The 138,569-nt window shown below is 52.8% G+C and overlaps 7 protein-coding genes across 9 annotated transcripts; 3 read left to right on the plus strand and 4 right to left on the minus strand.

Moving 5' to 3' along the window:
- The first annotated feature begins 1,201 nt into the window (after positions 1-1,201).
- TP73 (tumor protein p73) lies at positions 1,202-26,794 on the plus strand. 2 transcript variants are annotated; one of them, XM_048326037.1, is made up of 14 exons: positions 1,202-1,290; positions 2,853-2,948; positions 3,623-3,746; positions 8,479-8,724; positions 20,075-20,261; positions 20,383-20,498; positions 21,185-21,294; positions 21,631-21,773; positions 22,096-22,184; positions 22,479-22,603; positions 23,156-23,310; positions 23,418-23,550; positions 24,271-24,364; positions 25,893-26,794. In XM_048326037.1, the coding sequence occupies exons 1-14, from the start codon at positions 1,280-1,282 to the stop codon at positions 26,211-26,213; spliced, it is 1,950 nt and encodes a 649-aa protein (XP_048181994.1). In that variant the 5' UTR covers positions 1,202-1,279; the 3' UTR covers positions 26,214-26,794. The 2 variants fall into 2 exon arrangements, with proteins under 2 accessions (XP_048181994.1, XP_048181992.1); XM_048326035.1 differs by lacking the exon at positions 24,271-24,364 and having other exon boundaries at positions 1,214-1,290; positions 25,893-26,004.
- A 1,522-nt stretch (positions 26,795-28,316) lies between these two features.
- Positions 28,317-35,759, minus strand: LOC125336922 (myo-inositol 2-dehydrogenase-like). The gene is made up of 9 exons (XM_048326034.1): positions 35,499-35,759; positions 34,194-34,718; positions 33,247-33,317; positions 32,725-32,833; positions 32,460-32,590; positions 31,957-32,064; positions 30,949-31,067; positions 30,022-30,178; positions 28,317-29,568 (listed from the first exon to the last, which is right to left on the minus strand). The coding sequence occupies exons 1-9, from the start codon at positions 35,741-35,743 to the stop codon at positions 29,420-29,422; spliced, it is 1,614 nt and encodes a 537-aa protein (XP_048181991.1). The 5' UTR covers positions 35,744-35,759; the 3' UTR covers positions 28,317-29,419.
- Positions 35,760-35,792: 33 nt separating this feature from the next.
- CCDC27 (coiled-coil domain containing 27) lies at positions 35,793-38,537 on the plus strand. The gene is made up of 6 exons (XM_048326044.1): positions 35,793-35,961; positions 36,822-36,952; positions 37,095-37,172; positions 37,426-37,638; positions 38,082-38,186; positions 38,302-38,537. The coding sequence occupies exons 1-6, from the start codon at positions 35,859-35,861 to the stop codon at positions 38,443-38,445; spliced, it is 774 nt and encodes a 257-aa protein (XP_048182001.1). The 5' UTR covers positions 35,793-35,858; the 3' UTR covers positions 38,446-38,537.
- A 213-nt stretch (positions 38,538-38,750) lies between these two features.
- Positions 38,751-43,581, minus strand: LRRC47 (leucine rich repeat containing 47). The gene is made up of 7 exons (XM_048326040.1): positions 42,943-43,581; positions 42,421-42,867; positions 41,595-41,711; positions 41,176-41,291; positions 40,752-40,854; positions 40,263-40,352; positions 38,751-40,084 (listed from the first exon to the last, which is right to left on the minus strand). Exons 1-7 carry the CDS (start codon positions 43,576-43,578, stop codon positions 39,872-39,874), a joined length of 1,722 nt encoding a protein of 573 aa, XP_048181997.1. The 5' UTR covers positions 43,579-43,581; the 3' UTR covers positions 38,751-39,871.
- Positions 43,582-44,339: 758 nt separating this feature from the next.
- CEP104 (centrosomal protein 104) lies at positions 44,340-58,724 on the minus strand. Its single transcript, XM_048326477.1, has 22 exons — positions 58,646-58,724; positions 57,842-58,005; positions 57,147-57,320; positions 56,724-56,862; positions 56,035-56,100; positions 55,597-55,673; positions 55,285-55,453; positions 54,845-55,003; positions 54,019-54,246; positions 53,602-53,805; positions 52,938-53,105; positions 52,182-52,355; positions 51,654-51,830; positions 51,038-51,244; positions 50,457-50,573; positions 50,022-50,058; positions 49,862-49,943; positions 49,145-49,253; positions 48,733-48,871; positions 47,954-48,021; positions 47,628-47,718; positions 44,340-46,476 (listed from the first exon to the last, which is right to left on the minus strand). Exons 2-22 carry the CDS (start codon positions 57,952-57,954, stop codon positions 46,343-46,345), a joined length of 2,832 nt encoding a protein of 943 aa, XP_048182434.1. The 5' UTR covers positions 57,955-58,005; positions 58,646-58,724; the 3' UTR covers positions 44,340-46,342.
- Positions 58,725-58,766: 42 nt separating this feature from the next.
- On the plus strand, positions 58,767-62,736 carry DFFB (DNA fragmentation factor subunit beta). 2 transcript variants are annotated; one of them, XM_048326495.1, is made up of 7 exons: positions 58,767-58,917; positions 59,215-59,341; positions 59,421-59,609; positions 60,298-60,377; positions 60,536-60,709; positions 61,052-61,152; positions 61,606-62,736. In XM_048326495.1, the coding sequence occupies exons 1-7, from the start codon at positions 58,804-58,806 to the stop codon at positions 61,820-61,822; spliced, it is 1,002 nt and encodes a 333-aa protein (XP_048182452.1). In that variant the 5' UTR covers positions 58,767-58,803; the 3' UTR covers positions 61,823-62,736. The 2 variants fall into 2 exon arrangements, with proteins under 2 accessions (XP_048182452.1, XP_048182453.1); XM_048326496.1 differs by lacking the exon at positions 58,767-58,917 and adding an exon at positions 58,924-59,017.
- Positions 62,737-63,531: 795 nt separating this feature from the next.
- On the minus strand, positions 63,532-66,621 carry C22H1orf174 (chromosome 22 C1orf174 homolog). The gene is made up of 3 exons (XM_048326497.1): positions 66,436-66,621; positions 65,378-65,863; positions 63,532-64,595 (listed from the first exon to the last, which is right to left on the minus strand). The coding sequence occupies exons 1-3, from the start codon at positions 66,604-66,606 to the stop codon at positions 64,476-64,478; spliced, it is 777 nt and encodes a 258-aa protein (XP_048182454.1). The 5' UTR covers positions 66,607-66,621; the 3' UTR covers positions 63,532-64,475.
- Between the last annotated feature and the right edge of the window lie 71,948 nt (positions 66,622-138,569).

The following is a 138,569-nucleotide window of genomic DNA, read 5'->3' on the forward strand; positions in this document are numbered from 1 at the left end:
TCTGTCCCCGCTGCCGGGCTCTTTTCCCGTGTGCAGTCTCCCTGCAATGCCCTGGCCAGCAACAGAGGGAAGCAGCAATCCAGCGAACGCCCGAGCCGGCTCTGAGTGCGCCTCTCCCAGTGAACGCCGGCAAATCCCTCCGGCAAACCTGGATCCCAGCACCAACCCCCTGGTTTGCACATTTTGGTCTCTTTTCCTCTAGAAACCTGCAATAAATCCAGTGCAGGTCCCTCCCGAGCTGTGCCAGCCGTGCCAAGCATCCACCACTGTCTCCCTTCCACATCGAAGCAGAAGGGATGGAGATTTCCTTGCTGGACCCTTCCCTGGGCGAGGAGATCTCCACTTTAATAAGTAGTTTGGGGTCTCTGGAGGTGCTAATTAATCCTCCTGGTGGACTCTGGCTGGAGGACTCTTGCTGGAAGAAGTCAAGGATGATAGCCCAGGTCTTCCCTTTGGTGTGGGGAGCTGGTGACAGCAGGGAGCTGACACAGGGCAGAGGCAGAAGAGGCTCCAGACTGGGTGGGGCAGGGAGCTGAACCTGGGCTGTGGCTGGTCGTGAACTCAGCCCCAGGTGCCATTTACTCATCCTTGGGAACGGGAATTGCACCCAAGCCATCAGGAATGCTTCCAGAGCAATGCAGAATTAGGCTCTAAGGCTCTTCCCTGTTTAATTTTGATGCGCACAAAGAGCTCCCACTGCTTCCCACCAGGTGTCTTTTCCTTCTGCAGGGCCTCACCACCACAGAGCTTTCCCAGCTTCCCAAATGTGAATGTCTCCACCATTCCCTGCATAACAGGGCTCTAAATGGCACCTCCTTCCAGAGGGGATTTCACCAGCACCAGGCAAAATTTGGGGAACCCTATTTGTAAGTAAATTGGTCGGTAAATTCTTTACCAACCCAGGTGCCCGGTGCCAGGCTGTCACTCTTGCTGCAGAGGCACTTTCCCAGGAGGAGCAGGGATCAGAGCAGCAGGGATGTGCCTTGACAGCACCACCGACTCCAGCTTCCCTTTGTGCCGCCTAGCTCAGAGCTCAAACACGAGAAGAGGCTGGCCTGGCTTTGCACACTCAGCCTGTGCTTTGAAAGAGTGAAAGGGAACTTCCAAAACGCCCTTAAAATAGTCAGATTTCTTTCCTTTTGAAAACGAGAGCAGCCACGTGGTTAGAGCTGGTGTCACCCGTGATGACCACACAGCCGGGGCGGTGCGGAGGTGCTTTCTCCTCTGGAGGAAAAGGCCTGGCTACTTCCTGAAGCTGCTCTGGGCCAGGGAAAGCAGCATGGAAGAAGGGTAAGGCCACCAGCAGTCACCTGCATCTGTTCTAGGCTTTTCCTCCTCTCAAAGCTGCCCTGTAGTCCTTTCATTTCTCTGTGTGTCACACGTGTGATGAGGAGGGACGGGAGGACACCAGGCTCTGCCTGTTAGCTGTCCCTGGCATGGGACCTGTGGGGAATGAGCCCTCCTGTGCCCTCCTGTGCCCTCCTGTGCCCTCCTGTGCCGTGGGAATTCCTCCAGGCAGGGTGGCTGCGGATGCTGTGTTTTGTAGAAATCAGCTCACGGGATCTGCTGACGGGGAAAGCTTCCCTGCTTTCATTTTAACTCCCTCCCCTGCAGCCACCCGGTCTCCAGCTGAGTCAGAGGGGCCCGGGCCACCCCGAGCATCCCTCACTCAGAGAGCTCGGCTCGGCAGCTCAAGCCCAAAAAGCAGGAAGTTTCGGGTTTTCACTATGAGATGTCGCGGCTGGGACGGGACGCTGACACCAGCGGGGGTGAAAGGGGCAGCCAGATGTGCCTGGGGCGTATCCGAGTCAGCCAGGGCAGGGGAGAGGTCCTGCTGCTTCCAGGGAGTGGGTGAGGGAGCAGGAAGATGGTTGCCCATCGAGGCAGCACGAGGCTCAAGATGGCTCCGTGCAACCTCCGGCTCCGGCTGCTGGGTCCGAGAGGTTCTGGGCACACAGGGAGAGCTGGGCTGGGCTGCTTTCCTTCCATGCCGGAGAGAGGCCAAGAATCCTTGTGCAGGGGCGAGGGGAATGGACTGGACTGAGCATGGCTCTGGTTGTGACTGTGCAGCAGCATCCAGGAGGCTTTGGCTGAAAAACGGGTTCATTCCACTGAGCTTGGGTCACCCCTGCCTGCTGCCCTGGCCTGCACTGCTGGGGGTGTGGGCACTGTCCCCCATGATGGCCCATGGGGGTGTCCTGTGTGTCCCCAAGGTGGCTCTGGGGGGCTCTGGTCCTGTGTGTCCCCCATGAGGGACACTGGGGTCTCTGGTCCTGTGTGTCTCCCTGTGATGGGCCCTGGGGGTCCCTGGTCCTGTGTGTCCCCACGATGGCTCTGGAGTTTCTGGTCCTGTGTGTCCCCCACAATGGCCTTGGGGGTCTCTGGTCCTGTGTGTCCCCCACGAGGGGCCCTGAGGGGTCTCTGGTCCTGTGTGTCCCCATGATGGCCCTGGGGGTCTCTGGTCCAGTGTGTCCCCCACAATGGCCTTGGGGGTCCCTGGTCCTGTGTGTCCCCCACAAGGGGCTCTGAGGGGTCTCTGGTCACGTGTGTCCCCCATGAAAAACCCTGGGGATGCCAGTCCTGTGTTTCCCTCACGATGAATCCTGGGGGTCTCTGGTCTTGGGAGTCCCTCACGAGGGGCCCTGAGGGGTCTCTGGTCCTGTGTGTCCCCCATGAGGGGCCCTGAGGGGTCTCTGGTCCCTGATGTGCTTCTGGGAGCGAGTTGGGATTGAGGAATTCCTGCTCTTGGCTGGCTGATTTGCTGGAGTGAGATGGCACGGCACAGCGTGGCACGGCACGGCACGGCATGGCATGCTGGCAGTGCTAACCCTGCTGTTTCCCTTTGCCCCCAGAGTGATTTATCCCCTGTCAGACTCCCCCGCTCTGAAGATGTCCCAGTCGTCCGCAGCTGACGAAGGCACCACGTTCGAGCACCTCTGGAGCACGCTGTAAGTGGGGTGTGAGCGTTCCCCATGGGGGTGTTCGGAGGCAGCTGTGGCTCTTTGGTGGCTCTATGCCAAAGGCAAATTTCCTTTCGCATCCTCTGCTTTCCACAGACGCCTTTGCCACCTGACAAATTCTGCTCCCAGGTCCCAGACTCTCTGCCCAGGGATTCCTTTTGCCAAACAGCACGGCACTGTCTGTCTCATGGGTAGCTTCCTCCTGGATGCAGAGCTCCACGGCATCATGGGGATGGTGTCAGGGCCAGAGCAGAGCTCCCCTCAAGCTGGGACCCTTAATTCCAAAATTAAACATCTTCCAGCCCCACCAAGACATTTGTAACTCTTCTGGCCCTTAGGCCTCATGCCCTAATCCAGCAAGGGAGAAGGACTGTGCTTCATTTTGTCTTCTTCCTCCCTTGGTCCCCTCATGTGAAGACATCCCAGGGGGACAGATATGCTGGAGCAGCTGGGTGGATGCAAAATTTCCTATATTTCTGCTTGCTTTACCTGCCAGGTAAAGCCTGCTCTGCCATGTGGAAATAAAAGCAGAGGATGGAGGAAGAAGTTGGGAAAGGGACACGGTCTGAGGGGACAGCGAGTTGCTGGTAGGGGGGTGGTAGGGGTGGCACAGGCTGCGTTGGAGAGCTGGGGAGATGACTGTGCCCTCACCTTCTCCTCAGGGAGCCAGACAGCACCTACTTCGACCTCCCTCCAGCCAACCCCACCGGCAGCAACGAGGTCTCCAACCGCACAGAGGTCACGATGGACGTGTTCCAGATGAGAGGCATGACTGACTCGGTGATGGTGAGTGTGCTCAGACAGCAGGAACGGGGACCTGCACCAGGCACAGACTTGATTTCCCTGCAGGGGTGGGCTGGGGGCTCTGGGGGAGGCTCTGGGGTGTTTGCTGGTCCGTAAACCGAGCCCAGCCTTGCTGGTGCAGCACTGCTGGCACTGGCACAGGGTCTGGTCACCTGTAATCGATGGCACAGGGCTCTGGTGCAGGGTCTGGTCACCTGTAATCTCAGGGGTCAATAAAACCGTGACTATTTATTGTTGGGTAACATCAGTGCAGGCAGCAGCGGGGGCTCAGAGCTCTGGGGGAGTACCAGGACAGGAGCCGAGCGTCATTCGCTCCGGGACAAACGGTGTGGAGTAAAAGCCGTTTGTGAGCTGCTGCGGGGGCAGAGCTGCCGGAGGGGCGCGCCGTGCTCCCAGCTCTGCTCCCACCACAGCCGCAGCTCCGTGCCGCTGCCCGTCCTGCGAGAAGCCTTTGCTTCTGCCTAAGACAAAGTCTTGGAAAAGCATCGCGGGCGCGCGAGACATCCCGGCCGCTTGCGCGTGTTCGGTGGCTCCCGGGAGCATCCCTGAGGCTGCCCTGGCTCTCTGCTGCATCTCCCTGCGGAGAGACGCTGTTTCCCTCCAGAAAGCCGCCGTTTCCCTCGCCGACAGCTTGCCTCCCCTCCCCCAGCCCCTTTTCCCTCGCTTTCCGCTCGTTTTCCCTCCCTTCCCCGGCCTTTCACAGCGGGCAGGGGCTGGGCAGAGCGCTGCTAATCGGGGCTGTGCCCCTCGCTGAGCGAGCCCTCGCCTTTCCCCTCGCTCCCGCTGCAGCCTAAGCCGAGCCCGGCGGGGCCGGAGCAGCCTGGCGGGCATGACAAGAAGTGCTCTGGTAACGGGATGCCAGCGGCCTGAGGGAAAGGCGAGAGAGGGGAGAAGCTGCGCAGGGTCCGTGCTGATTCCCGCTGCTCGTGGCGCGCAGTGGTGCCAGAGTGGTGCTGGTGCTCTGTGGCTGCGAGCATGTCACCCCAATGCTCTGCCAGGCATCTATCCCTATCTGTTCCTGCCTATCCCTCTAGATATCCATCCATCCATCCATCCATCCATCCATCCATCCATCCACACATCCATCCACACATCCATCCATCCATCCATCCATCCATCCATCCATCCATCCTCACCATGGATGCGTATCTGTCCATCCAGATAGAGACAGCTCCGTATCTCCCAGACACGGAGCTCTCACAGAGTCACTGCACTGCCTGCTCAGGGCAAGGGTGGGCACCTCCGTGTGCTGGTGACAGGTGCCAGCCCAGCAGGTCTCCAGCCCCGTGCGGCTGGAAGAAGCTTTTGAGAGCGGGATGCGGGCAGGTTTGGTGGTGGAGCTGGACCCCTGCTCTCCCTGCAGTGGGAATGGTTGGTATCGCCCAGTCCATCACTGGGCAAGCTGGGGCCTGCCCTGTGCTTTAATGAATAGTCATGAGGGACAGAAGGGGTGGGCCCCGTTTTGTTGTTGGATGCAGCGAGTTGACAGAACTAAGGGAGATGAAAAAAGCAAAAAAGCCAACAGACGGCGGCACACGGGTGGCCGGCGCAGCATCCCTGGCGCTGCCTGCCCGGCCCCGCTCCCGCGCTCCTTCGTCCCACCCGCCACCCCACCCCGGCCACCGCCCCGACCCCATGACTCCCGTGGCAGGAGGCTTCCCGGTGCTCCGTGAACCCCAAGACAACTAAAATGCTCTACATCAGCGACCCGATGCAGCATTACACCACGGTAGGTGCTGCTTGCTGTGGGCGGGGGTTGCCTTGATGCTCTGCTTAGAATTATCCTCTACCGCTGGGGCACCTGCTCTGGCTCTGCCTGCCCAGCCTGGCTGCTGCTGCCCAGGATGCTCAGGGGTTGTCCCAGCGCACGCCCATCCCCATGCTGCAGCTGCACGGAGGAGCTGGGGCTGGTCCAGCCCCGCTCATGAGCCACGAGCCGTGTTGGTGCAGGATGCTGCAGCCTCAGTGATCGGTCACTGTTCCTCTTGCTTTGCCCCATCTGGTGCTTGCAGAGCCCAAGGTGTGATTTGAGCCTCAGGTGCCAGGGGTGCAGGCTCACCTACCTGTGTGTACCCAGGTGGGAGGGATGTCAGCTGGAGCATCCATCCGAGGAACACCTGGAGGTGCTTGACCTCCCCAGCCAAGCCCACACCACACTCCTGCCTCCCCTGGCAGGCTTCCTTTCCCTGGTGGGGATCCCTGGGAGGGTCGAGCGGGTGAAGCAGGACCTGTGCTGCAGGTAATACATTCCCAGCCCTGTCCTCAAGCACTGAGGTTGTTTCCTTAGGGAAAGGGGGTTGTGTCTGTCCCTGGCATTCGGAACAGTCCAGCACAGGCACAGAGGCAGTTGGAGATAGAAGGAAATCACTTCATTCCTGGTTTTTACCTTAAGTGTGTTGGTACCAAGCCCATGTGTCCCGTTGTCGGGGCTGTTCCGTGGGAGGTCGTTGCTGCAGTTGTGTGAATAGTTATTCCTGTGTGTGTAGGTACATATTTACAGACACACACACACACACACACACACCTGCCTTCGATTGGTCTTTTAGGGAAATGTTTCCATAATGTCATCAATTTTGAACAGCAAGTCCATCGTTTTGCCCTGCAAACGATGCACCTGACTCTGGATGTCTATGCCAGCAGATTCCCAAAGCCCAAGCACTCAGGATGCTGCCTCTTGCTTTGTGCTAAGGCAGCCCAGCTCAGGGCAGCCAGCCTGGCTGGCAGAGGTGATACCCTGGGTCTCCTATCTCATCATTCTTCCTGAGGGAAGGTTTCCTCCCATGCAGAGCTCAGGATGCTCCACTCTGTGGTGGGTCCCCATTCACTTGCCCATTTACAGCCACAGGCTTCAGCCATGAATGGTCCTGGCTCTCAGCATGAGAGCAAAACAGCTCAGTCCTGATACTCCTGGATCATCTGGGCTGTGTGCAGCCCCATTCTGCAGCAATCCCTTTTCCCTTGCTGCTGTTCTCATGGTTGATCCCTGAGCTTTGCCTGTGCCACCTCACTGCTCCCCACGGCAGCTGCATTTCCCAGTTGGATGGCAAGAGCTTTCCTAACGTGCCTGTTTTGCCAGAGTTTCTCATAAGTTTTTCTCCAGGTGAAGCCTGGATTAAGGAAAGCTTGGCTTGTCTTCGGCTGGGCTATTTATAGAGCGGCAAAGAGGAATAGAGGGATTTAGGCACATATTTTAGGGGAGAAAATGGTTGGATGTGTAAAAGCAAGCCAGATCTTGTTCAGCATTCCTCCAGTTAGTCACAGGCTCCAACGACCTTGTGAGAGATGCAGGCAACAGGAGAACTTCCCTGGAGAAGGATGATTGCCTTTAAACCATTCCACATCGTAGAGGGTTGGGTGAGGTTGGGATCCCAAGTTAAAACACGTCTCCTGATTCCTGAGCCGTGAGCCTTGCTGCCCTTTGGAGAAGGCTGAGCCTGCTGGCTGTGCCTATGGCTGCTTCCACAGCTCCTGGCTTCCCAGAGCTGCCCCAGTGGGTGCTGGGGACAGGGACGGGACAGTCCCTGCCAGGCATGAGGGCAGTCAAGGGGGGCTGTGTCGCTGCTCCAGTGCAGGGAGCGAGGATGACGCACGGCGATGCACTGGACACTGCGCGTGGTCACCAGCACTGCCACTGCCTCGGGGCTGCAGGGTGAGAGCAACCCCTGAGCAACTCGGGAATTGCAGATTTCTGGGGGAAAAAACCATTCCACTTGCTCTGAGAAACAGTTGTATTTGAGTCTGATTTTCCAATGAAATGCTAAGGTCGCTTTAGCCACACGGCTCTTGGGAATGTCGCTGTGCTTGGGCTGTGCCTGCGGGTAAAGGAGCTGCCAGCTCCTATTGGAAGAATCTGAGAGTAATTGGTCAGAGGAGGAATAAGGAAAAAATTGTAAAAAGTCATGATTTGGTCCAACAGGTCTGGAATAAGAGCCAGGACCTGCCTAAGTGGGTCCGTTTGCCCTGTGACTTTCCTGCAGTGCGCTGCATCGCAGCCGCGTGCTTTGTAGGTTTGAGGTTTCCCCCAAATTAGAGCAGCATCGGGCCCTGGGAGCAAACATCCCGCTGGGAAACCAGCTACAAATCACTGCTCGGGGCTGGCTGGCTCAGGGCAGCACTCCCGGGAGCGGTGTGTAGGTGTGTGTCTGTGACCAGCGAGCACACGAGGGACAGCTCGGAATACAGGACGGCCGCTCGGTATCGCCGTCGCGATGGAGCGATGTCATCGCCAGGGACTGCTGCTCTCCTTGGCAGGGTGGCCTCACCGAGCTGTGACACTCTGGCTGCTGGAAGGGACACCGTGGAGAAGAGCCCTGCGTGCAGGACAGGGCTGTCACTCCCTGCCTGCAGAGGGACATTTCCCACACCTGAGCAAACCCCACAACATCCCTGCCCTCTCGCCGCTGTCAGAAGCGTGGCTTCCCCAAGGCAGGTGCGCTAGAAATCCGGGATTGTGGCACCTCGCTGCCTCCAGCGAGGATGGAGCAGCTCGAGGGGGGTGATTTAAGCACACGGAGTTTATCCCTCACACAAGTGGTGACCTGTCGGAAAACCCGAGCCACCCAGACCAGCTCTTTTGGCTCCCCTCCTGCACGCTGGCCCTTTAAGGAGGCTGTAACAGGACACCCCAGCCCTGGAGAAAGGTGGCTGAGGTTTCCCTGTCTCTAAACTGGCTGGTGTTTTCTTTTTTCCCTCCTCCCCTTTTCCCTTCCTCCAGTCCCAGTTCAATTTGCTGAACAACAGCATGGATCAGAGCATCGGCAGCAGAGCAGCCTCCACCAGCCCCTACAGCTCCGAGCACACCTCCAATGTCCCAACGCACTCGCCCTACTCGCAGCCCAGCTCTACCTTCGACGCCATGTCCCCGGCTCCCGTCATCCCCTCCAACACCGACTACCCTGGTCCCCACCACTTCGAGGTGACCTTCCAGCAGTCCAGCACCGCCAAGTCAGCCACCTGGACAGTAAGTTTCGTGTCTTCTACCTTGGCAAGGGAGATGCTCAGCACCACCGGCCGCGTCCTCCCCGCCGACACCCAGCGCGGCGGCGGTGGGGAGGCTCTCACGGGGCAGCTGCGGGATGCAGCCCCCACTGATGGGGACTTCACCGGCGCAGGCGGTGGCCCTGGGAAGCAAAGCGTGCTGGAAACATCGGCGCTTGCTTTCCAGGGGGTTTCTCCCAAAGGGCTGTGAAGCACAGCGGCTGGGATGTCACTTCTCCCGCCTCAATTCCCTAAACTGTGGGTAAATGTCCTCCGAAAAGAAATGTCCTGGGGAAGTACCTGCCTTGTTCTCACGGTGCTTCCCGGCGTATTTGCCAGCGGGTGCTGTCAGAGACGAGGCTCGTGTCTCCCAGCTTCTCTGTAAGTGCCTGCTTGTCATTTACAGTCCTTCTCCATCCCGTACTAGACGAGTAATGTAATCCCTGCAAGTCACAGCAAATAAGAGAGCGGGCTTTTAAGCGCAGTAGGTTTTGATGCACAGAGGGATGGCTGCACAGCTCCGTGCTGTCTGCTCGGGAGCCGGGATGCAGCTTTGGTCCACGGCTGCTCCGACCGCCCTCCTGCAGCCCGGCACAGGAGAGCTCTGCGAGCAGGGACCCAGGGACCGGGCAGAGCGCTCGGGGGCTGCTTTGCTTTTTGTGGCAAAAGGTGCTAAATTCGCATCCTTGCTACTGGCTCAGCGCAGCGTTTTTAAGGAGAACCAGCACTTGTGGCCGGTGCCGGAGGCATTCCCACAGCGGGTGCCTCTGGAGTACCGGGGAGAGCCGCTCACCACGCTTGAGCCGGGCGGGTTTTCTCCTCCGGGAAGCACTGGCAGAGCAGGAAGGTTGGGGCGGGACGACTGACACACCGCAGCAGCAGCAGTTTCCTCCGGGGCTGCGGTTTGACACTGTCATGGAACGGGCAGAGCAGCCCAGCGATGTTTAAGCCCCGGGCGTAATAATGACCTTTGTTTGCGGAAGGTGACGTGTTTAATTGCCAAGACGGTCCTTCCTGCGGGAGACAGAAAGCATCCTTGGATGCTGTCGTGCAGGGACACCCCGGGCAGCGGCCGGCGAGATGCTCCCGGTTGTCCTGGGGAGGATGCAGGAGGGGACGGGCTCCGGTAGCGGCCGCAGCGCTGGGGCTGTGTCCTGCGGAAGCCAGTGGGTGTGTGGAGTGGGAAAGCAGCAGCGAGCCGGCAGCGGTCGGGCGGCTGAACGCAGCCGAATTCCCGGCTGGTGCAGCCCAGCAGCTTCCCCGCAGCCGGTGGCTGCAGCTTCACACGCACGGGGGGCTTGGGGCAGCGCCGTGGTTAAACAGGACTTGCCCTCGTAGGGGTGGTAAAGTCTCCACTCTTTCCACTGTCTTTCCTTGCGGGATGTTGCTCAGGGATGCATTTCATTAGGAACTGAATAAACCAGAGGTCCTCGGGCAGGATGTGACTCCAGCCCACTCCTATCCCTCCTGGGGGATAACTCAGTTACAGGTAAAGCTGCACAGGGAAGGGAGGCATTCCCGTGCCACTCACGCGTCCCAATGGAAACCGAAACAAGGCGCTGCAGGGTGTCTTGTCCCGACATGCAGGGATGGGGACCAGAACGTGTCCGATGCTCGTTTGTTTGCCACTGTCCCCAGCTACGAGTGCCGGGGGATGGCTTTGGGATGGAGCAGACGCAGCGCAGCAGGGCTCCCCTCCTGAAAGCCATCCCATTCCCCTGGGATCTTTCCACGGTTCTAACTAAAGGGAGTTCAGGCTGTCCCTCATCACACTGTGCTCCTAGAACTGCCGTGTCCCACTGGGAGCTCCTGTCCTCACCAGGACAGCATATGGCTGTTTTTCCCAGGCCTTTGAGGGAGATCAGGGCAGGCACACGATGCCAGGAGAGCAGCTGGACCCGGGAGCTGCCCAGAGAGCACGCTCATTCTAGAAGTGGCTGGGAGCATCCGGGGAGGATGCGCCCACCAGCCGGGGCTGGGAGCCATGGCTGCAAGGAGGGGTCTTAGGAAGGGTCCACAGTGAGGATGTGAGTGCCTGAAGTGACTTTAACACTTGGGAAGGCAGTGAGAGGTGTGTGGCCCTCTGAGCCACCATGCCGGGGTGGCTGCATCCCCCAGAGCAGGTTGGCTGCAGGGCCAGTGCCCACCTGTGCTGGAGCTGAGCCTTGTGGGCAGCAGCAGTGGGTTGGCAGCATCTGGCACCCTGGAAAGCACAGGGGACGTTTCATTTGAAGCAGTGATTCCTGCAGGATTGCCAAGGTGGGTGCAGTGTGTCCGGCTTGCCACGGTGCCATGTGAGGAATGGTCCTGCTGCGGTGACAGCTGGTGTCACTCCATGTCCTCCTGGCTGGGGCTGTCACAGGCATGGTCAGTGCTGGAAGATGAGATTGCTGCCTTCCTCCCACTCACCGTGAGCTCTGCAGCGCCGCTGCCACACCTGAGAGTTCGTCCTGGTTTAACGGGGAAAGGAGCTCAGCAAAACAAATGTGCCCCATGCTGTCAGTGAACACACAAATAATGCTGGATGGGACAGCGTGAGCCTCCACAGGAGGTGGGAGCACACATGGAAGATAAGGAAAAGCCATTGGCAGATGCAGGCACTTGGGAAGGGAAGGTAAATGTCCGGTCAGTAGGGCTGGGGACAGAGAGGGACATGTGACAGCGCAGTGATGGTCACACCAAGCACAGCAGCACCGACTGTCCCGGTGCTCTGCAGGACACGTGTGGTTTGGGGCAGCACTTGGGAAGAACCAACCCAGCCTGTTCCTCCTGCAGAAGCCTCATGGCTTTTGATACGCTGAGCTTCGCTGTGCCCAATAATTTATGCCAGGATGGTTGATCAATTTCCACCAAGCATTGACCACAAGCTCGGCAGAGCCAACATGCTGAGCAGAAATTTGGAGCTTCCTGCACTGGAAGGAGTCTCAGCTGAAGGTTTCCTGCAGTCTGGGGTTGAATCATGGAGGATCTGGCCACGGAGGAATGGACAGCTGGTGAGCAGGCAGTGCCAAAGCAAATGGTTTGTGTGAGTCACCTTGTCAAACGATTCAGCATCATTTTTTGATATAATCATGAGCTTTGGCTGATGGAAGTGTGTAGCCCAATGGCCTCCTGGTTTTGAAGGGTTTGGACTTGAATCCCTCTGGAACATGTGGCATTATCCATTCTCCCTCACTTAGGAGAGGAGGCTCCTAAGGACCAGGTGAGCTGGCCACTCTGGGCAAGTGAGCTGGACAAGTGCTTGCTCTGCAGGGCTGGGCAAGCCAGTGTCACCCAGGGGAGCAAAGTGTCCCCAGGCCCTGACACACACACAGTGCTCCTGTCCGCACTTCAAACCTTCTGCTGACAGAACAGACATGGCTTGGGAGGGAGATGCGAAGAAGATGAACGATTTGGAACAGATGCCTTGTAGAGCAACACCAGAGAAATGTTCTGCATGGAAGTTACCCCCAAGAAGAGCAAGGGGGCTCAATCGTGGTGTGTCCAGGAGATGGTTCCTGATAGCAGCCAGCTCTTTAATCTAATAGCAAAAGACATAATGAGATCCAACACTTGGAAGCTGAAGCCAGGCAAATTCAGACTAGAAACAAGGTGAAATATTTTTTTTTAGCAGTGAGGATAATTAACCATAGGAACAATTTACCAAGGAATGTACCCAAAGAATCCCAGCTCCTGAAGGATTCAAATGAGGAGTCTGCATATCTCTCCAGAGATAAGATGTGCTTTAGCAGAAACCTTTGACTCAATGCAGGAGGAGAAGGAAGGGGTCTGAGGGCAGCACTGTGGGCAATGGGACCGGAGCATCATCAGCCGCTCTCTCTTGCCTCAAAACGCTGATTTTCTAATTTTAGAAAAGAGGTGAACGGAGAAAGGTGAAGCCTTGGGACTGACTGAGGTGTGCCCTCGCAGAGGGACTCTGGGCAGTGGTGGGTGACACTGTCTGTCCCAACCCCTGGGCTGAGCACTGCGCGTCACCACCAGCTCTGGACGGCAGCAGCCGCGCCGGTCCGTGCTGTGAGAAGCCCTCCAGGCTGCTGCCACCTCCCTTTTCATTTTTAATGGCCTTCTTATCGCAGAGAGCAACGGCCAGATGCCGAAAATAAGGTTTTCCCTGTGGGTTGGAAGCCCCCCTCTGGCAGGCTGCTGCGGCGGGGCGGGCCGAGGACCGGGAGCTGCGGCACGGCAAGACGGGGCACGCCGGCATCCTGCCCGCCCGCCGGGGCCACCGGGGCTGCGCTGCCCGGAGCTGCCCGGACACGCTGCAGCCGCAGCCGATCGCGGCGGTTTTCTCGCCGCAGCCCCTCGCCACGCCAGCCAGCTGGTAACTGACGGATAATTAGGATTTTTCTCAAGTCGGGCTGGCGGCGGAGCGGGGCTCCCTCCCCGCCGGACGCTGTCACATGTGCCGGAGCTGCAGAGGTGTTAATGGGGTCTTTGGCCTCCCGCGGCCGGGCTGCAAAGGGACGTGGGGGCTCGGGGCCGTGGTGCGGGGGAGCTGCCCGGGCTCACACGGAGCCCCTGGAGCCGGGGGGAGACGGACAAGCCCCCGAGCTGAGCAGGCAGGGCGGTCTCTGACACAGGCAAGGAGGGTCCGAACCGCACCCAGGCTCTTGTTGCTGTTTCGGGGAGCAAACAGCCTGCGAGGGAAAGGCTGGACAGGTCCACAGCCAAGGAGAGCTGCTCCTGCTGCCATGGACAGCAAACCAGTCTGCTTCCCAGTGCTCGGCCAGTGGGAGATGGCAGTGCGGAACTGGTTCCACTTGCTTGATAGATCTTGCAGCTGGAGCACGGGCACTGGGGAGCTGAAATGATTTCTCTGTCCCAACTGAATGAGGAGGATGGGAGTAATTGGTGTGGTGGGAGGCAGGCTCTCCCTTGCTGGTCACTGTCTGAGGCTTGTTGGGGTAGAGGCAGATATAAAGAGGAGGGGAAAACCTTCAGGAGCATCTACAGTCCAAGAGATCCCTCTGCAAACTCTCTCTGGCACTTTCCCATATCCCAGGGAGGTTGCTGTCCAACAGCCGTGGCCTGGAGATGATCAGGGGCCACACACCCTGAGGACGCTCTGAGTGTGCAGATGAGCGTGGGTATTTTGCCATGCCAGAAGTAGGAAAGCAACCTCGGCACCAGCCTTCTCTGGAACCCATCGAAGCCAACCCACTGGAGGCTTTCCACCAGCTTTCTCAGGGTGTGGATGAGGCTCCAGGAGCTCCAGACACAACGGAATTAAGAAAAAAAGGCAAAGGAATTCAGTGTGTGATGTTCCAACACGATCCCGCTATCAGCTCCATTATCTTGAACGTGTCTGGTATGCACAGGTCAAGGGAATGGCTTCCTGGCAATGCTGCTCCATCGGGAAGGCAGGAGAGGTGGAAGAGAGTTGGGAGCCCTGATCTCTGGTGCATGAGAGGGGGAAAGGATGCTGGTGTGCCCTTGGCAAACCCACTCACTCCCCATGCCCACTCAGGCAGTAGCTGAGAGAGAGCAGAGGAGCAGCCCCTCCTCCATGGCACAGCCCTCCTGGGATGCTCCAGAGCCTGTGGTTTCCCCTGAACCCTGCTTTAGCTGTGCTGGTTTTCATATTTCATTCCCAGCAGCAATTCCCAAGACCAGCAGCAATTCCCTTCCCTTCCCTTCCCTTCCCTTCCCTTCCCGCCCGCTCCCTGCATCCTTGGCAGTGTGAAGTAACCTCCTTGCTGGATTTGTGGCTTCCTTTATGGGTGGGAGAGAAGGGGTTTGCTTGGTCAGGGGATCTGAGCATCTACCACACAGAGGGAGTCAGACCTACAAGAAGAGATTAAACCCCAGAAGTGCCAGCGCTGGCTCAGCAGTGACTGAGAGAGATCCCAGCTGGAAGTTATTTTAAGGATGTGCTCACTGGAAGGCAGGGAGAGGACTCCTTTGCGGGTGAACCAAGGGATTTTAATTAGCAGTAATGGCATGCTAATTAAGGTAGAAGAATGCAGGCTGGAGCACTGGTAGCCTCCCTGTGCTGCTCTAGCGGGGGCCCTGAGACCTCAGTGGTCTGTAGGGCTGGGGGACCTGTGGGTGACAGAGGTCCCCTGCAGCTGATGATGGCTGGGGTGATCAGGGGGGCTCTGCTGGGTGCCTTGAGACCCCCTGTCCTGGGCACAGCTGGTGGTGGCTTGGTGTCACCCCAAGGCATCGCTGCCATGGTGCGGGGACCGCAGGCACAGGGAGGCGGGTGTTCCTTATGGCCATCACCACCATGGTGCAGGGACTGAAGGGAGACAGAGGTGGGTGTTAGGGCATCCCTTAGGGCCATCACCTCAATCCATCACCACCACGGTGCAGGGACTGGAGGCACAGGGAGGTGGGTTTTGGGGCATCCTTTATGGCCATCACCTCAATCCCTCACCACCACGGTGCAGGGACTGGAGGCACAGGGAGGTGGGTGTTAGGGCATCCCTTAGGGCCATCACCTCAATCCATCGCCACCACGGTGCAGGGAATGGAGACATGGAGAGATGGGTTTTGGGGCATCCCTTATGGCCATCGCCCCAATCCATCACCACTGTGGTGCAGGGACTGGAGATAGGGGTACCAGGGTACCTCTTACAGCCATGCCCAGGGCAGTATCCCCACTGCCCAGCCCACCTGTGTGCTGGACAGGTACCTCAGGCCCTGCCGGACACTCCCCTCTCCTCTCAAGCACCAGTCATACTCAAACCCGGCTCGTAGTAAATGAGCAACAAAGTAGCTTGGGAAGGAATTTCCAGCTCAGTGAGGAGTTTACAGGCCAGTGATTAAAAAATGGCTATTAAAAAAAAATTAGCTGTGCCGCCGGCACGTCTTCCAGGATCTGCCGTAACAGATTCGTCCGAGCCGGTTAACGGTATTTGCGGTTTGCAAGATGCTACATGTCTGGGGAAGATGACAGACACGTTATTATCACCTCTCGGCTGCGATCTGCCCCAACCTGTCCCAGGATGCAGCTCCGCAGCTGCTTGCTGGGGAGTGCAAGGAAATTAGCAGCCGGAGGCGGCACTTTTCTTCTCTCTGCCTTGCCAGGCCAGTGGCTTTATTGGGGATCCATTGACTGCAGTCCTGGACACGTCTTGAGTAGAGCTAATGAGAAGCCTGGAATGTAGGAGAAGAAGAGGAGGAGGAGGAGGTGGCTGGTAGGGAGGAGGGGGGGAGGATTTGTGGAAAAAGCAATTGTTGAGCAAATCATTTCCTTCAAGAGGGAAAGGAGGCCTTGGCTGCACCTTCCCCAACAGGCAAGTCTAGACGCTTCGGTGTCAACAGTTGACGATAAATAAGATTTTATCAGCTCCAAGTCTGTTGGGACACATCCTCCTAGCGGTTCTGCTGCCCAGGAAGGGCTGGGCAAGATGGACTTCGCCAGGAGGTCTTTCCAGGCAGAGGATTCAGGTTATTTTTGGTGTGAGGCTGTCAGCATCCATGAGGAAAACCACCTCTCCCTGCTCATTCTCTGCGTGGGGTGGCAGCGCTGGTGGCCTGTGGAACCATCCCCTGATCCTGTCTCAGGGTGGGCAGTGATGGATGCTGAGACTCCACGTCAACTCTGCATCCACGAGCCACTGGGGCATTCACTCAGTGGACTCTTGTGGTGTCCAGAACATTTCCATGGGGCGGCAGCACTGGGATAACCATGGTGAAGCCTCACAGTGGCCGGTGCCACCATGGGGTGACTTGTTTGTGTCCTGTTCCATCTGGCACTGGTGCAGCACAGCCTCGTCTCACCCAAAAAGCAGCTGCGTTTCAAACACATCCAGAGACCTTCTGTGGTACCAAGCTCTTGGGGACACAGAACTTAGAGCTGATAGGCTGCTAGGGGTTAAATAATTTGGCTTTTCCATTTTTTGGCTTGTTCCTAGAGCTCTGGACAGACAGCACTGGCAGGGAAGGGACAGAGACAGATCTGCCATTGCAGTATCAGCCCAGAAGTTGAGGGTGACACTGGAAGCTGCAGGAAACCCCAGAGGAATACAGGTTCTGTGTGTTCCATAGGCTCCAGAGAGACTGTCAGTGCTGCTGCTGCTGCTCTGTGCTGGTTGGAGCAATCCAGCACCCACAAGCCACAGAAACCTGTTGTGTTCCTCAAACGCACAGTGACACCCAGTAACAGACACTCTCCGGTGCTTTCCAGGAACAGAGATGGACCTTAGTCCTAATGTAAGCACAGAGACAGACACCAGCAGTCCCCAGGGCAGAGCAGGGTCTGGAGACACAGGCAGGAGTTGCCCAGGGCAGAACACACCCAGGCTCCTTTGTAGGTCTGAAAGGAATCCTGGAGCTGAGGTCTGGATGTACCAGGAAGGTGTACAGGTGCCCCAAAATGTTGTTCCTACACCCAACAGCAAGCTGGCAGCAGCCCAAGTGACCTGAGCTTCGGCTGTGACCCAGCTGCCACATGTGGCCAGTGCTGAGAGGTCAGTTTGTCCAAACACTGCAGAGTGGGGAGGATGTGAGTGAACAGACCGAGGTTGCCCCCAGTGCAGGTGGCAGGAGCACGACCGTGGCACACAGAGAGCCGAAGCAGCGAGGCGGCCACGCTGGTCTGGGTTACATCCCAGCATTTTGATCTCTGGGTTCTGCTCTGCCACTGCCTCACATCACACTCGAGCAGCATGTGGTGCCTGTGGTCCCTGCAGGGTGCTGTGCAGGGTATGGCTGTGCTGGGAGGTACCAGGGCCTCAGGTGATGCAGCACAGCCCAGCAGAGATGTGCATGGCGGGTAATTAGCAAATACAGATAACGGAGGAGAGAGGTGCCTGCCCAGGGACACTGCTCAGCACAGGTTTTGCTGTCCCCTACAGAGAGTGTGCATAGCCAAGCTGGGGATGCAGCACAGCTGGGGCTGCAGAACCTCCTGGGATCCCAAAACCACGATGCTGGTTGTCCTGGTGGCCATGAGCAGCCTGGGTCTGTGGGACCGGGAGCGCTCGGCTGGAGATGCGGCACAGGACGGCTCCACACCGAGAGGAATCAGGAGCGCGGCCGCCCAGGGCACAGCCTGGACTTTTCTTGCCCAGAATTATCAGCAGGGAGTTCCTTAAAAGAATAGTTTGTTATTGTGGAGGGATCTTTGAAGGCGATCCCGGAGCTGTTGGGACACGATAAGGTTATCAGCGGAGGCAAGTCTGCGCGGAGCGGCCGCCTTCCCCTGCAGGGCATCCCTCTGCTATTTAACAGAGATTTATCCATGTCATAACATGGTATAATGAGAGAATTTGTTACCAAAGAACTTGCCATAATGCACCTCTGCTCTTCCAGAGCAGTTATAGTTCCCAGGCATGTTGAGGGCTGCCCGGGAATGTCTACATGAAAAGATCCTTTGACAGGAGTTGTCAGTATTTTAACACCTGGCAAGCAAGAGCCCCCTCCAAATAACCCTTGTTTTGCCACAGTGGCTCCTCTAGACGAGGGCATTAAACCCCATCGTGGTGGGCGAGTGGGTTCCGTGGGCTGCAGCCACGTGGGAGTTTCCTCTCTGGCCAGGCAGAGCAGAGTCACCACATTCTGAGTGGAGCCTGCGCTTCCAACTCAGGCCTGATCCCTGAGAATCCCTGCTGGGGGTGCAGGGTCACACCCAAGAAGCTAGCCTGGCCATGGAGGCAAGGTGTAGCCAGCATCCTGAGGTATAAGTGCAAAATTTGGGGATTTCAGTAGAAGTTGGTGTTTCCAAGCATCCTCTCTGGTTGGGCAAGTCCAAGTGCCTACAAAAATAAGGATTAATTCTTGCTGTCAGGTTCAAGTTTGTGTTACACCTCTCGGTCACCACCCTCCAGTGACCGCAGCACCTTCCTGCTCCCCCCAGCACCGAGCAGGTTCTGATCTCGGGACACCCACGACACCCCATTGTTGTGCCTCCAGGAGCCGGTACCAGCCCAGTGCTGGAGGAGCTGCAGGAACTGCTGCTGTTTGCCTTGGTGGAGCCTCTGACCTTTATGTCTTCCCAGAACTTCCCCAGAGACCACCCAAATGAGACAAACCTGGAAATGCTTTATGTTGTTTGCCCTGTCCCAGTCCTGGTGGTGGGAGCACCTCGCTCATCCACAGGCAGATCCGCTCCTGCAGCCAGGGCAGGGGGACTGGGACACACAAATCCTTCCTGCCTGATCCACAGCTGCACTGGAACATGCTCATGGCCAGGAAAAGTGGGGACTGAGCCATCCATGTCAGCCCTTGAACACCCCCCAGCCCTGTGCTGAGCCTCTGTTACGGGCAGCCCCAGCTCAGGAACCCCCCGCCGGCGGGAGAGCAGAGCCTCCCCTGGGCACACCTGTATTTGGATGGCTTGGGACAAGCTTTAACATCCCCACAAACACTCTGCACGGTGGTATTTTTTTGGCACTGGGCACTGTGTTGTGGGGATGAGATAAAATACCTGGAGCGGGAACATGCCCTGCCATGCAGAGACGGGCTGCTCCGAGCACAGGGGTGGGCTGGTGTATAGCAAACACATTCCTTGCGAGATGGAAAACAGCGTGGCACAGATGGGGTGGAAGGGAATTGCACATCCCCACACATGGGCAGTTCCTGGAAGGTGAAGGACAAGTTCTCCTTCCCCAGCCCAGCTCTGAAGGGGCACACGCTGCAGCCTCCAGAGCTTCCCCCATCCAAGGGCCTTGTGAGAGAAGTTTGCCGCTGAGCAAACCCCACTGTGCCCTCACAGGGAAGAATTTGGTGGCCACAAACCATTTTCTACTCAGCAGTGACTGTGGGCACTGCCTCCAGCTGCCACAGAGCATCCTCCTCCCACGGCCAGCCCGGGCAGTGGTCCCCATCATGTCCCCACCCTGTCCCTTCCATGAACCACTGCTGCTGCAAAGGATGGAGTCAGGATCAGGACAAACCCATCTGTGTCAGAATGAAACTCCCAGGTCCTGCCTAATGAGCTGTGACACTGCTAAGGACATCAAGCACGATTTCCTCAGGCTGTGATGCGCCAGTGCCCTCGGTGCTCCCAGCCCTTGGTCAGGAGCCATGTGTGAGAGCAGATTTGGGAATGTTTTCAAAATGGGCTGAGCGATGCACGAACGAGGGCTTTGCTGGTTTTCCGTGAGATTCCCTCTGCCTCAGTGCAGCGGTGACCCAGCTCTGCCAGAGCCCTTGCCCATCTGGGAAACCCTTCCCAGCCCGAGGAGGTGGCTGTATCTGGTTTATGTGGAAAGCAGATACCACATAGTGTGGGTGAAATGATCAGATTTCAGTATTTCCAGGGGAAAGGGAAGAGAAGGAACCCTGCCTTTACACCAGAGCAGCAGAGGAAGCCGAGGGTGGCCAGGGGAGCACCCTCCACCCCACCAGTGATGCTCACCTGAGGGATGTCTCCTCTTTCCCAGTACTCCCCGCTGCTGAAGAAGCTCTACTGTCAGATCGCCAAGACATGCCCCATCCAGATCAAGGTGTCCACCTCGCCGCCCCCGGGCACCATCATCCGGGCCATGCCCGTCTACAAGAAGGCAGAGCACGTCACCGAGGTGGTGAAGCGCTGCCCCAACCATGAGCTCGGCCGCGACTTCAACGACGGTGAGGGCTCCGAGCTGCCCGCATGGCCTGGGGGGCCGTGTGTCCCTCGTGTCACAGCCCTCGTGTGCGCAGGGTGAGCCCCCCGGGCAGCCACAGCTCTAACTGGAGGTTTGCCTTGCAGGCCAGTCAGCCCCTGCCAGCCACCTGATCCGGGTGGAAGGCAACAACCTGTCCCAGTACGTGGATGACCCGGTGACGGGACGGCAGAGCGTGATGGTGCCCTACGAGCCCCCGCAGGTACCCGGCTGCTCGCGGCGGGGGGAGGGACCGGCTGCTGCCTCCGTGGTTTGGGTTGCTTGGCACGGGGCAAAGGGTCCAAGTGCCCCCCTTGCCCTGGCAAATCTCAGACCACTCACTGCTCGCCCCTGGCAGCGCTGGCAGCTACACTCCAGCACCTGCAGCTCCCCGCCCTGTGAAGCATCCCAGAGCAGCCTGGTCTTGGGAAGTGGGGTGTAATGGGATACCCCCTCCAGCCCTGCCCTGGGTGCCCCCACAGTCCTGGTTCAGTCCCCTCTTTCCAGCCGGGACCATTCCCACACCATCGCTGGCGTTCCCCTGCTCATCCTGCCAAGGCACCAGCCCTGTGCCAGAGGGTCCAGCCCTGATTCCTCACTCCCCGGGGGTCCCAGCCTGCCACCCCTCCTCTTCTTCACTCCCCGGGGGTCCCACCCTGCCACCCCTCCTCTTCTTCACTCCCCGGGGGTCCCAGCCTGCCCCCCCTCCTCTTCTTCACTCCCCGGGGGTCCCAGCCTGCCTCCCCTCCTCTTCTTCACTCCCCGGGGGTCCCAGCCTGCCCCCCCTCCTCTTCTTCACTCCCCGGGGGTCCCAGCCTGCCTCCCCTCCTCTTCTTCACTCCCCGGGGGGTGCCAGCCTGCCTCCCCCCATCACTTCCCGCTCAGCACCTGCTCTCCCCTCTCGGGCAGGTGGGGACCGAGTTCACCACCATCCTGTACAACTTCATGTGCAACAGCAGCTGCGTGGGAGGGATGAACAGGAGGCCCATCCTCATCATCATCACCCTGGAGACGAGAGAGTGAGTGGCTGTGGGAGCAGGGATGGGCATCCCTCCCACCGCGGGAGGGCTGGGGAAGGAACCCTGCCCTGCAGGGAGCACCCCCAGGGAACGGGATGGGGCAGCCCCAGCTCGCTGCACGGGAATGCTCCCTTCTGCCAGCTTGGAAAAGGGCTGGCACGGAGGGACCAGGGACCCAGCCCAGCAGCTGGAGCCTTCCTCTGCCCCATGCGCGCCTCTTCCCCAGGAGCCAGCTGCTGAGGGGCTCTGCTGCTCCCTGGTCTGGTTTCTGCCTGGGCTGAGTCCCAGCGCCCTTCCCGAGCGGCAGCAGGGCCGCTGATTGCTCTGCTCTCCCAGCGGCCAGGTCCTGGGGAGGAGATCCTTCGAGGGGCGGATCTGTGCCTGTCCCGGCAGGGACCGGAAAGCCGACGAGGATCATTTCCGAGAGCAGCAAGCCCTGAACGAGAGCGCGGCCAAGAACGGCAACGCCAACAAGCGCAGTGAGTCCCCTGACAGGGGGCGGGGGGCTCAGGGCACCCAAAGTCCCTGCACTCCCGAAGTTTGGGCTCAAATCCACACTCAGGGGTGATGCTTTGACCTTTCCCCACTAAATCTCACACATCGGACCCCCTTGCAGAGCCCAAAGATGCCTGTGCACGGCTCCCACGGCCAGATACATTTATTCATTATTGACAATAACAAAGGGACGCTCCCATGCCAGGCCGCAAGGGAATGGTTTCAGCATCCTGCACGGCTTGAGGTGCTCCCTGCCATGTCCTGTCTCCCAGGACTCCACCAATTCTCTTCCCTTCTCCTTTCCAGCGTTCAAGCAGAGCCCCCAGGGCATCCCAGCGCTGGGCACCGGCATTAAGAAACGGAGGCACGGGGAGGAGGAGATGTACTACGTGCCCGTAAGTGTGGCTGAGCTGCAACGGGGTCAGAACTCGGCTTGGGACAGCGCTGGCACCGTCCCCTCTGCCAGAAGCATCCTGGGGAAGAGATGTCGGGCAGGTTGGGGCTGCACGGGCTCCTGTAGGACAGCAGAGGCCTTGAATAGGAGCAAAAGCATGCACGGGTGCACATGTCCAAGGGATTCCTGCATCCCGAGCAGTCCCTGGCCACAGTGACAGTCTGTCTGGGTGGAAAAAGGGAGCATAAGGTGGGATGGGAGTAAAGCAAAGTCCTGGTCTTGTTCCCTCCTCCAGGTGCGAGGCCGGGAGAACTTTGAGATCCTGATGAAGATAAAGGAGAGCCTGGAGCTGGTGGACCTGGTCCCGCAGCAGCTGGTGGATTCCTACCGGCAGCAGCAGCAGCAGCTCCTGCAGAGGCAGTGAGTCCTGCCACAGCCCCCGAGACCTCCAAAGTCCCTGAAACCCTCACAGCCAGAGACCCTCACAGTCCCTGAGACCCCCAAAGTCCCTGAGACCCTCACAGCCAGAGACCCTCACAGTCCCTGAGACCCCCAAAGTCCCTGAGACCCTCACAGCCAGAGACCCTCACAGTCCCTGAGACCCCCAAAGTCCCTGAGACCCTCACAGCCAGAGACCCTCACAGTCCCTGAGACCCCCAAAGTCCCTGACACCCCCCACAGTCCCTGAGACTCCCCCAGTCCCCCAGGCCCCTGCAGCCCCTTGAGACACCCATGGTCCTTGAGACCTCTCCTGTCACTGAGACCACCCACAGTCCCTAAGATCCCCACAGTTACTGAGACCCCCACAGTCCCCCCAGAGCCCTGCAGCCCCTTGAGACCCCCGCAGCTCCTTGAGACCCCCACAGCCCCTGAGCACCCTTGGCAGGGAGGTCTGATGGGCTGGAGTGGAGCTCCAGGCCAGAGCAGGGCAGCTCCATCCCAGTCTGACCAGCGTGTTCCCTCCCGGAACAGGAGCCAGCTGCAGACACCTTCCTCCTACGGCCCTGTCCTTTCCCCCATGAATAAAGTCCACGGCGGAGGAATCAACAAGCTGCCCTCTGTGAACCAGCTGGTGGGGCAGCCTGCCCAGCACAGCTCTGGCTCTGCACCCAGCCTGGGCCCCATGGGTACGTCCTCCATCGCCAGGCCGGGCACGGGGCTCTCCCTGCCCAGGCAGTGCAGGGTTATCAGGTCTGGGTGGTATCTAAGGGGTGCATTTGTTGCCACTGCCCAGGACCCGGAATGCTGAACAGCCACCCCATGCAGCCCAACGGAGAAATGAACGGGGGCCACTCGTCCCAGTCCATGGTGTCCGGGTCACACTGCACCCCCCCGCCACCCTACAACCCCGACCCCAGCCTCGTCAGGTAAGGAAGGTGCCCGGTGCCCTGTCTGTCTTGTCCTCTGCTCCTTGCTGTGTCCCTCGCTCTAACCTTCCCATCTGTCTGGCAACTGGTCAACTGGCCACTGGCCCCAACTGAGAAATCACTGCTCCGCAATCACAGACTGTTCCTCTCACCTCAGCCACCAAAGCCCAGCTACCGACCAGTCAGAAACCCCCACTGCCCTCATGCAGCTCCCTGGGAATCCACCCCTGATCAATCAGAAATTAAATACATCCAAATGAGGGTCTTGCCCTACATGTCCACTGGCATGTAGCTTCGTGAGCTTCCCCCTTCCCCTTCCGTCCAGCAACACCTGGAAATGGGTCCATGTGGCTTATTATCATCAGGAATGCATTAACAGCTCTGCAGATTTTTAAAGTTTTGGCCTTTAAAAAGACCATGGATGTTTTCACAGACCCTGGGCCAGCATCTGCATAGGGCAGAACCCGGGGCATGCCCTGATCCCCCTCCCCAGTAGCTGGAGCTCCCTCGTATTATGAGTTCCTGAGCCAAAATCTCAGACAATCAGGAGAAAAACATCTGTAGTTTAAGGAATGAACATAACCCCACACTTGGCTTTGACCTTAGTGGCAGTGGAGTTCTCCACGTCCCCCACCTGACACGGTCTGTCCCACAGAGATGGGACACAGCTGTTGTTCATGAGAACTTAATGCCACTTTATTTTCCAAACTTTCTCTGCAGTTTTTTAACAGGATTGGGGTGTCCAAACTGCATCGACTATTTCACCTCACAAGGGTTACAGAATATTTACCACCTGCAGAACCTATCCATAGAGGTAAATGCTTTGGGGAGATCTGTTCTTACCACTTGTTTCCAGCAGCTGTTGGTCTGAAAAGCAAAACCAAAACTGTTTTGGAGGAAGGGAAACCTGTGCCCCAACCCCTCACACAGAACATGTGCTCCCAGGATTGATGCCTCTCATTCCTGCCCCCTTGGTGGTCCTTCAGAGGTAGCGATAGCTCAGGCCTTGGTAGAAACCACAACCAGTCTCAGCTGCTTCCTCCAGACTCTCAGAAACAGCAGAGATCAAAGATCCCGGGGCCTGAGCTCAGGGAGATTTTCCACCTAACACAGAGAATACAGCTGAGGTGCTCAGAGGGACACCCCAAATCCCACTGAGCCAGCAGGGACACCCCACTGCAGTTCAGGGAGGTTTAACCTGGTCTCACCTCTTCCCCTGCTAATCTTTAAGATGAAAGAGGCTGAAATAAAGGAGTTGAGCCCAGGGCATTTTTATTAATGGAAGCTTGGAATGAAATAGCCCAGGTCAGGCAAAAGCTGTCAGAAAAAGCATGGAAGGGATGCTGGAAGTACCTGTGTGTGTCTAGAGCATCAGCCTCTGCTGCTGCCACACTGCTGGTATCAGGGGTGGCACCTGAGCCAGGGCTTCCCCAGCCCATCAGGGGAACAAGAAAAAGGAAAACAAAAAAAAATCCTGAACCCTTTGAGCCGTGGCAAGCCCTGTAAATCCTGGAGTTGGTGTTTTTGCTGAGACAGAGCTCCTGCCCAACCCCATTTTGCCCCAGGCAGGCGTAGCAGTGTCTCTACCTGGCAGCTACAACATCCTGCAGGAGAGATGATGATTTGTCACTGGTGGCTGGGGCCAGTTGTGTAACCTGAGCCTGGTTTTGGACCATTTGCTGAACTAACTCTGTGACCGTCTGTCAGCTGTCCAAGAAAATGTTTAGGAATGGCCAAAACCTGTGTCAGGGCAGAGCTGTGTGTCTGAGTCGGCGTTTGTAGCTACTAATTGCGTACTCGCTGTCTGCTCCAGTTAACGCTCCCGTGAGTCTCTGTGGCATTAACGTGGATCCCCGGCAGCTCCCTGCTGTGCTGGTCTCTGTGCTGGCACAGCTCCCCTGTCTGAGGTCACCCACCTCTCCTGGCTTTGCGAGAGCCGCTGTCACCCACACCTCAGTGCTCGAGGCAGGTGCCATTCCAGCCTCCCGGGCCAGGACCAGAGCAGAAGCAGTCCCAAGTGCACAGGCACAAGGATGCTCCACACGCTGCTCTGCCACCTGTCTCCAAGGGGAACGTTCCCTTCCTTCCCTCCCACATCTGTTTGATATGAACCCCTGCCAAAACAACAACAAAAAGTCTCCAACCTGCAAAGCTGCAGTGGAGTAACTGGGTTACAAACGAGAAATAACCCAGGGGATGATGGACCCATGGCCATGGTGGGAGGTCCGTTGGGCATCGTGCCCATGTGTCCCCCCAAAAGCACGACCTGGGGGTCCAGGGCTCACTCCTGCTGGTACAGTCACACCTCTGGCGGCCGTGCCTCAGCGGTGCTGTCCTTGCAGGATCTCGGAGCACTGAAGATCCCGGAGCAGTACCGGATGATCATCTGGCGGGGCCTGCAGGAGCTCAAACAGAGCCACGACTACGGGGCCCAGCAGCTGATCCGCTCCAGCAGCAACGCCTCCACCATCTCCATCGGCAGCTCGGGCGAGCTGCAGCGGCAGCGGGTGATGGAGGCCGTGCACTTCCGCGTGCGCCACACCATCACCATCCCCAACCGCGGCGCGGCCGACGACTGGGCCGACTTCGGCTTCGACCTCCCGGACTGCAAATCCCGCAAACAGTCCATAAAGGAGGAGTTCACGGAGGGAGAGATCAACTGAGGGGCTCCAGAGGTGTGAGACACCAGGGGGGTGACAAACTCCCCCCCCTTGAAATGTATTTGCAGCCTTGCGCACCTGGAGAAGTTTAATTTTGTTATCCAGGGGAACTGCAGGCCCTGAGCCAGGCAGGAGGCGCCTGCCCTGAGGAGGAAACTGGAGGTGAGGAGGAGGAAGAAAAGGAGGAGGGCAGCCGAGCCAGCTCAGCAACCAGAGCAGGATTTCTGCCTGCCCGTGACACCGGGGGCACGGGCCGGTTTGTGTTTTCCTGGAGCATCCCTGCCTCCAGCAGTGTAAGGATGGCACGTTCTTCTCATCCCTGCTCATCGTCCGTGTTCTCCGTGGTGTCCCAAACTGAGAGGGCTTTGTCACTGCGACACGGACTCAGCCCTGACCTGTGCAGGCATCGCCAGGGACTGGTGTGAAGCCACATCCTGCTTTTCCATGGACTGCCAAAAGCACCCCTTCCCTCAGCCCTCTGTAGAGCCAGAAAGAACCTGTTTGTCCGTTCCCAATGTGTTCTTGTACTTAAAGGTTGGTGTATATAAACAGAATGTACATACAGTAAACTCATTGTGCTGTAAGGAGAGAGAAAGATTTATTTTCATGTAAGCTATAAAAATTGATACTGACTCCTGAGACACTGCAGTGTCAAGTAAATTAATTTCAGGTTGTAGCATGTAAACATGCAGCGAATCCTGTCTCCAGCCTTATCTATTCAAAACTCAGTTTTTTTCCTCCTCTGAATCTCTTGCATGCAGTTGTGGAGGAGGGGGAAAGCCAGTGATTGTCCTGGGAGGTCAGAGGTCTGGATAATCCCTCCCTGCTCCCTTGGAGAGTTTTGTTGACAGGTCAGACCTGACAAGCTGGAATGCCATGGTGTAAATTCCATCTCTTTGGAGCATGGCATGGACTGGGTGACCAGTTCTGTTCTGTTCCTGGTCACTTTTCCCAGCTGTAATTTCTTTGTTGATTCAGACAGGGAAAAAAGCCTTCACAGAAAGCAAGGACATGAACAGGTGTGTTCCCTGCCTTAATGTTCATTCCCTTCACATTTGGGAAGGCAATGTCCCACAACAGGTCTTGGAAAAGCACTGGAAGTCACAGGAGCTGCTGCTGTGGAAGGGAGGGCAGGCAGGGAGTTGCTGCATCTGTCCCCTCAGCCCTGGTCACTCAAGATTTTGGGCAGCCTGAGGGAACCTGCACAGAGATGGTGCCACCCAGCACATCCCCACTGCTGCACCCTCCCTCTGGAGGCCTCCAAATGCAGCCCTGCACCTTCATCCCATCACCCCCAGGCTGGGGAAGGGGCTGGATACCCTTCCCAAAGCCCTGGACCCTCTAAGCAAGAGCAGAAGAACAGCTTAAGTCCCACCAGGGCTCACCTGAGATGCGGCTTCTCCTGCAGGCAGGCAGTGGCAGGCAGAGAGTTCCCTCTCCAGGGGGGACAGGAGTGTGACCACTGGACGTGCTGCACCCACAGCCCCGGGCCCCGGACCCTGCTCCAAGGCCCTGTCTGGGTGTCCCACAGCAGCTCCAAGCCTGCAGCACCCAGAGGTGACCTCTTGTCCCTCCTCTCCCTCGAGTGCTGGTGAGCCGAAGGTGCAGTCACCATCCCTGAGGCCATCCCACCCCTCACACCACCGGGATTGGGAACCTGACTCCTTTGGGGTTGGGAACTCCCCAGGCGTGGCTGACAGTGAACCTGTGGCCCCAGGAAACAGCTCAGGAAAGCACTTTAATGCTTTAAAGCTTTTGCACCAACCACTCGCATTTCCAGCGCTCCCGGGGCTGTTCACAGCAGTATTCATGGATCACTGGCAGGAATTACATTTTTTGTAAGGTTATCTTTGGAAATGTGTTATTTTTATAGATGTGGTTTTGTTTTAGATGTTTTGGGTTTTTTTTTTTTCTTTTTGTAACACAATAAAAGCACATGTGGGAATTGCTGTATCTGGCAATTAAAACTGGACAGAAAGTGCCCTCCTAACCCAGAGTAGACCTTCACCTGTAGGACCTCAGAGGGCCTGAAGCTGCTGAAACCAAAAAGGAACCCACCAGTGAGTACTAAACTGCTACAGTGAGTACAGAGAGGCAAAAGACAGCTTCTGGATACATAAAACTTTTTTTTTTCCCTCAATAAATGGCTAAAAAATAGCGAATGAAATGTAGAACAAGCATTAAGAGCTTGAAAAATTACAGTTAAAAACAATTTCCCAAAGAGAACACAAATGTCACCACTATTTCTAGTTTTAGGAGTATATATTCCATAGGTAGGAATTGGAAATTGATTGAACTAAAGGTTCTTGCAAGAAGTTTATGAACTAACACCCTGAAATGGAAGAAGGCAAGAATGTTGTTGTAATTCAATAAAAATACAATAAAAAAAGCTTTCAAAAGATCTTGAAAACTGGCATGTGACAGCCAGACAGGCACCGTCAGAGCCACACACCTGCAGAGAGCTCCACGCATGACAAAGGTCCAAAGCTCCTGTCAGAGCCACCGACTGGCCTGTGGCTCTGCCTTCTGCTGGGGTCGGTGTCCCAAACAGGATCATGGAATCTTAGACTGGTTTGGGTCGGAAGGAACCTTAAAGCTCATCCAGTTCCACCCCCTGCCATGGGCAGGGACACCTTCCACTGTCCCAGGTTGCTCCAAGCCCTGTCCAACCTGGCCTTGGTCACTTCCAGGGATGGAACAACCAGGGTTTCTCTGGGAAATCCATTCCAGCCCCTCACCGCCCTCAAAGGGAAGAATTTCTTCCATATATCCAATCCAAACATACTCACAGACCAGATACTCCTGTATTTTTTTAAGCATTATGTCACACTGGGAAGGCAACCTGCTTGTGACTTCTCCTCCAGGCAGGCAGTGGCTGTTCCCGCTCCAAGGGGAGACTTCTCCCTCATCCCAGCTTTTGGTGGCCCTGCCTGGCCCAAGGAGCATTTCACTCTTCTCCTGGGAAAACAGAGCTCCGTGGCCAGCAGCACTCTCCAGGAGGAAAAGCCACCTGGACGAAACCACGTGGAATGTCTTGCAGGCTCTGGCTGACGTGGTGGGAATCCTGCACCGCCCCAGCACCGAGTGCTCCGGGTTCACAAGTGCCTCTGTCTGCTGGGCATTCCCAGTGAGAACATCAAAACCTCCATCCAGGCCTACGTTGAGGCCACTAGGTGGGAATTCCTCCCCGTGTCCCAGCTGAGGGGTTGTCACACGACCTCGGCCTTGACTCTGGCCGGATCCATGGCACCGCTGCGCAAGTCCACGGCAGATCCCTTCCTCCAGGACTGCTCGGCCGCTGCAGCGACCCGGATTGTCCAGAGGAGCTGCTCCTTGGTGACCACGGGGGGCTCCTGGCCTGTGGGACAAGACCGAAATGCTGCATGGAACCCACGGTCCCCTGTGAGCACAGATCCCACCACAGCAGCTCCCGGCGCTGTGGATTTAAAACCCTTCAGCCCCCTCCTCCTGCCCTGTCAGTGCAGCCACGACAACTGAAATACTGGGGAACAAAAATCTCTTGGACTAGACCCTTTTTAAGGTCTCTCCCTACCCAACCCCGTCCATGATTCTGTGATTTTTATCCCTTCTGGGCAGCTAGGACTCTGGCTGAGGATCTCTTGGCTGTCACAAACAGCTGCTTTCATCACAAAGGACACTGAGGTCCAAGGCAATTTCCCCTCCCAACTCTCACTTCTTCCAAGCACATAGTTTCAGATCATCATCCCACCCATCTCCATGACCTGACAGTGCATATCCCAACAAAGCCAATCCAAAGCAACACCAGCCATCAATTTAAGCCTTGTCCCACCTTTCAAGGTTCTCAGGAAGTGCCGGAAGAGCTCCCTGTGTGCATCTCTGTAGCGCTCAGCTTGGGTTTGGGGACAGATGGACACAGAAGTCCCGTGCTCTGTGATGCCCAGGGGGTTCTGGTTGTCCACCCTTAACGTCCCTTGAGACCCGTGAACCTGAGGGAAGGAGCAAAACAGGGAAGAAAGAACATTTTTAAGTTACCACACTTTTGATCTCACACACGTGGCCAGGTTAGAAAAGCCCTGGTGTGTAAAACCAAGACAAAAGTAGGTTCTGAAATGAGGAGTCCCACCTGCCCAGCCCTGGGATGGCTCAGACACGACAGAAACACCAGGGATGTGCTTTAGTACAGTGTGATACCACCCGTGTGATACCTCACCTGAGCAAAGCCCCTTTTCTAAGTGTTTAACACAAATTCCTCCCCAAGACCAGCCCCCACAGCTGTAATTATTCACAACTGTAGGCATTTACACTTTTCTTCCCCTTTAATATGCTGAACTCCTGCCACACAGCTGAAACCACCCTGGAAAGGACAAAGGAAATCTGCACAATTTCAGCCTCGGGAGGGCTGACACCAGCTCCTGCTCAGCTACGATTCATGCAGCTCCTAACACCACAGAAAGCATGGAACAGAGGGAAAATTTGGGTGAGAAAAGAGAAAGTGGATCATAGATTGAAAAAGGACAAGAAGCCACTGCTGCTGAGGCAACAGCCCAACAACCAGAGGTGGCACTCAGAGCTCTGCTCTGGGTGACAAGGTGGGGATTGGTCACAGGTTGGATTCGATGATCCTGGAGGTCTTTTCTAACCTCAGTGATTCTGTCTTAGAGGGGTTTTGGGAAACGTGCTGCAGGCACACTCAGAGGGGAAAACTTGTGCTGGGCTGTGGAGTCAAAACAGACTGGACTGAGCATCAGGACCCCACCTCCAGCCGCTGGTCACAACTCCTGGTGCAGTGCTGGCTGACATCCAGAGTGACAATGGCTCCGCTGGGGAACTTCATGCTGATGGCGACCGTGTCCACGTCCCTCAGGCAGCCCACGTCTGGGGACAAAACAGGCCTGGCTCACCCCAGGAACAGCACACCAGCACATTCCACAGCTACAAACTGCTCTTCTTCCTTCAGGAGGTGATACTGGCTTTGTAACACCTTCCCACAGGACGCACTGGTGACAGCACTCCAGCTGCTTTCACCAGCATTCCTGGCGAACACGGGCAGCTCTGCAGGAACACACAGCCCCAGGCCCAACTCCACCTTCCCAGCCTGCAGCTCTCCCTAACGAGGGCATTCACCTCTGCTTCCAGGATCAGGCAATGTCCAGCACATTGCAGAGGGTATAGAACCCTCCTGGAGGGCTCTTGTTTGCTGCTTTTCAGTGCTGTGCCACGGAGGAGAGCATTGCATCCTGCCCCTCGTCACCCCAGCTAGCCAAGCTTGGCAGCTGCTGCAATTAATTAAAATTCTGCATTTCCATTTCAAAAATGGCAGCTTCCACCTTTTATGGATTGTTTAAATGAGTGTGGTAACCCAGAGCGTGCCTGTCAGCCCGACACGACCCAGAGCAAACACACAGCTTTGTGCTGGGATCCACAGGGAAGGGCCAGAAAAAGCAGAGAATGAACATTTCATTGACATTCTTGTGAGCTCAGAGCTTTGCTCAGTGTTTTCTGCACTCTGGTTCCACATCTGGTGTCCTGCAGAGTAACGTTCAATGATAACTCCACAGCAACTGCTTCACATCAGCAGGAAATTCACCACATTCAGGCATCCTTGCCAAATACCCCCAAGGAACCTGTTTCACCAGCCTGTTTTTACAACTGCTCCATGATGGAACAATGCTCATGGCTACCATGCTCTCATTCTCTCTTTCTTCCCAATTTTACCACTGAGGTCCAGAGCTACCCAATAAACCATCAAAAGGCTCATTCCTACCTGCACAGAAGGCATGGCCCAGGGAAAATATTGTATCCGGCACACTCTCTCCCAACAACAAACTGATAATATCTATGTCATGCACGGCAGCATTGTAAAAAATTCCACCTGGAAGAACCAAAACTGAGAGTTAAGGTCTCCACATTGAAACCCACAGTCAATGTACATTTCTGAATTGCAACAGAGACGGTATAAAAAGCCCCCACAGTGAAGGAACTAATACTAAAAGGACAAAAAAAATGCACAGCAATGAAGTTTGGTAAAGAAAACACTCCTTTAAAAAGCCCCATGGATCTTAAGGCTACACAAACTCAGGGGAATTCCCACAGAACACACAGCAAGAGACATTTCCAGGCTGGGTTAGACAGGGCTTGGAGCAACCTAGCCTGGTGGAAGGTGTCTCTGCCCATTGTAGCAGGTGGAACAGATGAGCTTTCAGGTCCTTTCCCACCCAAGTGTCTCCAATTCAAGCCCAGACTCTTCAGCAGGAACCTGCTGGGTACCTGAAGCTTTCAGGAGGCTCAGAGAGGCTGCTGGATAGAGGCTGCTGATGGTGGATATCCGGTGGATCCTGCCCAGCACCTGGCTGTCCCGCACCTTCTTGTACAAGAACTGCAGGGCTGGGTCAAAGCGCCTTGCAAGGGAAACAAGGAAGGAGGTGAAACCAAGCTGATTTGAGGACAAAGTCAGGAAAGACTGAGGAATCAGTGCTGCTTCCAGACACGTGATTTTATCAAGACTAAATCAGAGGAAAATTGCTGATCTTACTTGTAGAACCCGCACACGAGTGGCCTTGCACACCTGTCGGCCTCATCGAAACAGGCTTCTGCTGTCTGCCTGTCCACGCTGGGCAGCCCCTCGCAGAACACACCTTTACCTGTGCAAAACAGGACACACGTGGGGCTCAGGGAGACACAGCTGCACAAAACACCTCCATCTTGCAGTAATGTACACAGCTCATCATGTTTCTGGTTTTTGATGGCATTTACTCCCTTCTGCCTGCCCGCTGTGGTTTCAGCTGTCCCAGACCCCAGGAGCAGGACTGTTTGGTGACAGCTTTTCTGCGAGTCCTGGTAGGATTTTAGCATGAGATACTGCCCAGTCATACTGGGATCATCGCAGGACAAACCCCACTGGTGTCCAGCCATTAACACCAGCAATGATCTCCATCACTTTAATTACATAATTAGAGTCTGCACAGCTCCAGGGCTGCTGCTGAAACACAAACACGCTCACAGGTGCACGTCAACTGGCACAGGGAAGAGCTGAACGTGCAGCTGCTCCTCTTACCTGCTCGTAAAGCATCTCTTATCATCTCAGGGGCTTCATCAGGTGGGGAACAAATAATGGCTCCAGAGACCCTGCAGGAATCAAGAGAGATCCTCAGTGAGGACGAGGTTTGCACTAGATTGAACAATGCTCGAAAGCTCCTTTTGGTTACAGTTAAAAAAGCCTAAAACCCCATTGCTCTGGAAGAGCCAGCTGGTTATTAAAGGAACTTGGTGTCTGCTTCAAGGATGAAATATTGAGTGACACACATAGGTTAAAATCACAAGTGGTATGTAAGAATTGCACTGCTTTTCCTGCATCTTAAAGGAGGAAGTCTTTTAAAGGTGTCAGTTAACACACACAGAAATCCAAACTAATCATGTGGTAGAGTTGCTGAACAAGTGATCAATGCGATTCTTTACTTTCTAGTATCAAATCAGTCTTTCCTAAATGCTCTGCCTTTTGCTCCTGCAGTATTTAAAACACAAATTTTAGACCTGACTGGAACAACACCACTGAAGTGATGTTACAATTGTTCAGTTCAACTGTAAAGCAAAATGCCACACTCCTCCCTATTTACACCAACCCTCACTTATCTCTGAGAGTTTCAAGAGCCTCCAAACTCAGCCAACTGCTCTGAGATAGGAAAACTGGCAGGCAGCAGGGAAGGTGTCATTTATTGTTGTTCTCTGGGAATGGAGGAAAATGGGGTTTTCTATATTTCTTAACAAAACTGCCTATAACTAAACACCTCCAAGTTTCCATTAATCTGGGTATGTGAGTTCACTTAAGCTTCTCAGAGACTCCTGAAGGACCCGTGGGTAGGTGACAAAAGGGCCCCTCACTCCCACACGTGTGGCCAGAGGCGCAGCCTGGGACTGCTACAGTTCTCCAGAGGGGGAGGCAAGACTTGTACGGAGCCCCCCGCCCGAGCAGAGCCACGCACGGGAGCTCGTGGCCGCCAGTACCGCGGATCGCCGAGCGCGACGGCGGCGTCCTGCAGCCGCAGCGCCCTGGTGCCAGCCGGGAGCTCGGCACCGAAGGCACGTTCCACCTCCTCCGGCCGATCCTCCACCACGTACAGCAGGCAGCAGCCCGTTTCCTCCGCCAGGCTTTGCAACAAGGCTTTGCTCACGAGCCCCACGCCGAAGAGCACGAGGCCAACGCTGCTGCCACCATGACATGAGGGGGGTGCCGGGCTGTTGGAGGCATCAGGTGCGGCCCCACTTTGGCCAAGAGGTGCCATCCTGGTGTGGAAAGTGGCCAGTGGTGAGGGGTGGCTGGCGGAGGTGGAGGGCGTTGGGTCGTCCCTGTGCGCGGCGGTGATGGGGTGGTGGGGAACCAGCAGCTTGTGGTAGGAGGGTGGCGAAGGGACCATGCTGTAGCCGGTGCTGGATCCAGTGGTGATGATGAAGGAGGGATGGGAGAGCAGGGAGGGCACGTCGAGCGGCAGGGGCAGACTCAGGCTCAGGCTGGAATCAGGACCTGCAGAGCTGAGGAGACAGAGATCAGAAAATATCCTGAGCTGGAAGAGACCCACAAGGATCACTGAACCCATCTCCTGCATAAGAACACCCCAAGAACGCCACCATGTGAGGGCATTGTCTAAACGCTTTTTGAATGGGGTGAGACAGAGAATTAAAGAATTATTAAGGTTCGACAAAACCTCCAAGATCATCAGGGCCAACCTTTGACTGATACCTCCTTGTCAACTAAACCACAGCACTAAGTGCCTCCCACAGCTCCCTCAGCCACTCCTCGTAGGACTGACTCCCCAGACCCTTCCCCATCTTGTGCCCTTCTCTGGACACGCTCCAGCCCCTCAATGTTTCTTTTGTAGTGAAGGACAGAAGGCACTCGAGGGGCCTCAGCAGTGCCCAGCACAGGGATGAGCACTGCCCTGGTCCTGCTGGAGACACTGTTTTGGGGTCGGGTGAGGCAGGGAAGGGCCGGCTGAGCCCGAGCAGGGGTCGGTGGGGTGATACTGAGATGGGGCGGGTGAGGCAGGGAAGGGCCGGCTGAGCCCGAGCAGCGGTCGGTCGGGTGAGGCAGAGATGAGGTGGGTGAGGCAGAGATGGGGCGGGTGAGGCAGGGAAGGGCCGGCTGAGCCCGAGCAGGGGTCGGTGGGGTGAGCCTGAGATGGGGCGGGCGAGACAGGGAAGGGGCGGGTGAGCCCGGGAAGGGCCGGCTGAGCCCGAGCAGGGGTCGGTCGGGTGAGGCAGAGGTGAGGCAGGGAAGGGGCGGGTGAGCCCGAGCAGCGGTCGGTGCCTCACCGGAGCCCCGGGGCGCGCAGCCCGAGCTGCCGGAGCAGGCGGCGGTTGCGGCAGTGGCGGCCCGAGCTGAGGTGCTCCAGGATGCGGTCGCGGCGCACCCTCAGGGGCAGCTGGCACGGCGTGCACAACAGCGTCTCCACGGCGCCGTCCGGGCCCGGCGCGCTCGGCCCCGCCGGCTCCCGCCGCACCGACAGCTCCGAGAACTCGGCCGCGTAGTCGTGCAGCGTCTTCCTCCTCCGCCCCATGGCCCGGCCCCGCTGACTCGGAAGCGGAAGGCCCCCCCCGCCTCACGCCGTTGCCCGGCAGCGGCCCCGCTCCGAGCCCCGCGGTGCCGGAGAGGCCCCGGGCCCCGGCCCAGCGATGGAAGCCGATGGCGGCTCGCAGGGACCAGCGCTCACCGAAGCCGTGGGACAGCTCCAGGAGGAGCTGCGGAAAGCCAAGGATGACCACAAGATGGCCATAGGTACCGCGGGAGGTGCCCAGCGCACACCTTTACCTGCCTAGGTCTCATTCAATTCGGCTCCTTTGACCTTGAGAACATTACAGGGTGCTGCTCACACAGCGAGGCTGAAAAGCCGCTTCTTTTGAAAACACTTTCTTTCTCCCCTTGGGAGTGAAGAACATGAGGAAACGCAGCAGAGAAAGCCCCGATCAGAGTCCTGGGGCACGCAGTGGCAGAGCAGGGCTCGAGGTGCCCACTCCCCGTGTGCTCAGAGCAGCACAGAGCACACAGAGCCCGGTGGTTTAACACACATGGAGTCACAGAATGGTTTGGGTTGGAGGGAACTTAAAGCTCACTCAGTTCCACTCCCTGCAATGGACAGGGACACCTTCCACTGTCGCAGGTGGCTACAAGCCACGTCCAACCTGGCCTCGGACACTGCCAGCGATGGGGCAGCCACAGCTTCTCTGGGCACCCGGTGCCAGGGCCTCCCCACCCTCACTGGGAAGAATTTTTTCCTAATATCCAATCTAACCCTGCTCTTTATCAATGTGAAGCCATTCTCCCTTGTCCTGTCAGTCCAGGCCCTTGCAAACAGTCTCTTTCCATCTTTCTTGTCGGCTCCTTGTGGTGCTGGAAGGCCACAATTAGGTCACCCTGAAGTGAAACCACCTTTTCTTCTCCAGGCTGTACAAACCCACATCCCAGCAAAGCACCACAAGCCACATTATCACCCAGAATCACTGTGGCTGCAGCATTAACGTGACCCAAGTCTGTTCCCAGACTGTTCCCACAGTGGCTTTGCTTATGCTCACCTGCAAAAAGCAGCCACAGCACGTTCAGCAGGGATTTGCTTTACTAAGAGTACTCCCACTTTACAGGTGCCATCTCTTCCTTGCAAAGACAGATGGAGATCCAAGAATCCAAGCTTCGGAGAATCAGATCTGAAAAGGAAATGCTCCAGAAGCAGCTCAGAGAGCAAGAAGTCCAGCTCCAAGCTGTCTCTAACAAGGTACAGCCCAAGAGTGTGGTGGCTGTGGCTGGCAGGAAAGCTGGCAGCTGGGAATTTAGGATTTTTGCAACAGTTCCCTCTCTCATAGGCAGGAGGGGCACCTGTAGCTGCGAAACTGAAGTGTAAAATATTTTCCTTCCAGTTTTGCAGCCCGACAGAAGAACAGAAGCAGGAAGAAACGATGGTGATGATGGAGGAGGAGAACCACAACCTTCAACAGGTGAATTTGTGCAAAGCCTCTACAGAAAAGTCTGGTATTTGCTGCTTCATTGGGTTGAGAGAGTTTGCCATATAAAACCCCTAGTCAATCCAAGTGGTTTTAGAGAAAACACCAAGTAATAACAGCTACCAGTACTGGTGAGGTTGTTAGTCTGTAGATTCTGCCCAGGAAGCATTTGGACTAAATACTGGGAAGATAAGGCCAAAACTGCTTCCTTCCCGACAGTAACAGCTGGATTTCTGTATCTGCTCAGGTTGTTATGGAACAGGAATCCCAGCTGGCTGAGCAGAACAAGCTGATCAGTGAGTTACAGGAGACAATCAGCCAGCTGCGGGCCGAGGTTGTGACCACTCGCCTCCACCTCCTGGAGCAGAAACAGGCCAAGAAGGAGATCCAGAGCCAGGCTGAGGCACTGCAGCTCAAGGAACTGCAAACCAGAGTGGCACTGGAACGCATCAGCACCAAGGTAAGCGTGGCCTCTTCCACCTCAGAACCCTGTCTCCCTCTTGGGACACACTTGGGAATCTGAGTCCATTTGTTCCCCAGCTGCTTGCTTATAAAGCAAACAGGCCTCAAATACCAGAAACGCTTGAGAAACTTGAGTTCAGATCAGATACATCACCAGATTTCTAATATCGTACCAGACTCGAGGTAACAAGAACCTTAAAGTCATCTCCCTGCAGGCAGATGTACCTGGGGAAGAGCCTTGGCCCACCTAGACCCACATGATTACCACAGCACTTTCAGTGAAGCCCAAACTGCCTGTAATTTCACATAGACACTTTCCATCTCATCGTTCACCAGTCCTTTGCCCAAGAGACTGACAGTGCAGTCTCTGTAAATCCATGCAAATGCCAAGAGAATTGCACAAAAAGACTAAACACACCTGCTCTCCTCTTTTATGCAAAGTTTGAAAGGTATCGAAGCAAAATAATCCAGGCTACGTTCAGCGTGGAGGGCATCCAGGACCCCCCGGGTGAGCTCACGGACGACCAGGTGCTGGAGGCAATGCAGGTACGTGGCTCTTCCAAACAACTTCCAGCAGCCAGGAAAGGACTGCTGAGGTAAGAGAACACTTTGCAGTGGTGCTCTCAGCCTTCCCACCTCTTTACATATCGCTGATTTTCAGAAAATCTTTAACGAGCGGACGGAGTTCCAGCAGATGCTGAAGAACAAGGGTAGCAGGGTGTCCCGGGTCAGCAGCGACAGCCACATGGCCTCACCTACCACAGCAAGGAGAAAGTACTCTTCCAAGATAGAAAAGCCACCCTGATGGCTGAGCCAGAACCCATCACCAGCCTCAGGCTCTGGGTTCTCGGCTCTGAGCTGGTGACTTAACAACAAATTAAACTCATTTTACTGACACCGGGTTCTGTGGGAGTATCTGATTCAATTGTTTCAGCCGACTCAGAGCACAAGTCACTTTAAGTCCTTCGTCTGTTAGCACTTGACTGCCCAGAGAAGCCTGAAGCACAAGGATTGCTTGGCTATAAGCAGCTGGGAAGTGTGAAATTCCCATTTTTCCTTTGGGAAGCTTCTAAGTGACACAACTGAACGTCCACCAATGCCAAAACGAGCGACAGTGCCATGGCTGCAAGAGCTGCTTTATTTTTCCATTCCATGTGCAAGTCCCTACACGAGGATGTATTTGACACAGTATCAGTTCAGTTAGAGCTCTGACATACCATTTTTACCAGAAGAGAGTCAATGTGGAGGTCACCCTGGCTCAGGGAGAGGTGTGAGTTCACACCAGTGCTCACCCACGCACAGAGGTCACCCACAGATTGCCAAACGAGAACTGCTCCAACTGCCCGTATTTTGGAAGATAAAAATATGTGGGTAGGGCAGAAAGCTCCAGGAGGATCACTCTGGGCATCAGTGCCTGTATTTTGGGGGGACAGGGAGTTCAGCAGTGTCAGTTTGAGGCAGCTCTGGATGGACCTGAACCTCCTCAGCAAGAACAAAGCCAGTGCTCGATCACAGTAACTCTCCAGGCACACACAGGGTCACCACAATTGCCACAGGGATGGAGGACGGCCCTGAAATGCACTGGGACACACAAACCCTGCAGCTGACTCAACAAACCCCTTAAAAATGGAAGCTATGCTCATGCCTGAGCACAGAAACCATCATGTTAAAACACATCCCTCAAGTTCTGACAGCAATTAAACGCTTCTGACAGCAACTAAATGTCCGGTTACTCCGGATAAAAATAAAATTGTGCAAACGAGATGTCAGCAAAGTGCTTTGGCATTCTGACTCCAGGTTGTACCCAGCAGAGGACCTCGGTTCCACACTGTCAATTACTGCATTCCTCTGCTGCCAAAATAATGATCCAGATGAAACACCAGGAGGAAAAAGTGATCTTGCAGAAAAATGTGACTGTGCTTGCTTTAAACATCGTAATGATTTTCTCTACTGCGTTCTGACATCCAGCACCTTCTCTGCCTTCAGCCCACATTGGAAGATGCTGCTCTTTCTGCCCAGGCCTAACACTGACGATCTCTGTTAAGGCTGAAAGATCCCAACTCTCCTTGCTGTAGCTCATCAAACTCTGAAGCCGCTGCCTTCCCAGCAGCATGCTCCGCATCTTTTCTTTAAAAACCCAAACCACCTTGTTGTGCACCAGTTGCGTTGTTGAGTATGGGAACAAAACAAAAAAAAAAGGAAATGGAATCCTCTCTCGGCTCAGGCAGCTGCTAACGGATCACAGTCAGCAGAGAGGAAACTGTGGCCAGGTCAGTTTTTGAAGGATAAAGTACTTTCAAGTTCCCATCTGTGTCCACCACTCGCACCTGCTCCACCACCAAGGGTAGGGTCAAATTCCCTGGTCCACAAAGAGCATCTGATTCCATATCTGAACCAGAGCCTTCCTTGTTCTCCAAGGTAGATCTGTTCAGTTCTGCAATTTTCTGTTAAAAGCAAAATACAGAGAACAAGATCAATTCTGTGGCAGAAAATGAATCAGAGGGAATAACAGTACTGCTGAAATACAAATCAGCTTCCGTGCTCTTCTCAATGCATGTGAGCAATGACACATTTGGTAGAAGCCCTGCCAAGAACAGAAGGATATTTTCCTGAACTTCCTACCAGGATAAGGGTGTCCATCACATCTTTGCAGATCTGTAAACTGGTATCGCTCGTCACTTCCAGAAACAGGTCCCGGGTCTCTTTTCTAATCTGCAAGAGTTTCAGAGATGAAGCAAGTCAGGAGTCAGAGCACCTCACCCACAGCCCCCTGGACACGTCCCAGTACAAAGAGCTGAAGGCTTTCACTCAGTTTAAGCAGGGGCAAAGCTCTGCTCTTCTTTACCAGTCAAAAAACCACGTTCTTGCCCTTCCACAAAGCTTTTGCACAGGCAGGCTGGTGCTTTGGAACAGATTTCCAGAGGTAAAACTGTAACTCCCAGGTCCCTCTCAGTCTGACAGTGGGGCCCATATGACACAGGCTGTGAGAGTTTGTATGTGGAATGCAAGCACAACTTTCACAGAACTGCGTACATCTTCGAGTTAAACACCTCTCAGTAGAGGGAAACACTGTTTAATTATTAACATAAATTAATAACGAATGGGAAGTACCTTTGTTTTCTCACTATTGGTTATTGGTGGGAAGGAAATCACAGCACCTTCAGCATCCACCAGGCACGGGTAGTTGTCTTTGCCATCCAGCAGCTGCAGGTACCTGCCACGAGAAACAAAGCAGCAAGAAGTGAGCAACTGAGAGAGCAGCTGGACACAATGGCAAGAAATAGTGACAAAAAGCATTAGTGTGTGATCTCTGCACGAGCAGTGAACGCACAGGGCAGGGCCACACGCTGCTTTACAGCCCATCTGCTACTTTGTCAGCTTTACCTCATCTCTGATTCACTTAGCTCACAGCACGTGCACCACACACACTTCATTCCTCTCTGCTTCCCTTGTGTCTGCTGTTCTAAACAGATCTGCCCCATCCCCAGTGCAGTCACCTAAATGTACATGGGGTAAACCACAACAGGGCACTGACTTGTGCAGCCCAGAGACGTTCTGACGCTTCTTCTGCTTCCGCTGCTCCTCAGCCTCCAGCTGCAGCTGGCGGAGAAGGTCCTTTGCCTTGATCTCCTTCCGACCCAGGGGCATGATCTGCACCACACAAGAAAACAAAACATTTTAATTCAATTTCACTCAAACACCAGGGTTATAACACTCTCCTGTAAGCAAATCAATAATTAAAACAATACTCCTGCAAGTTGTCATGTCTTTTTCAGCACAGAAAAATTTCCATTTCACACAGACTGCTGTAACACCCACTTGAAAAACAGGCTCAGTCACTAGTACTAAACCAGGCACCTGGTACAGCAGGGAAAACAGCACAACCTCTAAAGTAAAGTTCCTGGAGTTTGTTTTCTAGGCTCTTTGGGGTAAGAAACTACCCTAAAGCCCTACCTTGAGCGCATCAGGAGGCTGAACATCGTATGTCAGAGGAGCTTTGACCAGCTGCAAGTCATGGGTGGCAATCGTGGCCGCTGTGCGCTTCTCACAGATGTCCTCATGCAGCTTAGTCTGAAACATAAAGGATGCCATCAAAATAGATCAAAAAGTCAACATAATTTACCCCTCCTGAGTGCAGATTCTTCTATCTTTAATGTTAGCAGCACTACCAGCCAGGTGAGTATGAAACAGAGCCCATCCCTTCACCTGTATCTGCACTACAGTCCAAATGCAAAGGTAGCAAAGCCTGACAACACATGACACCTTTCTCAACAGGGAAAACAAGTTTTATATCAGAAAATGATCCCAAATACTCAAGTCTTGCAACCTGAAAGCAGCTCCCACCTGCCACCTAAGGGACAGGTCTGTGGGCATGATACGTCAGTCAGAAAGTTGGGTGTGAAACATGGCTTTAGCACAGATCAGGGAACCTGAAGCTAACGCGGGGGATCTCTACACACGGACACAGGGTTATTTTTAGCTCTCAACAGGTTCCACAGCACTAACAAGCTGCTGTTACAGTCACAACGCAAATATGAGTGCATCCACCGCCCTCATGGCAATACCTGAGCTATGATGGGCCCTTCCCAACAACCAGTCCTGCTGATTTTGGATTGACTGGGCAAATGCTGCTGGCAGGGACCACTCACCCTGTACCCTCACACCTGCAGGGTGAGGAGCTCACCCTAAGTTTCACAAACTCATCTGCTGGAAGGAGCCTGGAACAGTCTATTTCCAACTCTGCCTTTCCAAATGAGTACCACGAGACCGCAGCTGTTACCTGCATGGACAGGAACCTCTTGAGAGCATTTCCCGGCTTTAGGTTCACTCCCTTCAGCACACAGCACACGATGAAGGCTCGAACATCTTTGACACCCGGGCTCACTTTTACCACCAAAGGTGCTGGGTTCTCGGAGACGTGCAGAACCTTCACCAGCAGCTTGCTCGCCTCTTCGACCTCATCCTGCTCTCCATCCCCACTGTCCTTCTTCTGTTGCTTCTCCCTCTTCTTCTTCCTGACCTCTTCTCTGGCATTCTCGGCCTTCCCCTTCCCACGGCCCCCGGCCCGCAGGTACTCCAGGATGGCCTTCGTCTGGCACCCATTGACCATCTTCTCCAGCCGCTTGTCCCTCAGCTGGTTGCCCCTAAAGTTGGCCTCCTTCAGGCGGGGGCAGTCGGCCAGCGCGGCGGGCAGCTCCCGCAGCTGATTGTTGGCCACGTCCAGGCTCTGGAGGGGACAGAGATGGGACGGTCAGGGGTGCGCGATGCGGACCCGAGGCGGGGCAGCGGGGTCCGCTCCCACCTTGAGCGCCGGCAGCGCCGCGATGTCAGCGCCCAGCTCCTCCACCTCGTTGTCGGCCGCGTCCAGCCGGCTGAGCAGCGGGAAGGGCGCGGGGGGCCCGGCGGGGGGCAGGAGGCCGCCGGGCAGCGCTCGCAGCCGGTTCCCGGAGAGCAGCAGCTCCTGCAGCTGCGGCGCGGCGCGGGCGAGCCCCGGGCCCAGCTCCCGCAGCCGGTTCGCGCTCAGGTTGAGGCTGCGCAGCTGCGGGAAGGCCGGGGCCGCGTCCCCCGCGCCGTCCCCCGTCCCGCCGAGCGCGGCGGGCAGCGTCTCCAGCCCGTTGCCGGACAGGTCGAGCAGGCGCAGCGCGGGCAGGGGCCCGCCCAACCCCGCGCCCAGCCCGGCCGGGCCCAGCGCGTTGCGGCTCAGCACCAGCGTGTGCAGCGCGGGCAGCGCGGCCGCCACGCCCGGGCCGAGCTCCCGCAGCGCCGCGCAGCCGCTCAGCTCCAGCGACTGCAGCAGCGGCAGCGCCAGCAGCGCCTCCGGCAGCCGCCCGCCGCCCGCCGCCACCCGCTCGGCCACCGCCGCGCCCGCCAGCGACAGCTCCCGCCGCCGCTCCCGCGCCGCCGCCTCCAGCTCCGGCCACGGCCCCGCCGCCGCCATCGCGCCCACACCCCGCCCGCGGCCGGAGCCACCGCCCAGGGACCGCCCCCGGCACAGGTCCCGCCCTCGGGGAGGGTCCGGCCGCCACCCGAACCCGCTGCGGGAACGCAGCAGCGGGAGAGCGGCGGCGCGGTCCGGCCGGGAGGGGCCGGGCGCTGCTCCTGGATAGTGATACCTGAAACAAGGGCAAAACACGGGACTGCGTCGCCGCCGAGCAGCGCGTCTGCCCCAGCGGAGCTGCACAGGCCCAGGTGCAGCTCACACACGTACAGGTACAACTTACACGGGTCCAGGTTCAGCTCACACACGTACAGGTACAACTTACACAGGTAGAGGTACAGCACACACAGGTCCAGGTTCAGCTCACACACGTACAGGTACAACTTACACAGGTAGAGGTACAGCACACACAGGTCCAGGTTCAGCTCACACACGTACAGGTACACCTCACACAGGTCCAGGTTCAGCTCACACAGCTGCAGCACGCTCTGGTACACAGGTCACACAGGTAGGGGTCACACACACACAGGTACAACGTACACAGGTCCAGGTACAGCACACACACTTACAGGTACACCTCACACAGGTCCAGGTACAGCTCACACAGGTCCAGGTACAGCTCACACACGTACAGGTACACCTCACACAGGTCCAGGTCCAGTACACACATGTACCCCCAGGTGCTGCAGGAGCCATGCCCTCATTCCCCCCTGCACCGATTTCCATTGTAGCAGCTGGAAAATGCAGAGGTACCCTCCAGATTGGCTAAAGTAATTTATTAAATACGTGCAATAAAAATAACTGACATTTAACACAAGTGACTCCTTTTCTTGAGAAAATCTCCCAGATTTCAATACTTGCTCTGTTCATCCAGCACTTTGGAACACGCAATCACTATAAATTGCTTTCTTGGGGTAGTGGAACACCAAGAGGTCTTTTGGGATGAGATCAGCTCCTGCACACAGGGACATGGGCTGTTCTGGAATAATCTGAAGTGACACAGATGGAAACACCTCAACTGACACTCAGGCACAGTTCACTCGGACAGAGATGACACAGAAACCAGCCCTGAGCTCAGGACCACGCTCCTTCCTTGCATTCCCACTGCAGTCCTGTTCTTGCCAAATCCAGTTTCCAGTCCAACACTTTGCAGACCTTCTTTCCCTTGCTCAGACCTGCACCCGTGCAATGGTTTTCCTCTGGAACATTTTGCTCAAGACCTCATGGCACAGCATTAAACCTCACAGTGTTTTTCACCCCAGTGCTTATTTTGCCACTGTGGCAAACCCAGGTTGTTTATTAAGGGACAGCCCCAGGAAATCCACTTTTAAAGATGACACTGGTGGTCCTACTGTGTTCCAAAAGGGTCCTTTCACATTCTAAAAAGTTGCCATTTTATCACTGCTAAGTTACTTCCTTATCGTACCACAGAGTAGTTTTCATCCTTACACCTCTGAGCAAGATCAATGATTATTTCTAGATATTTATTATTTACTCAGCATACAGAATACTAGGCTCTCAAATAGGAACCTGTGTTACTAAAGGGAAAATAAAAATACCTGTGTATTTGTTAATATAGATATGATTGTATGTATGTTCCTAATGTGTGTGTAATTATTGAGATATGTATTTGGAAGAGTTAGAGAAACAATTTATGCGAAGATTTTTTGAAATCCAAGCATACTGATCTACCTGGAAAATCCAGAAGCTGCTAAGTGGGCTGCAGGCAAACTAGAAAAACTGTATTACAAAATCAGCTGTTTATATATTGAACACCACCACACATTCACTCCATGGGAGCAAAAACCCCCAAATTTCCCCTTATATTATTATGATCACTCATTCCCATGCCCATGGTACCAATTCCATCCTGGAAAGCAACAGCTGGAATGTTACAGGTAGAGATGTGAGAATTGCTGCTTTGGTACAAAGCTTCATGCCTTGGGTCTTAATAGACTTTGTCTCTCTGAAGCTGTTAAAGACACATGCTGCAGTCTGTGGCTGGTTGCGTTAATCAAGATCTAACTAGAAAAGCTCAGTATTTGAGCTGAAAGTGCACTAAAGCAGGCAAAAAGGTCTAAATTTACTAATTCAACTCTTCAGGGCTCAACCAAGTTTATTTTTTCATTTCTGTAAGGGGCCATTTCTTGGGGACACAGACTTGGAGGGTTTAGTTTAACCCTCCTGCCAAGTGGGTTCATAAGGCACTTGGTGCACAGTGAGAGAGGCCACAATGTCCTGTCACCTCCTACACAGCAGCACAACACAGGAGAACATCCAACCAGCCCTCTGGATTTTCCATTTGGTGCTAATTCCTGGGATTAAGCAGTGCTTTGGGTACAGCTCTGCTGTCTTTAGAACCCTAAATCTGACATACATGTAAGGTCAGGCTTCCCCCACGCCTGGCTCCTGTTCCTCGAGCACCTCGGGGGACCCAGGGAAGAGACTTCACTCCCCTGATGTAATTAATGTGCTTGAACCCATTAAATTACAGACATGAGATTGGAAAGGAGAGCAGAGTTATCTGTCAGAATAATGTTTGTGGCCCAGAATATTTGGTATTTCTAACAGGAGCATTCTTAGGAGCAAAGCCCAGTGCTGCAGTGACAGCAACGCCAAGGGATGGCCGTGGGGATCACACTGGGCACTGATCAAGGCTAAAAACAGCCCACAGAAAAGATGATACAAGTTGCCCACAATTCTTAAATAGCTCTGAACAGCCACGTGCCCAGTTATTAAGACAAAGGAAGAAATACTTGTCTTGTCATCGCTTTGAGTATGTTTTGCCACTGCTTTTATTTGGGCCCCCTCGGGCTCGGATCCTGTTTCCTACTGAAGGAGGTTGAAACTTTGCTCCTGAAGGACCTGGTTTCCTCAAACAGTAGCCACCTACTTTGGCTGTGAAGAGAAAAATAGAGATCATTATTGCAAGCACATCTAGTCCCAGCAGTGAACTTAATCCACTGTTTTGATTCCCAAGATCTGTTAAGTCTGAATGACTGAAGCAGCCAGAAGCTGACAGGCATTGTGCCTCAGCATGTTCCACACCAGCAGAGGTCAGACTCCATGGTCAGGGCTCCTTTTCCTACCTCTAGGAAATAGCTCTGGAATCAGTTTATGCAGGCAGGATTTGCTTCTGTTTCCAAATTCTAAGCAGCAACAAACTAACAACTGCCTGGCATCTCATCAGCCAGGACAAACAGCAAAGCTGAGGACAGACTGAACTGTGGATCCAGTTTAAGACTGGGAGGTGCTGAGTTTAATCCCTATGATTCATTAAGGTCAGCTGGAATGGGCAATTCCAGAGCTCCTTCCAGGAACCTGGAGTACTGACATGCAGATATGAGCAAGCACAGCTCGGATAGAGCAGGTGAACTCTGAACATGCAGCTGACTAAAAATCTCCAGAGTCTGAAGGAGGAAAGGTTTGGATGTAACTGGCTGAAAGTTCTGGTGCTGCAGGCAGTTTGTTTAACTTCTGTGCTCTGGAAATAAAAGGATTTTCCACGTGCTTCATAAAGAGAACTGTTAAAAAAAACACCACCTGACATCAGCATCAAAGTCTCTCTGACAGTAAAAAAGCTGCACAATGATAAATCTGTCAAGTTCCTGGGTCTGGACTGGAAAGGAAAAGCAGTGCACAGCACTCACTGTTCAGTTCACCCTGTAATTAGGATCAGATTAGAAGCCTTTGATTGGCCACTAAAAGCTAAATCAGGCTCTGGTTCCCTGTGTCAGCGTTCAGGAGCTTTCCAGAACACTGTTCAGCTGATTGTTCTATTCATGGTCATCCTGTTCCGCAGAAAAAAACCCTGAACTGATCAATTTATCCAATCTGCCAGTTTTCCCCACCAGCTGAGCTTGTGTCCTCCTTTTAACATGATTGTTATTGCATGATTTTGGGAATTTGCTCCCCAAGCACACTGCTCCAGCACAAGAACTATCACTTAGCTCACACAAATGCAAACCATGAGTTGCACAGACCCAGCTCTTGGGGATGAAACACTTTCCTTATTAAGCAAACGTTATTATCACTAACTAATGTCTTACCAGGCTGCACCAGAATGGTTTTGTTCATGGGGGATGTCCTCCGCTGGTTCATTTTACAGCCACCTCTGTCCATCAGGTGAGATCTCCAGGCCTGAAGTCAATTACAAAGAAGGGATAGTACAACTCCAGCAAAATTAGCCAATGTCACATGGGGAAAATGATAATTGTGTACAGGCTTTATGGCAACAGCACTTTAATCTGCTTTTTCAAAGTGTGAGATCCTTGATATGGAATAGAAATTAATATATCCATTATTTTAATGTATCTTGAAAGGTATGTCACATGAAAACAACCCATAACAACATCAGAGTGAAGGGTGGCCTCACCTCCTCTCCAGGGGGAAAGTTCTCATGGCACAGAGGGCAACGGTTAGCCACGTTTTCTGGTTTGGCAGCTGAAATTGTTTGAAAAATAATGTAAGAATTGCAAAGAGAGGCTAATTTCAGACACAAGAAGAGAATTTGCACAGCAAATAGCATAAAACTACCCCATGACTAACCCAGCTCCTGCCCCATTATCATTAACTGCTCCCAAAGAAGCTCCATGTTTAATCATCTTCATCAAAACAAGATCAAAAGGAACCACAGAATCCAGAATTGCCTGGATTGGAAGGGATCCTAAAGATCATCCAGCTCTCCCTTGTGCTGCCACTCTTGGCCCTTGTACATAGTCTCTCTCCACCTTTCTTGTAGCCCCCTCAGGCACTGGAAGGCCACAATTAGGTCACTTCAAAGCCTTTTCTTCTCCAGGCTAAACAATCCCAATTCTCTCAGCCTTTCCCCATAGCAGAGGTGACCCATCCCTTTGATCAGCTTGGTGCCCTCTCTGAACTCACTCCAACAGGTCCATGTCCTTTCTGTGCTGGGATAGTGCTCAATCCACAGGGATATGGTAGAGATTTTCCAGTCCTTTCACTCACCCTCCCCACACACATTCACAGAGGCCAAGCACTGTAAAACTCAGGCATTTATCCCAAATCTTCTCCCTCCTGAGGATTTACTTAGATCCCTAAGGCTGAAACACAAGCAGCCTGACTTGCCAAAGATCCCTGGTGTTTGAAAGTCTGAACCTCTGATGTTCCACCTTCCTGTTTGGAGCTACTCACGATTGCAAATCCTGCTCTTTGTGTGTCTGGGCAGCTCATCCCTGGGCACAGCCTCTCTGCAGCGTGGGCACTTCCCAAAGCTGTCCCTTTTGTCACAGTCAGTCAGCAGGTGCTCCGTCAGGCTGGCGATCTCCAGCATCTGCAACACAGCCACGAAGGTTTGTGCTGAGCAAATAGGGATGGGATTTTAAAAAAATCACTTTAGCCTCACCTTCCAAAAGGACAAAGGGAAAATTCCATTTCAGTCCATTTATTAATTCATTTTCTAATGCTGCTCTTTTCCAAAAGCGCTACCCAAATCACACAGGTGTGTTCAGAATTCACCTGCCTGAGCGTTAAATATCTGACAGTGCCTCTAAACCAGAATAACAGCAGTCAATGTCTTTAGTAGCTGTGGGAAGCTCAGTCTGACCTGTTTGCAGTGCTCACACCGGGTTAACATGGGGCAGTGCTTCCAGTAATGCAGATCCAACCCTTCCTCTGTGAAGGACTTGTTCCTTTCACCACAAAAAATACACAAGCTGGGAAAAAAATACAAACATCAGTGACACCAGAGAGAAATGGATGAGCCCTGTTCCTTCTGTTCCAAGCTATTCTGAAAAACAGCCAATATCTTGAAGATGTTCTTTTCCCTGTGTAGTGCTGACCTGAGGATGGGGCAGGTACTGGGAGTAATTTATGGTAAATACAACTACAGAGCATTTTTTCCTGTAGAAAACTCCACAAAAGTTCTGACAGCTGCCCACCAAAACTGGCTTTCCTGGATCCAGAATTCCCAAGGGCTTCCTCTCCACCCTCCCCCTACAACACCCAGCAAAGCCACACCACATTTTCCCCTTATTTCACACTGGCAGCTGAACATTAAACTCTGGCTATTTCTTATCCCACAAGCAAACACTCAGGAAAAAAAAAAAAAGTACAAAGTCACACTGTCCAAGAACTTAAAAAAAAAAAAAAAAAGCAGCTAGGATTGCCTGGCGATAATTCCAAATGTGTTAGAGGAGATTTTAGTCTTTATTGTTTCACTGCAGAAGGTATTAGCTTTGATCTACTGGAAAAACGTTATTACTGTTAGGGGCTCACAGATGACACCAAGTGCTTAAGGTGATTAGAGGCTCATCTCACTTACTTATCCAGGTAATTTGCAACAGAGGAAAGTTCCTCCTGAATATTTGCTGCTGTAGCCTGGGGGCTTCCATATAGCTGGTAACCTGTAAGGAGAGAACTATTAAACCAAAATCACGTCTTAATTCATCTATGTTTCTTAACTCTTATTTGAAACTACCTACCTCGAATCTCTGTCTTCCGAAAATCAGATTCTTTCTCCTATTGAACAAAGAAATTTAACTCAGAAATTTGCCTTCCAGGGAGAAAAGGAACACACTATATTCTGATTTCTGTCTGGAATTTTAAACTTAGAAGCAGAGCCAATGCACTACAATGTTTGTGCTTCTGGTTCTAGGGCAAACATCTTGTATTAAGGTACTATTTTATATTATAAAGGTATTATTATATTGTTATATTATAATAAAGAATCCAGATTTTACACTATGTTAGGAAAAACAACACCCCAGATTTTAAACTGGACTGCTGAGGAGAAAAGTCACCCAGGGTATGTCTGGAGTTTCTCTCTTTTTAATGAGCCAACTCCAATGCTCATTGTCTAAGTCCATGATACCCGAGGAGCAAAGGATTAAAATAACTTTAAACCAAAACATGCTCACCTCTTCAGCTTCAACCTCTTCTAGTAACTCTAACTTTAGAGCTGCTGGGTGGCCTTTTAGAACTTTAATTTCCTCCTTTGTCTGTTTCTCTGCTTCTGTTGCTGCTTTCCTCTGCGCCTGGCAGGAAATACTCTGTCAGTTCCAAAAGCTTTGGAACCATCCCTCATACACAAGATACTGCAAAACACATCAGCACAGTGCTCATGGCTGATAGAGGACAGGAAATCTCCTGCTTGGTTGAGTGTGATACAGCCACACCTCCCTTCTCCCAAATTCCTCTGCACCACCTGAAAGGAACACACAGCACAGCCTTTGGGCTTACTGTTCCCAATGGCTGACAGCAGAAAATAGCATTTGTGCATTTTCCCAACTGCTTGTCCATCTCTGTATTCCTTGTTGGCTTTATTCCCAGCAGTGAGTATAGGGAACACACTGAGCCTGCTACACTAAGGAACATTAACCACACACCTGAAGACACTCTGCTACCTGTGCAGCATCCAACCTGCCACGAAATCAGGATACTACTCAGCCAACTGCCGTGTCTGAAGTGGCCCTGTACGTTCTGCCCTCTCATTGCATACCCTCATTTCAGTTTCAGAAGATTTCCCGTCGATTTTGGCGAACCCATCGAAGAGTGTTTTGTAGCGCACGGTCTTGCGGGCGCCGGCATCGTCCGGAGGGAGATGTTCCAGCACGGCTGCCCTGTGCTCCCTGTACATGGCAAAGATGATCCGCAGCACCACCTCACGCACCTCGTGGGCCCTGTGCTCCAGAGCCCCCGTGGCAAACTGAAAATAATTGTAAACAATTATGTCTCTCTTCTCTCGCATTTTTAAGGATTCGTTTATTAGTCCAAGACTCTCCTGCAGCAGGAGAAATCTTCCTACAAGACAGGTTTTGCAAATACTCTTTAACCTATTGATTCTTTTTTCCCCATATCTTGATTCATGGAATCCTAGAGTGGTTTGGGTTGAAAGGGACCTTAAAGCTCATCTCATTCCACCCCATACCATGGGCAGGGACACCTCCTACTAGACCAGGTTGTTCCAAGCCCTGCCCAACCTGGTCTAAAATTACCAGCACTGTTGATCAGGGGAATACTCCTCTTCAGAAATTCTCAAGCACTCCAAACCAGCCAGGCAAGCCCCCAGAAAACCACCAGAAAATCCTCCACGTGCTGTAACCTCAACCTCTTACCTTCATGACGTTGTTGACGGTAAACCCGGAGTTTTCAGTCCCCATGGCTCTCAAGAGAGATTCCACCAATTCCACGTGGCTCATTGCCAGGTGTGTTGGGGAGTTTGGTTTAAATGTTTTAACCAGGTGGACTGGAATAATCTGGAGAGGTTTCACTTCAGGGCACAGTGCCATTTCCTAGGAACACACAGAGGCAGTGAGCAGGCAGACACTGCATGAGGACAATTACCTGTCTCTGCAAAGGAGAGTTTTCTCATCTCTGTAAGTCACTTGCAACAAAGAACACGAGTCACACCTGCAGCAGCAGCAGGTAGCCCCAGACTGCTCCAGGTGACCCTGATTTGGCAGGGGGTTGGACTGGATGATCTCCAGAGGGCCCTTCCAACCCCAGCTATTCTCTGATAAGATTCTGTGATAAGGTTCTGTGGTAAGCTGTAACACTTCACAGCAGCCAACCCTGGTCTCACAGCCCACTCTGATCAGGTGTTTCCCACCTGTGAGCTCCCAAATTTGAAGGGAAACACCCACCTGGATGAAGGTTGAAGCCAGAAGACGAAGACGGGATGAGGAGTCTCCTGTTCTAGAAAGCAAATGTGGCAGGGTTTTTTCCACACAATGAGAAGTTTCTAGCTTCCCTAGTTTGTGTTTTGGTATATATTGGGTAATGATCATTTTTAGAAGTCTCAGGGAAGCCTGAAAAACCTAAGTTAGAAAGAAAAAGGAAACACTGAGCAAAAGTAACACAGAGCCCCCTGTTTTCAGACAATACAGTAAAATCTATTCTTAATCTGGAATTAGAGTAACACCCTTAATGGAAGCTACTTCAGACAACTCTCTTCCAGAAAACCTGTTGCTAGGACTTAGATGAAAGGCTTCAGAAATTGTTTTATAAAGAGTAACAACTCGATTTTCTTCTTTTCTTCTTATTTAAGGTTTATTTGATGCCCAAGTGTCCCTCAGCTAAGTGCAGTCCCTTGAGCTCTCAAGTGAAGTAACTAAAAGTTACTTCATTGCTGTATTTCAACTTTAACAAACAAAAAGGCCCAACCTCACTGCACATTTACTGCATCAGCAGATGTTTGTCAAGCTCATGGCTCAGCCCAGGGTAGTGTTCTCCATCTGCTCAATGCCAGATATTGCCCAGTTGTTTTAGAGTTTTGAGGGGTTTTGGGTTTGGACTTAACAGCAGATTTATAAACAATTTGTTCCAAGTATCTCAACCCCATGGTTCTGCAATTTTGGCTGCCAGTTCTTCACTGGAGCATCAAACCTATCCCAACTTACTGAAGACACGGTGTCTTTGATGGCCCTTTCCACAAGGAAAACAGCAGCTCTCAGCATGTTCCTTAAATCCTCCTTTGGAGTGTCCACTGACACTTCCATCAGCTTCTTGTACACAGCCAGTAACGCGTCCTCTCGACACGACCAAGTTCTGGAATACGCTCCTGAAACCTGGGCACAGAACAGGTTTGTCTCTTAAAAGGTCCCTGCAGATATTTCAACACATATTTAACATTTATACAGAGAACCAGACTCACAAAGAACATATCAACTGAAGCATGAAATCCCCAGGTGTTCCCCACAGGAATCTGGCTTTATTAAAAGCACACATTTTGGAATGTGATCACAGAAATGGGATTAACAGGTCAGGCTCATGGAGCCCTTCCACACACAGTGAGGGTTTCTCTCTCTCTGCAAAAGACAGTGGCAAGTTATGGGTATTCTGGACCAATATCCTAAAGCAGCCTGCTGGATCCTGCCTGTTTGTCAGCACAGCAAGTAATCAATCACCAAAGCTACAGATCTGTAGAAATACTGAAAGCAGGCATCCATAAAGCCAAGGCCTAATTTTAAGTGCAGATTTCTAAATAGCAGCTCTGAACACATAAAAATCCACTCAACTCAACACAGAGCACAATAACCATGGATTTGTTCTACTGGTTCTTACCAAAGTCTCTCCAAAAACCTCCACAACGGGGCTGGCTTCCCTCAGTGCCTTCTCTGTGAGTGGTTTGGGTTCCCCAGCATTGCCAGTCCTTGGAGCATCACCCACATCCTCTTCAGTCACCTCTGGCTCAAGGTAGGCAACAGCTTCATCCACCTGCTTGCAGATGGTTGGGAGAGGCCTCTCATCGTAAGGTAAAAATTCAACCTAGCAGAAAAGATAAAAAATTGGTTGTTCTGGAAATGACTCAGATGTGAAGTGGTTTTATCACTAACTGGATTCACCTCAGTGCAATTTTTCTCACATCAAAGCAGCATCACTCCCCAGTTAACCACGAGAATAACCCCGTTGTTTGGAAGGTTGGACATCAGATTGTTTGCTCTGACAGATTTCTGCAGTAACAGAGGGAACACTACTCACATTTTCCTTGGAAAATGTTTCCTTGGAGGTTGTGGGCTGCGTCTGAGGAGAAAGAAGGGACTGGTAGGGAACAACAGACTCGGAAGTGGGATCCACCAACTGCTCTTCCAGCACAGACTCTGCCCTCTGGGGCTTTCCTTGGGGTGGGTCTGCAGGCTCAGGAGGGGAGCTCAGGGGGCTCTCAGTGCCACTCACAGACCCCAGAGGCAACTCAGGTGGTTTTCGGATCTGAAAAAAGGAAGGAGATTTTTTACAGCAAGGCTAAAAATGTGCTAAAATCAGTCAGTACAGCTACAACTCTGCCAACAGGATTCCGGGGGTTTCAAGTAAATATTAAACCTGGCTCACAGGTGTGTCATCATTCCCACTGGATGCAGCTTTATGAAACAGTCAAAAAACAATTCTGTGTGGGTGCATGTGTGGAGAGATTATAAAACTTCCTGTTCTGAGAACATTACATAATTGTATGTATGTACAAAATCACATGGATTCTGTATGGTTAGCCTTGATACCAGCCTAAGCCTCCTCTACCCCTCCAAAATAGGAGAAAGTACCTTATTCATGTGCATCATGTGAAATTATGCAAAAATTTCAGGATCCTAATGCCATTTTCTTGAGACCTCAACAGTTTAATGTGATTTATGGAGACTAAGCATGTTCATGAAACACCACATTGAGAGTCTTAAGTTGGGGAAATCCCCAATCCAAACAGAAAGCTGAAAATCTTGAGCAAATCTCAAAATTTCTATTAACTTGTGAATTAAGCTGGGTTGCTGTGCCATTTCTATTTAGAACACCCTCCTGAGTGTGGACTAACAGCACCCACCAGCAGCTGTGCATCCAGGAGGTCGTGCAGCTCCAGCTGCTGGTACACCTTCAGCCTGTACTCGTCCATCTGCTCCTTCTTCTTCTTGGCAAGGTCATAATCCTCCTTCTCTACCGCGTAACGCTTCTCCACCTCGTACCGGCCGAGTCGCTCCCCCACCTAGGATTGGTACAAATCACCTTGGAATCATATTCCCGCACATTTCTTGGAATCATTTTACTGAGCATTTCTTGGAATCACCTTACTGAGCATTTCTTGGAATCGCCTTACGCTACTTGCCTCATTGCCTCCAGCCAAATGACTCAATCAAGCTATCTGACTTTAAAACTATTCTTTTGGGAAATATATCGAAAATCATTACGATTCCACACAAACAGCAAGGCCCCGATAGGCCACTGGAGCACTGCTCCACTTAGGAGCCAAAGATCTTTCAACACCACCTTCTGCAAGTCTGCAATGGCCTGTTTGAGCTTCTTGGCGTGGTCGTAGCACTCGTGACGCACAGCTTCCCGCTTCTTCTCATCCAGCCTCCGGATTATCTGAGCCACCTCTGGGTCCTGGTACATGTCAAAGGCCAAATCGTCCAGAGGTGAAATGGAGTCACGTTTCCTGAAGGCATAAAGTGAATAAAATAATTTACAATAAGCCAGGCTTCTCTTTTCATTAGCAGGGAATTAACAAAACACAGAGACCAACAACTACTTCACACCAAGCAGAGGTTTTGCCAGGGTATATGCAAAGAACATCCTTACCCAAGGTAAGTTCCATCTAAGGCAGGGTCATCTGATTTAATTCCCAAGTAGTGATCTATCAGCTTCTCTCTGGAAGGCTTTGGAAGGGTGGAAAAAAAATCTTAATGCACATTCACCAGTATCAGGTGTGTGTTCAAGACAGAATTCTGACTTTCCACAACCAACATCAGCTCTGCAACGTAGAGCACTTTTGTTTGGGGGCACATTGAAGCAAGGAGAGGCTGAAAATGAAAATGTCCCAACCAATTGTGTTTTAATTTTTGCATTCCCATATTAGGGTCAAATTTCTTGCTTCAAGAGAACATTAAAAATAAATTAATGCAACACAGCTCTGCTACAGCACAGAACTGGCAGAAGAAAGGTTCATCCCCTCACTCCAGGAACCTGTTCTTGAAGAGATGGAGCATCAGTAAAAGGACAGGGATGCTTTGCACTTACGCTGCTCATGCTGTCATTGTCAAAGTCTGCTGGATCCCCAATGATGTTCACAGCTACCAGGGCAACCTGCAGAGATTCACAGAAAATGGAAACATGTGAGCTCATTCCTCTCTTCTTGGAACAAAAACCAGGGCCTGTGGTCATCAGGGTGGTGTGGAAGCAGAGAGGAGCACTGAGTGTTAAATGTGCCTCCTGTTCCACTGAAAATGTATCACCAAATCTACAACCCCGTTGTGCTGTTCCCTTTCCTGGTCTGGGATGGAACTGAAATGAGTCCCTGCAGAACTGAGGCAGGTGTTTGTGTGTCTGTACCACAGTGGCTGTGCAACACCTTCACTTAATGCCACAACAGGTCCAAAACACTCAAGAGTGGCTTTGTGACCCCAAAGCTGTTCTCAAAGGGAGTTCCTTGTCCTCAACACACACCCTGCTGTGTGGGCTAAACCTCAGCACAAGCAAGAGTGACAGAATGTGCCCTTGACTCGTTTGTTCTGGATGAGGTGCATCCAGCTGATCCCAACTCAATTCTAACCTGTTATTTGTGTTTTGTGCTTTAAAACAAACTAAAATAAATACAGGAGCTTTCTACCAACATTTTTTGCTTCTACAAATCAAGGGAGCAGACTTCTGTGCCTGCTCTTTACTAGGGAAGTGTCACCTAGGTTACCAGGTAAGGATTTTCAACTCACCTGCCCGTACAAGTTGTATTTATTGGCATAATTTTTATGGAAAATCAGCTTCAGGTACTGGCCAACTGCATCCATGTACACAGATTTCAACTCTCGAGCTCTGAAATCAGTCTTCTCATTGTCTGAGAGAGGGACATAACTGGGAAGGAAAACGTAACACGTGAGCAGAGGATACATCCAAACACACAGGAGGATTTCTGCTCCTCAGGTTTAAAACTCCCTCATAAGTGAATCAACGTGTGCTGTTTTCCTGGCAAGACAATTCACCTGCATCTCCAGCTTTGTCACAGAGCTACACAAGCCCAGGATCTCTCTGCTGCTCACACAGCGTGTCCACATCACACACAACCCACAGTGAGTACTATTTTCCCCTGAAGCTTTTCTTATCAAGACAATAAACTCATTCAGAACTTTCTGACTCACCCGAGTCTCTGAAACCTCTCTGACTGATAGGGAGCAAAGTATTCGGGCAGACTCTCACTGATGTAGAACTCAATTTTGCTTGCAATCATGTACTGGTGAGCGAGCAGCTGCAGCTTCCGGATCCGACACCTCTCCACCAACTGCAGGATGATTTCCTGGGGGTACTGACAGAGCCTGAAAGAGACACGGTTTCAGAATTCAATCATCCTTTTAAAGAAGACTTCACTTCCAACTTGAGCAATATTTAATTATGGAACTTTCAAGTTATTAATTGTAAGCCAACATCATAACTGTTGTAAGAAGAATCCCAAGAGTAGAGTGGAAACATTTTTCCCTTCCCTTTACTGTGTGCATACGTTCAGGTGCCCCGCACATGTTTAGAGGATGTGCTGAGACAAACACATTTTTCATACTAAGCCAAAGCAGTTGCAAACTCCAAGACTGCCAAGAACACAAATAGTTCCCATTTTCATTATCCAGGACTTCATTTAAATACAATGCAGTGCCTTTAGGTGTTAACCAAGGTGCTTTCTTCCCCCAGGATGACGATTCCATGGGATTAAAGTAACTTTTTTGTTTTATCAGTTTAGTCTGGGATGCTGCAAACTGCTCTGACCACGCACAGTACATCTGCCGCTCATTTTAAACTTGATGCTTCAGAACTTCAGTGCTCCAAGACCATCTCCTCACAGTACCTGGGCGACCGCCACCCGTTCACTGTTGGTGCATGAACCATCAGCTCCCGAGCACTGAACCCGTCCTCGTGTCCCGACGAACTGACCACGGTGAAACCAATCTTGTGTGGCATCCTGGGGAGCTGAGCTGGTCAGAGCCACGGCCTTCAAGCTTAAACTCATCCCTGGAAGGATGATAAAAACCCACTGAGACACTACAGTCAAAGAATTGCATCCTGTGGTCTGTCAAGTCAGTAGATGATGAGTACAAATATATATTCCCTTTAATTAACATTGGCACCATAAATGTTTTTACGGTGCCGGTTTTATTAGTGCTGAGCAAAACGAGGATATAGCTCACTTGCAGAGCAGTCTGACATTACACTAAACCTGCTAATCCAAGATGGAGCTTGAAACTAAGAACTCCAAATGCACACAGGAGCAACCTGCACCAAACCTGTACCTGCACCATGGTCTGTGTGTTGGAGCCAGAGGAACAAAAAGCAAAGCACAAGGTCAGTTTAGTCTCTTTGGGAACGCCACGCACCCACCGCGGCTACTGCTAGGGACACAAGACAAGCACCGGGACCGCCGCTGCCCAGCCCGGGCCGTGCCGGTGTTACGGCACCAACACCGGCCCCGTCCCTCCCTCCCCCATCGGCCCCGCAGGAGGCGCAGGCCCGGAGGGGTCACGGCCGCACCGCTCCGGGGGGACGGCCAGGACGGGCGGCGGACAAAGCACGCGGGGGCCTGGAGGGACCTCGGGAGGTCCCCGGGGCGGAGGGAGAGCGGAGCGCGGGGGGGAAGCGCCGGGCCGGGCCCCACCTGCCTCAACGCGGCCCCATCGCCGCTCTCATGGCAACGCGGCCCCGCCGCGCAGGCGCGACCGCCCCGCCCGCCCCGGGGCGCCTGCGCGGGGCGGCCCCGGCCCCGGCCCCGGCCCCGGCCCCGGCCCCGGCCCCGGCCCCGGCCCCGGCCCGGCCATGGCGGAGCCGCTGCGGCCCTTCCGCCTGCGCGGGTGCGGCGGCCCGCAGAAGTTCGGGGTGGCGGCCGGGAGCCTGCGCGGGTTGCTGAGGAAGGGCTGCCGGCTGCTGCAGGTGCGGGGCGGAGCGGGCACTGCCGGGCTGGGTGCCGCCGGGTGCTACAGGCGTGAGACGGGACCGTGCGGGGCGGAGCGGGCACTGCCGGCTGTGGATGGTGCGGGACAGGCGGGGAGCTGCTGGGTGCTACAGGGACGGGACGGTACCAGGCTGGGATGCTGCTACAGATGCGGAGCGGGTCTGCCGATGCGGGACTGGGATTACCGGGTGCCGCAGCTCCGGGCCGGGGCTGGAGCCGCTCGCAGTGCGGTGCGGGGCTGGCCGGAGCCGGGGTCTCACCCGCCCGCGGGGCAGCTTCCCTTGCCAGGCAGCCGCCTCTGCCTCTACGAGGACGGGACGGAGCTGACCGAGAGCTACTTCCGAGCGCTGCCGCCGCAGACGGAGCTGGTGCTGCTGGGCCCCGGGGAGAGCTGGCGGGGCTGTGAGTGCGGGGCCGGGCGGGGGGCGCGGGGGCAGCGCCGGCGCCGGGGGCTCAGCCGGTGCCGCCTCACCTGCCCCAGGTGCCAGCGACATCGAGCGGCTCCTGGCCGCGTTCTGCAGCCAGCAGGACGCTGTGGTGGAGGCTGCGCGGAGGCTGCTGACGGACGAGCGGGCTCCCCACAGGCAGAAGCTGCTGGCGGATCTCATCCACAACCTGAGCGAAAACATCCTGGCCGAGGACAAGGAAGACGACAAGAAATGGTTTGAAGGTGGGTTTGTTGCCGTAGGAGGCTGCTAAGGGACTCCCAGGTCTTGCCCTGCCCTGAGAAGTCGCTTCTGTAAATTTTGCTGCTCTTAAGGCAAAGTCTGGGAACTCTTCTGGCTGGTGAGATTGGGTACTTGGTCTGGGGTTTAGTTATCCCTTCCATCCTGTGTCTTTAGGTTTCTTTAAAGTATATGCGTATTTTCTATCAGACAACGTTTTTAAGAGATGGTGTTCCCTATTGCTTTATCAAAGATATCTCTGAAATACATTTTCCCCCATTAATATAAGCGTGCATTTATGATGTTTTAATGATTTACTAATAGTATATTGATAACTTGCACATCTCAGCCAGCTAATCTTGGTTTATCTTCTCTTTACACTCTGCAAGTCCCCCTTCCCATTCCCAAGCCACTACTGCAGTTCTTCCCCAACAATTCTGTTTTCCTTTCACAATCTCTTGGTGTTCCACATAGACGCAGTAACAAGAAACATTTAACAATACCAGCTACGGCTCTCTCAGCAGATGCTCTACAGCATTCTTTTAAGTGCTGAGAGCAGGGTAGTCCTGAACTAGTAAAATAAAAAAGGGAAATAAAAAAAACCCTGTGCATCCTGTGTTAGTGAAAAGCCAGGATGAACTCCCAGCTGGGCAGGAGCTGTGCTGAGGTACAAAACAGTCTTGTTCCCTCCAGGGCTGGAGTCTCGGTTCAAGAACAAATCCAGCTACCTGCGGCATAGCTGTGAGAGCAGAATGCGGGGCTACATGAGAGAGGTAAAAGTTTCTGTTGAAGTAACTTATAACAAGCTGTAACAGTAATTCTGTGGCCACAGGAGTATAAAGTACTTTTACAGTGTAACATTGTGATTGTAGAAAAGAGCCTCAGGCTGCCACAGGAATGGAGGAGTGATTGCTGGGTTTCCCCCCTCTAGGTTAGTGGTTTTATTTCAAACGTTCATCCTGCAGCACGAGATGCCTACAGAGGGATAATCGACCTGATGGCAGATAAACTGAAATCTGTGAAGTACAATGGGTGCTACTTCGACAGAAGGGAGGAGGAGGAGGCAGCGCGCCTGTGCACGGCAGAGGGGTGGTTCTCCTGTCAGGTACCTGCAGCCTTCCTGAAGAGTCACGGAATGGTTTGGGTTGGAAGGGACCTTAAAGATCATCTCATTCCACTCCCTGCCAGAGTTGTTCCAAGCCCTGTCCAACCTGGCCCTGGACATTTCCAGGGATCCAGGGGCAGCCACAGCTTCTCTGGGCAACCTCACCACCCTCACAGGGAGGAATTTCTTCCATATACCTAAGCTTCCCCTTTTTATGTTTGAACCCATTCCCCCTTTGGCATCAGGGGAAGGAAGGGGCTTCCTGGGTGCGGGTCAGGCTGGGGGGGATGTGGGGTGCAGGATCACTAGCACATGGCAGGATGAGTGTGACACCTTTCACAGGGCCCTTTCGACAAAGACGACTGCCCGTGTAAGCATTCCATCAACCCCTACAGCAACAGGGAAAGCAGGATCCTCTTCAGCACCTGGAATCTCGACCACATGTATGTACAAAGCGTTAATCCAGACTTACCTGCCTTGTGCCCTTCAGCTGCATCAGAAGCCTTAGTCCTGTGCAGTCAGCTCTGCTGTGAATGTGTTGTGAGAAAAGGTGCTAGGATGCTGCAGCTGATCTGAGAACAAAACCCTGAAGACAGATGAGATGCTGCCTCTCATTAGCTGCTTTGCTTCTGTGCAGCTTTGCTTTGTATGGAACCCCTTCTCACTGCACTAGCCGTGTGAATTCTCCTCTCTGGCAAAACCCCCTCTGACCCATTTCAAATGCAGGTGTGAAGCAAACAAGATCTGCTAAACTGATTTCCTTGGGGGAAAAAATCATACAGCTAGTTATGGAGAACAAATTCCAGTTTTGCCTGGCTCTGAAAGGAAGATGGAGGTTTGATTATTCTGAAAAAAACTCTTGATGGCAATTTTGTCTTCTCTTTTGTGTCCCCAAGAATTGAGAAGAAACGTGCTGTTGTCCCAGAACTGGCAGAAGCTGTCAAAACACGAGACGGGAGAGAAGTGAACTGGGAATACTTCTATCAGCTGCTGTTTACCCTGGATAATTTAAAACTCGTACATATTGCTTGTCATAAGAAAACCAATCATAACCTCAGCTGTGACAAAACCAGAATTTACAGAAAGAGGAAGCAAACCCATGAGATTTCGTAGTGCTGTCTCTGGAAGGGACCTGCTGCTTTTTTCAATCATGTCAGCCTGTTGGTTTTAAATAGCTCCAATTTCTTAAATAAGAACTATTTGAGAGTCCCTGGCACGAGACTGGCTGGGTAACCCAACCAGAACCTCCCAAAGCACACTCCAATATCCTGTTTAATTCTCCTCTCCTGCCTTCCCACTCCTTACAAGCTTCCCTCAGCTCAAATCAAGTGTGATAAAGGCACAAAATGAGCCAGAGGCTGACACTGATTCTACCCTGTCATCTCTGGCCAGTGTTGGCCCAAAACTCACAGCACACAGAAATGAAACTTGGATGAAACATTTCTTACAAACTAATCTGCAGGGGCTCATAGATTCTTATTCCTTTGAAGATTAAGCCAAACAAAGAAGGATTTAGAATCATGTTTTACTCTGTGCCTTTTGCAGGTAGCAACCAGTGTATTTCAGGAATGCCAAAGGTGATTCAGCAGCAGAGCTGCCACCTCACCTGTGCCAAACTCCTGCCCTCATCCCCGACCGCCCCTTTGCCATTGTTTCAAACATGCCTCTCCCAGAAAGAAGAGCAAGGCCATGGCATATCCCCACATTTTTGCTTTCCCCACCTTTATTTGCCATCTTCCCTGCTGATTTCCCTCTCCTTTCTAACACTTTCTGCCTCTTCAGCTTGAGTTTGCTTGAAGCACCAGCAGCAAGGACAGCTATAATGATCATGTTTACAGTAACATTTACTCACTGCCTTGGAAAATACTGCTTTGGTAAAACATTTCCTACCTCAGGCAACAAAATCACAAATGGTTCCATTTTTTACTTGAATTTTTTTTTTTTTTTTAATACCAGCTGACAGCAACTGAACTTTTGGGATTGTCAGTGTAAATCATGTGAACTTTTTAAATAAAAAAATGCCCCCACATCTGTGTGTGTGTGAGTACGTGGAGGTGCACTAGAGATTAATCAGGTGTGATAGAGCATGAAGGGAAACGTGTTTATGAATGGAGCACCAGCATCAGCTACTTCCTGCTCTGTAAATAATAGGAAAAGCTCTGTTTTCCCCCATATTGTTAGTCCCGGATCAGTTAGTCCACGTGGAATTGTGTGGAAATGGTGTTTCTGCCTGAGCTCTGAATTACTGGATCTTGGAAGCTTTGCTGTAGAGAGTATTGATTTACTTTAAACAAACTCAGTCTCTTTCCAAACACTGTGATCTGAAAAGTGAGGAGATGCATTTTAAACACAGGATTTCCCATTCCACTGCACGCAGTTGATCCTTCCAGCTTCCCTTCCTGCACTGTTGGACACTGGGGAGGGCAGCACCGGCAGGGTTCTGGTGACAAACCCAGTGTCACCCATGTGGCATGTGTGCCCCAAACTGAAAATGCATTTTGCACAGTGAAATGAATGTCTGTGAAACTGTGTTTGCTAGAAAGAGCCAGCAGTAAACACAGCACTGAAGGAATGCTGGGAGGAGCTGCTGCAACACCGAGCTGGGCTGGAACCATGAATATGCGATTTAAAAATCTGGATTTTTCCGTGTTACAGAATTAGAGTGAAAAAGAGCCAAGAAATATCTTTGACAGAAACAATGCATCAGCTGGAGTGGAAATGGGAATGCATTACCATGCCATGCATATGCAATTTGTTTGCCTTACAACTTTTGAATGTTTAACAGGCTCTAGCTGTAGAAATTAATATTTATTTAAACCATCTGCTGATAGCATTTTCTCTTTATTTTTAGAAACATAGAAGGAGCTATAACAATAAATATCTGGAAGCTTATTGCATAATCACAGTTTCAAAGAAATATTCCCACAAACACTGGGTGAATTAAGAGTTCCTGGAATCAGCTGAGGTTGCTCCTTTGTTTTTTAAACATGCAGAGGGGGCTGCCCCACAGCCTTAGCAATCTTCCTCTGTCCATCAAATCCAATATTGCTTGTTTATCACCACCAAAGCATTTGTTTCCAAAATCCCTGCTGGAAATCAGTTGAAAATCGATGAAGGACAACGCTTAGAGCAGCATGTGGAGGGAGGAGGCAGCACCAGGGTGTGGGTGTTTGGGGAGCTGCTGTGCAATGAAAACGTGCTGAACTCCCAGAGATGAGCACACTGAACCCACTCTGACATGCTGCATTTCATTTTGCCAGCAGAACTGCATTTTAGAGGTTTAACTGGTCCTCAGTTAGGTGTAAACAACCCACACAAGGGAGACCCTTGACCTTCTTTGTACCAGGGAGTCAATTTGCTCCTTTGTTACCTGGATGCCATGGACATCACAGAATTAAAAGAAAAAGAACCTCGTTCCAGCATCCTTTTCTAGACTGTTTTGAAAAAAAAGGAGTGAAAACAAATATTTCCTCAAGATACGAGGCTCAAATTTACAAAAAGGCTATAAGAACTTCTATTTTCCCTGGGTTTTTTTCCTAAATATCAGTGGTAAAGTGCTAAATTATATTTTATTTCCAAATCACTGAAAATTCGGTCTTTGCCCCAGATAACCACTGGAATACTGTATCTGCCAATTCCAGCAAAACAAACTGTCCCAGTTCTCTCCCTGAGGAAAGGGAAACAGACACCTCATGTTACTGACACAGCCATTGCCATGTGGTCACAAAGAAAAAGAAGAAGCATTTAATTTGTTTACAGTTTGCTCTTAGACAACATCCTCCTCCTCCTCCTCATCATCATCATCATCTTCCTTTGCGATGAAATGGAGCTTCCTGGCTTCTCGCCTGCTCCTGGTCATGCTTGGGAGCACAACTGCTGGGAGATCCTGGAGGGAAAAGATCAAATCAGTAAGGAAATCTGTGGTGGCAAATGGCAGAACTCCTGCCTTCACCAGTTCCCATCTTCCCTCAGCTGACACAGGAACCAACCCTCAGCTTGCAAGCAGTGGCACAAACCCAAAGCTGAAGCTGTGGGACTTTGAGGGGAGTCTGCCCAAACCAGATCCATGGGCAGTCTCAAGGCTGGCATTCCTTCCACAGGTGTGAGAGGATTTGCAGAGGGTGAAGGGCTCCCTAAACAAATCCTCACTGCTCCCTAAATACCACAGGAAATACCTAAAAGAGGGTGGCATCACTTCCCCCCAGGTTATGCTTGTTAAAGGCATTCAAATCTAAAGCTCTGGCCCTTGGATCAGTTCAAAAGCTGCGGTAGACAGAAACCAGTTTCCATTCCAAACAATCCCAATGCAGCAGGGCTGGAACTGCGTGATCTTTAAGATCCCTTCCAACTCAAGCCATTCGATGATTCTGTTAAGAACCAAAGACTTGCAAGAAACTATTTTGCCAACAATGCTGTGTCTCCATAATGTCATTATCAGTAAAAATACCTATCTTACAGAATTGGACTAAAAAAATCTAAATAAGAAAGATTTTACATCTGAAATTAATTTGGCTAGGCAAGTAGTTTCATCTCTGATGGAGACAATTCTATCTGGGATACAGGGGTATGACTCCAGGTATCCAACAACACAAATTCGCCAAGAGTTTTGAGGCAAGTTTTAAGCAGACCAGGGCTGAGTCTGAAGCAGGAACAGACTCATCATCTCACCAGCTCAACATCTCCAAAGAACCGGTGCACTGGCATGGGCTGGTTGCTGTCCTCATCCGAGAGGCCGCTGCTGTGCTCCAGGAGCATCGTCCTCCGCGGGCGATCCGCATCCTCCGAGGTGGCCCCGTCAAAGCTGCCACAGCTGCTCTCCTCTTCGCTGAACACGTGATGGTGGTGCAGAAACCCCCCCATTTTTAATGGAGTACCGCTGGATTTTACTGAGTGTGGCTCCAGAGAAACACCATGCTCCTTTTCCTGCTTCCCTTCATCAGTCTCTGGAATGCTTTCATCTTTTTCCTGTTGGATAATACTGCTGTCTCCTGGATCTTCTGAACCTACATCCCCATCAAATGTTTTAGGTGTTTCCCCCAGTGCAGCAAGGTTTCCGCTTTCATATGTGAGTCCTTCTAGCTCTGATTTTAGACTGCTTTCTTCACATTTCATCCTCTTTGCGTGCTGTCCTTCAACAGCTTCATGCGATGAACACTGTTAAAAAAAATAGACAAGATCCTAAAGCTCACTTGAAATAAACAAGAATAAAATCACAGTATCTCTTTAGTTGCAAAGCTGGCTGTGGAACAGAGGCGCTCCATCACACGAGTGGCATCCTGATCTGAACCTTCTAAGAAAAGTAATTAGTAGAAAATGCATGTGAAGAGACGAGAAGAGGAACAGACAGCTTACATAAACCACAATGTACAGTCCATCACCGGCGAGCGGAAAACACTTCTCAGAGAATAAACTAGCACCGTGCGAGGTCAATCACCATGTTCTTATTTTCTTAAGGATGATGCTAATAGGAATTACTGTGCCACGCCTGACTGTCATCACCCGGCAGGGCGAGTGGCTAAGTCTGCTCATATTTCTGCACTGGCACAAACAACGTCGTGAGAGAAGGGGGAACGGCGATAAATTTACTCAAATTCTCCTGATAATTCCCACATCGTGATGCTCAGACTGTAGCTGGTAATAATTACCTGCGATTCCCCCACGCGCTGACCGCCCTGCCCCGCGGCCTTTCCCTCCCACACCAGTCCACCCGGCCCCGTTCCTCGTACCGGGCTCGCCGTGTCGGCTGCTTCCCCCGCGGGCTGTGCAGGGTCGGCTGCCGGGGCCGCCTTCGCGGAGCGCCGGGCCCGCTGCCGTGGCCGTGGCCGTGGCCGGGCCGGGCGAGCGGGGCCGCGGGTGTCTGAGGGCCTCCGGCCCCGCGCCGCGCCACCGGCCGCCATCTTGGGCCGCGCGCGGGCCCGCGCTCGCCATCTTGTGGAGCCACTCGGCTCAGGAGCCCTGGGGCGACCGCCGGCACCGGGCACCGGGATAAGGGCACCGGGATAAGGGCTCCGGGCCAAGGGCAGCCTCATCCCGCCCGGTGAGGTCGGGGAGCCCACGGTCCTTACAACAGCCCCCTCACACACAGCAGCCCCTCACACACAGCAGCCCCCTCACACACAGCAGCCCCCTCACACACAGCAGCCCCTCACACACAGCAGCCCCTCACACACAGCAGCCCCCTCACACACAGCAGCCCCCTCACACACAACAGCCCCTCACACACAGCAGCCCCCTCACACACAACAGCCCCTCACACACAGCAGCCCCTCACACACAACAACCCCTCACACACAGCAGCCCCTCACACACAACAACCCCCTCACACACAGCAGCCCCTCACACACAGCAGCCCCTCACACACAGCAGCCCCTCACAACAGCCCCTCACACACAGCAGCCCCCTCACACACAGCAGCCCCTCATACACAACAACCCCTCACACACAGCAGCCCCTCACACACAACAACCCCTCACACACAGCAGCCCCTCACACACAACAACCCCTCACACACAACAGCCCCTCACACACAGCAGCCCCCTCACACACAGCAGCCCCTCACACACAGCAGCCCCTCACACACAACAACCCCTCACACACAGCAGCCCCTCACACACAACAGCCCCTCACACACAACAGCCCCTCACACACAGCAGCCCCTCACACACAACAGCCCCTCACACACAGCAGCCCCTCACACACAACAACCCCTCACACACAGCAGCCCCTCACACACAACAACCCCTCACACACAGCAGCCCCTCACACACAACAACCCCCTCACACACAGCAGCCCCTCACACACAGCAGCCCCTCACACACAGCAGCCCCTCACACACAACGGCCCCTCACACACAACAGCCCCTCACACACAACGGCCCCTCACACACAGCAGCCCCTCACACACAACAACCCCTCACACACAACAACCCCTCACACACAACGGCCCCTCACACACAACAACCCCTCACACACAGCAGCCCCTAGCTTGGACCACAGACAGTGTCACCTTAACAGAAGCTTTGCAAACGGAACATAAAGCAGCTCGTCACGGGCCGCAGAATCACAGAGTGGGGTGGGTTGGAAGAGACCTTGAAGATCATCCAGTTCCACCCCCCTGCCATGGGCAGGGACACCTCCCGCTATCCCAGGCTGCTCCAAGCCCCATCCAGCCTGGCCTTGGACACTTCCAGGGATCCAGGGGCAGCCACAGCTTCTCTGGGCACCCTGTGCAAGGGCCTGCCCACCCTCACAGGGAACAATTCCTTCCCAATATCCAATCTAAACCTACTGTCTATCAGTTTGAACCCATTCCTCCTTGTCCCATCACTGCAGGCGCTTGTAAATAGTCTTGCCCCATCTTTCCTGTAAGTTCCTTTCAGGTATTGGAAGGCTGTAATTACAGTTTCTGAAGGGAACTTACTGACCTCCCTCCCGGCTGCTGCTTGGGGAAAGACCCAGCCCCATCCTGCCTGGGAACTATGTAGCTTATAAACATTTGATATCTTTTGCTTCCCATTGTGTCTCACTCTGGAGCAGTGCTCGCTCCCATTCAAGACGTGGTCGGAGAGTTATTATTCAGATGTTCCTCTCTCTGCTTTCCACAGCCCTCAGGGAACAAATTATGTCAGTAACTCAAATCCCTCTTTAACTTCAAGGACTCAGAGGGTAGCAGATGAATTTCTGCGTAGTAAAGCACCCAGATTTAAGTACGTAATTATCCTGTCTGGTGCTGCGGGGAGCGATGGCAGGTACCGGTGCCCTGACGGCCATGTCTCCGCGATGAGGCCCGCGGGCTCCATCCATCACATTAAACACAGCTCCTTCTCCAGTTAATTCAGTGCTTTGGGGATGCTGTGGGGATTTTTATAATTCTGTCCATCTGAGGGCACAGGAGCTTGTTTCTTTATAGCAGCCTTTAATGTTCTTGCTCATTGCAGAGTCATCCCACGAGTCTCAGTGGTACCTGTGCTCCTTCATCCAGCTTGGCTGATTAAATGCTTGTCCGTTCATCCCGGCCTTAAAAAACAGAAGCAACAATTTAAATTGCAGAAATAAGTGGCAAGACTGTACCTATGGGGATATTCAAGAAATACATTTTTTCTCAAAAGTATAAAATCCCCCAGTTAAACCATGCAGGTTTGGAGACTCGCCTGCACGTTGCTGTGCAATTTCCCTTGGTGCTCAGGGTTCGTCTGTGCTTTGTTCTCTGGGTGAGATAATTCATATTCTTCTCCAAAACCTCCTCGACTTGCTCCACTCTCTCACAGTGTTGTTTCTTGCAGCCATGGAATACAGATGATTGTTTTTATTAGGCAGTGAACACTTATACTGTCTTGTAAACAGCCGCAGACTAAAACTGGCTGAATAGCAGCATTTCTGCAGCTGGAAAACGTGGTTCTTGTTTTAATTTCCACAACAAACTGAAAATAGTAAGGAAAATTTAATGTTGCCAATTCTAATAAATACTTTTCACAACACTGTATGTTTCTCAGTTTTTAAGCTGCTTTGGAAAGCTGATGTGACTGAGCACTGAGAACGGGGTGGCAAAGCCCTGAGCAGTCCCGTGGCCTTCAGTGACCTGGCGTGGGGTGAGATACACAACTAAAAGCTCCTGAGGCTCTGTGGGGTGGCCTTGGACACTTACAAAGGACACAGCAGCTTAGATGGAGCTGGGAGGGCAGGGCTCCCTCCAGAGCTCTCGTGTCACGCTCACCCTGTTCTCCCCTCTAACCACGTTATTTTGGGGGCAGGTGGTGACAATTTCACAGCTGCAGATGTTGCTGCGTTTTCTGAAATACGGCCGAGATAAAAAGTGTCACATAGCGCGGGAAGCACCCGGGAGAGACTGCGGATCCCTCTGAGATCCATCCCCATCTCAGCAGCAGTGACTCCCAAGTGACTTGAAAGGCGACAGGGGGACTGCCAACGGCCAACAGCCCTCGGAGAGAATCAGAGCAGCACGAGCTATTTACATTAAACCCACATTTCCACATAAAAGGGGGCTTATTCTCAATATTAAAAAATGGGTTATATTAGAATCTGTTGTTTAAGCAGGCAGAGAGGAAAAAATAAAAAGAGGGTTTTGTGAGCTCCATCATTGCTGTGAAAACTGGCGGCTCTGCAGCAGCAGCTGATGAGCTTATGGAGCAGGAAGGGAGAGCCGGGCTGTGAAACTCGATGTGTAAATGAGCTTCTTGCAGCACTTGTCTCTGCGCCTGTCACTTGCACCAGTGTCCCTGTCTGTTATAATCCTCCCAGTTCATTTGGCTAAACATGAGTGACATGCCAGGGACAGCAGCCAAAAAAAATGCTGCCTGTAAACATGCTGGCTGTTAACTGTTGAATGTGAGGTCTGTCAAGCTCAACAGCCATCCGGCAGGAGCGCTGGCTGGCCTTTTCCTGCCACGGGAGAGGTGGGTTGGGTTCAAGTGGCTGAAATCTTCTGAGGAGAAAGCAGGAGGAGGATCCACTTTCCAATAACCAGGACCAGGATCCTCGCTCCCTGCTGCATCCTTCTGGCTGCCTCCTCAGCAGGAAGAGTTGGTCTTGTGCTCGAGATTGGAAGGAAAAAATATTTAGCTGCTGTTGCCTTCCATCACACGGTGTTGTCGTACCAGCTCAGGTAATGTTGGTGAGCATTGAGGCTGGATGGGGCTCTGAGTAACCTGGTCTATGGAAGGTGTCCCTGCCCATGGCAGGGGGTTGGAACTGGATGATTTTTAAGGTCCCTTCTAAGCCAAACCATTCTGTGATTCCGTGATTCTATGAACTGCCAGTTTTGGACACTGCCTCCTGGGAAATTTTCTGGGAGTCTGTACCCCATTGAGAACTCAATATTCACAAGGATCTGCAGCTGCCATGAGCACTGCTGCCCTGAGGACCTTTGCACCACTCACATGGAATAAGCCCCTCATTTCCATCACAGAGGAGTGCTCGAATCAGTAGCTAGAGAGCCTTGACACAGAAATCACAAGGAATTTACGGTACATAATGAAACTTTATGCTTGCCACGTGAGAAATCTCTTTGAGTCTTATTTTGGATTTCTTGCAAGTGTCTTATCAAGGACCAAATGTGGAAAGGCAATATCTGAAGAAATTAATTAACACAACAGAGCTGTACGTGGGCTTTGTGAGAAAGAGCAACAAAGAGGAAACCTGTGACATTCGTTAATGACAAACCATAAGGGACATGGGAGAACAGCGAGTGCAGAGAAGCCCAGGCTGGGGGGTTGCAATACCTGTCTGAGGGGCTGTTTGGCACTGGGCTCCCTGTGATGGGTACAGCTGGAGACTCCAGAGCTCTGCATGGACCCTTTCCCAAACCCTTGCCTGAAGCCTTGCTGCTAATGGTTTTGTCCCCCTGCTATTGATCCACGTACCCACTTCTCATAACAATCCTTAGTGTTTACATGGCAAACCCTTCCCAAGGCACCTCCAAACACTGCCCAGTGAATTCCACCTGCCCCAGGTCTCCTGCCCTCCCTAAGCCCCTCATTGCTCCTGGCATATTGATTTTTAAAGTGTTTCACAAACCACAGGTAAATCTCTCACAGCACAAAGCGTCTCGCTGAGTCCAGATCCTTACCTTTGCTCCAGGAGACTGATTACATGGATTTAATGATTTACTGGCAACCTGGCCTCGCTGTTAAAAAGCCTCAGCTACAGAAACCTTTTCCTGGCTCAATTTAACGGCAGCAGTAACTGCAGCCGTGGGAACAGGCGCTCCCCGCCTCCGCTTCCCGCTTCGTCACGTCGCTTTGCTACAGGCTTTAATTAGGGTTTAATTAGGGTTTAATTCCCATCGAACTCCTCGGCCGGGGCAGCAGCTCGGGCTCAGCCGCCGCCCGACGCTGGGGGTCAGTGTGAGACCGGCGGTGTGGCCGCGCCTCTCGTGGACTCGGGGGCACAGGGGACACGGGGGGACACGCGGGATGGGCGACACCGGGAGATACGGGGGGACATGGCGGGATAAAGGACACGGACGGGCACCGAGGGACAGGGAGCTCTCTCCGGTTCTCGTGAGAGGCTCAGCCCCCGCCAAGCCTTTCTGCCCTCCTGCCAGGAACCCAAAGCACGGAAACACAGGATGGTTTGGGTTGGAAGGGACGTTAAAGCTTATTCCGTTCCACCCCCCCGCCATGGGCAGGGACTTTCTATTTGACCAGGTGGCTCCAAGCCCCGTCCAACCTGGCCCTGGACGCTTCCAGGAAAGGGGCAGCCACAGCTTCTCTGGGCACCCTGTGCCAGGGTCTCCCCACCTCCCGGGGAAGAATTTCTCCCTAAAATAGAAGCTATATTTTCCTTCCTTCAGTTTGAAACCATCTCCCCTTGTCCTGTCACTCCATGCCCTTGTCCATTGTCCTCTCCAGCTCTCCTGGAGCCCCTTTAGGCACAGGAAGGGGTTCTAAGGTCTCCTCAGAACTTCCTGTTCTCCAGGCTGGATACCCTCAGCTCTCCCAGCCTGTCTCTGTGGGAGACATGCTCAGATTTTGCCTGATTGCTTTTCGGGAGACCCCAGGGAGCTGGGGCAGTTGTGTTCAGCAGCTCTGAGTGTGCTGCTCCCAGCTGGCAAAGGGGATCTCAGGAGCAAACAGCTTCCCCCTGTTTCCTCCAGCCCCCACTGCCCCCAGGTAGCTGAGCCTGGTCCTGGCATTGCCACCCTGCTGTCAGAGGGACAAGCTGGGAACACCACACTCAGCAAGGCTGAACTTCATCCAGAAGCTGAGCCCAGGCTGATCTCAGCATAATTTGCTTAGTTAGATTTAAAATAATAATAATTTAAAAATGCCCTTCCTCTGTCCTACATGCCAGTGAACATCAGGCTCACCCAGCCCCAGCCTGGTTTTCCACCAGTGACAGGTAACATTTTGGTGAGTGTTGTACATTATTTACCACCATATCTTTGGGGAGATAAAAATTCTTTGAGTGAATGCAAGTGTCTTCTCTACACACCTGACAAGGGTGGAAGTGGCTGTTTTACACAAGGCTCATTAAATATAAACCCACCATGTTGATTTCAGCATCTTAAATTACTTAAGCCAATGTAACGGGATAAATATTTGATGGTGAATTTTATTAAATTTCCAGCACTATTATGTTACTGCTAAAAATATAAAGATTTCTTTAAAGCCTACTTGGTGGTCTCCAAAGGCAGATGATTGGAAATCTGACTCAAAACCTGCCTGCAGGGATTGCTTTGGGGATGGGAATGAATTATCTCCTTCCCTCTGTCCTCTGCAGGTAACAGCAGATTCTTCCAGCTCCCATCAGGGTTAGTCAGTCCCTGAAAATAGCGACAAGAGCCCAGGCCAGGCATGGAGCTGTGGGAGGGCACACAGCCGAGGCTGTGCCCACCGAGGGTGGCTCTGCCCAGGATAACCCTCAGGAGCAGCGTGGGAGAGCAGGGAGCGTCCCACAGGAGGGTAACCGTGGGGTCGCTGCTCACAGATGTTGATTGGGTTTGAAGTCTCTCGGCTGTCTGAGCTCTCAGGATCGTGTTTGTCTCCTCTCCCAGCTTTTGCACTTTGCAGCTCTGCTTAGAAGGCAGAATGGAGCAGAAGCACCCTGTGACCCGAGAAATGGGCACTTGTGCAAGCTGTGTGTGTGCCCCAAATCCAGAGGGGCCAGGGCACTGTCCCCACAGAGCTGGTGGTGTGGTGTGGGCTGGGGTCACCTCGGTGAGCACTCACAGCCTCTCTGCCAGCCATGCAGAAAGGGAAATCCACCAAGGGACTGAAAAGAGGACATCACCAGGATGTTTTTAAACTCTGATTTGACAAAATCCTACCAGATTTTCTCTCATTAGCACTTGCCTCTGAACGCAGCTTGAGGTGAGACCTACCTTTCAGCAGAACTGTGGCCCACACCAGAGCCCCATCTGAAAGTGCTGCCCTGTGAATTAGAAGCACATCTCGAGTCAGAGCATGGCAAGTTGTGCAGTCCCAAATCTATAAATATTTCTGTTTGCCTTTGAAAGGATTGCTGCACAGTGACACTTTCTCTCCCTGTCACATAATTAACTCTTGCTCACTTTCTTGCTTCACTGTCTTGCAATAACTCAATACATAAAGTTTAAAACCCCTCAGCAGTTTAATTCTTGACATTTAAGTCACGAATTTTTGGGCAGATGAAATGTCCCAGGACAGAGCTGGTCCAAGCAAAGGCACCGCCCATGGATGAGCACCTGAGATGGAGAAGGCAGCTGAGCCAGGTGGCACTTTCTTAGAAGAGCAAGAAGCCATCAGCATTTTCCTGAAGCGGTGTATCGTTCCCTGGTAACCTACAGGAGGAGGAGTTTAAGCTCTTCCAGGAATCTCATCACAGTTCAGTAGCTCCCTGAATTAAAAAAGAATAATTACAGCTGAAACACTGTGGAGCAGGGCTATGGAACAGGCTATTGAGGTCAGTCCCTTGTCCAGTCTCATGACTTCTTCCAGAACAGGAGCAAACTCGGTGCCAAAAGGTGCCCACTTGGATTTCTTTCTTTTTACGTCTGGTTCCCAGTGGTGGAGGTTGTGTGTGAAGAGCTGTAACTGCACCTCGGAGAGGACCTTCTACTGATGGGGATCCTCAGACAGCATCTATCTTCAAAAGAGCAGGAAGAAACAATCAGAGGAGACATGTTCTGTTCATGCAACAGCAAGCAATATTGTTCCATTGGTAGGAATCACGCTAGGACAGCGGCTCCAGTGGCCCGGAGCGCCGCGCTCTTACGCGTTCCTTCTGACTGGGGAATGCAGTGCAACAGGAGTGATTCCGTTATCAGCCCTGGGAGGCTCTGGTAATGAACCCACATCCTCATTACAATCTGTACTAACCCACATCCTCATTACAATCTGTACTAACCCACATCCTCATTACAATCCGTACTAACCCACATCCTCATTACAGTCTGTACTTCCTACATCAGGTATTGCCTCTATCAAGCATCGCTGCTGATCTCCTGTGTCTTGACTCTTTTGAAGCAGGTTTTCCAGGAGCAGCTCCATTACACGATGCCACAGCTCTGAGTCATCTCCCACCTCTCCACAGGGCCAGCTGCGTGCCTTTGTCATCTGCACCGCTCGCATCCTGTACAGAAGATGTCACACAACTGTCCAGACACCATCCCAGTGTGTAATAGCTGCTCTTCAGAGACAGATTAATCATGTAAGCAGAGAAAGACTTCAGCCAGGCACTCCTGCTCAAGCAGCGCGTTTCTAGGGCTCTTTTCTGCATGCACTGATAGTGCTTAATGCTTAACACAGAGTTGGAATTAAAAACCGCCCAGGAAGAGGGTTTAGGGCTCAGAGCGTTCTAATAACGCTCTCACAGAGCCAGAAACTTGACTGCCACATCTTCCTGTCCCTTTCTGTGTTTCTTCGCAGGGAAGAGGGGTGACTGGCGTAATCCCAGTCCTCCCAAGTTCCAGTGGAAGTGCCTTGGTTTCTTCTTACCATTGTCATGGGTAATTTTCTTCACTACATGACCCTTGCTGGTTATCCTTTTCAGCTAAAAATACCTGCTCCTCACATGTCCGTCTGGTGGGCAGGAGCCGCCAGGGCTGTTGTTTTGACGCTTTGATTTGATGTGAGGACACACGAATAGAAAGCCACCAGTGAATAGAAGAATAAATCTATATGTTCCTTGCTGTCACTTCAACTAGAAAGCAAAGCTGGCAGCTCTCGCTCTTTGGGGAATCTGGGATTATTTGGACAAAGGTTTCCCCATGGGTGGCACACTCGCAGGAACAAAGGAGCGGCGTTCACAGGAGGAACAAGTGTCCTGCAACCAGTGCGATCAAAAGCGAGCCCCGGAACCGTGTGTACACCAGGTTGGGCAGGACAGATTGAACAACAATCAGGTGCACAAGAAACCCATTCAGAGAGAGGGTTCTGAGGGAACTGAAACAAGCGTTGGCCTGGCTTAGTCTGCAGACAATAGCACTGTTTAAGGAGAAGCTGCTACACTCTGTGTGGCTGTGCTTTTGTTATCCTGCTTAATAGGAAAAGAAGTAAACCAGGTTCCTGGGCAGTACCCAGGAAGGCAGTGGGCAACTTACCTGTGCACGACTGGCACAGTTGCCATGCCCATCCATATGCCAAGGTTTGTCATTGCTTCTCAGCCACCCAGCCACGTCACCAGAGACTTCTGCTCTTGTGCTTAACTCAGTGCATTTTGGTATCAGAAGTGTTTCAGGATAGATTTTAGGGGAGAGAAACAGAGAAAGCACTAACCCCTGTTCTGGCCAGCTTGGAGCATCCTGTGCTGCTCCAGGGGCCAGAGGCAGCAGCACTGTCATCTGTGGACCTCCTGTCCCACCTCCCAACCTCCTGTCCCACCTGCAGACTGCCTGTCCCACCTCCCAGACCTCCTGTCCCACCTCCCGACCTCCTGTCCCACCTGCAGACTGCCCGTTCCACCTTCCAGACACTGTCATGCTCTTCTCCACCAGCATCAGAGCCAGCAGAGCTGTTCTGGCCCTGGAAGTGAGCCTGGCCCCGTGCCAGCCAGCATCCATGGCAGGGTGATCCTCTCTGTAATGGATTTCTTCCAGCAAGGGAAAGCAGTGCAGTGCTCCTTGTTGCTCACACACAGCTGAACACCAGCTTCTCCTCCCCTCTAAGCTCTCCAGAGACAAACTGCTCTGGTCAAGAAGTCAGAAGACTGGAGCAGCCCCTGGATTGCACTGTTCCCCGGGGACAGCACTGTTTTTACCACTGCTGATGTTCCTGCTGTGTTGCCAAGGTTGAGCTTCCCTCTCTCCGTGTGCAGCTTCCCGGCACTTGACCCGTGGCTCTGCATTCGCAGCTCCGCAGTTCTCAGCGCTTCGTGCTTTCGCTCACACTCCTGCGCAGGAAACAGGCACATCCCTCGGCTTCGTCTCCACGCTCAGTAACCACAGAAGGAGAAACCCCTTTGGAGTGCCTAGGTTGCATCTTTGGGAAGCAGAACTGTGTAAGTGTGCACTTCCATAAGTACTGCAGACAGGAGTTTATTAGATTCCACTAGCATGGCAACTGCTGCATTACAGATGCCGGAGACTTTGGAAGGAAGCCAACCACCAGTTTCTCAAGGAATATTTTATCACCATTGAGCTGTGCTGAGTGAGGATTCTTCTCCTCAAAGCAGGGAGAGCTGGGCAGGAGGAGGAGAGGGGCCACCACAGTCAAGTTGAAGCAATTCTTTCTTCTGTAGTTTAATCCTCTTCCCTCCCCCTGATATGCAGTTTATTTAATTGCGGAGACAAGATGCATTGCTTTCTTGAGGGATTGTGGGAGAATATTTGTAATCCAAGGGCTGTAATTGAACTCTGTAATAATAATTATACTTCTCTTCATTAATATGTCTTAAAGCTCATTACAAACTATTTTTGTGCCAGCATCTTTGCCAAATCCCTACAGGGTTAGAGATAATTTCTTATTCCAGTAGAGCAGTGACTTTAAGGACTCTTGCAGAGCAGCAGCAACAGCCAAACCCCTGAGCTCGCTGTTGAGGCCAGGGAAGCGTGATCCCAAGGGATATGAGGCACTGGCCAACATGGTACAGCTGGTCAGGGGCTGGCCTAGGATGGGGAATCCCCAGGCTTGGTGCCACTCAGCCTGCAGCAGCTTTACTGCTCCCTGCTGGGGATGGAGCACCTCTCCTCTGAGGAAAGGCTGAGAGAATTGGGATTGTTCAGCCTGGAAAAGAAAAGGCTTTGGGATGATCTAAGTGTGGCCTTCCAGTACCTGAAGGGAGCTGACAAGAAAGATGGAGAGAGACTATTTACAAGGACCTGGAGTGCCAGGACAAGGGAGAATGGCTTCCCACTGAAAGAGAGCAGAGTTAGATGGGATATTAGGAAAAAATTCTTCCCTGTGAGGGTGGCGAGGCCCTGGCACAGGTTACCCAGAGAAGCTGTGGCTGTCCTATCCCTGGAATTGACCAAGGGCAGGTTGGATGAGGCTTGGAGCAACCTGGGATAGTGGAAGGTGTCCCTGTCCATGGCAGGGTGTTGGAACAAGATGAGCTTCCAACCCAAACCATCCTGGGATTCTGTGATTCATCTGAACTGGGGTTGGTTGGGCTCTGAGAATGTTGTTCCAAGCTCAGTAGTCAGTCAGGGCACAAAAAATCCTGCTTGAATCTGCCTGTCCAGAGAAGGGGAGCCATTCCTGAGCCACGAGGCTTTCCTGAGCTGTTCTGCCTGGCTGGAATGCCTGCGGAGCTGCGCCCACCGCCGGCATCCAGCTGTGTTCTGACAGGCAGCGCCTGACACGAGGTGCCTGTGTCATTGTATGCCCCGAGGAGTGCATCTAAAAGCGGATGCTTTTCATACAAGGATATCTATTCCAGATCACAAGTCTGCAATTAAAATGAAAAATTCAAACTCATTTTACTCAGACAAGAGATATGAGGGACGTAGTGCATTAAGATGTGTTCCAAACTCTCAAATCCCATTATTGCTGGAGTGAGGTCCCAGTGCAAATCCCAGTGTGCAGAGGGCAAAATGTTCCCCAGGTTTAAGATAATGTTCTGCCCCTCTCCAAGGAAGGGATGTGGCTCTTTCAGAAATACTGCTCGTTCAATATTTAAGCTCAGTCTGTGCGACACGCGAGGTACCTTAGCATTCATTATCCTGTTTGTGCCAGCATCTCTGCCTAGTCCCCAATGCACTGGGGAGAACCATTTTCCTGCTGCAGCAGCAGCACTGAGGTGTGCTGTGGCAATTACAGGGGAATATAAATTTCCAGCTCTCCTGAAATCGCAGCACTCCTATTAAAGCAGCCCACTGGCTATGTGCTAAATTTGCCCAGACAGCGGCAGGGCCAGACAATGATGGCCTGTGGAGATCCTCCGGAATAGGCCGTGTGCCGCTGGGTTGGCTGTGGATGAAATGCACTCTTCTGTCACCAGCTCTCCGGCTCAGAGCAGTTCCAAGAGAAAAAAAAAAAAGAAAAAGGAGCAGAACAAGCGGCAGCAGCACAATAGGCTTTCTTTGAAGCAATTCTTCCAGGTATGTGTGTACTTGCTCCCTGGATCTGCAAGTATTTGTCAAATAAATTCAATTAATTTTCTCAAACAACCGTTCCTGCTTTTCATTGGAATCTCTCCCACTGAGCTCACCCATCGCATTTTAAGTTCCCGTTCCCCAGAGCCACAATAGCCAGGAGGAGTGGAGCTGCAGTGGCCACCCAGCTGGGCACAGTAGGGGACAGTTCTGCCACTTTTGCTCTGCAGAGCCCTCGCTCCATGAGCAAGGAAAGCTCTGAGCTGGATCATCAGCTCCAGATGGAATTTGCAGAGACAAAAGAGAAACAGATGACAGCGGAGGAAGTTTGGAGGTTTGAATGGCAGGAACAGACTCCTGGAGAATCCTTGCCGTGTTCTGCCTTGGAGCAGAATGGAGCAGAGGTCATGTCCATAGCTGTCCTGGCTGGGGAGGGACCGTCCCCTCCTCCCCATCACCCCGTGGCTGCGCATCCCTGAGCTCAGACCAGACCCCCGTCTCACAGGGAATGCCAGAGAGCCCCGGCAGCAGCCGGCATGGCTGAGGGCAGCAGAGCACAGAGAAGCAACTTGGAAGTCCTCTCTGCCTGTCTCAAAGCCGCCTCTGTGCTGTGAGCGCAGCTCCATGCGGGAGCCAGACAGCTGGGATCAGACAGGCACCGCACCGCCAGGCTGGTGCTTGTCAGCTCCTGCCGAGGGATGCGGAGGAGCACGCGCCGCACGCCTCCGCTCCCGCTGGAGCATCCTCCTCTGCGGCTGGAGCAGTGCAAGGGCTCGTCGGAGGGACGCTCACCCTCCTCCACCTCCCCTGTCCCTGTCCTGACGGGAGGGAGGGTGGAAGCCTCACAGAATGGCTGCGCTCACAGCATGCCTGTACCCGCATCTTCCTCCCGAGCCCTTTGCTTCTGAGAAGATTTTTGCCTCTGAGTTTCTCATCTCCTTCCAAAACATGACACATCCCTTAAACTGACTTGAATGTAAACTATGCAAATGCAGGGAGAAGGTAATTAGTCTCTGGAGGCTCCAACTGTGTTTTAAGCAATGAAGTCATTGGAGATGGGGACCGTTTCACCTCATTGAGAAAGGAAGAAATCCCTCAAGAGTTGGTTTGGGGAGGGGTGGGCTTGCAGCCTATCACTACAGAAAGCTGCCACCCTTTCCTAGCAAGAACTGCCTTGGATTTAAGCTGCCTTTAAGGCTTCGCTTCCCAAAGCGGGACAGGAGGAGGCTCAGGCAGCAGCCCCCAGTGACACACACTGTTCCCATCTCCATCTGCTCAGCCCATGCAAACACCCCACCCCTAAAAACCCCCAAATGCTCATCCTCTGTGCCCTGACGTTCACCCTGTGGGTTCTGCCTCCCTGCAGCACCAGCTTGCCAAAACCCACTCCTACTCTTGGCCATGGAGGCCTGAAAGTCATTCCTACCCTGGCCCAGGAGCTGCAGCTGCGATCGACTGGCTGGGCTCATATGTTCCAAATCACCCTAATGGCACTTCAGAAATGCAAATAAAAGTGAGATTATGATATTTTACGTAAATAAGCAATGTGGCAATCCCAGCCTGGCTTGGCCTGCCAGGCAAATTCACTGGAGAGATATTAACATTGAAATATGTGAGCGTGTTTGCATGGAACATTTATTGTATAACTCTGGGCTCCAATAAAGCCTTGTATAAATTATTCATTTTGGAATCGAGATGAAATGCCAAAACCCACCCACCAAGGGACTGCTTTTATTACTACCAGAGATCTAGTCTTAGTTAGCAGCTAAGCTGTTAACACAGCTCACAAGGTGATTCCAAATGGGGAATAAACCATTGCCTCCGTGTCACCACGTGCCCTGTGCCAGGGCCAGCAGCTGGGCACCCCCACACCTGCTGCTTTAGGGGGGAAAACCGTGTCCTGAAGAGTGTGAACTCCTGCCCACTGTGCTCATATGGGGAGCTGCGAGGGCAAGGAAGTGTTTGTAGAGGAAACCAGAGCTCGGACAGGAGCCCGGCACACTCGGAGCTGCGGCCACCTCGCTTCGAGCTGGGCTGCGGGAGCTCAGACCCCACGAGCAGCCCCCACGGAGCAGAGTGGGCACCGCGGGCTGCCTCAGGGCAGAAAATGTGGCTGTCGGGCACACGCAGCGCCAGCACCTCCTGTACCAGGGCACAAAATCCCGGGTAGAAGTTGCCATGGCAACTCCTCTTCTTAAACACTGCTGTTAAACAGTTGTATCGAGGCCTCCGCGAGCATCGCCAGCCCCCTGCGAGCTTCGTCACGGGGGCCACAGTCATGACAGGACCCTGTCCTGGTCCTGGTCCTGATCCTGATCCTAACCCTGGTCCTGATCCTGGTCCTGATCCTGTTTCTGGATGATGCATGGGTTTGTGCTGCTCCCTACCCGGCACACTGTGCCGAGGCATCACCACAGGTCGCTGTTCTTTCTGGAGTTGAAGGCTGACATTAAGGAGCCAGTTACCAATTTGCTGTTGAAAATTGCTTTTTCCCATCTGAAATACCTGCAGTGCCCAAGGTGCCCAGGTGTAGCTGCAATTAGTCTTCCACTCGCCCCTTCCTCCCACCTTACGCCTCCCCCTCTGCAGTTGCCAGGAGGCAGAACAAAGTGATGGATCATGGATGTGAGTTTGGGGACTGCTGGCTTCCCCGATTTGAATGGGGAGGGCTGCAGGGACTTGTTTTGAGCTGTATGTAGCCTGTCCAGCCTCACCTCCAGCCCACTCAGGTGGGTGGCAGAATTCTCCTTCAGCCTCTACACAGCCACTGCTTCCCCCTTCTCTTCCAGCTGGGCCAAAGACTCAATGATCTCGGAGGTTTCTTTCTAACATAAATGATTCTGTGATTCTGCATCAACAGCACCAGACATTCCAGCCAGGGAGTCAGAAACCCATGAGTGCCATTGCAGGCCTAAGTCACCAGGCCCTGATGGCACATGACATTCTGGGAGCTCATCTGGGAATGGCAGCAGCAGCAGCAGCCGTGTTCTATTCCAGCAGTAGCAGCCCAGCACTTGCACAGTCCCAGACATCCATAGTCCCAGGCACCCCGTGCAGCCACAATAAGTTCTCCTTCCCTAATGGAACTTTTTTATACCAGCAGCTGTCTCAGCCTCCAGCAGGGTTTTATGGATCATAAGAAAGGCTAAGTGGAAGTTTTCCTTTTTTAATTTTTTTTTTGGAAGCAGATCAAACACTCCGAGTCGAATGGCTTGGTGTGGTCTGGAGCAGGGAGCAGTGACAGGTGGAGGGGAGCTGCTGGTTCCCTGGGAAGGGACACGTGTCCCACAGCTGCACCATGGTCCTGCACCACCCTCCAATGACACCACTTTTGGCCCCAGAGGAGGGATGGGAAATGGGAGCCACAGAAGGGCAACAGTGACATGGTGATCTTGTGCTCCAGCCTGCTCCTGGCTTGTTTTGGCTGCAGGGTGGGGAATACTCTCACTGCAGGGAATGCTAATAAGGGGTTTGTGTGTGAGAGAGAAATAGAGGTGAAACCACCTATCACAACTGTGAATAATGGAATTAAGAGAGTAATAATTACCCGTGCATGAGATTCCAGGCAGAACAATCATCGCAAGTGCTGTATCACTGATTGTCTGGGTCTCCACAGACATCTCCCACCCCTTGGTTTGTATCACACTGCACAGCTCCGGACAGCTCCAATGCTCCACCACAGCTGGCAGCCCTGGGACCAGAGCTGTCAGGACCAGAGGAGGCCTGGGAGAGCATTTACTTTCTTGGGGAAGCAGCCAAGTGATGTCTTTCCCTTGTAACCCCATGCTCAGAAGCTGAAGACAAGCACACCCTTGTCTGCAGCTGGACCTCAGTGGTGGCAGACTCCATGGATGGGTTAGGAAACATGCCCTGGGAATGCGGACCAGGCACTGGGACTTCAAACTAAACTTCATTCTGGAAAAGTCTGGAAAATGCATCTCGGGCTTCAGAGGCCAAGCTGTGACACCTCATTGTGCGGCAGAGATGAGACAGTTCCAGATTGTGACATCTTCAGCGGGGATTTTATCTCCTTGCCCACAGCGGTGTGATTTGGGAGGCTCTGTGCTTTGGCAAGGAGATGATCAAGTGGCTCTGAGGACCTGGAGCCAGCAGTGTCACAGCCTCTTCACTAAGTTGGTGTTTCGAGCCTGTGCTGGAACACTCATTGCACAAGTTGCCGAGGCTGTCTCTCCTCAGCATCAGCTGGTGCTTGCAGGGAGGGGCCGGCCAGATTTTGACTGCTAGCTTGGCTGGGGCTGCTGCTCACCTCCCTGGGTGTGCAGGGGAGAGGGAAATTGGATCAGGACCTGCCCTTCCTGTGGGAGACAGGCGAGCATCCCTCATGTGCAGGTGCAGGGGGCTGAGCTGTGCCCCCCAGTTTGTGGAGTGCATCCATCTGATCTTAGTCAGGGGCTCATTGCACCACTCAGTGCTACGTGGGGGAGTTTGCCGTGACTTTCCAGCTGCATCATGCCTGGCAAGTGCATCTCAGAGGGGCCACGTGCCAGGCCCCTTCCCACCTGCCCCAGCCACTGGAGGAGAGTCTCATCCTGTGCTGGCATCTTCCCATGCAGTGTTGCGTGGCACACTGAGGAGATTCACCCTGCAGAAATCCAAACAACAAGGAAAAGTGTCAATAAACATATATTTTTTACAGCCCATTATCTTACCCTTGCCATCTTTTAGCCTGTTATTGCACCAAGCCATTAAATCCCCTCCATGAGGGCAATATGCCATTTGTGTAACACAGCGTAATGGGACCATTAATGCCTCCCCTCCCCGCCACAGCACTGCTCCAGGAGAGGCACTAATATCCACGTTCACAAAACCAATCCCTTAGCTCCAGGTTATTTGTCCTAAATGCAATGATATTGCCAAAATCCCCCCTAAAATTAGCCCAGGTGATTTTAACAAAACCAGTAAAGCATATTAATTAATAATCCCCGTGTTGGAAACATGAATACAAACAGGTCATTCTAACTGTCTATGAGCTCTTTCAGGAGCAGAAGGGCTTGTGATTTCTTGATGACAGTCACCAGAGGACAGGAATAATTTGCAGCCGAGTGGCTCGATGGAGTCACAGCTGACTTGTCCTGAGCGCGGGGCCCCATTTGTTGCTGTGAGACTGGCGCCGTGCTCCGTGTTCACTGGTATTTCCATTTACTGCCTTTCCGTGGTCTATTTTTAAAAAATAATTAAACAGCATTTCCAGTTCAATACTGTTTGGCTCTATTGGTGATACAATCTAAGGTGCAAAATTAAAATAACAAACAGAAGCAGTGCTGTCTCCTGAAGCCTGGAGCCCCTCTCCAGGATGCAGCCCCGTCCCAGGGCTCCCTGCTGTCCCTGTCCCTGCCGAGGCCAGCTCGCAGTGGCGGGAATGGGGACGGGGACTGGGACAGGGATGGGGATGGGGATGGGGATGGGGATGGGGATGGGGATGGGGATGGGGATGGGGATGGGCTGCCAGTGGAGCAGAGCCCAGCTCTGCCAGCTCAGCCCCCAGCTCCCCTCTGCGCTCTCCAGAGTGTCCTTGTTCCCCAGCCCACAGCTCCACTCAGAGCACACAGCTGAGCCATCTCTGCTCTTTTCCTGCTTCTGACGTAGCGGCTGAGGCTGCTGGCAGAGTTTGCCAGCCAAGGAGAACGTGAGAAACAGCGTGCTGCGATTATTAGCCACCCCCTTCTGAAAGGCTTGTCATTAGCAGGGTGACATGGGGACAGCCACCGAGGTGCTGTGGGCTGTGGGCATGCAGCAAGCAGGGAGGACTACCCAGGGCCAAAACCAGCTTGGGGAAACCCTGTTTTGAGCATGTCTGGCTCTAGAAGTAGGCCAGAGCACTGTGCAGCATGGGGCTGGAAGAATGGAGTGACCCAGACGACGTCCCTGAAAGCAGTGGGAGAAGCCACCGGTGCCAGGCCTGGACACGCCAGCTCCAGCAGCACGACCACAGAGCTAACACAGAGTTATAAATGTTTGGATGCTGCTGAGATATGTATCGACAGCAGCAATTAATCCCCTGCTTTGTTTGCTGACCTGCTGCATAGGAAGGGTCACACTCAATTCAGCTACTGAAATACGCCGTTATTGTTGGAGGCAGCGACTTCCCTTCGTGTCTCTTGCCAGCTTTTAGAATTCATTCTTCTAAATCCTGGCACTGAAAAGCAGCACCCCAGGCAGCACTGGAGGCTCACGATGGTGGAGATGGGAGTGCTGGCGAGGATGTCCCAGGGGATGTGTGTTCAGGACAGCCAGGGAGGCTGGCACTGCTTCCCTGCCAGCCCCGCGCCTGCAGCACCCGTGTGCCAGCGAGAATCAACATTTCGTGGGCTTTAACCTTCTTCCAACCTCTCTTCCTCCTTTTCCTCCTCCTCCTCCTCCTCCTCCTCCTTTTCCTCCTCCTCCTCCTCCACACAGCTCCAGCTCCTGCTGAAGCAGCTTTGGGAAGGCTGTGGCATGGACATGCCTGCCAGTGGGTAAGGCCCCCACCCCAGCAGGGGGACTTGGCCTCATCCTCACAGCTTTCCCTGCCTGCGCATGCAATCCAAGGAGAAATATGTGCTGAACTCACTGCCTGGTCACGCCACCCGCTTGGCTGCTGCCCTCGAGGTGCCAAACATGTCCTGGGAGCACAAACTCACCACATGTGACTGGTCCCAGCTCTGTTCTGGCTTTTCCTTCCAGCACTGTCCTTACGCATTTTCTGTCAGGAATTGATTCCCACTCTCCTTTCAGAAAAAGATCAAGCAAACCCTTATGTCTCCCTTGGCTGCTTCCTTTGAGGATTTTAAGTCGTTACCCTGGGTTTGAAGTTTGATTAAAAGGGAAGTGAGGAGCCCTGGTGTGGGGAGCTCAGGCTGAAGCCGTTGTGGGTTGGAAGCACAAGACCCCAGAGACCCCGACTCGTGCAGCACCAGCACCTCCCACCCCACACAGGATCCTCCAGCCTGCTCAGCCCATTCTGCTGCTGCAGGGGAAATCAGAGCCTGTGGCCACCACTCTCTGCCCTCATATTTCATTTCTCCTGAACAGGACTCAGTCATTGGCTCCTTTCATCTCCTGCCCAACACCCCAGCACAGCCATCCTCCAAAAGAGCCATCCAGGAGCACAGCCGAGTCCACAGCCGTCTGCAGCTTGGGAACCATTTGCCTCCCCATTCCACGGCAGCAAGAGCTTTGTTAGGTAACACCTGTGTGTTAAACCTTCATCCCTCACCGGCTGCTGATGCTTAAACAGCAAAGCTGAAGCATGCTGGAATTTACAGGATTATTATGTACATGTCGTCATCTCGAACAATGGACGTGAATTTGTGACAGACGATTTGGGGACGAGCTCAGAGCAGGAATTGTCTCCCCGAAGACAATGCCCTTGATGGATAATAGCAGAGCCACCTCCGAACAATCAGGGGCTGATTTTTATTTTGGCTTGAACTCCGCTTTCTCAGCACAGGTGTCCAATTTGTCCCTGCCTGTATAAATCCCACCAGTTAAATGACTCAGCTGTTGGCACAAATCAGCCCGGGAGATGTTTCCCTGGCTGGGTTTGTACCTCAGGAAGGCAGAAATACCACGCCCATAAAAAACCAGACAGCTCTGACATCCTCATGCCCTAAAGGAGATTTATTGGGATGAGTGAGGTTAAAGCAGTAGGGGGTTTCTGACCCACAGCTCAGGCTTCCCAGCACTCCAGAGATCCACCTGATGGCCAAACCCTGCCCCAGGTACCAGTGCAGGCAGTGGCTGCGATTTATGGCTGGGGCTGGCAGTGGGTTAAGCACCATAATCTGAGTGAGCATTTCTGTAACCTTCTGACAAGGGTAATAAACCGGAATGAGATGCGCATTGTTCCCAGGAATTTATCAAACTGAGATTGCCTTTCCCCTTTGGGAAAGGCCGCAGTGCGCCTCATTTTATGGAGAACAAAAGACCAAGGGCAGCTGCCCTGGGGTGCCAGTGAGTGTTTGTTTGAAAACCTTTAGGTGAAAGGAAGTTCATAGTAAAATGATGCAGAGCGAGGCCAGGCCTCTCAGCCTCACAGTGAGCCTGCTCCCATCCCATTTTACCTTGGCAGCCTTGTGAATCCCACAGTTTTCCACATACATCAGGCATGGATTGCCCTCACTGGGGCAGGGCTGTTCTGGGCAGGTTGGTGTGGGCAAAGCAAGGTGAGGCCAACCTGTGCAAGCCCACCCTTTGCAGAGAAAATCTCTGTAATGCAGTGTTTGTGTGCTGGGCTGCTCTCACAGGAGCTGTGGTCAGCACCTGCTGCCCGGCCATGTGCCAGTCAGCACCCAAAGGTGGGAAAACTGAGAAAACTTGAAGAAACTTCAGAGCACCCAAATGGAACCATCTTTTTTGTCTTTTTTTTTTTCACTGGAGCAAGTTAACACATGGGTGTTCCCACCTCATTGCTCCCCCTGGCCAGGCTGAGGTTCCCAGGTCCCCTCAGACTCCCAAATTTCCAAGCTGCCTTTCCCCTCCCCCCACCCTCCCTGAGCTGCTGAAGCCCCATGCGCCTCAGCAGCTCCATCAGGAACCACAGCAGGCTTGAGCTGTGGGTCCTTGCAGAGATTCTGATCATTTCCCATTGTTTGAGGCTGAGAAGTAGAGCCTGGATTGTATAAAGTAATTAAATAAAGCCGTCGGTCCTCCCTCTGAAGTGGCTGTGCCAGCAGTTTCATTATGGTTTGTTCTCTTTGGAATGTGACCTGGACAGCTCTTACACCACCCTAAGGTTTCACTTCAAGGATCTTAAAAGGAAATCAATTATTTTTAGAAATATAAATATTTTATGAAGCTGCTTCTTTTTGTAATGATGGAATAAAGAAAAATACGGCCACTTGGCTCTTCAGTGACAGGCGGGAAATGCAGCAATCCCACCTCGGAGCCTGCGGTACCTGAGTCACCTGCTCCAGGCATCTTAGCAAGGAGTCTGCCATGGAATATCCTCTGTTAGATTATACATCTTGGAGCTGCCCGAGTGATCAGGCTCTGGCTGAAGACTGCCGTGCCATGGCTCTGCCAGGGGAGAGGCCGCAGCTCCCTCCGGCCTCCCTGGTCACGGTGCATGGGCAGGTGATGGCAGTGGCACGAGTGGCCAAAGCAGCATTGGGGACCTCCTTGCTGGTGGGTGATGGTGTGCTCCAGGGAGGGGAGGTGCATTCCCTGAGCTCCAGACACTCTGTAGCCCAGATGGTGTGAAGGTCTGTGGGGGTGCAAGTGGCAGCGGTGCCTCCAGTGCCTGCTGGGAGCCTACAGGAAAGATGGAGAGACACTATTTACAGGAGCCTGGAGTCACAGGACAAGGGGGAATGACTTCAAACTGAAGGGGGAAAGAAATTGAATAAATTCTTTCCTGTGATGGTGGGGAGGCTCTGGCACAGGGTGCCCAGAGCAGCTGTGGCTGCTCCATCCCTGGAAGTGTCCAAGGCCAGGCTGGATGGGCTTGAAGCAACCTGATCAAGTGGAAGGTGTCCCTGCCTGTGTCAGGGGGGTGGATGATCTTTAAGGTCCCTTCCAACCCAACCGATACCATGATTCCATTATTCTATCAAAGGGCAGATCCAGGGATGCTTCAAAGATGCCATCAGAGCTGCACGTGTGCTTGAACTTCCAACCCCGGGGGACCCAGCCCTTGGGCGGGCTCCATGTGGGAGGGAGCACCCAGCCCTGCTCCCTCCCTCAGCCTGGGACCCCAGTGTGGCTGGAAAATGCGGGCATTTAAATCTTGAAATTGTTATTGTTTCTGTCAAAGGAGTGAAATCCCAGCTGCTTCGGGGTGCTCTTACATAATTTAGGCCAATCAGCGCTTCCTCACGCAACACGCGCTTAACTTCCACGAGCCCTAAGGCAGTGCATTTATATTCTGTTCTGCTGCTGTGAAATGAGTGGTGTGACGGTGACAAGAGGAAGAGGGAGCTTTAAAGAGAGAGAAGAAGCCAAAGAGAAAGAAAGATAGTTGAAAGAAACAGAAAGACAGGGAGAGGAGAAGATACAGAACAGCAAAGTGGTTTATAATGGAAGGACTGTAATTTATTTTGACACTAATCATGTATTATTCATTCAGAACAAAAATAAACCTTATTAACCAGGAAAAACAGATCTCCCATCTCCAGCCCACGTTGTGATGAGCGAGTCGCGGCGGTGAGGATCCTGACAGCCGCCTGGCTCCGTGCCGCGTCCTGTGCCGCGCGTGCCGGTCCTCGCCGGCACCGCAGCGCCCACGGGCTCAGCGCGAGGAGCTGCTGCCCTCAGCCCCCCTTTGGCTGCCAGGAAGGCCACATAATGCACTCGTATTGTTTCCATCCCCAGACGTTGTCCCTTTTCTCCGAGGCGCTTGACATCTTTTCCAGGCTATAAATAGCCGGGTTGCCGCGCAGCACCGCGGCGATGGGCCCGGCGGTGGCAGCGCTCTGAAGCCCAGAGGGCAGTGAGTTTGTCCCCGTGAGTCTGTAGCTCAGCACAAGGGCACGGGCACAGCCCGTGGGAGCACTGAGCTGGACACACTTCTGCCAGAGGGTGCCGAGGAGCTGGCACACGTCACCACCGCGCATCGGCATCTGCTGCCAGCGCCAACACAGCCCGTCCCACACGGAGCAGGAGCTCTCCACAGCACCTCAGATCTCTCTCTCTTCCCCACCCCGGTGCTACCCATCACTGACCCTGCTTTGTGCTCCCTTCCATCCCTGTTCACAGCACAACAAACACAGCTCATCCGCTCCCAGCCTCAAACCAGCCTGCCCCAGCCGCTGGCAAGATTTAGGGAAGGATTTTAAAGCATTATTACTGACTTACAAGGCTTTAAATAATATTGGACTCTGCGTATCTTTCAAATCTACTCTCTTTTAACACCCCTGATTGGGTTTTAGGGGCTGAGCCTGGAGATGGATGGGGCTGTCCTCTCCGTCACTCAGCCATGGGTGCTTTGCCACCTCAGCGTTTGTGTTCCAGGCCTTTTAAGCCAGTCTTAATTCACACTTTGGAGCTTCTTTTTGAACTTGAAAAGCAAACACATTTCAGCAGCACTTCCCTTTGCTGGCATAAGAAGTGTCCTGGGCAGGGGAAGGGAGTTGAGTGCCTCACCATGCCCAAGCATCCTGAGGTGCTGTTAACACCCCAGGAATGTCGAGCCCCTCTGGGTTGCGTGGGCTTTATGCACCTGGTTCACCCCTCTGCAAGAGTGGTGGGTCTGGGAATGACTCTTAAAGGAGATTTTTAAGGAATGGAACAGGAATGTTGCCTGTTGGTGGCATGCTGAGGTCAGCCCTTCCCTGGTGTCACCAGCGTCCTGCCCCTGCCCATCCCAGCTCCTCTCCTGGTGCTGGGGTGGGTTTTGTGCTCACCCCTCATCTCCACATACTCTGCATCACCAGTTCAGTTTATTTACTCATTAGAACACAGAAAAAATTAGAAGGAGCTCCCCGTGACCCCTTAACAGGAGCGAGGGTGGTGGGAGCTGATGGAGGCGAGGTTGGAGCAAGCAGGAAGCCACAGGACAATGTGCTTTGGGAAGCAGCAAATTATAAACTGGGGTATTCTGTCTCCAGAAAGCTCAAGGGTTTGATTCTCTAGCCAGGCCTTCAGGGAAAAGAATTAGAACAACAATTATCAATTTGTTCTTTGTGTCCAAGGGCAAATTCAGCACTTAGAGGACAGAGTTGTTGCTGGCTTCTTTTTCCCTGCTCTTTGTAATCTTGATTAGCAGAATGTACTTTAGTCTTTGAAATGAATGATTCCACCTCTCTGGCCCGGAGGGCTACTTCCTTGGAAAACATCCTACATCTGGGAAGCCTTGGGCCATGCTCTGGCTTTGTCTGGGTGAGCTGCCAAAGGTGCCCAGGGGCTCCTCCCCAATTCCCCCTCCTGTATCTGGAAGAGCAGCTTTGCCCAGAGCTGGCTGTCACCTGACACTTGCCAGCGATGGATGGTGCTGTCCGCGGGGTTTTAGTGGCTCGAGGGTGTAGGGTGGCAGAGCAGGGCAGCCCCCAGGCACCCACCCATCCACCCACCCACCCCTGCCTGCCCCTAGAGCCCCTTTCTCCGTGGGGTTCCCATCACAGCCTGTTCCCTGCACTCCCTCTCATTATTGATTCCATTCCCTGTTAATAGCCCCTGTCATAAGCCACATCGACAATAATAAGGCATTTTATGGTGATCTATGGGAATTTCCAGAAACCACATTCTTTATTTATTCAGCGGTGTAATGGTAATTCAATATTGTAGCGAGGCGAATTAAGGGGTTTTTTTACTCCTGGGCTGGAAGATGTGACTTTCCAAAACACAATTGCTCCTGAGCAGAGGGGTGAGAGGAGTTGTGGCCATCCTGGCTTTAATTTACAGATAATGGACATTTTTTACAGTCATTTTTTACAGTCATTATTTGAATATATCAGGTCCCGCTTGACCTGTCTGAATAATTCTTGATGGGTCTTGAACCTCGTTCATAAAGGGAGCTTATCCTTCAGCTCAAGGAAAGGATGAAGCATTAACAAGAAATATAAAATGTAATTTGCCCTCTTCATGGCCAGAATAATTCCTGGTCAGGGCTGGTGGTAGGAGGCAGGAGCACGGCATGGAGCTGCTCTGCTCGGCACGGGGACATCGCTGGTGCCACCCAGCCTGGCCCCTCCTGCCTTGGGCTGGTGGTAGGAGCAGAGCTGTTTGCAGGCAAACACGGGCTCTGCTTGTTTCTTCCTTGTGGGTTGTTTTTAGAAGTATAGGAAGGAGGATGATGGCAAAGCCAGCACGGAAAGGCTCCTGGAATGAGCTACATGATTCAAAAAGCCCGATGTAATTCAGATTGATAACTGCATTAAACTCGCGGGGTTTCCCTTCCGTAATCGAGTCACACCTACAGCACTGAGGGCAAAATGATGTTAATCACCAGCAGCACTGGGTGATGGATGCAAACTCCTGGCGTCAATGCCGGTGCTTGGGGACGTTAATTAGGGATCCTGATTTCTGCTCCTGCTCTCCTCCCCATCCCACGCTGAGTGCCAGGGGAGAGCTCAGGCTCTGGCTCTGCCCTGACTGAGCTCCTGACTGCTCCTTGCTGCCCTTGTCCCTGCGAGCATCCCCAGCACTGCCAGCCCTTTCTCCCTGTCCTTTCCTGAGATATTCCTTTCCTTGATGGATCTGCAGGCACCTTCCACACTGGCAGGTCTGTGGCACCGTGCAGGGGTCCAACTTTGATGCAAAAAACACCAAGACCGGAGCTTGCAGCCAGAGGGGACATGGTTCAGTCCTGCCACTGGGATCCGGGTGAGAAGCTGGAGCCGGAGCACATTCCTGAAGGATTCTCCCAAGAAGCTGCAGCAGCATGACCTCGGTTTTCTCCCTCCCCCATGTGATGCCTGGATATACAATGTGGACACGCACAAACACACAGCGTCCCCCGGCCAGGGAACACAGCCCTGGTGCTCTTTTATTTTGACATCAGATAACCTTGATAAATTCTCTTATTAAATTTAATATCTTTGATCAATCACAGTAAAACTTGAGGAGATGAATTATTAAAATGAAGAATTGCTTTCTAGGGTTTATGGTTATTGTGCTACCTAAATTAAACATGTAGGTCCTGTTATTTAAAAGAAAAATACTCCCCTGTCCCTAAAGCCACGTGTATCACCTCAGCTCGGCCAGAGATCTCCGATAAGCAGAAACCACATCGCCCTCCTTGCACACGCTAATTACACAGTGCCCTGTTTTCCTGAGCCATACACAGCAGCCAGTGCCACCTGTGCCATGGTGACACCAGCTCGAGGTGCTCTGAACCTTCCCCCATTAAACCCCCAGAGCTGAGGGCATCACCCCTTCTGCTGCCGCAGCTGCTCAGACCCAAGATATGCATGATCCCGAAGCCCACTGGATGTTACCACTGCAGGGATGAGCATGCAGCCTCCATCTCTGCTCTCGCCCATCTCAGGGCTCCCGAGGTGGTCTGTGCTCACCAGGCTGCTCCATGAGCAGTAAAACATTGATGCTTGAGCCCCGTTTCTTTCGGAGTGTGCTGAGCACCAGCAAGGTCTGTGCATGCCGAAGGAGGGATGAGGAAGGCTGCTCACAGCTCCCTTGCCCGCATTCCACAGGTAATCCCTCCTGCTGCCCGTAAGCAAGGGCCATTTTTCAGAGGTGGTCTCTGTTCACTGACTGCTCCGCTCTCCAGCTCCCGCTCTCCCTGTGTGGCTGGACAAGGTGTCATTACAGTGATTGAAACCCAGCTCAATTTCCTGCAGGGCCTGTCTGTGCTCCGCAGCCACCGTAACGCTCACGCTTCCATTTCCCAGCTAAGTGCCTCCGTCTTTTCTTGGCTGTTATTCTAATTTGATAACATTCTATATTTTTTAAGCTTAACTGTACAGGATGTAATGAAAGTGGTGAACATGTCAGCACCAAAGGGGCAGGGATGGGGAATGGGATTTGGATGGGAAGGTGCCGTGCAGGGCTCTCCAGCATGGCCAAGGGAAGCATTGGGCTCACAGGATCATGACTTAAAACTTAACAGCAGAAAGGTTTGGGGCAGAGAAAGCAACTCCTCCACCCAGCAGACCTTGAAATGAGGTTTAACCTTTTCCAGACTTATTTCAGTGCCTAGAAGTCCAGGAGAAAAAGTTCAGGGTTTTTTCTGTGTGTGTGTGTGAAGAGACCCACAGTGACATATATTTTGGGGTCAGCAAGGAAAAAAGAAGTTGGGGATCTGACGGGAATGGCATGCAGCCGGCTCTGGTGGGTGATGCCAGCCCCTGTCGCCTGCTTTACCTGCAGCTGCGGTGAGCAAGTGACTTTGGCCATCACCAGTGACCTCCCAGATATGTCCCTACTGGGCCTCACCAGCAGTGCCAGGGCTGCTGGGGCACCCAGCCAGGCTTGGAGCCCCTGGAAACATCAGCAGATGGGGCAAGGCCAGTGTGCCCCACAGCTCAGCTCTGTCCATGTCCATCCATCTGTCCATCCACCCATCTGACACCTGCACAGCCTCCCTCCTGAACCCAGGGAGCTCAAAGATCCAGCTTCTTAGGCTTGAAAGCTGGCAGCTTTATGTGGCTTTTTTTCCCCTCAAGATCGCAGGGAAAAACAATTAGAAGGGATAAAATCAAATGTTTTTTAAAAGAATGGGTTATTAGGCACATGCAGTGCTGCCTTGTCGGGATGAGCTGCAAGGGACCAGCAGGGTTCGGGGTGGATTATGTGTTTAGAGGGATAAAGAGCAAATCCAAAACTACAATTCTGCCTGAGGGAAAACCTACAAGGGTATCGGTACGTGAGGCAAGAAGCCGAGGTCCAGGCAGGAATTCATAATTACCTGCTGCCTCCTTCCCTGAAACTTTGCTGCGCCATCAGTTACAGGTTATTTTGGGACAGAAGACACTGAGATGACGGGCATGGTCCTGCCTCAGCCACGCAGCAGAGAGGCCAGGCAGGCAGATCTCAAGGTGGGAGAGCTGTTCCCAGCATCTTTGCAGCTCAGGAATTTTTTTGCAGCAGTGTCATGAGGAGTAACGACCAGCCCAGCTGCCAGAGCAGGAGTACAGCAAGCTGCCGTGTTTCAGGCGACTTAATCAAGGTGAACTACATTTCTCACCCACCAAGAATTTTCTCTGTATCCTTAAAACCAGCTTTAACCACTAGGCTGCAGATATTTTCCTCCCACTGCTTCCTCTGCGTTGCTTCTTTCCATGACAGCGTGTCAGTGCCCCTGCTCGCAGCTCCTCAGCAGTGATGGACGAGCGAGCCCCCGGCTGCCAGCAGAGCTGCCGAGGCAGACGGGCTCAGCACGGGCTTCCCTGTGGCACCGGCCTTGCTGGAGCTCTGCTGGACACGAGAGCTGGACTTTCACAGGCATATTTTGGTTAGGGCTAGCAGGGCATCCAGCTGTGCAGCGCAGCTGCTGAGGGCAGGGCTGCAGATGAGAGCAGCCACCTGCAGCAGCAGCTCCTCCCCTGGGCTGTGACAGTCCAGGAGAAGCTCTTGTCCTCCTGGTGTGATTCCTCCCAGATGTGACACTTGGGCCACAGCATGGAGGCAGCCACAGCTGGGGTCAGCATCCCAGAGTGCCTAGGTGGGGTCTGGGATGCTGGGAGGAGGCAGGGCAGGGCAGGGCAGGGCAGGGGAGTGCCAGTCCTTGCAAAGGTCTGCCATATCTCCCTGGGTGGCTTTGGACAGACACCCCAGGCCTCCAAAGCTCAGGTCACCTCCCAGCAGGTGGGATGGGACCAGCCAGGCCCTAGGAAATATTACTCTTATATTGACTCCTCCATTCCTTTGGCACCTGGAATTAATTTTGTATTTGTTTGGACTGTGGTGGGTTTAACCTACAGGAAGAGCCAGCCCTTGCCAACCCCCAGCAGTTTAATAGCTAAAGCGTTTGATTAAAAAATTTAATAGCCCTGGAATGATGGAACAGCTTCTGTCCACAATGTATTAAGGTTCTGGCATTCAGATTTATATGCAGTGTAAACTCCCTTTATATGAAAACATTTGTTTCTTTTCCCGCATCCACAGCAGAGCTGCCCCTTCTCCTGCTTCATTTCCAGCCACTTGTTTAATTGCACAGTTTTGGGAAGCTGCCACATATGAGGAGGCGGATTCCAGCGGCCGTGATTTGGAGGAGCAGAAGGAAACGCCAGTGCTGGCAGCTGCAGCCAGCCCAGTTGGTGCCTGTGTGCTGTGTGTGCTCCAAAGAACCCCAAAATGAGCAGCTTTCCAGGGGAGAAGCCACGGTGAAGTCTTGTGCCTTCATTAATATCTTGTTGCGGCCAGTTTAGTGCTCATGTCCGGGCTGGGCTGAGCGACACTTCTGGTGGCCTCTGCCATCCTGTTGAGTTACACATCCATACCCCTCTCTCAGGAGCACTTTGCAGGAGCCCAGATAAACTCTTGCCACTAGCAGACCCCATAAATCCTCGTTACCGTTTGCTCCAACCGATCTGCCCAGTGTTTCTCCTCTCCCCGAGAGCTCCCAAAGCCACCATAACTCTTCTCCAGGTCAAGTAGTTCATGGCAGACAGATACATCCAATTTACATTTGCTGCCTCAACCTCATGTTTTTAGGTAAACCTTGTCCCTTCATCCTGGAGGAGCAGCTTGGGCTGGGCAGGCAAAGCCAAGTGCCAGGGCCACGTCTCTGGGAAAGGCAAAACCCAGCCAGGCTCAGCTGGGACAGACCCAAGGGCAAGAGGGAGGGGACAGTTCAGGGATTCAACGCTGGCTCCTTCTCCCAGAAGGACATTTTTGTCAACCAGCATCTCTCAGCACCGAGCCCATGGCCAGGAGGGCACCAGCAGAGCCTCCTCCGCTCATCTTCTGGAGAAACTGGCATTTAATTTCCCATCACTCCTAATCCTCTTACTCCCATGGACTTTGCGAGGGTGGATTTTGAGCTGTTCCGAGCTATATCATAATGTCAGGCAGATCCACTGGCTTTAGGCTCTGCTGAAGGGCTTAATAGAGATTTTTGTCACCCTGGAGAAGCTTGGGAGGAAGGAAAATTTCCTTTGGGTTGGGGGGCTGGTGGTGGCTGGAGCTGGGGAGCACAGAGGAGCCCAGCTTGGCACAAGGAACTATAAATACCCAGCCCGTGTACAGGCTCTACAGCGAAAGGAAATTGCCGATTATCTTTGGCGACACTTTATTAGTGAAGAACAGTTTGTTCTTACACTCCTCTGCCTGTCTGCCTTTTTTAGATGAGAAACTACATGAAATATGCTGTAAAATACCTAATGTGCCTTTTTGGGGTAATAATTCAACGTCCATGTTCATAAATTCACATTTTGCTAAAAAAGTGGGGGAAAAAAAATAGAAGCAGGAGATCCTGGGTAATTTATAACCCTTGCTCTGTGCTATCGCTCCCCAGCCACCACGATGCTGCTGCTCGGGGATTTGGATCCTGCACGGAGCCAGCTCTCTGTTTGCAGTCCTTCATTTTGGCTGTTCAGGCTACATTAGGTTTTTCAAAGCTGAAGAACAATTTGGAAAACACATAAAGCCACTTCTGAAAGCTGGAGGGAAGTATCACATCCCTGGGATGGAACAGCTCCGATACCTGTTTTGATAGACTGGCCAATTAAGAATTGCCAACAGAGCTGGGAAATTTGCATTGGAATGTCGTTTCTGTCGTGATGAATTGGAGCTCCCTACCTACGCTCTACCTGGTGGATGATCTCATTTCACTTCTAGTGAGGTTCTGTCACTGTGCCTACACTCATGGCATTACTCACTCCACCACAGAGAACACTCTCATCTCTCCCAAGAGAACCAGCCAAGGGGGGCTGCAGCCAGAGACCCCCAAAGAGGCTTTTCAGGTCTCCAGTTCTGCGTTCAGGAGATGCCCAGGGCAAAGGCAGCTGCAGCTCTGGGCTCTTCCTTCCCAAGGCAAACAGCGGGACAGCTCTCTGTTTGCTCTCCCTCCTGCTCACAGGATTGAATTATTATCCCTGCAATCATATTCTTAAGGTTAAGAACAAATACATATAAGAACCTCGTGGAAAATTGGTCCACTTTGGAGCTGACAGAGGAGCACAATACTTCAAGCTGTCCTAACAGTTTCTCTGCTTAACAGAAACATTTTTCATTCCATTAGTGCCAAGTGCCCTCGTCATGCTGAGATTTTAAGGCAAGTTTCTGTGTGAAATATGAGGAGTCTCCACTTGAGGCCACGTGGAGAGGGCTTGGTGCTCTGTCTGAAGGGCCAGGGAATTCTCCAGCTCCCAGGGAGCCCAGAGCAGGCACATGGGCAGCAGCAAAGCCACAGCACCCCAGCCGAGAGGGTCCCCTCCTAATAAAGCCCTAACAAACCCAGATTAGGATTTATGGTGCCTCACAGACAGTTCTTCAATACCTTGAGCCATGACCTCAGTGCTGGTTTTGAACTATGGTTCAATTTTTGCTTGTTGGGATTTGACACTCAGCACGTGATTAATCACTGGAACATCCAGGGCTGCACAAACAGGGATGTGGAGGGGAATTAGGGAAAGATGTTTGGATGCACGGCTCAGCATCCTGAGTGCCTGGAGCTGCTGCATCCCAAACCCCGCCAGCACATCCCAGACCTGCAGGAGAAGTGCTCTGTTCCCTCTGGGAAGGCCAGGATTCGGTTCCAAAGAGGATGTCAGGACCTTCAGGTCTGATAACAGCTTCAGGCAATCACTGCACCCTGTGAGAGACCCCAGGGTCACCATCACTGCACCATGACCGGCCCCAGAGAGAGATGCAGGAGATGTCAGTGGAGCCTCTTTGGAGACATCAGGAGCTGGGGACAAGGATGTCAAGGGATAGCAGCACTGGGGCTCTGTGGCATGAGCAGTAGCTCCCACTTAGCTTTTATTAACCAGATACATCATGTGCCAAGCGGGCAGGAGGAAAATCGATGGCAAGGACTGAAGTAATGGACAGTGATCCGGCAGCTGAAGCTGCTTCCCAGCGCCTTCTGTAGCCACTTCTCAGGGGCCTTGTGCAGACAGGCTGTGGATCTTCCCAGCAGAAGCCCCGACTGATGAAAAGTATAGATTTACAGGGATTTGTGGACACTTCAGGGCAGAGGGCAAAGCCTTTTCTCACAGAGAAGCATCCCTGGGTGGACCCAGCTGCATTCCCATCCCCAGCACGGAGTTCACTCGTGCTGCTGCACCTCCCTTTTGGGATACCAGTAACTACATGAGAGCCTGATTTCTTCCTCCCAGCTCAGTCCAGATCTGACATCTTTTATAAAAATTTAAATCCCCACCAAAGGTAGCACACAGACAAGGACAGAGCCCAGACATGGCTCAGTCTTGACAACTTTATTAAAGTTTTAATATTCCTTTCACCTCCAGCTAATCTGGCAGTCGTGATTGGGACAAGGAGAAAATCAGGCTGAGGAAATGATGAGTGCTGTGCCTGGAGCTATGTTCCAGTGAGGGCAACACTCCCTGGCTTGGCTGCCCCCGTGCCCCCACTTTCTGCCACATTTGGCATCTTGTGGGAGAGCGGGCTGGCATCCTGTGGAGCCCTTCTCTGGCTGCCAGTGTTAATAACACCCTTACAAAAACGGTTCAACCAGGATGGATGGATTTGCTGGAAACGCCCGCACCTCCCGCAGCTCCTGCAAGGACACCTTTTAAAATGGAAATGAAACGCTGAGAGAAACCTGATTTGCTTAAAATAACTGTGGAGGTTGCATTGTTTTGTGCTGGAAGAACAAATAAACAAACAGAAGGCGCAGGTTTGAGGAACGAGAGCACGCTGCGTGTGACACTTTTAATACAGAGTTATGGATGGCACCATCGCGGGAGAACATCCTATTGGGATGGTGGAACATGGCTGCTTGTGCAAACAACCGCATCGCCAACCTGCGGGCCGGGGGATTATTAATGAGCGCTTCATCAGGACCTTCTTTTGCAGAATTTCTAATGACTGCTTAAAGAAATATGTAAATATGCATCCGTGCTTTGGCAGCCTGTGCCGGTATCACCGAGTGCTCTGTCCCTGGGAGCCTTGCAGGGGTGGCTCAACCAGGACCAACGGGGCTGTTGCAGCCCGAGCCGGGGTCTGCAGCCCCCTCCCCAGCTCGTCCCTCCCACAATTCTGGAATATCCTGTGCAAGGAGAACGCGGTGTCGGGTGTCACTCGCAGGGAGCTCCAGCACCGCAGGAGTCAGGACGGCGGAGATGCTCCTCATCCCCTGGCTCAGCTGGGTTATCAAGAATGAGAGATGACATTAAGGGAGAGGCTCCCTGGTCCTGTTACTGCTCCAGAGGGATGAGCTTTGGGATGAGCATCTTTTGCCAGCAAGGCTGGAGGGAGCAGCAGGAGCATTCCCAGGCAGCACCGGGCAGGTCGATGGGAGACAATTGAGGTGTCACTGAATTGTTCTGTCCTGGACGCAGCTCCGGGCAGTGAGAGGCTGACAATAAACAGAACTTGCTGGGGGACTGTTGGTGAAACCCTGCTTATGGCCAGCTGTAAATTCGCTGCGGACACTTCCACCTTTACTTCTCACCCAGGGAACAATATCCCCTCACTGAACTGGGATATACTGCTGTCGTTCTGCTCCACCAGCCTCACCGAGGAACTCGTAAAAATTAAGGCACGGATTTAGCTCAGTGAGATAAGGGCTCTGTGGTGCCAAAACCCAAGCACAAAGTCGTTCCAGCCCAAGGAGGCTGTGGCAGCAGTGCCAGCTTCCCTCTTCCATGTTCAATTTGCTAAATTCTTGGAAACTACGATTAAAGAAGTGGCAGCAGTTCCAGAAGTTTCATCCAGCTTTTCTTTAACCCTTAATTTTTTGCAAGGAAGGATAACATGAGATGAGCACATGCTGGTGGCGCTCAGGTCCCACATGGGCCTCAAGCAGCAGTTCCCACCTTCTTGCCTGCCACCAGAGGAGCAGAAATGGGGGAAAATTGGGTCTCCCAGCCAGCCCACACCGCCCTGAGCCTGTGGCCCAGCTGAGCCCTCACCCTGCGCTTTGCAGTGCTTTCAAATGACTAATCAATTATTCTTTATTAGGGTTATTTCTTTCATTTGTCGTTTCTTCAATGCTTTCAATGTTTCATTAGTCTCCTCTCAAGTTACAGTGGATTTCGAGCACTGTGGAAGAGGATAATTCATTTTATTAGGTCATTTATTTTCTGGGCACATTTTTAAAGGTCAATTAATCCATCTAAATGGAGGAGGAAGTATGGAATAGCATATAGAGCCTCCCTCCCCCTCTGCCAGAGAACCCAGGGTGAGTTCACTAGCCCAGGTAGGGAGGGATGCACCGGTGCCTGTGAATGCCACATCCTGGTGTGACATTCCGTCTGGAATTGTGCTTCCAGAAGCTACTGGAAGCTATTCTCCAACTCCTTCCCGAGCATGGAAGAGCTGCTCAGCCCTCCCAAACTGAGAGTGGTTGCCATGCCCATCCCTGTCCCCTCTGCTCAGAGCATCTCCTGCTACCAGGATGGGTCCTGTCACCTCACAGCTCCCAGCAGGGACAGCAGAGCTCCAGAATCAGCACAGGGTGGGCTTTGGTGGTGAAGGTCCATGGAGAGCTGGTCAATCCCGTCTGACACTCCTCTATCACTCCTTAGAGGACCTGAATCCAGCTCAGCCCAGGGAGCCAAACCCAGGACGTGCATCGCTGCCGCTGCTGTTTCAGCTTGTGTTTACATTTGTATTGATGGCCATGGTGTAAAACACCAATTATTTTAACTGGAAAATCCATGGACCGACCTAATAAAGCCTCCCTTAAAACAGGGATGGAAAAGCATGAACAGCTTGATGCCTCCATAAAACGTTAAAGGTGAGTTTTTCTCCAACAGGAAAATACTTGGAAATCTTTGAAAAGTCAAACCCCTCCCATGCAGGAGCTGGAGAGGAGCCTGTGTCCTGCCTGGTGACAGGGAGGCACGGACACCCCACCTTTCTGGGAACAGCAGTGAGGCTGCAGGTGATTCCTCTCGCCACCCCCGGTCTGATCCAGCAAGAAGGTGCCACTCTGCCAAAAACACCCTGTTTTGGGGTCAACTCAGCAGCTTTGTCAACTGCTGGACTCTCCACGTGGGGTTTTGGCAACGATGAGCTGCAGCCAGCAAAAAGCCGGGCACTCCTTTCTGGAAAGAGCCACCAGCCAGGGAAAATACAGATAAAACACCCCAGCATGAGGATTCAGAGGGCAGTTTTGGGTGATGTTGTAACAGCTTGGTGAGGAATATTAAGGAGGATGTGTGATTAGTCCCTGTGCATGGGAAGGGGAAGCACGGAGCATGGGCCGCTCCTGTTCACTGGTCACCAAACCAGACACGACACTCATTTTTAGGCTGTTCCAAACCTCCCCAGGGGTGTACGCCAGCCAAGGGCACAGGCACAAGGTGCCCTGGTTCAGATTAGCTCCTGCATCTTCCACCTTTGCACAATCTCATTAAAGGAGCAGAAAAGCTTTGCCGGGGGCTCTTTATAAACCCCGGGCTGCCGAGCCGATCGATGCCGCCTCCACAGCTGAGGGGATGCTCCTCTAATTACAAAACAAAATATTTTTTTTCTCTCCTTCCAGCGCAGGAACGAGTTCCAACCTCTCGTGATGCCAGGCAGGTTTCAAACCACTTATTAAATAATGCAGAGCAAGAGTTAAAAATTGATGTTAAACTTGATTTCCTGTAGCCTCCTGAGAGGCTGCTCAGCTCGTTATAGCCGACGTCTGCGCCGCTCACCGCGAGCCTGCAGCGTGTTAGTGCTTATCAAACTCGTGGAAAAGCTCCTTTATTAATCTCCTTTCCCATCCCTGACTTTTCCAGGGCCCTGAAAGTCTCTTTCTAAAGGAGCTGGGTGCTAGGGGTGGGCAGGGCTCACTCTGCTCTGGGTCAGGGTCTCATCACAGTGCCACAAGCTGCTCCCTCTGTGTCCTGGCACAAGCACCCTGCTGTCCCTGCAGTTTTATCCAGAATAGTTGCCTAAAAACGGAAGGGCATGGATGGGCTCTTGGGGCTCCTCTGCCTCCTGGACTGCAGCAACTGCCCCGCCAGGTGCTGGCAGAGGGCAGAGAGATGAGCTGGATCTTTCTGAATCCCAGAGGATTTTCGGAAGCCTCGTTGTCCCTTCTGGTGGTGCCAAAGAACTGACGCCTTGAGAGGCCACCTAAAACAGAGACTAGACAGGAGTAAGGAAATAAAGGGAGGTATTTATTTGAAAGGCCTTCAAAGGTACCCCTGGGGAGGCAGAGGCTATTGCTGAGATGGACCCCAAGATGGACAACAGGTCACGAGTTCTTCACACTTTTATAGGTTTGGTTCATTTGCATATCAGGGTTAATTCTCCAATTAAAGCTTCAGTTTAATGCTGTAATTCCCCTCAGCTTACCCCCCCTTAGCAGCTCTTTGGTTTATACTTTTTGGGCCTAGGACGGTCTGGGTGTCCTTGCAGAGCAGGCCCGGAGAGGCTTTGTTATGTCTGCCCAGCACGAGAGAGAGAAATGAACAGGCTACAAGAAACTCCAGAGTTACACACCAGGCAGTGCAGGATTTGAAAAATAGAAAAGTTAAAAGCTAAGGCATCATTCATAGGCAGACCTGCGCTGAGAAGATGCTGGGGACAGGTGGGATGTGTGACCTCGGAGCAGGAGCAGCTCCCATGGATTTGGGTTTCAGCACCAGCCACCACCTCCGAGGGGATCCCTTTGCCACACCCTGTTTGCCCTCTGATGCCACAGCAGCACCTGAGCTGGGAGATTAAACCTTTGTAGATGTATCCCAAGTCTCCTGCAACAGGCTTAGGTTTCAAACAGACCAAATAAATATTAATAAACCATAAAGAACCCAAGCTCCGTTAGCAAAGGAAGGGGATAACAGATGGGCTGGAGGTAACCGGAACATTATTTCAAGCTGAGGAGCTGGGCTGATCCACGAGCTGGTGAGAGCAGCCCTGGAGCTCCTCCCAGTGCTCCAAGAGCCCTGAGATGGGAATGCTGTGAAGGACTCCAGCCATGGCCCCACGTGCCCCGGCGCTGGGCAAACCCAGCACTGCCACCAAGCACTGCCACCACCACTGCCACTGTCAGTCAGGGCATGTAGGACACCCTGTAACCCCTTGCCACCACCACCCAGGGCACCCAGGGCACCCACCATTCTCTGGAACTGCCACCCAAAGCACCTGTGGCACACAGCACGTGCCACCACTGCCACCCCGGGCATGCAGGGCCCTCAGTACCCCAGTCACCACCACCCAGGGCACCCAGCACCCACTGTCACTGCCACCCAGGGAACCCAGGGAACCCAGCATCTGCTGTCACTGCCGCTCAGGGCACCCAGCACCCGCTGTCACTGCCACCCAGGGCACCCAGGGAACCCAGCACCTGCTGTCACTGCCACCCAGGGCACCCAGCACCCGCTGTCACTGCCACCCAGGGCACCCAGGGCACCCAGCATCTGCTGTCACTGCCACTCAGAGCACCCAGGGCACCCAGCACCCACTGTCACTGCCACTCAGAGCACCCAGCACCTGCTGTCACTGCCACCCAGGGCACCCAGGGCACCCAGCACCCGCTGTCACTGCCACCCAGGGCACCCAGCACCTGCCATCAGCACAAAAAGCTGATAGCCCAAAAGCAGGGCAGGAGGTTTTGTACTCGGGCACTGTCCAGCCACAAGTGCAAACAGCAATCACCAGTGAGGGAAAACTTCCAGGAACCAGCAAGAAGCAGAATGATCTTCAGAGAAGCTGTTGAAGTGAATGAGAGAAGAAAAAGCCGTTCAGCTTTTTAATATTTTGCGCCAGGCTTGGAAGAACAAACAACCTCGTGAAAAGGAGCATCCTCTGTTATTTACAGGGGAACCAGGGGGCTCCCAGGCTGGGGAGGACTTTCCTGCATCCCATAAAGCACTTTGTGAGGTCTGCTGCTGGGAAAATGATGAAAAGGGTGGGAATGCATTGAGGGTTTTCTCAATTTGTTTTGTGTTTTCTTTTAGTAGGGTAAAAAATGTACAAAAAATGGCCTGGCCGCCTCGGATCCTCATCGGGGGGAGATCAGAAGGCTCCTGGCTTTGCTGACGGTGTGTGGGGGATGAGGAAACAAGCGGGAAGGTTGGCGTTTATAAATTGTAGCTATTAAATCTAAATGGGGGGAACGAAATGGGCCATAATTGAGCTAACCAGTCGTTTCAAGAGTAAAATCCCAATTTCGGCAGTCAGCAAGAAAGTTTTCATAAATAGAAATACCAACTGTTCAGGTGGAGAACTTAAAGATCTCCGCAGAAGTGAATGATAAAAGAGTTACTTGAATACATTCAGAGCCCATTGTTCGCGAGAAGAAAGCAGTAAAGAAGAGGAAAATAGGGCTCCTCAAAGTAATGAGTGGAGCAGATGAGGGAGAACAAAGGGCCGGCAGCTCTGCACCCACTTCATTTGTTCGCAGCTCATTGAGGGGAATGAGAAGCGAGAGGCAGCAAGGGCTGTTTGATACCACTGAAAGGGTGGCGTTATTAAAGCTCAGATAAATAACCCAGCAGGCACGGGCTGCGGGCTGCTCACACACATCGGGCTCCTGAAATGGAGTTTGGGGCTTCTGGAGAGGGATCAGCGTCTCTGGGGTTGTTGTAATGGATCCAATTGGTGCTGGTGCCTCTGGCAGTGCCAGGGGCACTGGCTCCGTGTTCTGCTCAGGATGTGCCAGGACAGATGGGCCAGGAGATGTGCCTGCAGAGGTGTGCCAGGAGAGACTTCAGCAGAGATCACGTTAGGGAATGTCCAGAGGAGGCTGCGAAGGTGGGGAAGGGTCAGGAGGGGCCACACGAGGAGCGGCTGAGAGCACTTGGGGCGTTCAGCTGGAGGAGACTGAGGTCAGACCTCATCAGGGTCTGCAGCACCAACCTCTGCTCCCTGTGACAGGGACAGGACCTTGGAGCTGGGCCAGGGCAGGGTTAGGTTGGATTTTGGGAAAGGTTCTTCCCCCAGAGGGTGCTGGGCACTGCCCAGGCTCCCCAGGGAATGGGCACGGCCCCGAGGCTGCCAGGGATGCCCAGGGTGGGGCTGTTGGGGGGGTCTGTGCAGGGCCAGGAGTTAAACTGTGGTTAAATCTTTGTGGATCTCTTCCATCTCAGGAGATTCTGTGACTCCATGAGAGATGTCCCAGTGCCTTGGACAGGCTTTGAGCCAGCACCACACTCGCTGCTGCCCATAACCTCTCCTACCAGGCTGTTTATTGTTTTGGGCTGCATTTATTTCCAATTATGATTCAGTTTATCCCAATTAAATGCCACTTATACTTCAATGTAGTTATCCAGTCCAATACTCCTAATTAGTTTGTAAAGTATTAGAAGTCAATTTTAATTATTTCCAGTGGGTTTCGAGGAAATCTCAATTAGATATCTGTGCTTTTACTCCAAGCAGCGGCTATTCCTTCCCCTCCCTAAGCGCCATTTCCTTCCCCACTGTTCCCTGTGCCCTCTGGTGAGTCCAGCAGGAGCCACGGGGATCCACGGGGAGCTCTGGAAGTGGGGGCCACCCAAAGCCAGCGAGGTGATTGGGCCAGGCCACCCCTCCCTGGCAGCAGGAGCATCCCTGCGGGGGGTACCAGGCAGGGCGAGAGGCTGCCACAGCCTCCGTGCCAGCTACCTTCGGGAGCCTCCTCGCTGATAATTATCTGTACTCACACGGTGCCTTTTTTCGGTAATTGCTTCGTTTTGCACGGGATTTAATTACAGAATCCACACGGGGAAAGCACGGCACGGTTCAATTTTCTGGGGCTCGTTAGCGGCGGGGGGAAGCTGCAGCTGGGGAGGTCTGGCCTGGATGTCCCTGTCCTTGGGACAGTCCTGTCCCAGCAGGGAGGTGACAGGTGTTGGTGCAGAGAGCGGAGCAGGCAGCATGTGGATCTTTGGCTCCACTTTTACTTATTCCGTGCAAAGCCAAGGCTGAATTGATTTGCTCCAGCTCCTCCTTGACAGGAGTGGTACTCACTAAACTTAATTTTGTGCACAAAATCCCTTTTTTAAACCCCAGCTTGCCAAAACAAGGAGTGGCACGGTCAAAACGGTGTCACCTCAGATGCTGTTGAGCAGCTGCTGGCGCTCGCATCCCTTCCCGTGTGGATAAAGGCTCCTCCTTGCACTGGGAAAGATGAGTGGCAGAATCCCCCCTTTAGGGTGGCAAAATAACAACACCAAACAAAAATAACAACATCCAAAAATAAATAAAAAAAACCCAAAGCAATTCTGGGCTTTGACTGCAGATGAATCCTCCTCTTTGCTCATTATGAAATACCTATTATCTTCCTTTATCTCTAAGCCACCAGTGTTATTTCAATTTAACAGTGTATGGGAAATACAAGGAAATATAATAGAAGAGCCATGGATGCACTATTTAATGTCAGAATGACAGATGCTTCAATTAGGCAGACACGGCTATTTCTCCCCAAAATAGATAAAGATGAAATTTTTATAAGATTGCCCTGTTTGTGTTTCCGATACGGTGCTGGTACACGCTTTCATCACAATACAAATGAATACAAAAGCTCCGATTTCAGTGGAAACCTGAAGGGATTTGACAGCAGTTTTGCAAGCTGCAGAGCTGACTGGTCATTCCCTCAGCACTGGGAATGCCTTGGCTTTGGCAGGGACAGAGTGGCACCGTGGGCAGACTCAGGGCACCAACACAGCACAGCACTGACACGGCACTGGCACTGCAAGGCCACGCTCTCCCGGCCCCCTGGGAGCCCTTGATGCCTCTGAAGGTCTCTCCTTTCCAGTGCTGCTCCATTCCAAGGTGTGTTTGTACAGTAAGTGGGTCAAGGAATAGTCAACAGAAAAGTTATGTCTGTGTTTACCCAGGAATTATAGATATAGCCTGAATTATGCATGAATTTAAAAAAGTCAACACGAGCGGCACAGTAAACACGTTGGCTTTGCCAGGGGTTTGAAGAGGGGGGATCAAGGGAGGGGGGTGCAGGGGAGGTTCCTGTGGTGTGGGAGTCAGAGGCAGAGTGATGCCATGGGGTGCCAGGATGCAGGAGCCGTGTCCTGCCTGTGCCCTGGAGCCCAAGGGACTCCTGCAGCAGCGCTTGTGGCACTGAGTTTATTCCTGGCTTGAGCCCGGTGTTAATTGTTTCCCCCTTGTCAGCTCTTGCCGTTTGTCGCAGGTCAGATCCCTCACCCAGTGCTGGGGATGTTTTGGTAACGAAGAGCTGCAGACATTATTTATTGCTCTATTTCAGCCAAAACAAGCATTACTCTCATTTATTTATTAATCACTTTTCAAATTCAAAGGAAACATCTGTGCAGATTCGCAATTAAGGGGGTTTGTGGCTCGAGCGAGATTTCCCTGTAACTTCTATAAATAGATCCGGTGTTTACTGCTCATTGTCTCAGTAACTCTGAGCAGTGGTGATCATCCTGATAACCCTTCCCGAGAGCTGTAACCTGTCCATAGCCCTGTGACCCGGCTGCATCCTGAGAGAAGGAGGAGGAGGTGATGCTGCGGTGCTGCTGCTGCTCTCCAGCAGCATTCCCACCAGGATAGGCTGCTGGTAGGAGAGAATCCTCCTTCTGTGAGGTGGGTGATGGAAGCAGCCCCATCCCAGAGGCCACACCAGCCATCCCAGCAATCCCAAGAGCGTCGCTGCCGCTGCCTGACCACCCTCGAGCCCTGGGAGGAGTCTGTTGCTGCTCTGCAAACCCTGAACAAGGGGCAATCCCAGACCCCTCGTGCCACCAGCACGTCAGGGATGACTGTGCTGAACTGCTCTCATTCCTACCTGCTTCCTACGTGCCACTCATCCATCACAGCCTGGAGCCTCATCCCACCACAGCACTGGGCTTTGCTGCTCCACTGGGGGCATTCTGAGCTCTCCCCACTCCCCAAAGCCATCACTGTGCTCCTGAGAGCCTGGACCAGGCTCCTGAAGTGCCATGTGTTTTTAGCAACAGTGAGTGTATTTATAATCCAAAGGCATCCTGGGGGACGAAAATTATAAATGAGGTGTTACGACTCAGCAGTTTGATCCAGTTCTGGGACTTAAAACATTTGTTAGTGATAAACACATTAATGCCATTAGCATTTCAGAGGAGGAGAGGATGATGGAGCACAGGAGAGACCTCAGGACATCCAGACAGCTTCATCTCATGGCAGTGACGTGTGACAGGCAGAACATGCTGCCAGCACTGCCGCAGCGAGTCACACCTTGACCTCAAGGCCACCAGGCCACCAAGTTTTGTTCTTGCCCCTGCTCCAGCACATGAGAAGCATCTCATGTCACATCTCATCATTTTGTGTCATCTCATCTCATCTCATCTCGTCTCGTTTCATCTCATCTCGTCTCATCCCACACTCCTGGGTACTGGGGCTGCTTTTTCCCCATCTCATCCCAAGCCTTGGCCCCAGCCATGCTGGCTGCATTCTCAAAACTTTCACACCTGGGAACTAAACTGCTCCTGAGGACTTTGAGAACTCCATATTTCACCAATTTCTTCCATTTCACTTTCAGGTCTATCCATCACCGTCTCTTAGCAGGAATTTCCATATTCCAGCCGTGCTCTGCTCTGCCAGCCATCCCCTCCGAGCGGGCTCTAACCTGGTTTGCCTCACGCAGATGTGACTAATGCATTTAACCTTTCTTATGAAGCATATTTATTGTTTTCAGGCCTCCACTTTCCAAATCTGCTCCCAACAGACATTTGTCTTTTTGAGGTTCCCAGGGTTTCCTGTGCAAAGCCTGAGAATCAATACAGCTCCCATCCCTTCAGCTTTCCCAGCCGCCGGATCCAGATTGGATTTAAGCCGGGCTCCATCCCCCGTTAGGCTTTAAGCAGCCCGAGATGGAGCTTTATTGACTGTGGTGGGAAAGTGTGATTTATCCCTGCTGCTCATCAGCTCCATTTGCCCAACAGAGCCGCTCCTAGGGATGGCTGGGAGTGGGACTATAAACATATTTCACACTCTTCTCCTGAAAGAGGTAAAATACAGAGTAGACGGCTCTATTCTATCAGCCTCTGGTTATTCTCTCCAATATTTATTTCAAAGCCCTGCACGAGCCCCTTTTGTGCGGAGAGGAGATAAACCTGCGTTTGAACTAATTGCAAATCTCTTTTCCTGGCGGAGGAGCCGTGCGAGGGCGGCTTCGCTGGAACAGCTGCGGGTTTAGGCAGCGGCTCTGAACGTGCCGGGGAACTCACCCAGGAGGGAGAGAGCTCAGCATAAACCCGGGGCTGAGCCCTTCGGTGTCTGCCCTCACCCCACGTGCAGCAGGAGAAGCTTTGCCTCCTGCGCGGCAGCTCGGAGCCGGCTCCATGCCATCCCTTGGATGCAAAGCCGAGCAGATCCTCCTGTCCATGGGATGCCTCGTCTGGAGGCATCGGCAGCTGCTGCTCCACGTGCCGGTGCCTCTCCCGGCACAGCTCCCGCCCCGTCCCGGCGGGCGATGTGCAGGAGCAGATGCCTGGCACGGGGCTGGCAGAGCTCTGCCTTTGGGAAGCCTGGGGGAGAGAGCTTTGCTGGGATGTGCTGCAGCTGCTCAGCCGCGCCACGCTTACAAACCCGCGCTCCAAAGAACCAGTGCCAGCGCTGGAACTGCGAAAGACCTGGCAAAAAAAAAAAAGAGGAGGGATGTGGAAGGTGGGCAGGTGGTCCCTCAGCTGCAGCCTGGAGCCTGGCTCCCTGCTGGCATCCCAGGCAAATCCCTCTAGGACTCCGACCTCTGGGCAAGCACAGAGTGTGGTTTGTGAGCTGCACGAGGACCTGGGGCCACTCAGGTCCTGCTCCTGCTGGGATCCACGTTATCACTGCTCCGTTGTTGGCAGAATCCACAGGCAGAAGCCAATCCATGTGCCAGCCATGGCCATCTGACCAAGAGGGGAAAGGGCCCGTGTCGCCGGGAGCTGGGCTATTCCTGGCACTTGCTGTCACTCTTTACTTGCGGGTAGTTCCTGCACGGAGTTCTGTTTCCTCCCGGGAGAGGGCAAAGCCACACGCACTGCGGCCACCCTGCTGGGAGGGCTCCCGCCTGCTGGGCCGGGGAGATGCCCCTGGAGTGGGCAGCAGGACAGGACAGTGCCCCCACTCACACAGCTCCTGCTGCTGGTGCTCCCACGGGAGGCAGATCCGTCTGAAAAACAAACCTTCCCTTGCCTCCGCTGAAGGTGGCCTGAAAATCCCAGAGTGTGTGTGCTTTAGCAATTCAGGAGAAATTAAACCAGCTTATTCTCAGGAAATCATCCGTTTCCTGGAGAGTCTGGGATGACGGCTGCTGGCACCCGCCCAGCGCGCTGCTAACAAGCGAGCTCGGAATATGAGGCAGCAGATCCGATGCGAATTATTTTTGCAAAGCCGGAGGATTTCATCTCAGATGAGCTGCCAAAGTGGGAAGTTTTAATAAGTGTAATCCTCCAACATAATTAACCAGTGAAGAGATTGGCCCTGGAAGGTTTAAGCACTGCAGTCCGAGGGCTGAGAATGGGTGCTGGGACTGCAGCCTCAAGCCCTCCTCCTTCTAATCAAGGGGCAGGGAGGCAGTCCTGGAGCCCGCCCTCCTCCTGGCATCAGGTCTTCCCCAAGGCAGCAGAAGCAGGGAGAAGAGCCTTGGATCCAGCAACCTCCCCCAAACTGCTCCTCAGAGAAGCTGTGCTGGGCAGAGCTTCACACCAGGCGAGTCTGGGATGGCCCCTCCGGTGCTGGTTTAACACTGGGAGATTTGGAAGCTGATGAACAGGAACTCTGCAAGGTGCTTGGATTTGGGATGAGGTTCCTGTCCACAGGTCCCCACCGATAGGAGTGGGAGCGCCAGTGCAGCTGATCATCCTTTCTGCTGTCAGCCCCGCGCGATTCCCCAGCGAGCGGAGTTGCTCAAAGGCGCGTATTAAGGCAATCATGTTGTCTGCTCTGCCCCGCTCCCGTGACAGCTTCCCCGGCATGGCCGGAACGGGAGGCTCTATTCCTGTCGCGTCAGGAGTGCGGACGAGCTCTCAGGAGAGCCCTTCTTTACTGGGAAGTGGCATCTCTGTCGTGTAGTCCAGAGAGAAATCAATGAGAAAACGAGTCAGGGATCAGCGGGCGAGGCTGGTGACTTGTTCCTGTTACACTTGGGCTTGTATAAAGTGGGGGAGTGGTTGTGGGGTAACAGGGGCTGCCCTGTGGTACTGGGGCTGCTTTTCCCCATCCCACCTGTGTTTCCGAGGCAGCGGCTCCCCTGGGAGCCCGGTACAGCAGTCAGCAGGTCAGCTGTCCTTGGGGTGAATTCCTTCATGCTCAGCAAGTCTTTCTTGCCACAAGTAGCAAGAAAGAAATAGAGGAAAAATGATCAGATTTTCTCCCTCATTTAAACGGTGGAATATTGGTTCCTGATAGATAAGACAAAGAGGCAATAAAGGGTCGCCTTTCCATTAGATCTTCTTAATTGGGCTTTTTCCTGAAAGCACAAAATCAATATTTTCATCTACATGAACCCAATAAGCTCTTTGGGTCACTTGTAATAACACAAATCTGGGCCTCGTACATGTGGGCTGCAGGAGTGTGGGCAGCTGCCTGCTGCAGCCCTGGCACCCACAGCATGGGGAAAAACTGCCCTGTGCAAGGAGCTGCTGTGCTGTGCCACAGGGATCAGGGCTGTGCCACAGGGATCAGGGCTGTGCCACAGGGATCGGGCTGTGCCACAGGGATCAGGGCTGTGCCACAGGGATCGGGGCTGCGCCACAGGGATCGGGGCTGCGCCACAGGGATCGGGGCTGCGCCACAGGGATCGGGCTGTGCCACAGGGATCGGGGCTGTGCCACAGGGATCGGGGCTGCGCCACAGGGATCGGGGCTGCGCCACAGGGATTTGTGCCACAGGGATCGGGGCTGTGCCACAGGGATTGGGCTGTGCCACAGGGATCGGGGCTGCGCCACAGGGATCGGGGCTGTGCCACAGGGATTTGTGCCACAGGGATCGGGGCTGTGCCACAGGGATTTGTGCCACAGGGATCGGGGCTGTGCCACAGGGATTGGGCTGTGCCACAGGGATTTGTGCCACAGGGATCGGGGTGTGCCACAGGGATCGGGCTGTGCCACAGGGATCAGGGCTGTGCCACAGGGATCGGGGCTGTGCCACAGGGATCAGGGCTGTGCCACAGGGATCGGGCTGTGCCACAGGGATCGGGGCTGTGCCACAGGGATCGGGCTGTGCCACAGGGATCGGGGCTGTGCCACAGGGATCGGGCTGTGCCACAGGGATTTGTGCCACAGGGATCGGGGCTGTGCCACAGGGATCGGGCTGTGCCACAGGGATCGGGCTGTGCCACAGGGATCGGGGCTGCGCCACAGGGATCGGGGCTGTGCCACAGGGATCGGGGCTGCGCCACAGGGATCGGGCTGTGCCACAGGGATTGGGCTGTGCCACAGGGATCGGGGCTGCGCCACAGGGATCGGGGCTGTGCCACAGGGATCGGGGCTGCGCCACAGGGATCGGGGCTGTGCCACAGGGATCGGGCTGTGCCACAGGGATCGGGCTGTGCCACAGGGATCGGGGCTGCGCCGCAGGGATCGGGGCTGCGCCACAGGGATCGGGGCTGCGCCACAGGGATCGGGCTGTGCCACAGGGATTGGGCTGTGCCACAGGGATCGGGGCTGCGCCACAGGGATCGGGGCTGTGCCACAGGGATCGGGGCTGCGCCACAGGGATCGGGGCTGTGCCACAGGGATCGGGCTGTGCCACAGGGATCGGGCTGTGCCACAGGGATCGGGGCTGCGCCGCAGGGATCGGGGCTGCGCCGCAGGGATCGGGGCTGCGCCACAGGGATCGGGCTGTGCCACAGGGATCGGGGCTGTGCCACAGGGATCGGGGCTGTGCCAAAGGGATTGGGCTGTGCCACAGGGATTGGGCTGTGCCACAGGGATCAGGGCTGTGCCACAGGGATCGGGGCTGTGCCACAGGGATTGGGCTGTGCCACAGGGATTGGGCTGTGCCACAGGGATCGGGGCTGCGCCACAGGGATCGGGCTGCGCCACAGGGATCGGGGCTGCGCCACAGGGATCGGGGCCATGCTGGCATTGGGATCCCAGCTGCGGTTCAGTGTTGGAAGCCCAGCTGGGTGCCAGTGTTGGGATCCCAGCTGGGGGACAGTCGTGGGATCCCAGCCAGTGGCAGGTGTTGGAAGCCCAGGTGGGTGCCAGTGGTGTGTGAGCGATCAAAGACTTCAGCGTTGGAGGAAAAAAAACCCCAATTCTGAGCCTGGCATCGTCAGTCAATATCTGCCAATTCCTAAGAAATTGGCCACCTTGAAGTAACCGAGGTGCAAAATAGAGACGATTAGACAAATTAAACTCAGGCTGAGCTGGAAGAAAGGCCATTCAGCTCGCTGCAAACATTATCTGCTCTAATTGGAAGCTTTGTTTAATTTGGCTTTGAAATTGAATTCCTTCTCCTTCCTGGAGAACTGTTATTACCTTAATTCTCTGCTTTGAATAAGACCATTTATACGGTCAAATCCAGCTTGTTTGCAGCACAGCAAGCCCAGGAGCGGAGCAGCCACTGCCTCTCCCGCGCCTCCAGGCCCCTCCTCAAACCCTGTGCTGTTCCCTGGTGTCGATGCACGTTCACCCTCCCCATGCTGGCCTTGCTTGGTAATTACATTATTCATGCAAAGAGCGAATGATCTGTTCGCACTTCACCCTCCCTCGCAGGCAGACTTTCCACGTTCCCCGTTTGCCTTTAGGGCAGCAAAAGCGGAGGCAACTCCAGGGCAGGGAGATTCCCAACCAGGGACACTGGGCTTCCCCAGGGAAGAGGAGCATGTCCTCATGCATCCATGGCTTGCTGCTCCTCGGGATGAGACATCAAAGTGGATTTTCCTCTTCCCAGTGCTCGCTTATTCCACCGTCCTGTTGCTTATTTGCAGAACAGCAATTGAGGGAAGACAACAGCGTAATGAAGGAATTGCATCCCAATTTCCAAGTGTGGCCAACAAGATCCATCAGGCACTTTGGGAAAATCAAGAACTTTATCTCCAATCAGCCAGCTTTTATCTGCTTAGGGATAAACAAGGCTGAGGAACCAGCGGTAGCAACAGCTGCATCGTAAACAAGCCTGAAACCAGACCCTTCTGCTGGAAGTAAATAATTGATCTCCGAAAAATTCTGCTTAGGCAAAGCCATTTCAATTACCTGGCAGATGACGACGAGTGTGGAGAGAGGTTAACGGCTCTGAAATATTTAAGGAGATGTTTGCCTGGGCGCACCGTAGTTTGTCTTTCATTTCCCCTAAAGAGGGAGACTATTTGAGAGGTGAAGTGATAGGGAGGCACAACCCTCTCCAGCCCCAGGCTGGACTGGGCTTGGAGCAGCCTGGCCCGTGGAAGGTGTCCCTGCTCATGGCAGGGGGGTTGGAACAAGATGAGTTTTAAGGTCCCTTCCTCTGCTCCAGTCCATTCCCTGGAGGTGACAGGTGTCCCCTGGGCGGGTACATGTGGGAGAGGAGCACTCCAGGCTCCAGGGGAGCACACGGTGCCGGGCCGGGGTGCCGGGCTGTGCCTGAGCTGTGCCGCGCCGCTCAGAGCGCGCTATCAAAGCCTCGGTGTTATCGCCGCGGCGGGTGCGAGCGATCGGCTTTGGTTTCGTGAGAGCTTTGATCATGCTACCTCAGCTGTGGGAAATGCGTGGTTCCCTTTGTTTCGCTTAACTTCCCTTTCTTCACTTTCATCCTCATGAATAATTTATTCTTGTTTGTTCTGTTCACTTTCATATTTTTGTTTTCTTCCCCATTAAAATTCAGCTTCAGTGGCTTGTGGAGAAACTTTGAAGATCTCCCTCCCTGCCCTCAACCTTTCAGAAGGAACAAATTCCTCCCAGATGTGGTCACAGGGAGGGAGACACTTAACCCCTTCTCTCCCGGCTGCTCCTCACAGAGTGCCCACCCTCAGCCCTGGTCCCCCACACCTCTGGGGCGTGGAGCATCTCCAAGGATGCAGCAGGTCCCAGGAGTGAGAGCAGCTGTGCGGGACATGGACAGAGGGACTGACCTGCCGAGGGACTGACCATGAGGATGAAACTGCTTCTGACATTATAACGCGTTCTGCTTCGGATCTGCTGGGTCAATAAAAGCCTTCTCTAAGGAGGGAGTGCTTCTCTCACGTTGAAAAGATTTTAAGTTTTCAAAGCAGAGCACATATTCGGTGGACAGAAATGCCCTCACGCAGCTGCTGAGGAGGTCTCAAAACCACAGCACGGCTCATCCCTTGCCCTCCCCCTGGCCTCAGCCACCTGCCCCCTTCCCTTTCCCTGTAGCAGCTTCCTTAGCAAATCCTTTTTTTTTTTTTTACAGACTTCTCCTTTTTTTACATTTTGCCACTATTTTTCCACACTGAAAGATGGATTTTATTGTATTCACCCTTAAACCCTCCAACACAAAGTGCATCTGCCATTTCCCATTGCATCTCTTCTCCTCATGTGGCTCGTCCCAGGTTCAGTAACTCCACCTGAGTTCACATCAGCATCTGGGGGTGTAGTGAAACACACCTGATGGCACCAAGCTTTCCCACTTTGGTGATCAACCCTCAGGCTTTAAAATCCCCAGGTGAGAGCTGGGCTGTGTCTAGCGTGCTCTGGAGCTTTCCCGGGCTAGGGTTGCTTGCCCTCCTGGAGAAACATACCGTCTGCAGCCTTTTCCGAGCATCAGGAGGGTAATTACTCAGAGGGGAAGCGAGATGCCTCTGCATTAGCAGGTATCATTTGTTCTGGGGTCGCAAATTGCGCTGCTGTCGCTGGTAATGCTCTGACAGCAGCACCCGAGGCCCTTCGGAGGGGGAGGGTGCTGCTCCTTGCTGTGCTGAGCCCAGCATCTCTCGTCTCCTCGGGTTACCATCCGTATTTAAAAGTGTATCCTGGAGAATTGGGCAGTTCAGGGAGGCTCAGCGTGCGTGTGCCAGCTCCAGCTGCCCAGTGCAATGCAGGGGCAATTACCGGTGATTATCAAACATGTCAGCGATGTGACTTACCCCAGAGGAGCTGGGAGAGCTCTTTAAACTGCTGATCCTGCAGCCCACAATCCAGGGGAGGACCCGGGAAAACTGGCTGAGAGCGAGTCTGGCCCCTCACACGCAGCGAGATCCTCCTGCCTGCGAGGCTGCCTCAGTGGAGACCTTGCTCTGATTGTAGCTCCTGTCTGAAATTTCTGGGTCAGGATTATTGATTGGGATCATTAATTGGCCTGGCTGTGTGAGGGTTGGGGCCGCAGGGCTCCGAGGTGCCTTCGTAGGCAAATCTCCACGCAGCCTGCTGAGGCTCTTTGCTGGGGCTCCTGGCAGCTGCTGATGGCTCTGTGCCTTTTCCCTGTCTCTCTTCCATGGCTTTTAAACACCGGGATGGACCCTTTGCCCTCCCCTCTGCCTGTTCCACCCCTGTGCGGCCATTCCCTGCTCCTGGGCTGGCACCGTGGACCCCTGGGGATGCAGAGGGACTCGATCCCGGTGTGCAGGAGGTCTCCCTATGGGATCCTCAGTGCAGCTGGCACAGTTTTAACTGCTCCCACAGGAGGGAGAGGGTGCCAACCCCACCCGTGAAAAGGCACATTCCTTCCTAGGGAAGCTTCCTATCTAGGACTCTCCTTGCAAAAGTGTTTCAAGCTGAAGGGCTTATGGCAAATAATCACCCTCGGATGTGTGTCTCTCTCTGCTGCTGTGGGATTTATAACATCCAGAAAACAGACAAGCCCAGGATAGCACCTTAACCAACACGTGTTATGTCAGTTCACACCATGTTACCCTCCCTGCATATTTTCCGTGCTAATCGGATTTGACTTCCCTGCAAACTGACAGCGCTCGCAGGTTGGCACACAGGCACACACCACTCCTGAAATTAAAAATAGTCAGTAATCGGTACCGCTGGGCAGCTTTGATCTCAATCCCATGCAGACCGTGATGGTTTTCCAGCTCAGGCACACAAGCCGGGCATGGATAGGAGTCTGTCTGTGTGGGGAGGCAGGTGGGCTGCTGAACATCCCGAGGGGTGTGCTGTGAGTTCCTGTGCCTCTGCAGCGTGCCAGAAACTACCCATTTTAGGGCTGGGGATCGAGGTTGAGGTCTCAGAGGGACCTGAAATTCCAGATCCTGTCAAAATGAGTGGGTTCACTTCCAGTGAGTCATCCATGTGAACCAGCAGGCTGGAGCCTGAGGTGGTGCGGCGGGCTGAGGGTCCCGGTGGGCAGGAGCAGCCCGGCACATCGGGCACTGCTCCGGCTGCAGGAGCAGTTCTGCCTCTGCTGACACCTCTGCAGATTGCAGTGCACCGGGTTAACTCGCAGCAGGCAGCTCTGAGCGCTGCCAAAGTGCTGCTGCTCATCCTGAGGAGAGCTCCAGCCACCCGGAAAGCGGGGAAGGGTCTCCCGAAATAGCCTCCTCGGCTGCTGTGGGAAGAGGCTCCGCTTTGGGGAGGAGCCGAGGATATCTCACGTCGTGAGCTGCGCTTTGGTCGTGACAGACAAAGCAAAGGCTCAACTCCCAACTGCAGGGCTTTCAGCAGCAGTGGCTGGTTGGAAGAAAACAGGAATTTCTTTGCCCCGAGGAGGGAGGGAAGACAATAGGTAGAGTTGGGTTAAACAGTAATCACAGGTTGAGGGAAAGAACAGAGGAATTTAAAGCTAATTAAAAGTATCTGAGGTTTTTAAAAACCACTTCTAAAGCAGATAAATGGAAATAACCCACCGGGTGCTGATGAGCTTTGAATTTTGTTAGGAATCACAGAAGAATAAATTTAGCAAATCACCAGGAAAGGCTAATGCAGCCCTGGCGCTCCAGCGCACAGCCAGCACTGGTAATTCTCCAAATTCCTGACAATTATCCATTTCAGGAGACACTTCCACTTATCTTGCTCACCTTAAAACCTTCCTATTGAACTCTGCCTGTGATTAATCTTTGTTCTTGCTCACCTTTCTCTGTTCTCCATTATCGCTTTCCTGCGCAGTGACATCCATCCTCACCTGCCTGCCCCTTTTCCTGTGGCTGCTCCATTTCAGAGAGATTAAGCTTTTAATTGCAGGGAGTTTTTTTGCTTCATCACTGCATCATCACAGAGCTGCCTGCCAGCTCTTTGAGCCTTCTGGGGCAGCTCAAAGCCTTTCCAGAAGGATGGGTGGGATGCTGCCGATGGCAGCTTCCTTCCAGGAGAGGAGGATTTGGTTCAGACCCCAACCAGACACTGGTGAGGGTGGCAGCTTTGGGCTCTTGAGGGATATGGAAGTGGGAATTTTCCAGAAACTGAGGGGTTTTTGAAAGAAGGATAAATGCAAGATGGAAAATACCAAGGGAAGGAGGATGGCAGCCTTGAGACATCCCGGCATCCCTGGCGATGGAGCTGGGGAACAGGGAGGGGAACAATGTGGCATGGCAGAGTAAGGAAGAGGAGATAATAATAATAAAAAGGGAAATGAAATAAATACAAGAGAAATCCAAGCTGCATCTCAATAGACTGTAGGGTTCAATGAGCAGCTGGGACAAAAAAAAACCTGCAAACACCGTGGTTCCTGAATAATAGAGATGGGAGAGCAGGTGATGATAAGACGACCGAAGGAAGGAAGGAAGGTGGGAAAAAATAGAAAGGAGAAATTACTGGAGGGAGAAACCTGCAGGTGATGTGCTATTTTGCTATGCTAATAAAGAGATGAAAGCAACTGGAACAGGAGCAGAGACTGGAAAAAGTCTTACTTTTGTTGGAAAGTATAAGAGGATAAACGTTTTTAACATTTATGAAGTAGCAAAATAAAGCAAAGAACGGCTCAGAACATCAGCTTGTAGATGAGGAAATTAAAGCACATAAAATATTTATTCATTTGTGCTTAGTGGCTGTCAGCCATGCATGCATTGGAGAAATGGGATGTTTCTAGGCACAGTTTTATTCTTGCTCCTATTTTTCCCTCCTTTCCCAGGGATGAACAGGAACAATTTGGTGAATAGTAGCTGAACGCTGAGCTCATTTTCTACATTCCACTAATGTTTCATTTCTTAATACCCTTGAAACAAAAATGGGAAGTTGGTATAAAACATTATTGTCCTTTCAAATCATGGAGAAGAGGAGCGTGGTTCCAGGCCAGGCAGCAAGATTACAAACTGGCATCTGTGCTAAAATGGGAATGCAGTGCTGGTGTCAGTGCCAGGCTGGAAGAGGCCCTTTAATGAGCCACAGAAAGAGGGATGTAACACAGGTTTTTCCATGTCACCAGCTGTCTCCAGCCTGGCCCAAGAGGACCATTTCTGAACAAAGCTCTTGGCTCCTTGTCTCTGAATATTTCACCTGCCATCCCCACCAACACAGGGAGCAGATTCTTTGCTCCAGGCAACTTATCAGTTACTGCACTGGCAAGGAAAGCAGCTTCCTAATGACAGATGTGGGCCTCAATGGTTGGAGGTGGCACCGGAGCTCTGCGTGTTCCCCAGATCTTGGTGGGATGCTTCACTCAGAGGTGCTGCAGGAACGGTGACACCGGCACTTGTCGGGTGCGCCTTGATCTCGGCAGCAGGGAGAGGGGCTGCGAGGAAGATCCAGCTTTGGAGAATCCTTGTCTGTCCCTTCTTGTGTCTTTCTGGAAGAAAACCAGCTGTGCTCGGGGGGCAGGAGCGAGGCACAGATCACCCACTGGGTTGGGGCGCTATGTCTTTGTCCCCAGGCAGGGCGAGGGGAGGGCAGGGGCTGCACCTGGGCGGGACTCACCTGCAGGGCCGCCGGGATGAGCAGCACGGCGGGGCTCGGCCGCTCTCTGCACCGGGAGCGAGGCACGGGGAGGGCTCACTCAGCCCCATCGCCTGCGGGGCAGCGCCGGCCCCAGGCAGTGCCGTGTCAGCCCCTGGCCTATTGCTGACTTCAATTTGTTGGATGGGGAATCCCGGGCGCTCCAGCCTTGGCTGGCACCGCCTGCTGCCTGTCAGATACATTTACTCTCCAACAGCAGCATCCAGACTTGACCAGCCCTGAGCTCACTCGCTGCTCCTCTCCTTTAGGAAGAAGTTCTTTCTCTTAGCCAGGCTGCCCTGATTTACCTGGGCAGATGTGGGCATGTGCCCACCTACCTGCCCCGTTTGGGCTGTGGGAGCCCAGCGAATCAGACAGCCACGATTTCCTGGGATGGGTGGGCAGATGTGCCTGGAGGATGCAGGGATGTAATCCCGGGTGTGGAGCAGCTCCATGGGCAGCCTGGGGCTCTGTGTCCCTGTTGTGCCTGGCCTGGCTGGGTGTCGGGGGTGGCAGGAGCACGGGGATCTCCAGCTGGATGAGGAGCAGGCAGCCAGGGCTGGAGCTGCACCTTCCTGGGCCGTGCCACGGGCAGGAGCTGTCCTGTCCTTCCAAGGTCAGGTCAGCGCTTGTTTTTGCAGAATTACAAGTGCTAGTGTTACATTACGTGTTTTCCCGGGTCTCTTGGGGTTAATGGCAAAGCTGCTGGTTAGCCCAAGGGATTTTCTAAATCCTCCCCTTCCAGGAGTGCTCTCGTGGGAGAGCTGTGCGTGAGCCTTGGGCAGGGTGGGAAGTGCAGGAGAGCCTGTGCTGCTGCCTTTGCAGCCTTCTGTAAAGCACAGAGGTGTCAATATTAATTTCATCATAAAGCTCAAAACCTCCCTTGATTTTTCGCCTTATCAGAAATGATAAATTCTTAGAGAATTTCTTAGTCCGGATGCTACAGTTCCGGTGAGATACTTGGATAATGGAAGGCAAAATCAATCCATTGACTTCAATTGGGATCTGCCAACTTGTATCAGCTGAAAATATGCTATTTTTTTTTGTCTTCTGGTGACAATCTTATCGAAGTAGGGCTAACCCTGCCTGAGAAAAGGAGAAGCTGATAACCCCAAGCAGTTCACTGCACACCCAGATGATGCAACTTCCATCTCTGATTCGGGATCAGAGTTTTCTCAAGGACAGATAAAAACAGAAGCAGCAATTTCTCAGGGTCGTGGCTGACAAAGCACTTTAACAGCTTCTAATGGCACTTGTGGAAGGTGCACAGGAGCTCCTGCACTGTGGCAATTACAGAGTTCGTGAGCCACAGGTGCCACGCGTCACAGTCGTGCCCAGCTAGGAGCCGGGTGCCACAGAGAGCTGGTGAGCATCCCCTGCCTAACCCTAATCCTTGCCTAACTCCAATCTGCCAGCTGCTGAAATCAAGGAAAGCCTTGATTTACAGGGCTCCTTTTTCCTAGGGGGATGAAGCTTGCAAACGCAAGGGAGGGGGTGGTTGAGCTGTGTGTGGATATAGCTGTCAGGAGGAAACCAGCAGCAGAGTGAGGGATGTGTCCTCTGCCTCGCCATGCTGCTCCTGCCTGTTCTGCTCTCCTCTGAAGAGCATCCTGTGCTCATCTCATCCACACTGGGCTCCCAAACCCTTCCTATTCCCTTGAGGCCTTTGGCATCAATGTTCTGCATATAGACTCTCTCGAAAGCCCTGGCACTTGATTCAATCACTGCTTAATCTAACCCTCTAATTTAATCAATGCTTCATGGACAGGGTCTTTGTTTAAAAACCCAAACAAACACAAAACCTTCCAGTCTCTTTTGTGATTGCTTTGTGCAGGTGTTATTAGGTTAATGCAATCAGCATCGATAAAGCTGCTCTCCATGTAATGAGGGATCAGCTTTGTTGTGGGCGCTGTGGAAGGGAGGGAAGCAGAAGAAAGAAGCCGCAAGCTGGATCCTTGAGATGTTACCACTGACGCCACCAGACTCAGGGTGACCCTTCCTGCTGCAGGAATAATGGGAGGCACCAGCAAGTGTCCCACCCCCTCTCCAGATGCTCTGAGTGAGAATCAAGGTGTGCTGCAGCATCAAGAGGCCAGGAAGGATGGACACAGGCAGGAGGATGGAGGTGGACTGCACGGATTTCCAAGCTTGTGCGGCTCTTGCAGTGGGAGTGAGGGCTCTGGCTGCTCAGGGTGAAGCTGCTTTTCCTCCCTGGAGCTCCAGCTGCGCCTGGGCACTGGTGCATGGCTCCAGCTGCAGGTTCGGCCCACCCCATGCCCACTGGTAGTGCTGGGAGAGCACGTGCTTGGGGCTGGCTCCTGGCTGAACGAGACGATGCAACAGCTCTCGATAAGCACAAATCCTTCAGCAGTCGTTCTGTGTTTAATCAAGTTTGTAGAGCCTCAGGCCATTCATGGGGGGAAAAGTGTTTTCCATCTGTAATAAGAGGAAAGTTTGGCTGTCAAGGGGTGTAAAGCCAGATAATGAAGTTATTCTTTCTCGTTGCATTTTGCTGTGAGCTTCTTGAGAACGCTCTCAACAAAGTAACGATGCATGGAGGAGAGGTTTCCAGGCTTCGTAAGTGGTGGCAGCACCTTCCACTTGCAGGGCTTAGGGGTGCCAGCATGTCTCCAGCTTCATAAAGCCAGCCCCTATGGAAGTACAGGGTGGATGGGCTTGGTTTAAAGGGATAAAAATGCAGAGGTGCCCTTGATACTCCAGGTGCAAACCCCATGGGGCAGAGACTGGGGTCTCTGTGGAACAAGACCCATGGCGCCTGCTGGGATTTTTCCATCCTAAAATTGCATGAATAGTGCTGGTGGACTGCCCTTGCCATCTCTGTCATCACCTGTTTGGGAAATTTCCCTGATTTTGCCTGCAAAAAGCTGTGGTGTTTTGTTCATGTTGCATTTCTACTGAAGCAAATCAACCACAGGAAAGACAGCAAGGGAAAAAACCACAGAAACAAACTACAGTAAGTATGAGGAAGGGGATAAAAAAACCTAACAAAAACATCTCTACCTTCTTGGGTTTTTTTGGGAAAGCTCAATTGACTCCCTTGGAGCCCCCAACAAAGTCAATGATACTTCATCTTTAATTTGATTTTTCCCTTCAGTAAGGGTGGTGAACATTAATGTCACCGTAATTCTGCAAAGTGCCATTAGATAACGGGGGAATATCAAACGTGAAGATTATGTGTGGTATCAGTGGCAAAATATTATACTCAGCAGTGATTTAGAAGAACATTAATGTCTCAGGCATGCTGTGAGAGATGTCAAGAATTGGACAATAAAATGTCTCATTCTTCAAACAATCACTCGGGGCTGACGCCTGGCTGCTGGGGAGGCAGATGGGCGCCCGTGGAGCTGAGCAGCCCCTCTGCAGCCGCTGCCCTGCCCGCGTATCTCCGAGGGCAGACACCTCCTCTGCGCGGGGGAGTGATGGATGCTGCCCATTTCCAGCGGGTCGATAACGGGATCGCTGTAGACCACCGTTATTTTTGTGCTTAATTCACTGAATAAAATGAACCAGGTAAATCACTCAGAGGAGACGGGAGCGGATGTTAATAGGCACATTTGCAGCGCTATCTAAAAATGAGCTCTGCAATTACTGACTCATGCTAGCGCTCCTGTTTGGTGGCGCGGCTGGAGGCAGCGCTCACCTGCCCCGCCAGTGCCCTGGGGAGAAGCCCCCGGGCTCCCCAGAGAGAGCTGGGGGCTGCAGTTCAGTGGGGCTCTGCCAGGGTGATGCCCAGACCCTGGCAGTGCATCACAGGGGAACAGGGCCCTGATTTTTTGTAGGCTTGCAGGCCTGAGGAGGAACGGAGCGGGGTTGGGCAGCTCTTCATAGACTCATAGGATTGGGTTGGAAGGGACCTTAAAGCTCATCCCATTCTAACGGAGGTGGTGCCAAGCGATTTGGGCAGTGTTGCCATAGAAGACACGGCGCCTTTCTCCACAAGAAATGAGGAAGCTGGGCCACGGGCTGTGTTCCTTCTCTCCCTGGGGCGGGCGTGGAGCCTCCTGAGCATCCTCAGCCTTGAAGTTTCCCAGCCTCCATGAGAGGCTCTGTGGTGCCAGGCTGGACCAGGCGCTAGACAGGCGATGTGCAGCACTCTGCCAGCTCCCCAAAATAGCACCGTTCCCGAGGCTGGATTAATCCCTGTGGAGCCTCGCTGCCAGAGCAGGCCATGGATGGGTGCTGGGAAGCACTCCCGCCAGCACGCAGCGTTCCCGTGTCGGCAGGAGGAGAAGGAAAGGGTGGGGGGCCCGGGTGACATGGCCATCGACCCGTTTATCACGGCGGAGCAGAATTAATCGCTCGGATCAGCAGAGTCATTGTGGCTTACAGAAAACAAAACAAAGGCAATTATTATTCCTCCCTTGTCGGGGGGCCGTGGCTAATCTCGTTACGCGCAGCAGCGAGGCGCCGGGGAAATCTCACGGTGCCGATAAAGCGCTCGGCAGCTGCACAAAGCAATTACGGTGAGACCGTGGGGCTGTGCTGGGGGCTCAGCCCTTCCCTGGGGCCAGGCAGGGCTGTCCCCAGCTGAGCATGTCCTCTCCTCACAGGGAGCCCTTTGGCAAGGTAAGGTGGGTGCTCTTCCTCACCTCCAGGTGCCTCCTCCCATGCCAGCGTTGATGCCTGCTCTGCCCAAACCTCCTCCAGAACCAAAGCAATTTTGGGGCTGTGGGACTGATTCCCCCACAGGCACCCTGAGTAGCATCATCCCTGTGGCCAGAATCAGCCAGAGGCGTTGCCATGTCACCCTCCTAGCACTGCTCGGCAGAGATGTGCTGTCCCAGAAGGTGTCACAGCTGCTCTGGGCGCAGTGCAAGCTGGGATAGAGCAGCGATAGAGCGGTGCTTGGGTTTTTTTATAACTCTTAAATCATCCCCCAGCTCTCGCTGCTGCTTTAAATTGTAACTTGGCTTTTAAAAAGTTTATCGTGCACTAATTCATTCAGCCCGTTCATTTCCATTCTGCTGACAGGGGACAAAATTGCTTCTTTTTTCATCCCAGAGAATTCTAACTTTGTCAATTTATGGCGCCTTTTTGATTTAATCAGGAAATTTCCTAAACTTCCGTGGCAATAACAAGACATTTTTCAAGCAGTACCTGAGAGCGACCCCAGTATTATTTATAGCCCTGGTGCACACGGTATTTCGGAAGGACTTCCCATGAGTCCCTGGTGGTCAGAAGATGCAGGTTGTTCCCAGCATCACTTGACTCTGCTCCTGGGGAGCAACTGGAAAACCCCTTGTTTGGCCTTTGTTTTGCCACTGTCTGAAAAGTCCATGTGTTGCCCTTTCCCTCTTTCCACCCTGGAGGAGCCCAGACCCCTGGGATGACCTGGTCATCCTGGCCACCTCCACTGCCAGCACGTCACTTATGTGCCACGGACGGAGCCGCTCTGGTGCTGCCCTGCAGAGCTGGTATCACACTGCTCTGTGCTGAAACACTGTCATTTCACTCCTCCAAACACTGTCAGAGCAAGCCATGGGAGGGATTATTTTTGGCTCTGTTCAGTGTAGTTACCTAGCAATTTGCAGGAGGCTTGGTGATACTGGGGAGCTACTCAAGCCACGCGAGCTGCACTGCAGCGAGCGATTCAGTTGCTGCCTTTGGTTCCTTCTGCTGCTCACAAATAGTCCAGGTGCCAGCTTGGAATCTTACAAATTTGTTCTCCGTTGGACAGATTTCAGCCCCGTTGCTTGTGTGTGAAATACTTCCTCTGATCGTTGCTTTTGAGCGCTCGCCGCCTGTGATTCCCCCATCACGCCTGGGCTCGGCTGCCGGCGTGCAGCAGAGCTTTTCCTCTGCCTCGTGAAAGGAAGGGAAAACCACGGCATGTGCTGATATGGATGTTCTGTAGGACAGTGCTGGGAAACCTCTTTTGATGTTTTGCTTTCACATTTCTCAAGTTGAAAAGAAATAACGTGCGAACGCCTTCCCCTTCTGCTCCCAGCGCCGCATGCTCCCCTGCATGCTCAGCACCGCCGCTCCAACCAGCCGTAAATACTGTTTGTGTCTGGCTTATTATCTCCAAGGTAATTTATGCTTTTCTGCTCATCCGGGGCGTTTACAGGGCTTCTGTTCTCTGCAGAACTCGAAGAGTTGTGATGAAGAACTGCTGTTGTTCAGTTAAACAGCAATATTGATTGCCAAGCACCAACCAGAATCAGTGTTTTCCATTCTCCCAGTGTCAAACTGGAGGGGAAAAGCCTGAAGGAAAAGCCAAAGTGGGGCAAGACAGGGACAGTAGAATCCAGATGGCAAAGAGCCATGGTGATATGGTAAATTGTCAAGAATCTTAATTAGGAACAAATTAAAGATACTCCAATTCCACATATAACATGACCCATGTTATTAAATTATTGCTAAAATGCTCTAGACTTCTTCCTCCTACGGGCATCTCTGGCATCTCTCCCTGGCACTGCTGCCGGGCTTTGTGCCCATCCTGGTGGGCAGTTCCATATCCCAGTTGAACATTTGATGTGGGCAGGAGGTCGGATCCCATCGATTACCATGGCTGAAGGACACTTGCTGAATCTCATCAGGTTGTGGCAGTGCACATTCTGCAGTGGGCGGTGTCTGCATGGTGACGTTTGCAGAGACAGACGATGCTCTTCAGGGGAAACGCCTTCAGGAAACTTCTTCCGTGGCACATCCATGTTGGCTGCATCTATTATCCAGCCATTTTGTTCTCCGAAGCACTGCAGAGAAGACAAAATGAGAACCACGGTCCTTCCGGAGCTCCAGCGGGTGCTGGATGTTTGCTTTAAATAGAATTAACCATGCAAATTGAATCATGTGAGCGTAAATTAGCACTCGTTCCACCAGTGCTCTCGGTGTCGCTTAACCTACCATTTACCCCAAGACATCTGCTAAGTGCCATTCTTTCGAGTACTTAAACAGCACCTCTCGTTACCAGAGAGCCCCAGCCCCGCGCACCAGCAGAGCTGCCGCAAGCCTGTAATTATCGTTAAAGGACTATTGTGCTCCTGGCGCTGATGAAGGCAGCGGGTGAGGCTTTCCAGGCTGGCTCCCTGCTTGCCAAGGGGAGGATGAGTGGGGCTGGGGCTGAAGCCTGCCTGCTCCCTTCCCGTGCCCGCTCCGGCAGCGGGGAAGGTCCTGGCACATCACTACGCTGGTGTTGCCCGAATATCAGCAGCGGTGGTCGGTGTAAGAAACTGAAAATGCACTGCCAGAGGAAGGCCGCCCAGCCAGGGTTGCTGCCCGGCAAGGAGATATCAGTCTGCTGGAGGATTGCAGCCCACACTCTCTCTTGCTGGCATTGCTTCCTTTGAAGCTGAAACGGAGGGAGAGGGCCCAGGGCTGCAGCCAGCACCGTGTGGCTCCAAGCCTTCTACAGAGTGAGCAGTTATTTAAGCTTTGATGTCATAACTGGGAGAATTAATGCGTTAACCTCGTGGAGAAGGTGGTGTGCGGGCAGGCTGGAGGCACCGGCGCTCTGCCCTGCAGCACAGCTTTGCTGCTGCGCGTCACATCACAACTGGAAGTGCGATGAGGGGATGAACAGGTGGAGGACGATGGCATTGCTGATGCCCAAGCAGCTCAAAGGGGTGCCTTGGATCCTCGGTCTGCTCTTTGGCTGGGCCCCTCCTAGGAAACGTGGATGTGATGCTCATTGGCTTCTCGTTTTTCCAGCCTCTTCCTGCAGTGTGAGAAAACCCATTGTGGCTGGTGTGAATGGAGTTGGACACCATTCCTCCACAGTGGTTATGCAAATTCCCGGCCATAATGACACGTTGTCGTGTGTGATGCTGCGAACAGATGGCCTGAAGACAGGCTCAAGATCGGAATTAGTCCTGGACTCCTGCAACGGCACTGGGAGCATATGGACCTCATCGATCCCTGCTTTAGCCTTAATAGCAAAGGGAATGGTAACATATGAACGACAGCCAAAGGAGAGCAGAAAAAACAAGATTGTGGTGATTCAGTGGTACTCAGGCTCTTCTGAAAAGCTGAAACGGTCCCTCCTCAAACTCGAGCATCATTCCAGTAGCAGACGGGGCTTTGCTGTGGAGGATCCCGAGGGCTCGAGCAGCTCGTCTCTGCAGCAGCACAGACCGGTCTGCGTGCACCCAGATCAGAGCCCCTCAGCCCTGTTATTTATGCTGTGGTTTCCCAGCGGCATGAAAGCACCAGCGGTGGTTTAGAATTCCATTTGGCACTTTGTTTTACGGGGAGGCTTCGGGAGCTGCGGTGATAGATGGCTGCTTCCCTCCTGTTTGTCACATCTGTGCTGTATGAGTTATCAGCGGCTGGTTTCTGACTTGGAGCCAGCGCGAGGGGCTTTGGAAAATGGGGCATCGCTTGTTCATTGCTTATAGCTTTGTAAATCCGTGAAGGACTGGGCTTCTTCTGCCTTTTATTTCAGTCTAATGGTGTTTTAAGGCAGCTCGCTGATGCTGCTTGGGATTTCTCCAAGGACCAAATAGGAAACTGATACGTACCATGGAAGTGCTGAGCAGAGAAGATTGATTCTGTCAGTTAAACATCACACAAGCATAAACAGTGTGTGCTGCTGTGCCTGCTCCCCTCTGACATCAGCAGAACCAAACCTTCCCGTCAGCAGGCGAGCTGTCACTTCAAGCCCTGAATGCAGCATCTGGATGAAAAGGGACTTTTTTTTTTTTTTAAACTCTCCTATTCCTAATCAGCTGGGTGTCTGGGTCCTAATATTTGCCTAGAGCGAGTTCTTTCAATAATCTGTAAGTGGTCCCCAAGGCTTGTCGCTGCGAAAGCGCACAAAAGGGATCTTGGTGCCTGTGCTGCTGAAATTAATTGATCCCGATATTTCCTTGAGGAGGGATAAAAAGAAAAGAATAATGTGGTTTCAGATCAGGACAGTTGAAATCCCAGGGAAGATGGTATTCAGTGGGTGCCCTCGGCTGCTTTGCCAGGCTTCAGGGGAGCTCTCATGCCAGCGCTTGGTGCACTGGTAGCCAATGGCCAGGAAACACCCCAGGATTTCTTTGTCCTGGTTGCACATGCCCTGAAAACACCCACTGGAAAGGTCTTTCAGCCCTCCTCATCCTCAAGGACAGTCTGTCCCTCCTGCAGTCCAGTGCTCTCCGGCCATCACAGACCTCTGTCGGGGACCGGCCCCACGCTGACCCCCAGCCCTGGCCGTGCTGTCAGCATCTCTGGTTTCCATGGCAACTGCAGAATGCCAGGCATGGAGCTGGTGCACACCACAGCATCGCCAGTTTTCCCTGGTTCCTTCAGGAAGTGGGTGGCACAGGCTGGAGCTGCCCACGGGACCCCAGGTGTAGGACACTCTGCACAGCCAGACCCAGCTGCAGGGGGTTTATTTCAGAACCACTGTGCAGGAAGGGAACTCTTCCACCCTCCAGAGAAGCACATGTGGATATTTTTAGCAGGGCAGGAAGACAAACGAGCTCAGCTCTTCCAAGCATCCATCTGCTTCGTGTGTTGTGGGCCCCACAGCCTTTCCAAGTAAATTGAGTCCTGTGCCAGGCCCCGTTTGCTCTCCTGAGCTGCTCTGCTGCGAGGCCGTGGGGTTTGCTTTTAGGAAATGCCCATCCCTGCTTTCTTCTGCACAGGGCAGACACGTGCCTTGATTCCTGGGAACTCAGCTTTCTCTGATGCTGTCCTTGAGGCAAGAATTCAGGTTTTTATCCCTTGCCTTAACCAGAGGCAGCTCGGCTGGATGCTCAGGGCAGGCCGTGGCCCGGTGGTGTCCGTGGCTGCCCGCAGTCCCCAAGCAGTGCCAGCAGCACCGTGACTCCCACCCCTCGCCCCGGGCCTGCTGGGATGCTGCAGGTGGAGTGAGCACATGAGGGGAATGAGACTGATAAAATACTGTCCCAGGATAGTTCCAAGAGCAGTCTCCCGGTGTATGAGGCTCCCTGTTGTTTTCCAGTCACTGACACCGAACTGAGCAGCTCTGATCCCAAATGTGCTCCCAGCTCCCATGGCAGGGGGTACCTGGCTATGCCAACGGGAATTACGGATGCTTGGAGCTGATGGGCAGGGAGAGGTGGGTTACACCTTTCCTGCCAGTCCTGAGAATGTGCAGATCCTTGATGCTCATCTTGGTTTTTGTGAGTTTTGCGCTGACGGGGGAAGGCGCACGAAGAAGAGAGACCGGGGAGATTTGGAACACACAAAGCACAGACCAGGGATGTTTGGGACCATCCTGGCCTCGGTGAAGTTGCTCACGGAGCCGCAGAGCAGAGCTCGGTCTCCCTGGCAATGGTTGCCATGCGATCGCTGCTGTGGCGCTGCATCTGCCTGACTTCAGTCAAACGCGCTCTTCCCAAGGGAATGTGCTTGTGTCGGAGTCCCCAAGGAGGACAGGATGGATGGGCTCCCGTTGATGGGGAGAGGGCAACAAGAGGGAGTAACCTGAGGGAGGTCTGAACCCAGAGGTGGAGCTGCCCGCAGTCTGCAGCGAATATGGGAAGCAGATGTTGTGCAGAAGCGAACCCCACGCTCCCCAAACTGCTGGCAGGGTCCCTCCCAGAATCCCATCCCACTGAGGAGCACGGCTGTCAGACAGAACCCTGCAGTGGATGCAGTTTTCCAGACATAACATGGCCTGGAAGACATCTATAACCTGTTTTTCGGTGGTTACTGAACCTTTCCGGGTCGATGCCCAGGCTGCAGTGTGTCACCGTGGCCTCTGCGCTCCTGGACTTGATGGAGGAACAACTTCATTTAAGTGCCTTCCCAGTGAATGATCAGAGTTACTCTGTGAGATAACTCTGCTGGTTTGAACAAAAAGTCCTTCACAGGAATGCAAGTTCCTCATTTTAAATCCAAATGTAAAATTAAAAAATTCCATTACCACAAGAAGCTGCTCGGAAACCAGTGGCTTGGGTAAAGCATTTGATCACACATGGAAAATTATCGAGTCGAGATTGAAAATGGGTTGAGAAACACGTGCTGGCTGCTCAGAATCATCTGTCACCGCTGGGCAGAGCCAGGTCCTGGAGAGTGAGTTCAGGGTTGGTTGGAGTTATCTGGAGAGAGATGTCCCAGTGTTTCCAGATTCCTTGCATGTGACTTCTGTATCCACTTTTTCACATGAACGGTAACGCTGAAGCGAACGTCAGTCATCAGACAGGCATAATTGGATTTGGAAAATGTGATATTGTGAATTAAGTTGACTGATGGGGAAGTGTCAGTTTTATTAACAATCTTCCTTCAGATGATAATTTTATATCTATAAGGATGAATTACAAGAGTGCTTGAAAGCATCAGTCTCAAATGATGAAGTCATTTTAATAAAGGCTGACTTTCTCTTTCATATACTTGTTTTTAAATATTTTATCTCCTTATGGGAAACTGTGTCCAATTCAGAGCCAAAACTGATGTAAAAAATGCCATTTTCATCTTCACACAGAGAAACACCTTCACCCTCAGGCGAGCTCCCAGCTGGGTGCAGCCTGGCCTGTCACCTGTTCTTGGGGTTTCAGTGCAAATCTGAACATTGAACAAATCTTCTTCCTTCCATGGTATTTTTCCAGAAGAAAGAGGTGGGAAATGCAGTAAGAGAAGGAGTAAGACAGAAAATCTGACACTTGGAAACGTCCCTACCTCCCTTCAGCTGAAGAAAACTTGTCATTGGCTTTATCCACACATTTCACAGCAAGGGGCTGGTTTTCCCCTCATCGTTCCAGCCATGGTGCTGCTGGGATTGAAGGGTTTGGGCTTTTTACGTCAGTGCTGTGGGGCAGCTCAGATGCAGGTCACCATTTCCCTTTTCTACCTCAGTTTACTCTGATTTGGGAGCGCCTCAGTAAATGTTTGATGTGCCTCCAGCCGCAGTGGAGGCTGGAGCCGTGTCCCTCACGGTCACTGGGTGTGCACAGCCTGTGGTCCCCTCTGACCGAGCCTCTGTCAGGGCACGGTGGCCACTTCATTATGTCCCTATTGATCAATTAAACGCTTCGTGCCTTATTTATCCCGCAGCCAGGAAGGAGCACTGCAGGAGCAAAGAGCAATCGTGTTGGACTAAAATCTAAGGAAGAAAAATGAGCTGGTAAAAGCCCTGCTGCACCCGGCTTCCCCCTCAGAGGAGCCTTGAGAGATTCAGAGTGGGTTTTTTTCCCAATGAAAACGATTTGATGAAAGCCCTTTCTGGCCAAAGTTTCGGTGTTTGCGAATCGTGACATGGTGAGGGAAGGAAGCTCTGTGCTCCCAGGGGAGTGGAGCCTGAAGAACAGCAGAGCTTTGTGGAGCTCTGGGCTTTTGTGCCCAGCCAGGCACTGAGCCCCTTGCACCCAGGAGCTGGGGATGGGCAGATGGGCAGATCCCAGCCCTGGGATGAGGCACAGGCAGCAAGCGCAGTGCCCATTCCCTGACACAGAACCCTGTTCCCACCAACCTGATGGGATGGCTGACGTATTTATTCATACTTGAGAGACAAATGGAGGGAGGCAGCTGCTGGACTGCCCAATGTTGAGATGAAAGATACCTGCAGAACACCTGGGGAGGCTGGACAGACAGAGCTGCTGCTGCCGCCGCTGGGGCTGCCACAACTGTGAGGACACAAACCCCCGCAGTGGGTCTGTCCTGACCCACTGCTGGCGAGGAAAAGGTGCCATGTCAGGGTCTGATATGCCCACCATTTCTCCCTCGCAAAAGGAATCCCCAGTTTCAAAGTCTGACTAGAATTCTGGCTGCTTTTTGGTGAAGATCTGAATCTGGTGAAGCGGTTTTGTTCTGCGATATTTTGAAGTCAGATGCTTTAGTGGCACAGAGAGCGCGGGGCTGGATTTGCATGTGAAATGAATCATGCCCAATGTGATTAAAAATGCCATAAAGGATGAATTTAAGATTTTTTTCTTACTTACTATTAAAGTTTTTCAGTAATTTTCCACCCCCTCAGCTGAGCATCGTTCAGATGAACTGGAGAGAAACTTTCTCTGCGATTCATTACTGAGGGGTCTGAGGGGAATTCTCTGTATTTCAGTGAAAAAGGAAAGCTAAAAATAAAGGTTTTTCCATCAGCAAAGTATTTGTGTAGAAGCTGAGACTGTGGGGAGCACAAGGGCAGCAGTGTGTCTTGTGAGTGGTTGGTGGAGACTGACCAGGAAAGGGAGAAGGAGCAGACAGGGTGTGGTGTGGGATGGGCACGGCGAGCACCCGCTGCCTTTCAGCGCGTGGCAAGGCCCCAGAGCCACGGCTGGGAGGCAGTTTGGCACTGGCATAGACACTGACACACTCAGATCTGGAAAACCCAGTGCAGAGTGATGGAGAAAGGGCAATCTCCCTGCCACAGGATGGTTCCACAGGCACAGGAGATGTGCTGGGAAGTTGGGACCTGCCTTCAGCGCCTGCTAAATTTGGGGACCGTGGCAGAGCAGAGGGTGCTCTGGCTCACAGGGGCGGTGTAGGGACTGGGCAGAGCAGCTCCAGCATTGTGAGCAAACAGGAGGCTGGGCTGGGATGCCGTCGCTCCCTGTTCCAGCAGCTGAGTACTGCCAGTGTGACCCTTTGAAAAAGCCACCGCTGGGCTCAGCCTGCGGATGAGGAGCTGCTGCGCTCTCTCCTGCCCATCTCGGGCACCAGTAGCACGAGGCTGTTGCCAGCCCCGGAGCTGAATGTAAACACCCGAAGTTTGCACAGCACCAGCCCAGCTCTGCGTAGCTGGCTGGCACAGATGTGTAACTGGGTGAGGCCCAGGAGCAGCTGCTGCTGGTACCCGCACCCCACCCGCTCCCCATCCCATCCCATCCCCATCCCACCTGCATCTCCATCCCACGCACATTTCCATCCTGCCTGCATCCCCATCCCACCCACATCTCCTTCCCACCCACGTCCCGGTGCCCACGGACACAGCAGTTAGTCCCTGAGGAAAGATTATTTGCATGATTAGAAAAAAGGGGGAGGAACACTGCAGGCAGCAAACCACGCTCCTTATCCATGCTCTTATGAAACAGATGCGTGTCAGCAGATGTCTTAATGCAGGCGTCTAAACCAGTGAGAGCAGAATCAGCCTGTGGCTGGGGGAAGAAAGGAGATCCCTCTTCACCTCTAAATGCTGGCTGCAATCGTATTTGTATGTAAATGCAGTTTCTGTAAATGCACACTAACTCACCAGTAGCTGCAGGAGCCATTGCGTATTCATGGCAGAAGAGCTTTTTACCCGAACAGGAGTTTGCGAGGGTACTTTGCATGATTTTTTTCCTTTTTCTCTGCGTGTCGGAGTTTGACTAACATGTTGAAAATTAAAAAAATAATTGAAACGGATCATATGCAGCTCAGCAGGGGCCTTATTTTCCGGTGAGTGGCAAGGGAACGGAGGAGCGGTAACGCGCAGCTTTTGTAGCCTTGTCACTTTAATGAATTCTTTAGGAACATCAGCGGCAGCGCAGGGGGGCTCCGGCTCAGCCAGAGCAGCAGCACAGGCTGGGTCGGAGGAGTCTTATCCCAGAGAAGAGCCTGAGTGTTTTCCCTTAATCTGCAGTCTCCTGTTTCCTTGCGAACGCAAACTGGAGATGGGACGCGCCGACGGGAGGAGCGCTGGCGCTCGGCTGAGCTTCTCCCCAGGAATGGCCCCTTCAGCGCTGGCAGAGGAAAGGACCCTTCTGGATACCCACGGCCAAGTTCAGCTCAGGTGTCACATTACCTGGTGCCCATCGTGCTCAGCCCGGCGACAGTCACATCCCCGGTGGCATCGGTTCCTCGACAGCCGCCGACCTCCCGGCGTGTCCGGCCGTGCCGTCCCCCAAACCAAACCACACCCCTCCAAAGGCGCAGAGCAAACAAACCTGGGGTCGCACGAGTGGTCCTGGAGCCCCCAAAACGGACTCCCAGTTCTGCCAGGGAGGGTCTGCCAAGGACGGCTTCCCAGGGAAAATCAAACCCAGTCGTGGCTTGGAATCGTGTCTGCCTGCAAACATTTCCATGCCACATCTGCTGCTTTGAATTAGGACCTGAATATTCATCTCCAAAATGTATAATTTATACTTACAGCAGACAATTCATAATTTAAGTGTTATTGCTCTAAATTAAGTATTACATTTAAGCTGGCTGTGGAGCAGATAACTAAAACCAAGACACCACAAAGAGGAAACCCACGCTCAGGTGGTTCATACCATGAGGTCCCAGCTGGATGTCAGCTGCCAGGCACACCCAGAGGGAGGATGCCCCATCCAGAGCAGGGCAGGACCCAGCCACTCCTATGCTCCCACCTGCCCCTCTCTCTCCTCCAACAGCAGTTGCAAGAGAAGGAAACAAAAAAAGTCAGGAATGAAAAAGGAAAATTAAACATGAAAATTTAATTAAATCACCCTTTGATCACTCTCTGTGGAATGGACTTCATTCGGAAGATTATTTGTTGGAGAGCAATAACAGCTTCTAATTAGGAGAGGATTCAATGTGGAACGAGGGGGTTATTATATTTTTTAAATCAACCCGGTTTCCCCTACACCAATCGACAAGACCGCCTGCACATTACCAGCTAAACATTATTAAAGTTGTATTTTACAGCCTGGTTACTCGCCAGTGTTTATGAGTGTGAAATATCTGGTTTAAATCTGACACAGAAATATCATCAAAGCGGTCCACAGAGAAACAGCTTGTGCCTTAATTGCAAAAAGTGGGTGCTGAGAGCAGCTGTCTCCCATGGAAGGCAGGGTGGGAGCAGCCTGGCTTTCCCCACGGAGCCTCCATGGGCGCTGCTGTCCTGGCGAGTGCAACCACAGCCCCACCATCCCCAGGACCAGCCTTCCCAGCTGGGATGAAGAGCTGGAGGCAAGAGGTAGAGGTGTGGTGAAGAGTGGGGACCTTGGGCATCAGTCAGCCAGGCTTTATCTCCCGCTGAGTAAATCCCCTGGAAGAGCGGTGTGGCTGCCTCGGCTTTGTGAATGAGGCCCTTAAAGATTTGCATATATCATAATCCATGTGAGTCATAACCAGCCACTGCTTCAAATGCTTTCTGAAAGAAAGAACCAAATATCCCCATTAGAGCTTTTATCCCCTGCTATTTCATATCACAATAAAATGTCAAAAGGAAAAGAGAAGCAGATTTCTGATATTATTACTTTGAACTTTTCTTGGCTATACTCCCCTGAAGCATGACATTTACTGAGGAGAGGGAGAAAAGAAGAGGCTGGAATATCTCCTTAATCATCTTTATTTCAGCACTGTGGCATTGAGCAGCTGGACCATGTCTCCTGCCTGGATGGGAGAGATGATGGGTGGCACCATGGCCCTGAACCCTTCCTGTCCCCTGGCACCACAGAGGACCTGTCACCTCCGTGATGATCTGCCCGGGTGCAGCTGGAGAGAGGCAATGGACATTTGTACCACCACCACCACCATCATCATCATCATCATCATCATCACCACCACTGTCATATCAACATTAAGATAAATTCAGCAACACATGGTGTAGTTTGGTAATATCATAATATCAACATTTAGCACTTTTGAAGGCATCTGGTGCTCGATCCCGAGCTCTCCCGACAGGAGCAGCCTGAAGAGCCAGTCCCTGGAGATCCTGGCAGAGGATCCTGAGGAATCTGTCCTAACTGTGTCTCTGAGGTCTGGCTTTGCCACAGGATTTACACCACAGCATAAAGGTGCCTGCAGGGAATTACAAATGAGTCGGTTTGTAAAAAAAATCCCAAGTCATTAAAAGTTCATAGTGAAAGGAAAAGTGGGAATAGATGTCATAAAAAAGTTAGAAGGATAAAGTGGTTCTTCCATCAAAAGCTTTTACAAGCCCATTTAAGAAATCCATTTTAACTGTATTTTAATTTCTTTTATGGACCTAGTAAAGCCAAATGGTGTCAGGGAGATTCAGAAAGGTGGGGCATTAGCACTGTGCACCACTCCCATTTCTGAAAAATCTCACTTTTTCCATGGACTGAGCTTCCAGGGGCTATTTTGATGCATGGAAGCAGATGCAATTTAGCAGTTTCATCTCTCATGTTTAATTTTCACATGAGCATGGCAGAGTTATGCCCTGGCACAGCAAAGATCCGGGAACAGGATGGGGAATTTCCAACAGGCAGTACCTGGAGAGGGAGGTTCTTGGAACAATGCTTTTCCTTTGGGGTCAGGTCAGCTTTTGGGGCAATTAAAAAAATAATTAAAGCCACCAGAAATGAAGAGCCTCATGCCATGGGTACTCAGTGATTGGGGCAGAGCTGGCAGGTGGAGATGCTGACCTGCTCCTGCCAAGGACATGCTGCATGTGGGACTCTGTGCCAGCGATGCCAAGGGTGGCTGGAATCCTGCAAAACTCAGAGCCAGGTCATAAGTGACCGTGTGAAACCCTGGCAACCAGGGAAGCACAGCAGTATTCGAGGTCCTGCCCACACCAGGGGTCCTGCCTGCACCAGGGCCAGCGTGTTTTGGGGGTGGGGAGGGGAGCGCTGCCACGCTCAGGATGGAGAGTTGTTGTTATGGTAACAAATGACTCGTATTCTCCGAAGGAAGCACGATTTCAGCTTAATAGGGGGAAAACGCAGGGAAGAAGAAAAGGATAATATTTCAAAAAGCTTTAATGAGACGTGAATTGTACGCGCTCGTCCTCTGGAGTGTGTAATGGTTCAGCGGGGAGGACGAGCCATGTTTACAACCGGTCCCACGCGCCCAGTGAAGCTGAGCCCAGGGAGAATCCAAACTTCAGGGTGCCCGCTCAGCTCCTCTAACACCAGCCAGAACACCAGGGAGATTCTGGTGGCTCTAAAGCCTCATCCCCTTCCAAAAGGTGCTGCCTGTGCAACGGTACCATGGGAAAGGCAGAGCTGAGGTGCCATCCACAGGGAAGCCTGGTGAAGGGGGGACTCCAGCAATGCTGTGGAAGGACGATGATGCCCGTGTGGTGGAGGCAGAGCTGCCCTCATCCTGCCTACCTGCTCCCTTCACCCTGCCTGCCCTCTGCTGCAGCCCCCCGGTCTGGGGGCATCTGTCCAGTGTGGCACAGCTGTGCCATTGCCTGTGCTGGTGCAGCCAACGCCAGCCTGGGCTGCCTGGACTTCCCTGACAGAGCTCCACACGGGCTCCTGCCTTCACTTCCTCTCCCCAGAAGCCGAGGAAAAGCAGTGCTTTGATAAGGAATGCAATCATTAGGAATGTGCCAGAAACCAGGTATTAATAGAAGCACTATTAGAGGATTTATGGATGATTTAAGATGCAGCCCATTCTGCTTGTGAATACCTCGTCTGTTTAAGAGCAGTAATTGCCTATTATCCAGCAGCTTCTAATGTGCTTGGCTCGTGCTGGCGTGACACGCGAAGATGCAGCACATCTTAAAAACAGCCAATGCCAATTCCAAGGACCTGCTTGTAATTTCAAACACAAGAATCCAATAAAACTCAGATGGTGGCTGAGAGGTGAAAAAGCCAATGGCACACGGTGGGCATGGGCACAATGACCAGGGAAGAGCTCATAGCTCGGAGGTGGGCACAGCTCTCAGCAGGTGACAGCTCTGCTTATCCTCCGAGTGTGTTCTACCCCTCCTCCCCATGTGCCACTTGTCTGGGGCCCTGCAGCAGAGACAGTTTCATGGATCAAACAGAGCCAGGTAACAGCCAAAGGGACGTGAAAAATGCCGTGGCACCAAGTGCGCCTGAGAGCCTCCTGGGTGTTTATCTGCCTGTTGTCCTTTGCAATACACTGATTTGAATTTTTTTCACAGTATTTTGGAACATTTTCACCCTTTGAAGTGCACTAATCTGCCAGAGAAGCCTTAATTTCTGAATCGGGGGTGAGATTCCCCCCGCATCCACTCCTGCTCTGTGCAGGA

Source organism: Corvus hawaiiensis, chromosome 22 (assembly GCF_020740725.1).
Source record: "Corvus hawaiiensis isolate bCorHaw1 chromosome 22, bCorHaw1.pri.cur, whole genome shotgun sequence".
Taxonomy (NCBI): domain Eukaryota; kingdom Metazoa; phylum Chordata; class Aves; order Passeriformes; family Corvidae; genus Corvus; species Corvus hawaiiensis.

Coding starts and splice junctions, on each gene's coding strand:
- CEP104 (XM_048326477.1), bottom strand. CDS start 57,954: ATGCCACACAAGATTGGTTTCACCGTGGTCAGTTCGTCGGGACACGAG. Junction 52,356..52,937: donor TCAAAGACACCGTGTCTTCA/GTAAGTTGGGAT, acceptor TTTCTAACTTAG/GTTTTTCAGGCTTCCCTGAG. Junction 47,719..47,953: donor ACTTTCCCCCTGGAGAGGAG/GTGAGGCCACCC, acceptor AATTGACTTCAG/GCCTGGAGATCTCACCTGAT.
- LOC125336922 (XM_048326034.1), bottom strand. CDS start 35,743: ATGGGGCGGAGGAGGAAGACGCTGCACGACTACGCGGCCGAGTTCTCG. Junction 32,834..33,246: donor AAGAGATGCTTTACGAGCAG/GTAAGAGGAGCA, acceptor TGTTTTGCACAG/GTAAAGGTGTGTTCTGCGAG. Junction 29,569..30,021: donor CTTCCTGAGAACCTTGAAAG/GTGGGACAAGGC, acceptor CTTGTCCCACAG/GCCAGGAGCCCCCCGTGGTC.
- DFFB (XM_048326495.1), top strand. CDS start 58,804: ATGGCGGAGCCGCTGCGGCCCTTCCGCCTGCGCGGGTGCGGCGGCCCG. Junction 60,710..61,051: donor AGGGGTGGTTCTCCTGTCAG/GTACCTGCAGCC, acceptor CACCTTTCACAG/GGCCCTTTCGACAAAGACGA. Junction 61,153..61,605: donor ACCTGGAATCTCGACCACAT/GTATGTACAAAG, acceptor TGTGTCCCCAAG/AATTGAGAAGAAACGTGCTG.
- LRRC47 (XM_048326040.1), bottom strand. CDS start 43,578: ATGGCGGCGGCGGGGCCGTGGCCGGAGCTGGAGGCGGCGGCGCGGGAG. Junction 42,868..42,942: donor CGGCGCTGCCGGCGCTCAAG/GTGGGAGCGGAC, acceptor TGTCCCCTCCAG/AGCCTGGACGTGGCCAACAA. Junction 40,353..40,751: donor CCAATAGTGAGAAAACAAAG/GTACTTCCCATT, acceptor AAACTCTTGCAG/ATTAGAAAAGAGACCCGGGA.
- TP73 (XM_048326037.1), top strand. Junction 20,499..21,184: donor TGCCCTACGAGCCCCCGCAG/GTACCCGGCTGC, acceptor CCTCTCGGGCAG/GTGGGGACCGAGTTCACCAC. Junction 24,365..25,892: donor TGCAGAACCTATCCATAGAG/GTAAATGCTTTG, acceptor CTGTCCTTGCAG/GATCTCGGAGCACTGAAGAT.
- C22H1orf174 (XM_048326497.1), bottom strand. CDS start 66,606: ATGGCGGCCGGTGGCGCGGCGCGGGGCCGGAGGCCCTCAGACACCCGC. Junction 65,864..66,435: donor CAGCCGACACGGCGAGCCCG/GTACGAGGAACG, acceptor TTTTTTTAACAG/TGTTCATCGCATGAAGCTGT. Junction 64,596..65,377: donor TCTTTGGAGATGTTGAGCTG/GTGAGATGATGA, acceptor TTTTCCCTCCAG/GATCTCCCAGCAGTTGTGCT.
- CCDC27 (XM_048326044.1), top strand. CDS start 35,859: ATGGAAGCCGATGGCGGCTCGCAGGGACCAGCGCTCACCGAAGCCGTG. Junction 37,173..37,425: donor AGAACCACAACCTTCAACAG/GTGAATTTGTGC, acceptor GTATCTGCTCAG/GTTGTTATGGAACAGGAATC. Junction 37,639..38,081: donor TGGAACGCATCAGCACCAAG/GTAAGCGTGGCC, acceptor TTTTATGCAAAG/TTTGAAAGGTATCGAAGCAA.